We start from the raw sequence: 144,179 nt of genomic DNA, 5'->3' as shown, positions 1-144,179 counted from the left end.
AGACGATACTACTCTCCTTCTGGTATGCATGTCCAAAACAAAGAGTACTATCATATGTCTTATTTTTCTGTCTTAAGATTGATTAATGATGGGATATGAGTTTTATATATTTACCAGTAGAGACCATAGACCTCTCAACAGGTCATGGAATAATATCACAAATCGATCATTTATCAATCCAATCCATCATGGATCATTCATTAGAAACTCAATAATTACATTATCCATAAAATTAATAACAATTGTGTAATATAGTTGACAGTAACAAATAATATAATTTATTGATTAATGTTAATTCATAATAATAACAAAAAAGAAAATAATAATTTTATATAATAAAATTATATAAAAATACAACATTATGATAATCAAGAGAACAAAGACTAGAAAGTGAATTCTCTAATAACTTATAACAATGATAGGAGTTGACAAGTTTTGTTATCTCATATTCATTTTCAAGAAACAAACTCATCATACTCCTCATATCCAATGGATATGAAATTTTTGTCTCATTCTCAACCTAACGAGTAATGGGTATACTCCTCTACTTGTGTTTATATCCATACTTGTTTTATTACTGCTTTAATATTAATTATTTATTTTTTTATAAAATTATAATAAAATCTTACAAATGAAACATAATATTATCAAATATTTTAATATCAAATGAACGTATTATCGTTTCTCCAAATATCAAATACTTAGGAAAAAATTATAATTGTATACATTTTAAATTAGAGTACCAAATAAAATTTCATGAAAACCAAAACATTTATTAAACTTGTAAACATTAATAAAACAAAGTTGATAAAATTTAAAAATATTTTTAAGAGATTTCAAAAAGAAAACAGATATTCAAATTTAAAAATATTTTAAATGTCTCTTTACTCTCATTCTTTAAATTCTAATGAAATCTCTTTTTTTTATACATTAACAAAAAATATTACATTATTTGAATGAAATCACACAAAGAACAAAAATAAAATATATGGAGTGCAGGAAGCAATGACCTTAGACCTAAATATTATCAATCTCTTATACCTATCTAAAGATCGAGACTAGGGATGACAATACAGGCCTGCTCGGCCTGCACTTGGCCCACAAAATGTGGCTGAAAATTTTGGCCCATCCCGCATAAGTGTAGGCCCGTGGGCTAGCCTACCTTTTCTGAAGAAAAAAAATCTTATGATAAAGCTTTCAATGTTCAACAAATTGGGAAATTTTAACAAGTTCACAAAATTAAGCAAAGACTTTGAAAAGTTGATGATAAATTAATAATTCAACATTTTCATCATATTCATATTTATACTTTAACATATATGATGTATTATACATAATACTTGTCGTTTCCAATCATACAAGAATATGGAGCATTTATGCAGAAGTCCAGAAGAAAAGTAACTAATATACACAAATGCAGGTTTTTTTCTACGGGCTAGCGGGCTGCATGCCAACTCGCACAAACTGCAGGCTTCTACAGACTGAACTTCTGTGGAGCAGCAGGATCAATGTCCTGACCGCTCCACATTTTTTTGGCAAGTCAAGCTCATATTGCCACCCCTAATCAAAACCATTGTATCAAAACCAGAGCTTGCTTCTTGCGCCTCCATGTTTTTTTCCTGTACCTTCATAATCTTTAAAATTCCAGTTGTACCCTTATCAAAAGACGGGTGGTAGAATGACAACGTCGGGATGCCTGATGGTGGTAGGGACAACAAAGTGACCTGCGACGTAGATGAACTGGACAAAGGTGTGATGCATGCTTGGTTAAAGTAGGAGGACGCAGGTGACAGAGGAAATGTATGGGTTGAATGGAGGAAAGAGATGAGGTGAAAATGGAAGAAGTGGGGGTTTGAATGGAGGAAAAGCCCGAAATCCATTTATGCTACAAATTTTTACATTGTGAACTGAATTCAATACAAAAATATATTATAAATTGTATAATTCGTAATGTATTTTTTTAAAATATTTTTAAATTATATAATTTCAAAATATATGTTTTAGATTACACAAGTTAAAATATATTTAAAAATATATATATTTCAAATAGTATAATCTAAGTGTATTTTTAAATTCAAAAATATATTATAAATTGTATAATCTAAAATATACAAATATTTAAAATTTATTTGAAGTTAAATAATTGGAAATATAATTATGAATTCAAAAATATATTTTTGATTTTGAATCCGAAATATATTAGTTTTTTAATACATTAAAGATCGTGTAATCTGAAAAGGTTTTAGATTACATAATCCATAAATCATTTCAACTTAATTTTATTATTCAAATTGAGAAATAATTTAAGTTTTAAACTTTTCATTGAGAACAAAATGATCATTTTGCCACTTCTATGGCAGTGCAGAAAGAAAAACCACAGTAACATGGTCTATTAAACCATAGGAACATGTTCAAGTAAAAGGGCAGCTGAAGAAAATTTGAAAAACATTTCACCAATAATAACGATCATATGATCTATTAACTAATTGCATGTATTAAAACAAACCTTAGAATGGGTATAATTTATTTTTCTAAAAGAGAATTAAAACTTCAAATCGTTTTTTATATAAAACGGGGGCAAATGCATTCATAACTAGGTAAACAAGATAAACTAAAAATTAAAATTATTAATATATTATAATGATGGTTTATGTCATTATTACTAAATTTTATTTCCAAAATTTAAATAAGTTATAATAATATAAAAATTAATACAATTACCGTGTAGAATTTTACTATGTGCTAGTTATTCAGTAACAAGGTATAAACGCATTGTTATTATTATCATGACATCTTTTATCATTTATAGAAAATAATATTAAAAAATTGAAAAATGATAATTCAATTAAAACCTAAATTATAATGGCTTCATTACATGAAGTCAAATGAGGTTGGAATAAGAAGGAAAACAAAATAATGATAGATAAACTGATTATATAGTAAACTGATTAACTAACAAATTTTGAGATATATAAAAGGATAACAGACAAAAACTACTTTCAAACTAAGTACCGGTTTCCTTTCTGTTCTAGTTGGTGAGCGTGAAACGCTATTTGCTAATTTTGGGTTTCAACCAAAACAAATATTTACATCATGCTTCAGCAAATAACAAAATAAATTGAACTTAATATTGAAAATTTGAGGATATTTCATTGATTTTAAAATCCTACCCCTCTCTCTGGCGCTTGTTTTATCTTTTTCGAAACAAAACCTGAAGCACAAGAGGTTCAAAGAAATTTCAGATTTGCCATGAAATTTCAATTTTTCATCGTTCCATGCTACTTTTGTCTTCCTCTCTTCTCTTCCAACTGTACACTAACCAATATTATTCCCTAAAATAAAAAGGAAAACAGCTTCCTTTTTATGCTTCATCATAACTCATAAACCTCCTTTTCTCAACACTAATTACGTCATAATTAGGAATCAACCCTGCTAATCCCAATTCGCTTCACCGACACGTTCCTAAAACCGTCCACACCCTGAAAACACATCGCACTCTGCTGCTGCTGCTCCATGTAACTCCGAACCTCCTTCTTTATCATCTCGTGCATCACCGCCATAAACTCCGCACTCAAATTCAAAGCTCCCATTCCAACCTCCGCCGCCGGAGTCGCTACGGTGCTCACCGGTGCTATGGTGAAGGGATTAGCTTGCATCGCCGTCGCCCGATTCGAGGCTTCCGATGACTCCACGCCGGGGAGAGACAGTGACAGCGAAGTGGTAGGACCGTCGTCGCACGACGACGCCGTTTCGACCACGGGTCGAACCGGCACGGGCCGGAACACGTGCGATGGGGAGACTACGCCAGGGGCGCTGGTCTCGCTCACATCGGATCCAGATGGGCTTCCTGGGGGCAGCGCAGCGCCGGCGCTAACGGAGCGTTTGAGTGGCTGCGGGCTGAAACCGGCAGCGGCAGCGGCGGGATCTTCGGCCATCATGATGGATGAGCACTTGCGCTTTAGCGTTGAGTTCCAGTGGTTTTTGATGGCGTTATCGGTGCGGCCCGAGAGAAGGCGGGCTATGGTGGCCCACTTGTTACCGAAGCGGGCGTGAGCGCGGATAATCGTGTCGTCTTCCTCGGGTGTGAAAGCCCGGTGCTCGACCTGGGGTGACAGCTGGTTGCACCATCGGAGCCTGCACGATTTCCCAGAGCGGCCCGGGATTGAGCGGCTGATGAGCGACCAGTTTCTGGGCCCGTGCCTCTCCACCAGCTTCTGCAGGGCTTCGTCCTCTTCCGGGCTCCATGGACCCTTGATCCGGTCCATGTCCTTTCGGCTTACGGCCATCATGATATTACTATGCTGTTGCTTTGCTTGATGAAGGGAATGAGGAAGGGTTTCTCTGGTTGAGTTATTGTGGTGGAGCATTGGGTCGTTAGAGCATGCTTGCGTTTTCTTATATCTGTGAGAGATGGGGTGTGGGGCAACCGGTTTAGGGGGTTCCACTTTTACGGGTTTCAGCGTCGGTTGTATTGTTCGTGGTACCGGTTTTTCCTGGGAAGCGGTTGCCTCTGGAGTTGGGATACAGCTGTAATTGGACACGCGTCGTTTCTTAGATTGTTCCCTTTACACAAGTCATCTCTTCTTCCCCTACTCATTTATCCTTTCAAATTCCCCTTTTTATTTATTTAACTGAAAATATTATGTAAATACTATGGATCCTGCACATCTTCTCCAGCCGTAAAAATTAACAAAAATAATAATACATTCAAAATTGAAAATATTTTGTTTTTTGTTTTTAGTAATTTTTAACTACTCTCCTCCTCAGCATAAAGCCTCTTCATGCAGAACAGCGCGTCCACTGCACAGGCAACGCTCCACTCAATTATAGCCTCCAATTTTGAAACTCACTTTTGACTTCCTCTTTTTTTCCTGTACCAGTGTTATCTCATTAAAGAAGAATAGAACGAATTTTTAAATATCAGTGTTATTTTGACAGGTTTTTTGTTTATTAAATTAAACTGTGGTTTCAGTTAATGTGTTAATATTTAATGTAAAGTTTAAACTTAAATCATGAAAAGAAAGTACCAGAAAGACATTAAAAAATAGGAGAGGTGAGTTTAGGAAAAAAGAAACGTGTCTGAGGTGTTTGGGAGCTAGGCGGATGTGGACGTGAATAGAATAGAACAGTTGTGGAAGTTAATTAATGTGGACAAAGAAAACGCCGAGAACCAGAAATCTGAAAGTTAAAATAATAAGAAAATGGAAATATTTTTTATAAAAAGGAAAAGATAGAAGAAGAAACGGAAAAGAGGAAAAAAAGAGAGATAACGATGATAACGGTTGGGTGATGATGGCTGAGGTTCCTTGCTTGCTTGAGTTTGACTGAGGACTATTCCAGGCTGTAGAGCATTTCGTGTGGGATATTTTTTTTTTTCAAGTTTGGTCCTTTTCGTAGGAAAAAAAATAGGAGAAGGGCCCATAGCAGGGTGAGGTGGCAGAAAACGACAAGATCGATCGCCGAATCGGAACGCGAATCATTACTGCTTTCCTGTCAGTCCAGCCTGTATTCTTTACCTGCCTCTATCGTCTTCCTCCACATACACCTGTCGGTCACTTCCTCTCATCTTCCTCGTCAATAATAATCCGGAATTATTTACAGTTAATCCCTCATGTGTTTTGTCAGTTAGATAAAAAAATAAAATATTAAATATGTTAACAATGAATTAATAAGCAGAAAGTGGGGATTAGGGGATGTATAATTAAAGCAAGGTATAGGGAAAGGGCGAGAGAGAAAGTTGTCGGGTAGGATGGGGGTATGGTACTCACTATTCAAATGCCAAAGATATGATCCAACAGATCCGTATCCAACCCCTTTCTGTTACTTGTACCTCCTACCCACTGCCCCTGTCTCCATGCACTATAAATATTTATTATTTTCCACCTTCTTTATCTTTATCAAAATACCACATTTCTGTTCATTACACTATACCCTCCCTTTTTTTAATTCTCCTATACCATATTCTAATGTCCTTCTAAATCTGGATACCGTGTAGACATTCTGACATAATTCTTTAAACAAATGTCTTTAATAATACACGATTGTTTATAAGCCTGTTTAACAATATGTCTGTTGTTAGAGTTTGATCTCAAAACTCAGGATTAGTAGAATATGTGTTTGCTGTCTCTGAAATGTTTTTTAATAAATAGATATTTAGGTTATAGTGAGTAGTGGACAGCAAAATGAAAGTGATGTGAATAATTACTACAGTAAGCATAATTTTTGAAATGGTATTTGGCAGCTGTATGGAGTGAGTGAAGGGAAAGGGTGAGGAAAGTAATGGTTGATGAGAGGGCTTTCAAAAAGAAGTTTTTGGCTGGCGTAGCATTTCCCAAAACAAGAAAAATACGGAGAGTTGTACTTTTACACTATCCAAACCGTTGGGCCTAGACAGCTGTAATATAATTATTAAGAGCAAGGACAGTCTGATTCACCTTTTCAACCATATAAATTCTAAACACTCTTCTTATTAACTAACACCTGCTTATTAAGCTTCAAAGTACAGTTAAGCCCCTCATATTTTGTGTTCACAATTTGGAAAATTAGGAAACTAAAAATTAATTAAAGAATTCTGTTAGATCAGTTTATAAATGGTTAAATTTACTAACCACTAAATAAAATTATACTTAAATAATTAATTTAATTTTTTTCTTTGTCTAAATTAAAACATAAAAAATAAACAAAATAAACAAAATTAAATTAAATAACGTAAATAAAATAAATAAATAAATTCAAGTAGACTATTTATTATGAACTTTTTTTAATTTATTATTTTTACAATTTAATATAATAATAAAAATAACTATCTAGTATTGGTTATGATTTTTTCAATTATATTGTTCATAATTATCAATAATATATCCAATGATATTAAAATTTTATAATATTTTCTTAAATTACAACTTAACAAATACCTTTTAACGTAATTGGTTACATATAAATACAGATATTTTATACTAAAAATATAATGTGTAAATTTTTTTTATTTACATTTTTTTTCCTTAACAAGTTATTTCTATATTTATGTACTTCTTACATTTTCTCGCTTTTTCTCTTCTAGAAGAAAGGAGGGACTTTGACTAATAAATTTAATGTCTTTTACTTTGTACAATTTCAAATTATTCAATATAGTTTTATAAAATTCAATTAAATAACTATTAAAGTCATATTAATTTATTATTATAATTCAGAAAAAAATCTACTTCGATTTTTTTCACAGTTCTTAAAATACTGTATATTCAATATTTTTTATTCATTCCTTTTACATTATAAAATGGTGATATTTTTTAATGTAAAAACAAATAAATGGTGTTTTCTTTTAATTTTAAATTGTTAAAAAAATGTGGTCATTAACTAAAAAAATATCTGCAAAACATCACGTGAGGAAGTGGGTTGATCACGTGAGTAGACGTTGCGTGCAAAGTAGACACACGTGGCTTTTGCTCCCCTGGAAGAGGCAGAAAAACTGAAGGTTCAGTGGTAAATTACAAAGGTACCCCGGTGGCGGTCCATTTTAATAAAACGAGTGAAGTCTAAAACCGTTGAATCTGGCTATGTGCTGTCCATTCATGGGTGTCTTGGTTTTAGTGGAAAACAAAACGGTCTAATACCGGACGATGATGAGGTACGGAAGCTGAATAATTTCATTTCATCCCTTCTCTCTCGCATCACGTGATGCATCCTCAATGTTCCTCATTCATCTATTTCATACTTCCTTTTCTATACTTTTTTATTTATTTAAATGAAAAAATATATACTTTCTTTTTATCACAGAAATTAGAAGTATTATTCATTTTCTAACTATATAGACAACTTTGTTTTATAATTCTCTTGTTTAAATGCAAGTATAGGAACTAAATACAGAAGGGGAAAAAATGTTCTCCCAATGTCTATCATATCTACGTAAATACAAGAAGTTGGAAACAATATTATACTACTTTTATAGATAAGTAAATAAATCATTTTTTTAATGAAAATGTATTATAAATATTTTTTAATATTAAAAAATATATTTAGTGTATTTTAATTTTATATTAAATATTTATATTTTAATTAATTTATCAAAAGTTAATTTTAAGGCAAAGAGAATAAAAAGACATGCTTTCAGAAAAAACAAATGAAGAACTATTTGAAAAATCTTCTTAAGAACATGATAATAGGAAAAAAATATATCTATTTTATCTCATTCATATCTTTTTCTTGTAATATTTATTGAAAGTTTACTAAATGAATGTCTTATTAATTAAGTAATGATATATATGTTGCTTTCACTCTTAAAAAAATGTTAAATTATTTTTATTTTACCAGTTAGGTATCGGCTAAATTACTTCATAGGTCTTTCATCTAACTAATATTTAAGTTTTCTAAACTTTCTCTAATTAAATTCTTAAATTTGTATATTATTTTTAGTTGCATTAAATATATTTTTGCTCTTTTAACTTTCGGTACAAATTAGAAATAGTTCACTAATTTTAGTTTCCAAACTTTAGAAATATGTGTATTTAGTCCTTTTAACTACATTTTTTTAAAGTTTATTTGATATTTTAAACACGTTTCATGATAGTATTTGAGTTGTTTATATCGTTTAACTCATATTTGTTTCAATGTTAGCTAGAAACGCATCTAAAACGGCAAATAAATTTAGTAGAATTCAAAATTTTGTTAAAATAACTAAATTCACCTAGATTTTAAAGATGAAGAATAAATTAGTTCAAAATTTCGACGAGAGACTAATTCTAATTTTCACTAAAATTAAGGAATAAAAACATATTTAAACTTTTTTAGGTTGCTCATTTGATTTAATAATTAATATAGAAAATAAATTGTTGAGTCAATGTTGTGAATTTGCAGCAACGTAGGATGTAGTTAAAAGAAATTTGTGAAAGAATGCTTAAGTGGATCTACAAAAGTAAGAATCCAAATTAAAGAACTTGATTCAAAGTATTGGATTCAAAACTTGTATAGATAAAAATAGTAGTGTTCTAGGATATCTTCAATATAAACTTACAAAAGTGATATTAGATTCAAGGATTGTCTAGTCTGTATGGTTGGTTAATTTTTCGTAATAACAATTAACAGAAAACTATGTTTTAAAAATTGGATCTTCATAATACTAGTTAAGATATTGGTTCAGAATTTAATCATAGTTGAAATTAGAAATGAATCAATATTAATAAAATTAAAACTACTTTTTGTAAATTATTTCAAAGAGTTTATTAAAATAAAGGCTTAATCACACAAAAGGTACCTATTTTCGTTACAAAATCTTAATTGGGTCATCAAGTTCAAAGTTATCTCAATCGTGGTTTTTTTTTTTAATTCTTTTTTTGCAAAAACAGTTGACACATGTCAAATTAGGATTTTGCCACGTGTAAGCTTGTAAAATTTTTTTAGTTTTTAAATTAAAAAAAATGCCACGTGTCAAAATATGATTCGACCACGTGTCAATTATTTATGTGAAAAATCTCTATTTGATCCATGTATTTGTTATTTTGTCTCAATTTAGTCCTAATATCTTTTTAAATTGAAGTCATTGCACCCCTTCTAAATTGAGACCAAATTTAACTTTTATATCAATATTATAATGATATTTTTATTATAATAGATATTTTTTAAATTCAAATGTAAGTTGTTTAGAAATTATTAAAACAATTTTTTTAAATAAAGTTTAATGCAAAATTTAAATTTAAATAAAATTAATTTTGTTAAAAATATCTATTATAATAAAAATATCATTATAATATTGATATAAAAGTTAGATGTGGTCTCAATTTGGAAGAGATGAAATTACTTCAGTTTGAAAAGAGATCAAGACTAAATTGAGACAAAAAAAAAACAAATACAGAGACCAAATTAAAATTTTTCACATAAATAATTGACACGTGACAGAATCATATTTTGACACGTGGCATTTTTTTTTAATTTAAAAATAAAAAAAATCACAAGCTGACACGTGGCAGAATCCTAATTTAATACGTGTCAGCTGTTTTTCAAGAAAAAAAGTAAAAAAAGTTAAAATTTTAAAAATTTCAAAAAATTAAAAAAATTAAAAAAAATCAAAAAAGTCACGAGCTGACACATGACACACAGTTAACACCGTCAATGATATCCTAACGGAAAATACCAAATTGGAACAAATTTTCAAAAAAATTTAAAGTTGAGGACCAATTGAGATTTTGTAACGAAAATGGAGACCTTCCGTATGATTAAACCTTATATAAACTTAAAAATATAACAATATGTTTCACCAACTTCACACAAAAAGAACACTAGGACTTTCGTAAAATCAACACAAATCTTTTAATTTTTTGAAATATTTGAAATCACATGAAAATTGTGTAAAATCTCATAAAATATCAGTGTGATTCTTTCTTGTACAATTGCACAAATTATCTAAAAAATTTAAAGTGAATCTTTGTTTATAGATTTTTTAAACTTTATGATGCTTTTGATCGATTAAATCAAGTTCCTAATCGATTATTCTAACTATATTTTTAAAATATTTGCAACGTTTTATGATATAATCGATTGTTATTTATTTTGATAGATTAAATATGTTCCTCGTTGAATGTTTAAAATTGATTTAATTGATTATAAAAATATTTAATCAATTATTTTTATTCAAAGCTTAAAAATCACTTAATTTTTCTATATCTTATTATTTTACAATAAACATTCGCTTAAGTCTGTATTTTAATCTTGGGAGTTTGATCTGGATTTTATTAGGATGCAGACTTATAAAGTTTTATGAGTCATATTACAATATGAAATATTATGGGTCATATAATTATAATATCAAATATTATGAATGTGACAAATTTTTAAGGATTGTAAAAATATGAGAGATATGAGACATAAGAGTTATGTTACATGAGGAACTTTATTTTATTTTATTCATATGAGTGAATTCAAAGATTCTCTTTATTTATATCGGATCTGATCAGTTAAATAAAAGCTAAGGGTGTGTTCTTCACCCTTCGGCGTATCATCTTACACAACAATTATCAATCGACAATCTCATGTGAACGAATTTAAAATAGTTGTCAAATGACTTTACGTAATTTTTTTTTTTTTGAAAATAAAGTTACAAAATTATTTAACTCTTTTATACCTTTGTTATGCAAGTTTTCCATATATATATATATATATATATGTTATATTCTTCACTTTTATTCATATATACAAATTTTGTATAACATGTCTTTCTAAAATATTTTGCTGTATTATTATATAATTAAAATGTAAGAATGATTATGTTTAGAATTTTATATAGTTATTAACTGTGTTTGAATGACTCAAGGTTATGTTTGAAATTTTTTATGTTTTTTATGTTATATTTAGGCAATTTGGGATGAAACATTAATTTTTGTAAAAGTAAAATATTTTTTTATAAAATAATATGACATGTAGAATTTTATCTAAATAGCTAGTAACATTAAGTTTTTTGGTTGTAGTTAAATAAATATGTGTTATATGATAAAAATAAAAAAGATAAGTGTTATAGGCAAGAAGCACGAGACTCTAAATCAAAACATTCGTTTTTTTTTTCATCATCACCCTTATTCAAGGGATTGTTTTAATATGAATTTTTTAGATTCATTTTATTTATTAATAGAGAAATACTCCAATATTATTATAAAGAATTATTTAAATGTCTTAATGTTAATATCATAATTTGTTCATTAAATATACATTTCAGATGAATAAAATTTTGATCCGTGATAGAGTCGGACCTGAACTATAACACTAGAATAAGTATATTAAATAAAAATAAATAAATTTGTGTTTAAGAAACCCAGATATAACCAAAACAAAATTGAATATGATGAGTGTTTTAGTTAGATAAATGTTCTTATATCTTCGCTAGAACAATAATCCTTCTCAATCATTTATTCTGAAATTAAAAAATAAAAAATATTAAAAAAAGTAAAAATTTCATTTGAGAAGACTTAAAAGTTAACCTCAGATGATAAATATAAATAAGTTGCAGTTTTATAAGTAACAAAACGGTCTATTTTTTGTAATAGAAATGGAGTCTACACACAACAACATGGACATTAAGGAACATTTGATATCACTACAAAATAAACAGAAAAGGTTATCTAACAAAAGAAACAAACACGATATTGAGTTGATGATGTGGACCCGAGTGAATGGTATTATTGACATAATAACACAATCAAATTAGAGAAAGTTTAATTAATAGTTAAATCAGTGAGATTAGTGTATTTGGTTGAAATAGTAAAATATTGATTATAATGAATTTGTGGGTTGAGATTTAAATCCAACCTAACCTGATTAATTAGTACTGAACCTATTGAAATGCAGATGGGTTAGATTAATGAGGCATGCATGACCTACCTACATGCCTAAGACTCATTCATGGTCATAAATACATGACAGTAACATTGTATTTATCCAAGCCTGGGTCATGTAAACGGGTCTGTTAAGTCCGTATGGATAATGAATTCTTGTTTTTAAATTCTACATACAGATAACTAATTTTCAAGTTTGATTCGTTACTGCCGTTTGTAGATATAATATGTGGGGTCACGAATTAGCTTGCGGACGTGAAACTATAACTTAACCGCTACACAAGTACACCTATAAAAGTCAACTCGTTTAATTTGATAAATTTTATTTTTTAATTTCGTATATTTTTTATTAAACAGATTTTTATGTTAACAAATAAAATGAAACTTACAACTCATATAAGAGAATATATTACCTTTATCTTCAAATTTTAAGATAGTAAATTTTTGAATTTTTTTTCTTATGAGATATTCAACTTTTTTTTATGTTTATTTAATATAAAATTTAAACTCACATTTTAATTTTCAATAATATTTATGATTCTTATCTAATATAGCACTTAAAATTACTCTTTAAAATACACATATGTAAAAGATTACTGTATAAGTAATCACTTGCAAATTTACTAAAAGAAATTTAATGTTTTAAAATATTTAAAATACCTATATTTGAATTATCTCACATAAATTTTCTTTATTTTTAAATAACTTTTTTAACAAATGAATTCAAACTTTAAGAATTTAAATTCAAATTTTGGATAAAAGAAATTCAATTTCCACTTAAAATTTCACCTTTAAATATATATATATATATATATATATATATATATATATATATATATAATTTCGTAATTTCAACAATAAAATTTAATGAAAATATATATTATACAATTTTAAAATATTCTATAATATAAATTTTAATATAGAATCATAGATAATAATTTCAAAATAGACAGAAAAGGAGAGAAGGAAGAGAGTAAACAAAGAATAGATAAGTGTACTCATATGCCTCAATTCTGACCTATCCGATATATTTTTACTTGCTCATAAACCAATCATCAGTATTATGATTTAAATATCACCAAATAGATTTGGAATTTATACAAATATGATTTTTTTTATCACAATTAAATTTGAAGAAATACATAATCTAAAACAAATTATTGAATAAAGTAAATTCTAATACAAATTAATATGGTAAAATAAATATCAAATAAGAAAATAAATGACAATAGAATAGAAAATTAGGAATATAAACCTTAATCTTAATGTTCTGATTCCGACCCAAGTTCGTTCGGCAGCCATGGTTAGGAACAACCATCATGTTCCCGAAGTATTGTCCGCTTTTGAGCATTTTAGCTCCGTCACGATTTTGTCCTTAAAAAGCACTTCGAAAGGTGAAGGAAGATAGGAGTATTTAAACTTCGTTTGACCTCGATTCCTAAACAATGTAGGTGTACCAAAACACTTAACATAAGAATCATAAATCAAAAAGAATATTTGACTATAAATATAATTGGTACTATCAAGGAAAAAAAAACAATAGATCAAGTGCTCTAGTAAAGCAGATCATCAGTCTTATAACAACAAAAGAGGGAAAAAAGAAAAAGAAATTAGAAGAAACCCTTTTACCTAACTTTTCTTTAGACAATTGACACTATTTTTATTAGTGTCATAATGTTGTTCTTTCATAGCTCATGTCCTTATTAGAAACAGGACTAGCCATACTCTTCTTCTTGCATTCACTTTACTTCCGTATGAGGTTTAACTTATTCCTCTCCGAATCTTTTGTGCGTTATATTTTATATAATTTTATTATATAAAATTATTATTTTTTATGTTGTTATTATTATTATAGATTAACATTAATCAATAAATTAAATTATTTGTTAATGTTAATTATATTGCACATAATTAATTATTATATGGGTAATATATATAATTTTGAATTTTTGATGAACGATTTGTGATAAGTTGAATTATTTAGTAAACAGTATGTGATGAGTTTGAATAATCAAATACTTATTTGAGAGGTCTCTCATCTCTGTTGAGAGATTATAAAACTGATATTCATTAGTCAGTCTTCAGTAACAACGTAAAACACTCTTACGTTTTAGAATATCTATCAGAAAGAGAACAGTAGGAACTCATACTACGTAGGATCCTTTATTAATCCGAGTATATAATTTTTAACTCATATTTGAATGCTTCAAATATATTGTATTATTGTATCTTTTATATATATATATATATATATATATATATATATATATATATATATATATATATATATATATATATATGTATATTTTATGATAAACCAGATGTGTCGATCCAATTACGATGTTTGGTGTTCATAGTCATGCCTAATATGTCAAACCCTTAAATAAAAAGAGTACGAGAAACACAAGAGATGGAAAAGAAAGCCGACATAAGAAATTATCCCTAACAGAGAGAAAAAAAATATAATAATTTATTACAGCAATACTTTACTTACATAAGGAAACTAAAATAAAAATTTTCTTTTTGTTTAGCTGTAAATTAAATATATTAAGCTACGTTATTATTTTTATATGCTTCACAATATAATATTTTGGAGATACCAAGTATTGGTTAATAGGTGAATAAATAAGTATATTTATATTTTTTTTCCAGTTTGTGTAGTAATACATACAATTCTCACCTACCACAACCAAATTTTATTGCTCAAAGACTAATTAAAAATATTAAGATAAGAATATCAATACATAAGTTGGAATATATCTATCTCGTATAAATAAAATTGTAAAGTTTAAGCATATCAATTAGTGCTAATGTTATTTCTACAATTTAGTATATATAGTTTGGACTCTCTTAATTTTTTTTCTTTATATAGAAAAGAATGTGAATAAATATGTTAATAGACCAAGAGAAAAAAAAACCTATAAGTGTTTTGTGGAATCATAATCACAAGGATAAATTCCTAAAAAAAACTCATGAGTGTTCTATGAGATCCCGAGGGACTATTAAGTCCCCTACACTCATGAGTACTCTACAAGATCATTATCCCAGGGATTGAATAATCCCCCTACATACTGGAAGAAGGCTCATGAATGCTTTATGGGATCTTCATCTCAGGGGCTGAATATGTTTTGTCCATAAGCAGAAAAGACTCATGAATTTCTATGAGATCTTCATCCCCAAGACTCGGGAAAACTTAAGAAGGCTTCATTCTAGTTAACGAAAATTAATAATTTTTTCTATTAAATCATTTAATTGTTGTTGTTAGTTAATTTGGAAGTTGGAAATGATGTAAACATGACATTGGATGCATCAGAATGAATTTTGAAGATGGAAACATTGAATTTTCCCTTATTTAAAAAAATGGTGTGTATCATTGCACTTAGTATTTTTATTTCTTAAACAACGTGTGGATATTCATGGAATATGTTATATTATAATTTGAGTGAGAAAGAGACCACGATTTAATAAGTTTTTTAGTGTATAAGAGAGTTGAATAGTTGTGTGTCATCGAAATGTTTGTAGTTTTGTTCACAAAAAAATTGCACAAGAAGGATATGCAGTTTTGTTCAGAAAAAATGGTATAAAGGTTTGTAATTTTTGTTAGAAAGATTACATTTTAAGTAATAATATTTGTGTTGAGTATTCGTGGTGTAGGTCTTTAGGTGTTGAACCACATTAATTTTCTTGTATGTTTTTATTTAAATTTATGTTCTTATTTATGGATGTGCTTCTACATATAGAAATTATTTTCCTATTGCATGATTTCCAGCAGTGGTATCAGAGATGAAGTTCTAGTCCATGTAGGAACATGAATAGTTTGACATGATGGTCAAAATCAAAGTTGCATGTTGTGTCTTTAGAGAGAGGTTAGTCTTGATCATTCTTTTGTGCAATGATTTAGTTTATACATATGTGGTTGGGTCTGAGTTGGCCAAGGTCGTGTTGGTGATCGATTTCACCTTGGGTATTGGTGTGTTGTCAATGGCAATTATATAGAAGTTGCTAACAACGAGTCTGATGTACAAGATGGTGAGGGAAGATCACTAGTGATAAGGTTGTTCAAGTAGATATGTTGGTAGATGAAAGATATGTTTGTTTAGTTGGTATTCACGAAAGTCCCACATCGAGTAATATGAATAATAGAGCAACAGAGAAAATTACTATAAAAGTAAAGAGATGTTTTTGGATTTGCTACAACTCAATAAGTCTCTTGGGCTTGGGTGTACAGGGGGTTGGGTAATAATAAGTAAACATTTGTAGTTTTTTCCACAAAAAGTTTGCATAAGATGAATTTGCAGTTTCCTTCGCAAAAAAGTTGTATGAAAATTTGCAAATTTTACTAGCAAAACTGCATGTTGAGTAATAATATTTTTGTTAACTATTAGTGAATGTAGGTTTTGCGATAGTATAATCACTCAAGCATTAGTGATGAGGTGAGGGAAGATTTTGAAGCTTAGTAATCACTCAAGCATTAGTGATGAGGTGAGTGGACATTTTGAAGCTTATTGGCAATCTATCATATTGCATAAGCTATTTTAATAATTTAAAATAAAACAAATATGCATTGGAAAGAATACAAAGAATGAATACAAAACATATACATACATACATACCATTTTTTTTATTGAAAGAAGTTGAACTCACAACCTCTTCCACCCACCAAATCAACCTTATTTCTTCATATTGTTAGAAAGAAATCAAACCTATGACCTTTCCCTCACTTCTTTTTTAACTAACCACTAAGTCAATGTTCAAAAGATCTAAAAAAATAACAGATAACCAAGCAGAAGCAAAATCCAAATCAAATCTTCCCTAAATAAATAATATGCAAAATAACAAAATGCATAAAATAGAGAAGGGAGGAACCAACAAACACCAAAACTTTTAACGTGGGAGACCTCAATATGGAGGAAAAACCCACAAGACTTAATCCAGTAAAAACTTCCACTAATAATAATTAATGGATACAGCACAAGTTCTCTTGGAGATTTTAAGGATCAACAGAACAATATTCTCTTCACCAACCAGCCAACAAGGTGGATAACAAATGTCAATGGGTACTTTAAATAAACAACAAAGAGAATCCCAATATATGAGAAGAGGAATAAAACATTTTCTTCAAGGTAGCTTTTCTGCACAGACTTGCACAAGATAAACTGGTTGTTTTTTTTTCTTCTTCACTCCCTTTGATGGCTCCCTTTGTTTCTCACTCTATTCTTCCTCATAATAAACTTGATGCAAGGATTGTATATTTAAATTGCATAATAGACGGGGAGCACATAAAATATATCTCATTTTAATTTTCTTAATTAAATCAGTGTGAACCCAATAAATTGGTGACCCACTTGATGGTCACCTTATCACTCCTAATAGATAAATACATATTCATATCCTAGTACCTGTTGGACTAATAAAAATAATACGTCTTAAAAAATTTCACATTGCTTAAGATTAGCTAGAGAGTGCATGTTGGTGACTATATAATGGACTCTAAATTCATAGTGTTTCTTATCCCAAGTCAAAGACACTTTAAGCTAGTGTTTCATATTTTTTGATATCTTTGTAAATATAGTATCAAGGTGTAGTTAAAATTTTGTTCCAGAAAGTGTAGGTGTACCAGAGATGCAAAGGTTGAAAATGTTTTTTTATATCATAAAACATAATAATTATTGTCTTATTGTCTATACATGGTTTTTTCCAACATTACCAAATTTGATATTACCATACCTTAAAACACAGGAGAAAAATTATGTTAGAGTTAACATGCTCTGGCACGTAATTACTTACACCCGACATTGCTAACAATCAGAAATAAAGATATTAAGCGAGGAAAAGTTAAGAAACTAATAACAGTTAAGTTAATATTTATTTAGTGACGAAAAATAAAATTGTAAGGAAGGTATAAGGAAAGGTGAAAATGAATAAGATTGTAAGTATGTTGATTTAGTTTAACCTATAGTGAAGTGAGGAACAGGGGGAGTCTGACTTAGCAAGAAAGCAGATTGTTTTTATGTGCGGGGAAGAGAAGAAGAGGGTTTGGTTTTCCGTAGCGACAGAAAAAACTGTTGGTGTTTCCTTTGGAACCGTCAATGGTAAACTCGTAAAAGCGATAGCCAAGTCACATTCATGGGCCACACCTGCCAGCTATATCGCATTTTATTCACTCTTTATCTCTTATTTTACGTTTTGTGCTTCGGGATTCGCCAAAATACCTCATCATCACTCATTCATTCACTCATTCATTCATATCCCAATCCCATGATTCTCGCTGTTCTAAAGCCACCCTTGCGCACCGTTTCGTTTCAGGTCTTCTCCATTTGCTTTTCCGCTTTTCTTTCTCCTGCTTAAGGACTAAGACTATAAATAAGCCCTTTCCTTTTATTAATTAATTAATGGAATTTCTCAGGTGATTGGGAAATTGATTAGGCGTGAAGTTCTGTTGCTAAAAAGGGCTCGCACTAGATCGTGCTTTAGGGAGAACAACGACCTTTCTTTTCGTATGTGTGCACTTTCACAAAATGTGTACAAATATCTAACCCAACTTCAAATTTGTTGAGCGGAGAAAGAAAGAGAATACCCCACGAGGAGGGGATGTATATGTGCATATGATATTGGTTAAACTTTATAGCGTATATTGACTTTATTCCCTGTGATTAATTTAATAATTGATGTGTTTGATAAGTTAGGTGAGATGTGACAGTGGTTTAGTTTTTAACACCAATGGTGCCTATAATAATATACACAAAAGTAACGGAACAAACCGCACAGAGCTTCAACACTTTGAATTAGTTTATTAGGGTGGAAATTATTGAGAGCGTTTGAGGGAGCCGTGTTCTATTTTAAAACTGCAATCTCCCAACACAGTGTTAACAAAAATAAGGACATTGGAATCACTGGGATTAATACAAGACAAGAGGGATAGAGGAGTTTGATTTTGTCCACCCACCCAATCTCTCATCTTTCAATCCATCTCCATCTCCATCTCCATCACTTTTTTTTTTCTTTTTCTCTTTTCTTTTGTTTTTCATGTCCCTATCCATTTTTCTCCTCTCCCACTTTTTGTTTTTTTATTTCCCTGTACGAACTAATGCATGTCACATAATTCTTTTCCTTTTCCTCACTTTTACTACCTCTTTTCTTTTATTCAGAATCTCTTCAAAAACTAAACTAACTCTTTCACTCTTCCTTCTCCATCCATTACCACCATAACTTGTTATTTAAAAAGGAAAATTAATTGTTATAAGACTGTATGCATTTTAATGCACTTCTCAAAATATCGAAACATTTTTTTCATTATCATATTGTTTTGGGTATTCATAAATATCATTTCTTTGACTGATTCAGTTGCTTTCTTCTATGTGCCGATTTGAAAAGTATACATATCCATGAATATTATTTTTATTTTTTTTTAAGGAAAATGAGTTGTTTTTTCATGTATTAAAATAGGTGTCGCTGAAAGATCTAAGAGAGATGCAACATCATCAGCTACCCCTATCAACATTGTGTGATAAGGATGGGTGCACGTTTTTCTATGACGAGAATTGATTTATTTATATTTCGTCGTTAAAATTTAAAAAAATCTTAATTATCTGTCTATTTAAAAGTTGAGAAATATTTTAGTATTTTCAAAAAAATTTAGAAAAATAGTATTTAATAAATGCTATAATCATGCTTTTCTTAAAATTTGAAGAATAAAACACTCTCCAACATTTAGAAGATAAAATATGTGGTAATGGTTAATGATTGATATGTGAATAATAGGAGGTAGGTGGCATGTATGAGTTATGTGCGTATGGTAGCATTCCTATGTATTGTCATCTAATTATGCGGATGGTCGTATCCGGCACTGGACATGACATTGAGAAATATCGCTTTCTTAAAGTTAATATGATGTTTGTACAAAGCATCTTTTTAGCACAGTTTTTCCCCACGATTTTGTCATGTTGAGAGCAACTCAGATCAAACACAACCCCACACATCTTCGCAACTATGTATTTACCACCCATGTTAATCGCTGAGTTCAAATCACAAAATTATATTTTTATTATTGTGTAAATGTTATTTCAATTTCTATTTATTTTAAACTCTATTGTCATCAGATAATGTTTCTTTTTGTTTTTATTTGTGTTCATTACAAATTGCCAACCCTCTACGAAAATCAGTTCATTATTATTATTATTATTATATATATATATATATATATATATATATATATATATATATATATAAGAATGAATGGATATTTCTTAAGTGGAAGAAAGTGGGTGTCAAAATTATGTTCTTTGATTTATTTAAGTTATGTGGTTTGGTTAGCATGTATTTATTTTAGAAAAAATAAATAAAAAGAAATCTTTGATCGCTTACAATTTGAAAATTTGTTCATTTTTAGAATGTTGAAAAAAAAAATTCGGTAAATTTCAATTTGTGATTATATTTGTTGTGTTGTGTCCTAAAACAAATAATAAGACACATTTAGATATTTAGATATTGACAATTCAGATACAATCATTCTTATCTTCCCAACATATTTGTTTAGTCCAGATGTATTGCATTTATATTTTTCTTTTTCATCTTTAACATTATTTGTAAAATAAAAATCACACTTCCATTGTAGAAATCTTAGCTTTTCTACTCTCCTTTCAAACATTATTATCTTCATTGTTCATTGTTAATTGTAGTTGACTGACCGGGTTATTCATTACATACAAAATCATCATCAATGCATTTTAGATAATTTCAGACTTCAAACCACAAATCAATTTGAGAAGAAAATGCATTGAGTAGAATATACATAAGCTAATCACTAGGCTAGTATTCTTTCTTCATAGAATCAATCATGGTATCATAGGAACAAGTATGTTGATATGGGCGGGCATGCAGATCAGCCTGTATGTCTGTAAGAAAAAGTGTGGGATAGACCTAGCACTTTATCATGTTTAGGCTCACTTTACATAATCTGCAGTCTGCACAGGTCAATGATGGGTTGACTTACATTTTGTCCAGCCAACACACATTAACTTAAATTCCTAAAATTCAATAACTCTAGTACAATATGTCGTATGTATTTCATTTAAGTAACTTGTTCATTCGTTCTAGTTCATCCAAAAATAATTTTCTCATTTGAGTTTATTTCCATATTTCAATACAGTTCAAAATCATTTCTACTTTTAATAGGTATGTACTTAAAAATTATAAATTATAAAATTATGAATATTACGTATTTTAATAAATGGATTTATAGAAATTATTATTTCTACTAAATTAATTAAATACAAATAAAGTTATTAAAATTCTTATGCGAATCACAAACCTTATGTTATACGGGGTGGGTTAAAGGAAATTAACCCTAATTGTTATGCAGAATAAGCCGATCTGACCAAAACGGGATGGTTCGACCGACATTATCATTACTAAATTAAAATAGATTACTGAGTTATTATATCCCAACTCAGTTCAAACTTATTTAACTGATTAAGTGAATTGATTTTATATTGATCCACATTTAATAAATTTTAAATTCATTTACTTTATCTTTACTCAAACATAAGTGAAATTAACTTACAAATTTAAATTCCATATTGATTTTTTAAAGAGAAATGTGTGAAAACAAAAACCATTAGCATTAAATTCTATAGTATTTTGTAGTTACACATAAATTTTATATTAATTTAAACATATTTAATCATAACCTAACAAAAATAAAAGAAAAACTCGTTGATATCGAAAATTAAGTGTAGTGACAAGTTGTAACATCCTTTCTTAACATTTACATAAATTGTTAAACATCTCAATAACATTATATTTCTTTAAATATTTTTAAAATAAAGTTTTCCTTTATATTTTTATATCTATATATTATTGGTGGGAACAGATGAGGTTGCAGGTTTAGAGGTACCTCTGAAAAATGAGGAACAATCAATTAGGTTAGTGAAAGATTTATGAAACATGTAGTAAGTGGTTAAGTTAATGTGTGTATAGAACTTGGTTGGTTTTAGTTGGTTTGTATAAATGATATATTTTTATAGTCTATCTAAAATTATATTAATATATTTTACATAATAGATTATCTGTATTGAACACTATGATGAAACATTTTAATTTATTAATTTTAAACTGGTGAAATTGGGATCTTACAACTAATCTTATAGTTAAGCTAAATTTAAAATCAAAGTTAAATCTCTCGGATGATTGTGTTTTTATTTCCTCTAAAAGTATTGGATGATATAATATTTATTTCATGCTGTATGCTATAAAAGTTCAGATATTTGGGTTGATGAAGAAGGAAAAGGAAATTTTCTGGAAATAAATACTCCAAAAGGGAAAAACATGCATATAATATCATAAAAGAATATTTGTACTATTTTTCAATTAATGGATCACAACAATATTAATGTGAATAATAAAAGTTACATCAAAGTTCGACATATGCAAAATTCTTAAAGTTAGTAATTCAAAAGGACACAAACTACATGTAACATCATAAATTTGTTTTGTATTCTTTTTAATTAAAGCACCACATCAATAATGTGCACAATAAAAATTTACATTAAGTTCAACGTATGTTACCGAGTTAAATTTCCAATTTTGTTTGGAAAAAAATACACAAGTATTTTTTAGGTTTAAATATTGATTTGGTTCCAATATTTATTTAATTTTTTTAATTTGATCATTTTTCTAACATCATTAAAATAGTTAACAAATTATGAACAATAATTGTCACGTGTCATTTTAATTTTTTAATTTTTAAATTTTTTATTTAAAAAAAATGTCCACATGTCATTTTTTTTATTTTTAATTTGGTCCCAATTTGTTTTTTACATTGAGCAATTTTATTCTTTTACAAATTGAAATCAAATTTAATTTTTATATGTACGTTATATTAATATTTTTTTTAAATTCATATTTTTATTAAATATTTTTTGTTTAAGATTAGAGAATGTTTAAAATTATAACGAAAATCTTAAAAGTTATTAAAAATTACATAAAATATTAAAAAACACTTACATATTATACTAATCAATTATATTACTTTATATTATGTTTAGGGTACAAAAATTAAATTTGGTCTCAACTTAAAAAAGAATAAAATTGCTCAATTTAAAAAAAATTAAAACAAAATTGAACAAAAATAATGAATATCAGGATCAAATTAAACATAAAAAATTGACTTTGACACGTGACATGATATTAGCTTGACATGTAGACATTTTTCTTAAATAAAAAATTTTAAAAAATTTTAAAAAAAACCACGAAATGACACATGATTGTCATTCTTCATACTCCGTTAACTACTTTATCGATATTAGTAGAAAAGTTCAAATTAAACAAAAATTGACGAATATTCTAAACAAATCGAAAAAGAAAATATTAGAATCAAATTAATAAAATTGAAATTAGGACTAAATCAATATTTAAGTCTATTTCTTATGATGTATGTGAGTTGCCTATCATAAAATGTACTTTTTCGTAATCACCTCTTATTTGTTGTCCAACTTTAATAGAATTATATTTGGTTTTACTCTTTAAAAAAATCTAAAATAAATCATGTCAATTAATATCTAATAAGAACCTCTTTTATATATAAAAAATGTTGAATTCCTTTTTTTTTTATAATATCATTTGTCATATAATTAGTATTTTTTTTAAAAATCATTAATGAATAATTTAAGAAGGGTAAGAGATCAACTTTTAAGTATGACTAAATTTTAGGCCGAATATTTGTGTCATAATTCACCCAAAGATTTGAAATTTGTAAGAATACTTAAAGTCTCGTTACTGGGGCCAAAATATCTAATTTTGGTAATTTAAAAAGTGGGTTGTGTCTAGTTTTATATTTTTCCATTGTACTTTATTTATACTTTTTCACGTCAATTAACTCTATAGAATTGTTTATTGGGTTGAGTTACCTAATCATTCTATCTCTCACCCGATTCAACTCAATTATACCTTATGTTGTAGACAAGCTGTTCTCTCTCTTCTTTTTTTTTTTTCATGTCTTGAATTAGTTAGATTGAAACTTAAATTTTTTAACAAAAAAAAAATCAAAACTTTTATCCAATTTATCCAGTACAATCTAACTCGTTAAAGAGTGGATTGAATTTATTTGGATTTAAGATTAAAAAAATGCAAAAATTCAATATAATCTAACCGGATAACTCAACTCAATCCCTAAACACACTTAGTCACTTGTACTTTGAACTAAGGTAAAATTGTCAAACAATTAACTTAATTTTATATTTTTTTGTCACTTAAAATACTTTTATCATGTTTATTTCTTTCTTTTTCTCAAAAAAGTATTTTTTTTTCATTCACAACCTTTTCTATAATTAGTAAAACAATACATTCATATTTTACATATTAGTCACGAGATTATATTTAGACAATATATTATATAATGTAGTCAAAACTAGTATAATTTTTTTAAAAATGTAGCCATAACAATATATTATAGATGAGTTTAATTAAATATGAGAAGTAAATTTAATTACAAGTATAAGAAGAAGTAAAACAGATGCAATATAGAAGGGCATTGTTTAGAAACCCTATCTGAAAGGCATTTAGTTGATCCAATAATATGGAATTTATTTGGTTACAGTGGAGCCCAACCATCAGCATCTAAGGTGCTAGGGTTCAGTGGAGGGTCATTTTCCTTCGTTTTCTGCAGATTAGTTGGTCATTATATAAATATATGAAGCTGTTAACACAAACCACAAAACATTCATAAAAAGTAAGCCATGACTATTTAGATAAGACTGAAGTTAGAATAATATGATTACCATGCTTGCTCTTTTGGAAACAAATCCTATCCCAACTCATGTACCACTTCAATCACCACCTAGTTTCAACAATTTCACCTGTTGCCAAATTTTTTTATTTCAATTCGTTCATGGTAAAAGCTGCCCAATACGTTAATCAAGTTATACCGGATCTAATTCATTTATTTTTCCAAATTTAGAACAACAACATCTTCATTTCATAAATTTCACTTCATGAGATTAGTTTCAATGCTTCTTCATTTAATTTTATTGTTTTGGCCGTTGTAAATTGATTGGTACTGCTAAAGAATCAACATAAATCTTCCATCTTCAAAATCTTTCATCAACATGATCCACAAATTAAAAATGCTTTATTTTATAAATTTATGATATCCACGTCCAATATACATAATTATCTCAGCTATATAATAAATATATGATAAAATACTAATTGTTTAATAAATTTCTGAAAATAAGACACTGTGGATATTAATAATAATTAAAATTTACAAACTTAAAATACCGAAAAAACTTCCAACTATCTTTCTCATTCATCCCCCATCGTATATGTTCTTAAATGATGTTAGTTTTTTTTTTTTTTAATTTATTTCACTATATAAAAAGGTAATTCTTAAAATATATTCTATAAAGACTTCACAAAAAGCTATTTGTAGCACTATTTAATCTTCAAACCTAAATGTTCAAAGATCCGATTATCACTCCAAACTGAAAGGGGGTATACTTGCAAAAAACACTTTAAGGCTCAACATATGAGTGTTCGTCAATGAGCAATTAATGTTATAATAATGAATATAATTAATTTACTTCGTGAACAATGTTATTTATATATATATTTATGGACTCTTATCTTATTGGGTCTGATCCATACATGTACTAACCTTGATTAACTTGCTTAATATCTTGTTATATGTCTTAATTGTTAATCTTAATTAGTCACAATTCACCTTTACTTTCGCAATGTCTTGGCTGACATAATATAGTGTCGATCGAGGAGATCTTGATCGTCAGAGCATAATTTCGAGTTAGTTTCAAATAATAAGTTATATGAGTCAATATTGGAAATGTAAATTGAAATAATATCGCTATAGGTACCTAAGATGATCTCAGACATGTACAGTACAAAAAAAAAAAAATATATATATATATATATATATATATATATATATATATATATATATATAATTTCACCCAAATTCATTATTTTTAAACTTGTTTCATCATTCAATCACTCACTAAGTTAAATTCACTAAAATTAAAAGTATTTCAATTAAAATTTTAAAACTTCAAATATACTTATTTTATCACCCAAAATATTTCAATGAGACAAAACAAATAGTTTTTTCTTTTAAATAAGGACACACCCAACAAGCATTTTTATCACCCGCCAAAACATCTTTAAAAGTATACTCACTCAAATAAATCTCATTCATTTAGTAACCAATCCCCGTTGAACTTGTTGGATTTTAATCAAATGAATTTCGTTCAGCAAAAGGATTGGTTTATCGAACAAGTAAGTACTAAAAGTTACAATTAAATAAATTCGCCTAATCACTTATACCCTCTTCACTCTTGGGGTTTTAACAAATTGAGTTCCGCTCAGGAAATTATATGATAAAATATAGTAATAATTAATTTAAATTTAATGTGAAAATTAACTTTTTTAAAGGAATTAAACTGATAAATTAGCTAACAAAGGAAAATACATTTTTATAAAATTATTTCAAATATTAAATTTTAAAAATTACATATGTCACTTTACATTTACATTTTTAATATTTTGAAAAAATCATAAATTTGAAATAGATAACTTTAATTTAAATTAAATAATAAAATCAACTTCAATATTTAGGTGAAGTTATTTGATGTATAAATTCTAAAAAATATTTTGACATGCATGAATAAATTTTAGTTATGCTTAATTAGTAATTTGGTTCCATTTTAGAGATCGATAACATTGTTCCATTTAAAAAAGATAACATTATTCCATTTAAAAGAAAAAAATAGATTCAATTGAATAAAAAATACTAAAGTGCATACAAAACACTATCACTTCCACATGACATTGAAGCTAACACATGATATTAACACTAACATGTAATAATAATACTAATAATTGACACAATATAGACATGATACATGAAAAAAAAACTAAATTAAAAATTAAAAATAAATAAATAAAAATCCAAAAATACAACAAATTTGACATATGACATGTATGGGTGACAATGAGTTGGGTTGACGGGCCAACCCGTCAACCTACCAAAACGGAATGGGCTGGATTGGCACTTTCAACTCGCCAGCCTGTTTCGGCCCGACCTACCTAGCCTGCTAGCTCGTTTTTTATTTTATTTTTTAAATTAAAAATAATTAAAAAGAAAATTTTTTATATTATATTTTTGAAAAGATATAAATATGCAATAGTTTTATAATGTAAATCATTAATCCTTACAAATTAAGTTTCAATTATTAGTTATAATAGAGTAATTTAACATGTAAATGTAATAATTATTTTAATCTATCTAATTAAAATATTAATTGATCAATTAAAGCTTTAAAAAATATTTATATGATTAAATATGATTTAAATATTTATTTCTAAATATGTATAGAAACACATTTGATAAAAAAAAAATTAAAAGAATAGAAAAAAAACATTGGCGGATCAATTCGTCGATCCGCCCAACCCACGAACAAAAATTGGAACGAAAAAATGATTTTAGTCTTGCATTTAATTATAATTTTTTATATAATTATTATAACAAAAATAAACTAATATTTAATTACAATAATTGAATTATTTTTAAATTGTAAAAATTGATGTGTAAATTAAAAATATAAAAATTTATATTTTACTGCATCTCACCGTAGCAAAACTTGCAAAAAAAAAAAAATGTATATTTGACATGACATGATATGACAGTACTCGTTCAAAGTAAAATTAATATCCTTTCTATTGAGGATGCTTTCTTCTTAGTTTTCACTTTAAGTCATTTAATATTAGGATGACAATGCGGGTCGGCTTAACTCATTTAGGCTCGACCCACATAAGGTTCATATATCATGGACTGGTTCGTTTCACTTCACATAATTTATACAGGTTGTAATCACTGGTTCATCCCGCACATTATTTGGTCTGTAAATCCGCGGGCTAACTCGCTTATTTTTTTTTTTTTAATTCATATGATAAAACTTTCAATGTTTAAAAATTGAGAAACTTTAAGAAATTCACAAAATTAAGTAAAGACTTTGGGGAGTTTGATGATAAATTGATAATTCAACATTTTCATCATATTGATATTCATACTATGACATACACAATGTATTCTTTAAATTTTAGCACATTAAAAAATAAATAATACTTGTCTTGTCCAGTTATACAAGAATTTGGAATATTAATGAAGAGTTCATAAAAAAAGTAACTAATATACACAAGTGCAATTTCTTTTATGCAGATCGCGGGCTTATACGGCCAGACTGTGACGAACTTACAGATTCAATTTCTATGCCCGCTCCGCTTATTTTTTGTGCAGGCCTGTGGACCGATCCACCAAACGAGCCCTAATTGCCGCCCTAATTTAATATCCTTAACATTTTGTATTTGAGATCCTTGATATTTAATTTTTTTTATCAGCTATGTTGATATTTAATGATACGTCATGATTTTCTGATGAAAAGATTATTGAAAGAAAATGTTCGATTATAAATCATCCTTAAGTTTGATTCTAAGCGTAACCTTTTACATATCCAAATACAAATGAGCCTAAATAATAATAATAATAATAATAGGTTGAATTGTTTTTTTTTTTTTTTATAACTTTTATCTTATTTACAACGTTCAGTCAGTTATCTTTTAAAAAATATATTTTTCCCTTTATCTTTCAAATTCGGGTGAATATGGCTTTTTTAAATAGTTATTGTTTTAGATAGGATTTTGAACCGCTCTTTAAATATTTAATATATGAAATTTATTTAATTAAATTTAAGTTAAAATATTTTATTGGTCCTATTTATGTACCAAAATCTCAATGGTCCTCATATTTGTATCATCTCAATTAAGTCCACATTTTTGTAAATGAGTAACAATTAATTTTTTTCTGATATGAAACTAATACAGTAGAATAAGTGTCACGTGTCAACTTCTCATTTTTTTTATTTAAAATATATTTATGCCACATGTCAAGATAGTATTTTGACACATGTTAAGTTATTGTATAAATATCAATTTTGTCTCATATTTGTTGATTTAATTTGATTTCAGTCCCAATTTTTCTAAAAAAAATTAAATTTCATCGACTCAAAATTAGATCCAATTTAAATTTTATATATATTATGATGATATTTTTATTAAAAGTGATATTTCTATTATATATCAACAATTTCCTTACAATTATGGCTTAAAAATAACAATTTTATGAATTTTCAAATGTAAAATTTTAAAATAATTTTATAACAAATTAAAATAAATATATTTAAAATTGTAATATTAAATAAACTTAATATTATTAAAATATTAAATATAAATATAAATTTTAAATATTTATAGTTTTAGATAGGGTTTTGAACCACTCTTTAAATAATTTAATATATGAAATTTATTGATTAAATTTACCTATACCGCAAAAATTACGTTAAAATTGAGTTCCACGAACAAACAAAAATTTAAAAAATCCAATATTAGTTTTTCTTATCGCTCATTCAAATTAATTGTCACATGAATTAGTTCACGTTTATTTGCTTGCTTGAACATTATTTGGATTTTACAGTTTTGATATTATTATTATTATTATTAAATAGATATATAAGATGTGGTTTTGATTTTGCTTCCTCCACCCACCGATGCCTCCTATTTTTCAACGTTCACTTTTTGGACAGTTGTTTTTGTTGCGTGGGACGTGCAAAGTCTAGTGTGAATGCAAACATAAACTTTCGGCTCTTCCTAGTTTTCGTGTTTTCTTTTGTTTGGAATTTAGGGTAGGGTCTATTTCAAATGTCTCTTCTTTAGGTTGACTTTTTCTTGTTCCTTTCTACCTCCCTAACCTACCAATTACCATATAATTAATCATACCATTACACTTAATTACTTCCCTACTCTTCGTCATGTCCATTTTATCACCACACATTTTTTTTTAATTATTAAACTCGCCTCTTTCTCTTCTTCACTATTGCAAATCTAAACATCGTCAATTTTTAACTCATGAAATCAAATGAAGTGTGTGAAATATTTGTGCATGATATGTGTAATATTTAACAATTAAAAAGTGAATTAGTACAGCTAAAACATAGAGTTCTTTACCCATTCATAGAAAGGAAAAACAAACATTTTTCATCAATCAATTCTTCCATTATTTGTTTTTTTTTTAATTGAGATAGTTTGCTAACAAATAAAAATAAAACAACTATAAGTGATTAGAAAGTATTAAAATTTCAATAACGTATGACTTCCTTCGAATAAGTCCTAAGTTTTTCTTAATTTTTCATTTGAAACTATTTATTTCTACTTGCCATATCTTATTCATGTTTTATGTGTTGGCTAAAATATAACCATTCAACTAAAAAATTCAAGAAATGTTGGAGATTTCATATTAACTAGATGTAAAGTGATTTTTATAGTATATAAGTAAGTACAAACCTCATTTTAGAAACTAGTTTTATAAGATTGAGTTAGACTTAAAATTCATTGTTTAATATGACATAATAGTACTGGTTTAGAATTCATTCTAATGAGATTTATTGACTTAGAATTAAAATTTACTTCTTAATAAAAAAACCACATCTTCAAATAATTATCTCCATAAACTAAGAAATATAATTTAATGATAATAATTAAGATGTTAATACTATTTCAAGCAAATTATTTATCCTATGAGTTAGGTATAAATTTTCGTAATATTGTTTTCACAAAAAATATTTCAGCCCGCTTGATGTATGTTGTATAATTTTTATGTATAAAAGATAATAAAATATATTTAAGTAAAATAAAATCCTAAATATTGATTCTTTATGTTATTGTTCAAATTAAGGAGTTAGTGCGTATAACTGAAAATACATCTAAGAAGCATATGAATAATAACGTCTCTCATTTATTGGTGATGAAAATTTTCAATATTCAAACCAAGGAATATAGTGTGGTCTCATTTATGAAAGTAATATAATAAGTTTTATCTGCCAATTGGCTTAAGGTGAATATTAATGGTCGAGCTAGGGGTTTAACTTCATCTACTACTATCTTTAGAGGAAGTCAGGTAAATATGTTGGTAGTTTTTCAACTTTTCTAAGGGTAGAGACTTCTATTTATGCCAATATATGGGGTCATTCATGCATTGGAGCATGCTTGGAGGGAGGGTTATCAAAGGTTTTGGTTGGAGAGTGATTCTTCTTTAGTGCATCATGGTTTTTTGGATCAACTAGTGGTTCCTTGGAGTTTTAGAGGGAGATGGAGTCCATGCTTGCATTTTTGTAAGCATATGCAGTTCAAAGTTTCTCATGTTTTTCATGAAGAAAATCATTGTATTGATAAGTTAGTTAATTTAGTTTTGATTTATAGAAAACAATATTAATGGTTTAATGTATTACCTCTATGTATTTGTTTATATTTTTTTTTTTCATAATATGTATAGTTTGCCTACGTCTTGTGAAGTGTAATTTTTATCATGTATCATGAGTTTACTTAGTCTCTCCCACGCCAGATCTTCAACCAAAATATCTTCAACCAATATTTTGGAGGTGCCAAAATTTTAGTTGAATTACTCTTTTAACCATTTTTTTTTCGTTCAAAAATATTAAAGTTGGTCTTCTAGTTTTTTTTTAGTTTCAATTTAGTCACGATTCTTTAAAAATTGATGCAATTTAATTTTTTCCGTTAAACTTCTTGAAATGAAGCTCAGATTTTTGATTAAAATTGACACTAGGATTATGTTCATTACACCAATAAAACAAATCATCCTTACTCATTACTTAAAATTTGATGAAAAATTATTGGTCCAATACAAGAGATTTAACAAGAAAGGACCAAATTACATCATTTTTTCAAAAATTAATATTTAAAAGAACTTGAAAAAAATAGGACCAATAGAATAATCCCAAAACTTTTATATAAACTAGTAAAAATAATGTATTTACTTTTTTTATGACAATAAAAATTAATAAAATTATTATTATTATAATTATAAAATTAAATATAATCATTTTTATAATTTTATTATAAGTAATTTTCATTTATAATATTAATTTTTTAAAAATAGCAAAATAAAAAAGTGTTAAATTAAAAAAATAATCACATAATATTAATAAAATAATTATTTTAATTTAAAAAATATTTAAAAGATAAAATTAAAAAATAAATATGGACAATAAAAGAAGACTTATCTTTTAAATATATATATAAATGTATATTTTTTTTTAGAATATAAAATATATTAAAAATATTAAATTTTTAAAAAATATATTAAAAATATATATACTAATTATAAAAATTTTAAAAATTTTGGGGGGCGATGGCCCCCTTAGTCATAGTGATGGTCCATTGTTGGTTTTTCTCATGTATTTTTTTATTTGATTTTTTAAAATAAATTCTTATATGATAACAAATGATTGATGAACTTTGAGATGTCAGCATAGCTAAGATATCAAAGTTCACAATGATGTCTAAAATCACCTTATTTGAAAATTTATAGTTTAAATTAATGTCTAACCTTAAGGTTATGAGAAAAAAAAAATATTTTATTCAAGTTATAATGTAATAAATAAGAATCGAAGAGTGATTTATTTTGGTTTGTAAAACAATAAACGATTAAAGACATAATTAAAAGAAGTTGAATTGGTTAAAAGTATTCTTTTGAAAACTTCAAGAAAAACTTTCGTTTAAAATTGTTCATGATTGGAAAAATTAAGTGTAGCGATCAATGAACACTAAGAATAGCATAATTTAAAGGTAATCAATAAAAGATAAACTCATACTATAAAGAAAATCAAATAATAAAAATGTTTGTTAGTTATAACTTGAAAAAATAACTAATAACACAAAGTCATCACATGTGACATATGTTGTTTGAAAAGCATTTTTTTGTAGTTATGAGAAGAAACAGACATATCTTTGACGATTATGATTGGTGGTGCATAAGTTACTAAATTCTTTTTCAATCTTTTAATCACCAAATAAATTCAAAATGTCGTTTTTTAGGTATAGAATTAAAGTACGAGTAATTAATAAAACAAATTCATATATTTATTATTTTATTTTTTTATAGAAAAGTCACCTCATTGTTGAAAAAATCTTGCCAACAGTTTCTTTTGGGTCAAATTATAAATATTCAGGATTGTTACATTATTTATTATTTTATATATTTATTATTATACTTAAGTTTAAAGTTGCATATCATTATATTTTGTAATGTTACAAAACTCTCTTAGTGACTCGTTTGTTATTAGAGAAATTATAAAGTTCATTAGCAAGATTTTTCTTTGCAAAGTTCAACCGAAGTTTCATATTTAAATCATTCTTTAGAGTGAACAAGAGAAATCGCAAAACTCACTGGTAAGAATTTTCTTTTAAATTAAAAAAGTTTATGAAGATTTATAATGCTATAAGTAAAATCTCAAAACATATTATAATTGGTGAATATATTTGTACTTATGATTCTTATTTCAGAATTTAGAATTATAGTGACTATTTCTCTACAAAAGAAAAATAATTCAGAATATATAATTTAGAATTTAAAATTTAAAATTTAAAATTGTAAAAAAGAAAAATAGGAGAACAAAATGACAAATCAAAATCAAGATTGTAATTTAGCCTACAAAAATTAAGCACCAATAAATCAAATACCCTAAACTTGACTTCTTCCATCATAAATAGCAGCCTAAACTTTATTTATTTTTCAATGATTTTTCAATAAACACCGAGTTAAATCTTATTACGATTAAACTTGTAACGTTTCGTAAACACACGCTTTAAACTTTAAATTGCAATCTAATTGATTCTTATGTTTTATGTGTCAAGATAGAGTTAAAATGCTAAATTAAAAGAAGTGTTATTGATTTAATTATCTTCATTTTTAATTATTTATTATTTTTTTCCTACAACTCGTTTTAATAAACTGTAAGATTAAATTTGTGGTTAAATTTTTATGAAGGCTTTAAATTGTGTATTTATAGAACTGTAAAGAAAAAAAATAAATTTAATATTTCACCCATTTGTTATATTTTTACGTCTTTAGTAAGTGTATAAGAATTGTTATCAGTTTCTGTCATAAATTATTTATGTCGTCTTCACATTATTATTCATGACAACGACAGCTAACGGTTGAGTTTCTTCTTCTTTCTTTTTTTCCTTGTTTGTTTTTATTTTATTATTTCTGGCTTTACTCAACGGATTACTATTGGTCGAAATTTGAAGATAAGATCGTTGGTTTTATTCATTTTTTTGAGATTAAGTCTAAACATAAGTTGAAATCTGCCCAACTAATTAACATCATTTCACTTTAAATAATGACATAACATGTGTCTCTGTCATTGCTCCTAATCGAGTAAAATACTCAAAAATATTAACAACGGCTATGTGCCTGCCCACCAAAATAAGCATAATTAGGAGTTATTCTTTAGCCCAATAAATAGTACACGGATTCAATTCATGTTCTGGACTTTGATATTCATGTATAAGGAATATTATAAAAATAGTTGATTATTCAAGCACAATCAACAAAATTATCACACTAAATATATTAATGATAGAAAAAATAATTAAAACGAATAGTACTTCTTATAACTGAATAAAAATACTTAAAAATTAAATATATTTTATTCATATGAAGAATAATTTTGAAAATACATAGCAATTTTTCTTATCATTATAGATTAATTATTTCATTCTCTTGAAGTATGTAGTACGGTATATGTTGGCCAAATTTATCACGACAACGTTATAAACGGGGATTATTTGTGACATGTACGTGGAAACAAACTTATTTGTCTTTTATTTCTGATGGAGAGAAGGAAGCAAACAAAATTGCTCCATAGATGCATATAACATGTGTCTTGGTTTGAGGGATATATCGGCACCGATAAATATTAATAAAAAAATAATGTTTATTTGATTCTAAAATAATTTTTAAATAGTTATTGTTTTCTTTTTTGTTTCAATTAAGTTTTTGGAAATTTGATTTAATTAAGTTTTATTTTGGTAGTATTGTACCAACGATTGATAAATTATTATTATGTGTCAATTCGTAATTTTTTATTTTCTTATTTTTTGACTTAAGAATGTATAAAGTCTATTTGAAAATTTTTCAACCGGGTAAGATAAATTTTTGTGATTTATTTAATACATGATAATTTTTTGTTTTTTAAATTGAGTATCACTTAACTTTTTTTGTTAAGTGAGTATTATGACCATTGACGGACTGACATGATTATTATCTTGTTATATCACATAATTATCGTCACATATAATTTTATTATTTTATAATTTATAATTTTATAATTTTATAATCGTAAAATTATATATTTTTATAATTTTAATATTTTAATTTAAAATTGTATAGTTATAAAATTATGATTTTACGAAATACAAAATTATGATATATTTTCAATTTTTATTTGAATAAAATCATAATTTTATAATTATACAATTTTGAATTAAAATTATAAATATAAAAATTATAAATTTATACGATTACAAATTTATAAAATTATAAAATTTAAAATTATAAAATCACAAATTATAAATTATAAATTATAAATTATAAAATATTAAAATACTAAAATAATAAAATGATATATGGTATAGCTTAACAATGTTACATGTCAAAATAATAATCATGTCAACCACTTAATAGACACATCACACGATTAACAAAAAAAGTTAATAGAGGACACTCAATTAAAAAAATTAAATTTTTTGAGTACTCAATAGATCAAAAAAATTTATAAAGGATTTAATTGAAAGTTCTACATGTTAGTACGAGTGAGTGTCATTGTTTTGTATTCAATTCATTTTCTATATATGTATTAATTGAATATAAAAAAATATGACCCTCACAAATTGAATACAAGATAACGACATGTGACACTCATACTGACACATGGTACTACCTGCCATGTGTCATGTCATAAACCTAACACGTGAGCAACAAAAATTATGCAAAAAAATAAAATAAAGAATAAAAGAAACCAAAAAAATAACAAATTGACATGTGGCATGTGGCATTGATTTAAACGTTGTTTGTACATTATTAACGAAAATTACCTAATTGAATCAATTTAAAAAAATTAGACTTAATTGAAACAAAAACGAAAATGGGAACCACTAGAAAATTTTCAACCAAAATTTGACCAAATGACTAGTTAAGCCAAAATACGAATATGATTATTTATATGATGCTTTAGTTGTGTTTATCATTAGCTTAACAATTATAGGGATGGTAATTCGAGACGACCTGTTTTGTTTTGTCCAATTTGTATTTGATTTGCGAAAAAATGGTCAAAATTCTACCTGTCCTAAACAAAAAAAATGTAAAATAACTTCTTTGGTATGTCCTATATAACATTCATACCGTAAACGTACAAGCAATCTACATAAAGAATTATTTATTTTCTAATTTTCAATCTCAATTATAACATGTAAAATATCAAGGTGCGAGGTTTTAATAAGCTTATTTTTATTTAATTAAATTAGTAGAAATAATAAGTTTTGTAAACCTATTTCTTAAAACAAGTAATATTTCAAAATTTTATATATTCTAATTTTGAAGTACAGACATGTTAGAAATTTAACAACAGATGTATATAACTAAAAAAAAAAACTAAATTCCAAGTAACTAAAATTATCATGAAAGGCCTCCACAAATTAGAGCTTTCATTTGAATCCCTAAGCCATGGACTAACCCTAACCTAATCTAAAACTAAGTCATATTTTTTTTTTGGCCCAATTAACAGGGAGCTCTTCTAAAGCCCCAACTCTCAAAGTCATATTTGAAGTGGGTTGGAACGGAATTAAGATGAGACTGACCCCCTAAAACTAATTAGTGTAAATTATTTGTTCCTTGTGTTTACTTAAGGAGAATGCTAACTAGTGGGCACTGGTTAAGGAATAACTAATGTTCTTTGGTACCATTATTTTTATATCGAAAGCTAAAATAATTAAGTACAGTAGTTAAAATAATATAAATGCACATAACAAATTTTATAAAGATAAAACTATCCTTTTAAACTTCTAGACAATAACTTTTTAATACAAAACAAAGATTTTGAAATTTTTAAGGTCTAAAGCAAAAAAAATCAATGAAGTCTCAGATAGACACTTTAACTTTTTTTTTAAAAATTTGTAGATGTTTAATACCAATTTTTTTTGTTGGTTTTTTCTGTAAACTTCAACTTTCTTATGCTTTTCTTTTGTAAAATTTTTAGATGTTTAACACTATTTTTTTTGTTAATTTTTTTATTAATTTAAAATTTCTTATGTTTAATTATATTTAATTTTTAACAACATTAAAATATAATTATTTTATTATTTAATTGATTTTTTACTTGTATTTGTGAACATTAAATAAAATATAAAACACATGTACAATATTTAAGAGTATTTTTACCCTTTAAATAAAATAAAGTTACATTACAATTATTAGATTAAATTTTATTTAACATTATTCTTATCTATATACTTTTATAGAATTTAATATATATTAATTATTCTCGATCATATACTCTTAGGACACCGGTTAATAAAATTCTTTACTAAACTCCAATATAAATTATCTCTTTGTTTTCATTTGCCGCTCAAATGTTTAGGTGTTGTGTCACTTCCAAAAATGACAAAATCACAGTACTGTATTATATTAATGTTCATATGTATACGTGGGTGTGTTTTAATTGTTTTAGGTAGTGTGCGATTTGTACGAATGGTGCAAATAGAAAATAAAATAACATTTGTTTTAATTTAGAATGGAAAATATATAGAGCGAAGGGAGTGAAGTTATTAAACATTAGGGTTACAAATAGGAATTAAGAATTTTCTTTGTTTTACCAAAACCTCATGAGACTCTTTCTTCATTTTTTTTTCTTCTTTTGAAACTCTCCTTTCTTATACCCTTCTAAAACCAAAAGTCACACCCTCTCCTTTGCATTTAGTTTGTATTCTAGTGACGAAAACGTATGGAACATATTTTTGTGATGATGATTTTGAGTAATTTCTTCTTCTCCTCTTTTTTTTTTTTTCATCTTTTGAATTGAGTAAAATAATGTTATCTTAGGTTAAAATTTCGTTAGTCAGATATGAATTATTATTATAACCTTTAAAAGAATTTAAATGTGCGAATATAACTCTGAAATTATTTTTCAAAATGTTTATATTCTGAAATCTTATACCAGTTTTAAGTTGAAGAAATTTGGTCGAAGAGTAATTATTCAATTTTTGTTTAAATTACTAGATTTTGAGTAAAATATAGCGTATAAAATAAAATGGTGTTGAAAAATATTTAAATTTGTTAATTGTGAGTTTTATGGAGTTGTTGGTTTTTTATAAATTATTCAAACAAAACTACTTACACTTAAGTGATATACAAACCCTAACAATGTTTTTGCTCTGGAGTTCTTCTTACAACTAAGGAGTATATATCTTTCTCAAGAAAAAAAAAATGTTTAAGTAACTCCTTGACAAGCAAAAAGCATTGATTTTTAATCATACAATATTAGTCAAGCAAGGTGTCTTCCCTCCTCAAGCTACATACTTGTTTTATATAACAAGTTATACATGTCTAATTTAATTTTAAAGATTTTCAATGTTCTATAATCATAATGAATGTTATACTGTATGTGTTTCCTTGCTTTATTTGACTTAAATTAGTTATGTTTTATATTATCATGTGTTTAAGAATAAAATGTTAACATATAATAAAAATTTATTGAGTATTATAACACTTAAAAATACTACATTTATTATTATTATTATTATTATTATATGTAAAAAAGTATAACTTATTCATTTTAACGGTACGTCTTATAACCAATTATAATATCCAGATTTGTTACTGAATGCATAATTAAATCAGTTTATATATATATATATATATATATATATATATATATATATATATATATATATATATATATATATATATATATATATATTTATTTTAAGGACAAGTGATGAAGTTTTAAAATATGATATTTTTTTAACACACTTAAAGTGAAAAACACTGACATTATACAATCCATTATTACATTATTATATTATACAATTTATAATATATTTTTAAATTGTAAAATGTGAAATATACTTCTAACTTATATATCTTAAAATATTTTTTATTCATGAAAGTTTCCACCTTTATTTAGAACTTATGAAAGAGTAATGAAAGAACAGGCCCGTTACTATTAGTTTTTAGAACTAAAAGTCTGAACTTCTGATTGAGACAACTTCTTCTTATACCTCCATAATTTTCTTTCTGTATTTTCATAATATCTTGCCATTTTACTCTTTCTGGATTTTCAAAAAATAATTTTTAATTTTTGAATTATACAATTTAAAAGTGAAAATAATTTATAATTTTCTTTAAAAAAGATTAGATTGAGTAATCTAAAATCTAAAATCCAAAAACTAATTTTTTAGAAAAAAAGAAACGGCTTCCAACTTATACTATCCAAAGAAAGACAAAATGGAAAAAGAAAATGTATGAAAGTGCATAAAAAAATTATGGAGGTGCAGATGGAAAAACTGACTTGATAGGACACGTAAGGGACGGACACGTGTTTAATTGAAAGAAAAAAAGAAAAAGAAATCTGATAAGTATGAATGTACTGGTAAGGTTTCCGCTGCCACCGGTGATTATAAATCGGCGAAACAGAATTCCAGTCTCCAGAGCTAAGCGGATCGAATCATCGTCGCTCATGGATCAGCCGAAGAAGGTCATTGTCTGCGGCGGGGGAGTGATAGGTGTATGCACTGCTTACTTTCTGGCCGAGAAGGGAGCCGCCGTCACGCTCATCGAGATGTCCGACGTGGCATGCGCCGCTTCTGGAAAAGCCGGCGGATTCCTCGCCTACGACTGGTGCGACGGAGGACCGTTGGAGGAGCTAGCTCGCGTGAGCTTCAATCTCCACCGTTCACTCTCGGAAGAACTAGACGGTCCTCGATCGTACGGTTACAGAGCCCTCACCACTCTGAGTCTCACCGTAAGGGAATCCGAGCGCTCTTCTGCTTCAAGGTCCCTGCCTTCTTGGATCGACGGGCCAGCTCGTAGTCCTAAAACGATTGGAACCCCCGAAACGACGGCGCAGGTGCACCCGCAGCTTTTCACTCGCACGCTCATTGATAGAGCCGTGGAGAAGTATGGTGTGAAGGTGGAGATTGCGAAATTGGAACGGGTGGAGGTGGAAGAAGGACGTGTTGGATCAGTGGTACTGGAAGGAGGGCGAGCGTTGGAAGCGGACGCCGTAGTGTTGGCAGTGGGCCCTTGGTCCAGTAAGTTAGGTTTGCTATCATCGCTGTTTAGAGTTTATGGGCTTAAGGCCCATAGTATTGTTTTGGAGCCCAGAGACGGCAGTTCCATAACCCCGCATGCTCTCTTTCTGAGTTATTATTCCTCCGGAGGAAGAGGAGGAGCTCTTGACCCTGAAGTGTACCCTCGGCCCACAGGTAAATGCGAAATACTGTTTTGATTTGATAATAGATGTAGTAGTAGATGTGGGATTTGGAGGTTAGAGTTGATGTGTTTTGTTTTCAGGGGAGGTGTATGTGTGTGGGATGTCGAAGGAGGAAGAGGTGCCGGATGATCCTGCGGAGATAAGGGGAAACCCTGAATCGATTGCGATGCTTAAGAGAGTGGCTAAGACTGTGTCGAGCCATCTTGGGGAAGGAGAGGGTGGTGTGAAGGCAGAGCAAGCATGCTTCTTGCCCTGCACTGATGATGGGATACCCGTAATAGGAGAGGTTCCAGGGGTGAAGGGCTGTTACGTTGCCACAGGGCACAATTGTTGGGGTATTCTCAATGGTCCTGCCACTGGAGCTGCACTTGCTCAGCTTCTTCTTCATGGACACTCCACCATTGTTGATCTTAAGCGCTTTAGTCCCTCCAGATTCCTTCTGCCCACAAATCCTTAGATGCTATTACAGGATCACTGTTTTCAACTCATCTAAATTTTATCATCAAATATGTACATGTAACTCCATGTAAAACAATGAAAACATTTCTCAAGTATCACTCCTCCTATACATTTTTTTTTTCTTTTCATTTATTTTGTTTAATATAAGTTTTTTACTTGCATAAACTCTTGTTGAGTAACGTGTCAAATGCTAATAAAGAAATCTTATACTATAAATATATTCTAATTAACTTTGTTTTAAATCTCACAATCCAAATTTGGTCAAACTTAACTATTGTTATTGTACTCTCGTGAGTTAACTCTTGTATATAAGGATCGTGAATTGGAGCGAGCTAGCCCACGTAGCCATAAAAAATGCGGATGTATCGGGACGTTGAATTTGCTGACCCGCATAAGTTTGTAGCATGCACGGGTTAAGTTCGTAGCATGCATCCGCTTAAAAATTTAAATATTTCTATTTTTAAGTTCTTAGATAATTTATTACGTTATTTCTATATATTTATTTTATTTTATTTTTATTTTTTTATTATTATGATTATGATTACGTATAATCATTAAATATTTTCATTTTTAAATTCTCACATAATTTATTACGTTATTTCTATAAATTTATTTTATTTTATTTTTATTTTATTATTATTATTATGATTATGATTACGTATAATTATTATATATAAGATAATGATTTTAATTTTTGAATATAAAATATATTTTTATGCATTTTTAAGTAGGTGTCTTGTAAGGTGACATTTGTTATTGTACTTAGCTATAATTTTCATTACTATTGTTTATTGTCTTTGATAAGGTAAACTAATTGGATAATTTCGATAGAAAATAAATATTAATTATTATAAAAAAATAAAAAAAAATTATTTTGTTCATCACAAATGCGATGGACGGGCGAGAAAAATAAATTTGATATTAAACTACAGGACGGGCCACCTTAACTCACACTTTGCGAACCAAAATGCGGAGCGGACCAAAACAGACCGGGATGACCAGCTTTGTCATCCCTACTTGTATCTAAAAGGTGGAGAGACTTTAAATTATAACATTCTAGGTATTTGTGTATTTTATATCACAACTCCTCGAAACCGAACATTCTTCAATACCTTGAGTAGTTGCATATTCCATATAACGTATTGACGAGAACAAGGGATCATGACTCACAAACTAGCAAATACCCTAATTAGATTATTTATCTCAATTAACTTACATAATGATGATTATTTGATGAATAAGCATTGATCATACTAGAGCTGTCAAAACGGGTAACCCGGTCCGACCCAACTCGACCCACCATGGGTTGATGATTTACTGAGCCAACCCAACCCGACTCACATTTTAGCGAGCCAAAAAAATTCGAACCCGGCTCGGCCCACCACGGGTTGGCGGGTTAAACAGGTTGGCTCACGAGTTCACTTAATTAAAAAAAAATATTATTTTTTATTTTTTTCAGTCAAAACTAAATTGTAATTCTAATTAAAATCTAAATAAACTTTAATACAATCCAAATACAAACAAAAATAAAAAAAAATACAAATTATTTATGTGTTGGATAAAAAAACAACCTAAATGACCCAAATGTAAAGCCCAACTTAATAAAAATAAAATAAAAAATACTTGTGTGACCCTTTTATCTACGGGTTGGTGAGGCAATTCGGCTCACCACGGATTCAACCCGGATGAGCCGAGTTCTAAATGAATCAAGTCAAAAATCAACCCATATTAAAATTTCTACAAATATTTCAACTCAACCCGACCCGAATCTGTGGTGAGCCGGATTGACTTGCGGGTTCCAACCCATTTTTATAGCTCTAGATCAGACTTGCAAAAAAATAAATAACATTAACTAAAACCGAAATTGACTTAATAGTGTTTTGTATAAGTATACTTTCAGAAGACTAAGAATTACAACAACACTGAAAAGAATCAAGAAGACAAAAAAACAAACGAGTATAAAAAAATACTCGACTATGCAGAACAACTTCAATTATAAGTATAATCTATTTACTCAAAAAAAAGAATTTTAACTTACAATTAAATACCTATTATATAAATGAAATATACCGATATCCTTCAAAATTACCTCTTGAACAAACTCACTGATATTTTTGAGAAGGACATTCCATATTGACCAAAAAGTTGTAGTCAGCAAGGGTAGGGAGATTCTTGAAACCATATCCTTTCGTTTGAAAAATCTCTTTTTAAGTAATTGAAATATCTTTAAAAGAATTTAACGAAAATTTAAGTATATGTGATTTAAGAGGAAAGGAAAATCTTTCTTGCTTGAAATTGATAAATTTTGAATCATAAAAGTTCCAAAACATTTTTATTCGAGTTTTACACAGTAAACAAGAATGTTTTTCTTTAAACATTTAACTGAGTTGCAGGTCTTGGACTAAATCTTGATATCACTAATTAACTATATAATCTAAAGTAGCGTTGACATCGTTGATTTGCATTTATTTTTATCAGAGTCCAACTAAATGAAATAAAGAAAGTTGATTTTAATTTACAAAGAATTTAATAGATATGTGAAATTTGCTTGTTTAATAAAAGTTGGTCCAACATTCTAGAACTTGCATTTATGTCAGAAAAGTTAGGTTCCAAAAAAACATGGTATTTATTCCGAAGAAAATATATAATTGTTTTAACTTAAATTCTATTACAGAAACAAGGAAAACTGTATTGAAATAGATGATTCAGAGAGTTTACAAAAACAAAGATATAAAGACTACGGAGAATAAACTAAACCTAACTTAACATAAAGTAACTAGACCTAACTAAACTTAACATAAAGTAACCAGGGTTAAACTAATAGGCCCCCCTCAAGATGGGAGGAAAATGTTTTCTATGCCCATCTTGGAGAGAATGCTGAGAAAACTGGTTCTGGGTAGAGATTTGATGAAACAATCAACAAGTTGGTGATGTTTTCGTATATGGTTAAGCTTGATAATTCCTTTCTCCACATGTTCACGAACAAAGTGTAGGTCAATATCCAGATGCTTGGTGCGCTCATGGTGAGAAGGATTAGAGGCAATTTGAATGGTGGTTTGATTGTCACAATAGGTCACTGCATGAGGAGTGGAAATATGAAAGTCAGTCAAAAGGTTCTTTAACCAAACAATTTCAATAGATACAGAAGCTAATGCACGGTACTCAGCTTCTGCAGAAGATTTACTGACAGTCTTTTGTCTCTTGGCTTTCCATGAGACTAAAGAATTGCCTAAGAAAATGCAGAATCCAGTGGTGGAGCGACGGGTGTCCATACAAGACCCCCAATCAACATCAACATAAGCATTTACATTACAATCAGAAGCAGATTTAAAGAGAATACCCTGCCCAGGTGTATGCTTAAGATATCTTAATAAAATATTAGCAGCTGCCATATGTTCAATACAGGGTTTAGAAACAAACTGGCTTAATTTATGGACAGTATAACAAATATCTGGACGAGAAATAGTCAGATATAACAGCCTGCCAATAAGACGTCTATAAATAGCAGGATCAACAATAGGAGTGCCAGAATTATTATGTAAATGTAAGTTAGGAAGCATAGGAATAGTAGAAGGTTTACAAGCAAGCATTCCACAATCTTCAAGCAGAGATAGAACATAATGGCGTTGGCACATAAATATACCAGTTTTTGATTTGGAAAGTTCAATGCCGAGAAAAAACTTTAAATCACCAAGATCTTTTAATTTGAATTTGTTTTTCAGTTGAATATTAACAGCATCAATACAATCCATGTTAGGGACAGCAAGAATAATATCATCTACATAAACAAGGAGAGCAACAAAAGTATTATCATGTCCTTTCGTAAAAAGAGAATAGTCATGTTTAGATTGACAAAAGCCAAAAGAAAGAATAGTATCACGAAATGTATGAAACCAGCTGCGTGAAGCTTGTTTTAAACCGTAGATGGATTTATGAAGATGACAAACCAAAGAAGCATTAGATGTGGGTGTAAAATTATGAGTATAACCGGGAGGAATATGCATGAAAATATCTTCATTAAGATTACCATTTAGAAAAGCATTATTAATATCAAGTTGAGTTAAATGCCAATTATGAGAAGCAGCAAGGGATAAAATAATGTGTAGAGTAGTAATTTTTGCAACAGGGGAAAAAGTTTCATAAAAATCAGTACCATACTGCTGTGTAAACCCACGAGCAACCAACCTAGCCTTGTGTTTAGCTACAGTGCCATCAGAGTTAAGCTTGAGTTTAAACAACCATTTGCAACTTATAGATTTCTTACCAGGAGGAAGGTGTGTGATTGACCAAGTGTTATTCACATCCATAGCAGCAAGTTCATCGTCAATGGCTTTTTGCCAATGTGGAAAACGAATGGCTTGCTTATAAGTTTGAGGCTCATAATTTTCAAAGATTTGACAAAGGTAGTGTGTGTAGGGAGTGGACAACTTGGAATAGTTAACAAAATTCTGAATAGGATAGGGGATTTTTGAATTATGAGTCACATTGTAACGATGATAGTTTGAAAGGTAGGTAGGAGGATTAGAAGACCTAACTGACCTGCGAATAGGAACAACAAAATCTAAAGAAGAGGCTAGAGTGGGAGAAGGAGGGTTATTATCACTAGGAGAGGCAGAGGTGGGTGAAGGCAGGTTGTGATCCAGAGAATAGGTGTCATCATCAAGATTAGGTGGATGAAAAACAGGAGTAACAGGATGAAAAATGTCAGGAGCAGTAGAAATAGTATTTTCTTGAAAAGGGAAAATATGCTCATGAAATTTAACATCTCTAGAGATAAAAGTTTTCCTAGTTTTGATATCCAACAGTTTGTAACCCTTGTAACCTATGGGATACCCTATAAAGACAGCAGCGGTGGCTCTAGGACTGAACTTATGTCTAGAGGACAAAAGGGTAGAAGCATAACAGAGGGAACCAAAAACTTTAAAATCAGAATATAGAGGGATTTTATCAAAAAGAATTTCATATGGGGACTTATTTCCTAAAACAGGGCTAGGGGTTCTATTCATGAGAAACACAGTTGTACGAATGCAATCACCCCAAACATTTATAGGAACATTAGACTGAAAAAGTAAAGATCGAGCAATGTTAAGAATATGCAAATGCTTGCGTTCAACCACACTATTTTGCTCAGGTCTTTCAACATAAGAGAATTGATTAAGAACACCTTTATTAGTAAAAAAATCATGAAGAGACAACTCTTTTGCATTATCAAAATGAAAAATTTTGATGTTAACATGAAAATGATTTTCAATATATTAAAAAAATTTTGGAATAAGCACAATGCAATCAGATTTGTTTTTAAGTAGATACACCCATGTAAAACGACTTTTATCATCAACCAGAGTTAAGAAATAACGAAAACCATCACAAGTAGGAAAATGAAAAGGACCCCAAACATCCGCATGAATAATATCAAAGCAATGTGGACTAAAAGAATTTTTAGAAATGAAAGGTAAACGTTGTTGTTTAGACAGAGGACATATGCTACAATGGTGGTTTTTATCAACAACAGTTAAGGAAGTCTTGGCAGTAAGTAAGTTGTAAACAGGAACAGACAAATGGCCTAAGCGCCTATGCCAAACGTCATATGTCACAGAATTGCAAGAATTAAAATTGACAGAAGGTAAAGAATGTTTATAGAAATCAAAAACCAGAAGGCCGTGACGCGACTTAGCAGTGCCAATCGTCTTCTGCGATTTGAGATCCTGCAAAATGAAAAAATTAGGCTGCATAATAAAGCGGAATTGATTCTGCTGAATTAAAGTAAAGAGAGATAATAAATTGAATCTAAATGAAGGAATGTAAAGGACATTATGAAGAAATATGTCCTGAGTAAGTTTAATACTGCCAATGCCTTCGACTTTAACTTTGAAGGAATTAGGAAGTAAAACATGTGAATTATTCATAGGCACATAAGAATCATACAAAGATTTGTAACAACAAATATGAGATGTGGCACCATAATCGATAATCCATTGATATGAATTAATAGGTAAAATAGAGTTTAGGATATTACCGATAACGTTGGTAGCAATGTCATCAGTGGAAGGAATGGAAGGAGTAGTAGTTAATTGCGTGGTGAGGTATTGAATTAATTGTTGACATTGAGCAATGGTCAATGTAGAATTATGTGTGGGGTTTTGTTCAGAAGAACCATCAACATTATTAACAGATGAATTTGATCGATTCTTGAAATAATTGGGAGGGTACCCAACGATTTTATAACAAGTTTCTTTAGTATGACCCAAGATATCACAATGTGTGCACTTAGGACGAGGTTTCTTGGTAAATTTTTGTTTATCAATTGGGGGTTTTTTAGAAGAATTAACAGAGAAAGCTAAACTTTCAGAATTATTCGATGATTAAGTATCAATAATTTCTCGTTGAGATTCTTCTTGCAAAATTAAGGAGAAAACGTTACCGATGGAGAGGATCAGAGAGCAGGATTTGACCACGAATTTGGGAGAAGGAATCATGCAAACCCATCAAGAAAGTCATGACATATTCTAAGGCGGCGTGTTGGTGAAGTTGATGCATCCCACCGCAAGAACAGTTGAAGGTGGGTTTGTATCCAGAAAGCTCTTCCCAAATTGATTTTAGCTTTGTATAATAGGTACTCACACTATCAGAACCTTGTTGTAGAGATAGAAGTTGGCGCCGGAGTTGATAGATGCGCGAACCATTTTTGCGGGAGAACCTAGTTCGAAGATCCTCCCAGATCTCATGAGCAGTGGAGGCGAAGAGGATGCTTGTCACAATCTCTTTTGAAACTGAGTTGTATAACCAGGAGATAACAACGTTGTTCGCCCTTGACCAAGCAGCGGAAGAAGGATCGTCGTCTGAAGGTGCGGCTAGGGTTCCGTCGATGAGCGACAATTTATTTTTGACAGATAAGGCGACCCGTATCGCACGGCTTCACGTTACGTGGTGTGGTCTAAAGGTTGGGAAGTGAGAAGAAGGTCGGGGCCATCAGAATGATGTAAGAAAAGAGGATGGGTGAGATCTTGATGGGGTTTTTTGATGGGGACGGTGGAAGAGGGGTTAGATGCGGTAGAGGAAGCCATGAAAACTGGCAAGAAAAAGAAAGGAAGATAACGAACGGAAAGAGGGAACCCTAAGGGAAAAAAAAAGAGTTAATTCTCTTCTGATACCATATTACAGAAACAAGGAAAACTGTATTGAGATAGATGATTCAGAGAGTTTACAAAAACAGAGATATAAAGACTATGGAGAACAAACTAAACCTAACTTAACATAAAGTAACCAGACCTAACTAAACTTAACATAAAGTAACCAGGGTTAAACTAATAAATTCTTTTGACGCTAATATTTGAATTATTTATTATATTTAACACATTTGCATTTCATGTTTGAAAATACGTTTTAAACGTAAAATAAATAAAAATTAACGTAATTGTGTTAAAAAAATTATATTAATTTATTTTTAAATTTTAGAAACTAAAATATATTAAAATTTTAATTTTAATTTTAAGTTGAAATTAATAAATTTAAAACATACTCAACCCAAAGATAATGAAAGAAATTGATGGATCCATGAACTTATTTGAGTTGGATTAGGAAAAGAAATCCAGATAGAATCTATTTCTTGAAAATTAGCAATGAATTAACACTACAGAGAGCACCATTACAACACACGACATTGAATCAAATACCAAAACCTATTAGTCAATGATAAATACATTATTTTGTTCTTCTTTCTACAAAAAACCCTGTGACAAATCATGATTTAGACGCTATAGTAATATGAGGAAGAAGAAGAGGAGGATGAGATCTTTTCAAGAACTTGTAGCACCTCTTTCATAGAAGGCCTTTTCAGTGGAACGCTAGACACACAACTATACCCTAGCTTGAAGTAGGCCAACAGGGCCTCCTCTCTACCCTCCATGTCGGCCCTGATAGCCATGTCAACCATACGCAAGGCCCGGTTCTTATCCTCCGTCAAAACCCCAGGCCCTTGGCCCATATCATCCAAGACCACAATCTTCCCCGTTAGAAGCTCAAGAAACATTACCCCAAAAGAGTACACGTCCCACTTGGGGTGAGGCTTCAGGTTCCTCAGCGACTCAGGAGCATGGTAAGGAGATAAGCCCATCATGGAGCTAGGGCTCGGGCTCGGGCTCGGGCTTGGCCCATAGGTAATGTCCTGAAAACTGTCCCGCGAGGCCGTGGATCTCTTGCTCCCAAAAATACGCGCCGATCCGCCAGCCTTATAACTGGTGTCACCGGTGACTATTCTCTCAAGCCCAAAGTCTCCAATCTTGGGCTCCATGTCATTGCCCAGCAGAATATTGCTAGGCTTCAAGTTTCCATGCACGTGTTTCTTCTCGTGGAGATAAGTGAGCCCACGTGCCACCCCTTTCGCTATCTTCAACCTGATTTCCCACGGTAAATGAGTCGGCGAGGTGCCCACCTTCCCTGATTATACATTCCAAGCACACAATTTTTTACTTCATCATCAATACCATAACATTGACCAAAGTTGGTGCACCAAATGCATTGAAAAAAACATAGAAACCCAGAAAGATAAATTATTGACTTACTGTAACGAACATTGGCAAGACAACCGTTTGGAACGAAATCATAGATGATGAGCTTCTCATCGTGTCCCCAGTAGAAGCCTCGAATGCGAACCAGATTAGGGTGCACCAGTTTAGCAATAAGTCGAACCTGGTTCTGGAAGTCCTTGAACCGCTCCACACCGCTCTCCCCGATTCTCCGAACCGCCAAGGACATACCATCTTCCAAGACAGCCTTGTACATTATGCTGGACCCTGTCGCACCCAATATGTACACAGAAGCCTTCAGCAGCGTTTCCAGTTCAAGCTGTCGTTCACCGTCCACGATCACAAGAGTCCCCGTTTTCTCCTCCTGTTGAGGACCCTTCTGCTTCTGCCCCTCCACCTCGCTATCACAACTGCTTCTTGTCTCCGAACACTCTTCCTCTTCCGCTCTCTTACTCAAACACGACCACCTCATAAACCTTCTAGACTCCCACGAACTCTCACTCTCACTGCCACTCCCACTCCTCACAACCGCCTCCTTCTTCACCACCTCCTTCTTTTTCTTCAACCGATACACCTGCGCGAATATCATGCCCAGAATCGCTATCCCAATTACGTCTCCCACAACGATTCCTATAATCGTTCCTCGTTTCAGACCACTCCCTTTTTTCCCCTTCGGCGCTGCCGAAGAATCAAAGGTCCGCGGGATTGCCGCGATTGCTGGAGGAGATATAGGAGCAGAAACTTTCGGGTTGGAGGACGACGAAGAAGGAACAGGGCACACATTCTTCGTCTGTTCTCCACACAGGTTGACGTTACCGGAGAACGATTTCCAGTTCTGATTCAAAAACACGGCGGATTCGGGAACTTGGCCTGTGAGGTTGTTGAACGAGAGGTCGACGGTGGCGTTCCCCGGAATGTTTGCTGCGAACTCCTTCGGGATTTCACCGAAAAATCTGTTGTAGGAGATGTTTAGGTAACGCATGGCGTCTCCGCCGAAATCCGCGGGAAGAGTCCCGTTGAAAAGGTTTGAAGACAGATCCAAAACCTGCAACGTTCTCAAGCCGCTGGGAAGAAAACCAACCAAGTAGTTGTTCTTGAAGGAAGCGAGAGTTAGGTTGTGCATGTTGGACAAATCGTGAGGCAGTTTTCCCGCCAAAGCATTGTCGGAGAGGTTTAGGCATTGGAGATTCTGAAGCTGGGTGATGGACTCCGGAACCTCCCCAGATATTAAATTGTTAGAGAGATTGAGGAACCTAAGCTGGGAGGATTGGGACAGCGAAGAGGGAAGAGAGCCGTTGAGGGAGTTGTTGGAAAGGTCCAGAACTTGAAGATGTTCAATGGAACCCAGATCGGAGGGAATCGAACCGAAAAGCTGAGAATTGGGAAGCGACAAGGATGTGACGCGGTACTCGGTACCGTTGGTGGCTGGTACGGTGGAACAAGAAACGCCGTTCCACGAACACGGTGTCTGGTCAGTGTAGTTCCAGTTTGCGAGGACGTAAAGAGGGTCGTTGAGCACAGCGTACTTGAAAGAAAGCAAGAGAACGCCGTCTCTAGTGAGTCCAGAACAGTGGTTAACAGCGAGGAGAAGAAGCAGTGAGATTATGAGAGGTTGACAGAAGAGAGTCATGATTTTACAGAGTAATCCCACATTGCTGACGGAGGGAGAAAGAGGAGGGAAAGGTGTAACGGGGATTTATTGCGATGGGACAGAAGGCCATGTGGATGGATGGAATATAAAAAAAGAAATATGGTTGAAGGACATACACAGCTCACCAAAGACGGAACCTCTTACAAATATGCTCCTACGCTGCTACGATACGATTTATTGTTGAACTCCAAATACTTAATTAATTGCTTAATCACTTTTCTTCTCTCTCTCTTCCTACTACTCTACATGTAAAGCGATGATGCTGTGTATAGCATCTTTTTCTACTACTACTAGACATGCAGGTGAAGTTGGAAATTTAGTTATTGCAAACACTTTGTGCCTCATTGACTTCACAAGCACCCCCAATGATCCAATTCCTGTGTCAATATAATTACGTCTTCTTCGTCTGTTCACTGTATTAAATATTAGTCTTAATTAAAGCTTTACCAATTAAAAAAACTGGCTACTTTATTCTACCTAAACGGACAAGCTGTCATTTGTTTTTTCTTCTTTATTGCTGTTTTAGTTAAGGAAAGGGAGAAATCAAAACAATTCAATTCTGCGGCAAACCAAGTCTATCTTTTCTTTTCCCACTGGACACCATCATTTTCACCTTCGCCAAAAAAAGACTGGGAACCAATGGAAAATGTTTTTAAAAAGAGAAACAGAAATAACAACAGTATCTTTCTTCAACGTAATAATTTATGTATCCGAAAAACATATATATAGCTATGTTTCATGCCATTATTGAAGGTCCCAGAACATAATCCTACCATCCGTCGCAACGTCGTCGTCGTTACTACATTAATTAATTCAAGTGAAAAAAATGGGAAAATTTTGATCTTTGATCTCAATTCAATGTCCCCAGTTTTAAATTTGACTGGCGAATAATATAGGTGTGGGTGAAGGAACATATACGAAGGACCATTCTGCATTGAATTTCATTAGCGCGAGAACGAGAGGATATGGTCCCATTAATTAGCTAGGGACAGTAAATACATGGTACCACATCAAATGACCGTGGGAACAGTCTTGTTTTTTTCTCATAGTTGTCCATGAACCATAATAATCCATGACCTTGATGAAGATTGCTAGCAGATAATTCTCCACTGTCACTTAATCAAAATAAAAATAATATTCTGCTTCATAGTACAAAGAAGTCTAAGAAAGAGGCATGCTTATTTTGACGGTGGACAAAAAATGAAACGGACCCTCATTTCTGTCTGTATATATCTTTTGTGAAACAATGGCAGATACTGTAGATTCGCGATTAGATTATTTGCAAATGAAAGGTAGCACCAAGCTGAATTTTAGGTGACAATTTTGTGTGTGTTTGCATCGCAGCGTAGTACAGAACAGCTTATTCGTTTCAGACATAATAAGGAACCAAACATTGATGATCGATCGGGTTCAGATCACACATGGGAAAGCATTATCACCTAAACTGTAACCTTGTTCTTTATTAGCTTGGCTCCTGCATTTTTAACATTTGTTGTCAGCTTTACTGGCCTCTAATTTAAAAATCCAAAAAGGTACCAAGGTAGACATTTATCTGCCCTTTTAAAAATTAATCAAACACGAGATTCAAAAGGTCTTGTACCTGCTTTAAATGGTGGAAATTTCACAAACATGATGTAGACTAAAGTTTGTGTGACTTTTACTTTCTGGGCCTATTAATAGTAAACGCTCCTTTAATTATTTTGTATTAAGATCCACCCTTTTATTCTTTGCTATATGGATAAAAGGTTAAAAGGGCACTTAAAGCATATACGTTTTACTTTTCATTAACACTTGTTGAAAAAAAAAAAATGCAAGAAAGGAGAAGGTTGGGGTTATGGCAGATCACCAAGAAAAAAATTGCTTGAAGCAAGATCAGAATGGACGCTGGATAAGATGCACCAAACCAACGCTCATTCATGTTAGCTAAAACAAGCACCCATTATACTCCACTAAACTATGAAAGTAATGTGTGCATATATGTTTATGCTCAACCAACCCCATCCAAGATTCAAGCAAAGATTAGTGAACAATTGTAGTAATCTACCAACTCCATGGTAACAGAAAAAAAAAAAACTTAAAAAGAGAATGAAAAAAAAAAAGGCTTGCAAATGCATAATTTTCATTGGAGACATTTGTAGGTGATATCAAACTTTGTGAAAAGATTGTACCTCCTATGCCTTTAAGTTGGTGTTAAATGATTAAGGGCCAAAAGGAAATTTGACTATTCCTTGATGAATATAACACTTTACTGATTAGTGGCGCCTAGCAACATAATGTTTGTTTTTACCTTTTCTTCTTCATCAACATGGAGCAAAAAAATGTGTTGAACTCACAAGTGTTTTATTTACATCTTCGCTTCACCCCAATGAACGGATCGTGTTTCTTCCTTCTCAAACAAGTTAGCTTGTTGAATCTTGACATTTTGTTCAGTTGATCAGCAACCGTGTATTTTAACAGACAATGTATGAAGGGAGAGAATGAAAATAATGAATAGTTGAAACGAAAATCAATGAAGAAAATAAAGTTAAAAACACGTGAAAGGAAAAAAGGCATGGCATGACCTAGTCCAAAGTCTAAGAAATATTAAACAAAATGTGACATTGGACACCTGGATTCAAGTCCTTAGTGGCTGATTCTCAACACCAGGCTGACCAAGACTTGTTATTCACTGGCAATTTGTCTTGATGCTTTATTTAACATTAATTCAGATTTTTATGACTTCACTCACACATGCATGCATAATCTAAGTTGGGAACATATGCATTTCTTTACTTCACCCAAGTTAAATAGAGGATATAGGATTCAGATGCTGGGATAGAAAAATTGAGTCCAAATTTTTAAGATCTTGTAATGGGATTTTGAGTAAAATTATGGTTCGCCAGTGCTAACTTTCGACTAATTATATAATAATAGTTAATTGTAACTCCCAGAATTCCGACACAGATGCTTGCAGAGGAAGCTTGCACATGGTCGACATAGTCACCTTATTGATCACCACGTGGCACCATGCAGTTGGTGCATTATAAATTTGGGGATTATTCATTTAATTACATGAACAATTATTATAATTAAATGTAATCAAGAGTCGAGAATAATATAGTTGTCCTTAAATTTTACAAGGTATATTCTCCTGCTTTTATACATTTTGTCCAGAACTAACTCAAGTATATTTTGATTGATCCTTCACTAGCATTTAATGATGAATTACACATCTCTTAGATTCTAACAAATAATAATAATGATAATAAAATAAAATAATAATTTGGAAGGTTTAGAAATAGTTAGTCTAGTATTACATCAGGATTAGGGTTACATGGGAGTTGGTAAATAATTTAATTAATAGTATAAAATCCTCTTGTCTCAGAACAAAAACAAAAAGGCTATTGGTAAATGATTTACGAGTACACAACTCTACAGCCTCGAAGATAAACAAATAAATTATCATAGGTCGGCAAATAATCCATTAGTACAAAATTGAATTTTAAATCTCTTAATTTATAAAGTTTGGGAGTTGATCGAGACAATGCACCCTTTAGACTTACGTAGATTTTACTTTTAATATAAAATCAGGCTTCAAATTTCGTTGCTTCTTAGATTCTGAGATTGAAGGTTAGAGATCGCAACAACCAGAGGGGAATATTTATTTTATTATACTCATACTTATCCTTGAAATAAATGTATATCTATCTTTATATTTGTATGGATATATATGTATTCATATTTTCTTAAATATTAATTAAATATTTTTTTATAAAAATTTTATAATAGTGAAAACATGATATTGCTAAGGGTTTAATATCGAAACAAATTATTTTTTTTTCAATGTTAAACTTGAAAGAAAAAAATTCATGATGGTATAAATATTAAAATAAAATAAAATAAAAATTACATAAGTTAGACAATTATAAAAAAGAGTAAACAATTATACATTATTTAAATTTCATCACAAACATATATTGTTTTTTGAGATGTAAAGTATTTTGAAAATATGAAAAAATTTGGTGATATTGAAAAAGTTGAATATTTGAAAGAAAAAGTAATAAATTTTGCAGTGAAAGATGAATTAATGAAATAAAATGAAATTAAGAAACTAAATAAAAGATATAATTTTTTTGTTAACTAATATACTAAATATGAAGATTGAACATTCAAGATCAATAATCAAATATATTCTCAAGTGATAAAAATAAATAAAAATATTAAAAAATAGTTGATCAATGTGTTTCATAAAGCATTTAATTTGATATAAATAAGGTTTATGTTTCCTAGAATACAATTTAGTTTGAATATATATATATATATATATATATATATATATATAATTAAGATCGTAGTAATAAGATATATTGAGAATATAAGAGAACTTGGTAAGTATGAATGGGTTGAAGAATTTAGAAAAAAAAAAATTGTGTAGAAAAAACATGTTGATTAGAGAAAACAAAACAAATGATCAAAGAGAGTATTGAAAATAAGATTTTTTAGGTTGTTTGATAAATTAAGATGTTTTAGTAATTTAAAACGGGAATATATATGTACATTTTAATAATTGAGATCCCATATCGACTAGATACTATATCAAATAATAATAAATAAGTAGAAGCAAATCTCATCTTATTAAATTTGTGGTGTTGAAATAAACTTAAATTTTACTACTTTGATATGGTATCAAATATATTAAGATCTCATCCCACATTATATTTGGGTTGGTCCATCCTAGTTGATATTTGGGTTTATTGTACCATATATTGTTGGTGTCTCTCTTTATCTCTACTTATGATGGTTTTAGTATGAGAAATATGTTAGGTCTCAGCTGAAAACGGGATCCTTACGTGGCCATCCGATAGACACGTGTCAATTAAAATTAACGGAGTTTAAAATTGAGGACCAATTCCATTAGATTTCAAACGTGGAGGACTGAATATGAGCAAACGTTACGTGGGGGACTAAAACCAAAAATTACCCATACTTAAGGGACGAAAAACATAATTAACCCTTTATAAAATATGAGATGAATGAATTTGCATGAGTGATGTGATTCATGGATTGTGAATGATGAACTTGGATAAATCTTGGCATGCAATTTCAATGAAATGGTTGGTATCAAAATGGCATGGTATTGGTATGAGGTGAAATTCTATATTCATGGATTGGGAAGGATGAGTTGGAATGGATTCAACATGGAATATGAATGTGGATTTGGTTATAAAGGTTGGCATGAGTTATGTGCATGATAAATAATACTTGATTGATTGAGTATGATTGGTCGGTGTCAGTGCGTAATTCCATGAGCCTCTAGGTGAGACCTCATGGTGATGCTTCAGTAGTCGGGACGTAATTCCATGACCCCTGTTAGTGGGAGTTCATGGTGGTGCCCCATCTATATAATTTGGTAAGGATTCAAGGTAAGGTTGCATCCTGACACTTTAAGGAGTCAGTTAGTCTCACTTAGAGCGGACTGACTCTTGCAGTGAAAGTAGCAGGAGGCCTGAAACTCATTAAGGGCTAACCTTGTGTGTGGGGGATTGCGACATTGTACCACTTGTATGAGTGATGCGATTCATGGATTGTGAATGATGAACTTGGATAAATCTTGGCATGCAATTTCAATGAAATGGTTGGTATCAAAATGGCATGGTATTGGTATGAGGTGAAATTCTATATTCATGGATTGGGAAGGATGAGTTGGAATGGATTCAACATGGAATATGAATGTGGATTTGGTTATAAAGGTTGGCATGAGTTATGTGCATGATAAATAATACTTGATTGATTGAGTATGATTGGTCGGTGTCAGTGCGTAATTCCATGAGCCTCTAGGTGAGACCTCATGGTGATGCTTCAGTAGTCGGGACGTAATTCCATGACCCCTGTTAGTGGGAGTTCATGGTGGTGTCCCATCTATATAATTTGGTAAGGATTCAAGGTAATGTTGCATCCTGACACTTTAAGGAGTCAGTTAGTCTCACTTAGAGCGGACTGACTCTTGCAGTGAAAGTAGCAAGAGGCCTGAAACTCATTAAGGGCTAACCTTGTGTGTGGGGGATTGAGACATTGTACCACTTGTAACACTTAGCTCGGGGGTGAGCAGAGATATCCACACAAGTGCAAGCATCCGCTGAATCCGACTAGATTATAGGTATCCGGATGAGTCGAGTCGAGTCTTACTGTATTGATTTGGAAGGTCATAACATGCTTGGATGATGGGTGTATATTGGACTGTAGAAGTATATCTGATTGCATGATGAAATCTTTTTGGCTCTAGCTTACCCTTTGCTTGTTTGATTGTTTGTATGTTGTTCTTCTACCTTTGCGATGATCATCAATTTATTGATGGGAGCAGATGTGAGAGGTATTCGTGTCAACAAGGAGAGATGATTTCGCTGCATAGTCTACTTGGGCTGGACTTCATGTTCTTATTGGGCTTTTTTTTAGGGCTATGGCCCATGTACTTGTCCGTCTTTTAGATTTCTATATGATTCCATTAAACTGTATAACCTGTTTCTTTTTTTGCATCGTGGTGTGCCTGGGGTTGTAAGGAGTTAAGTTTAAAACTCCAGGATTGCGCTGTTGTATTATCTTGTGTGACGCTTCTTTTAATTATGTTATTAATTAGATGGGAAGATACATAAACTTTGTATAAAAAAAAATATACTCCAAAACTTAACTGCCAAATCTCTTAAAAGAAGATAAGTTACTTACTATATCGAACATAAAGTAACTAATAAAAAAGTATGTTATTGACAGAACTATTATCATCACGCATTTTCTTTTACTGACTAATAAAGAACGTATGGCGCAACTTAGTTATTTTGGATTAGTGTTCAAAAATTTGGCAAACTTAATATTATTAACTAAGAAGCTGAAGTGTAATTTTCCTCAAATATTAAATAAGAAGTATTTAATGAAAAATAACCCGGAGGATAATGAAGGAATTAAGATAATTTTTTGGGTAGCCGCTAAATGTAGTGAAATAAATGGGTACATGATACATCCCGAACATAAAAAGATAAGGATAAGAAAAACAAAAAAGAGATATCATAAAATAATTTTAACTCATGCTTTATTGAGATGACAACTTAAGAAATTTTTACTTTTTTTTTTTTTGTAAACAATAATTATTCGTTATCTTCTACAAATGTAATTTTGTGTAGACTTAAATGAAATATTTAGAAAGATAAGAAGTGAATTTTTCTAAAGCTTTTTCTTCTAAGCTTTCAATAGAGGTTAAAAAAATTAAAAAGTAGAAGTTATTCAACTACTCCTGCTTTTGCATTCTCTTATTATTATATTTAAACACATACTGTACACCAAAAAAATGAAAACGAATAAAAGTAATGTACTGCAGTCGATTATGACCAGATAAGTAAATTATTATCAAAATTCTAATGCATGCTATTGGAGTTTTAAATCAACCCAGTCATCAAATTGTAATTACTCCAAGATATCTAGCATATGATTTGTATGATTTAATAAAGCATTATAATAGAATTAATTAGGTGTAAATCATCATATTCTTGGAACATGAGAGCTATGTTTGAAAGTTGGATTAGACCTGTTGCTCAATAAGAAAATTGGTAAATCTTGTCCATTTAAAGACTTCTTTGTGAATTAGTGAGCCACGATAAAATCGCGATCATAACTAATTCAAAACGGTCAACAAATTTGATTAATTATTTTTTCGTTTGTTTTAGATGTCAATTTATTACTGTTATAAGAGAATATGGTCTACCATCATGCATTAAATGTTAAAACCTAGTATTATATTATAGTCTTTTACCTTTAACTTTTATTAGTAGTGTAAAGTTTTATAATGCATTGCAGTACAGTTAAATTAAGATATTTCGTGTTTTTAATATTAATTGCATGTATTATATATTTTTTATTTGTGTTGTTCAACCACAGTTAAACAACGTCAAAATATTAAATTGATAGTTTGATCGTGTTAGTTTGATTTTTTTTTAAAGGAACAAGTGTTAATAGTAATTTTTAATAAATATAACTTCATAATTATTTATAAATAGACATTTTAATAAGAATATTCTTCTTCGTATAAAAAATGGGTCTCAAGTTATTTTTTTTATAAAGTTAACGCTTATAAATATTGTTAAAGATTAGAAATATCAAAAAAAAATTCCTCATATTGTTACTTTCATATATATATATATATATATATATATATATATATATATATATATATATATATATATATATATATATATATATATATAAGATATTTAATTGTCTATCTTGCTGGATGAGAATGTTGAGTGCTGGACGAAAAATGTGTTTTGTTGGACGAATAGTTTATTTCTGTTTTTAAATTTTCAAATTATTTTTAGGTTTGGTGTCTTTGAATTTTTTTTAGGGTTTATTAAGTGGCTTAAATATTTGTGTCTATAAAGGCGCATCAAATATATTTGTTGATACATTGGATGACCATTATATGAAATTTGATTGGTTATTTATGAGAAAATGATTTTCATGGTTCTTGAATTAAAACTGTAATTCTTATTACATATTGAATTTTTTGTTGTTAATTTTTTTTAACTTGTCAACATGTTAAAATGTGTGTCTCCAACTCTACCTCTTATTAAATATAACAATTTATTTGACGAAACTTCGTTGACTTAACAATCCTTTAGTTGTATAATCTTGTTTTATGTCCTATTTTGCATTGTTTTCTGGTTTGTTTTTATTTTTTTTTTCTTTTGAAAATTCAAATTCAGAAACAATAGTACATTCTCTTAAATAATCTTAAATAATCTTATTAAGAAAGATTTAAATTTCTTATTTTTTCAAATTCAATGAGTTTTCTTTATATTTTTTAATTTTAAATATTATAATTGTTTAACTAAACTACAAAGTTAGTATCGTTGAAATTATAAAGTGATATTAATTTCCTTTTAACTTATAAAATTGTATGGATATTTTAAACTGTTTATGTTTTAGTAGTTTTTTCACTTTATATTTTATCATTTCAACCACGTTTACAAAAACATTTAATTATATTAATTGCAACAAGTATAACAATTTTAATAGGATTTTCCTTTATTTTTTCACACACAGGTCAAATTGTATATCGTTATTTCATGAATTACATCGTATAATAATAAGATTTTTTTTTAATTTAAAATAGTCACGTTATGTTAATTTATTATATTTTTAGCTTAATATTATCTCTTATATAGTATTTAAAAGTTTTTAATTGTGTTTTAATTTAACATTTTTTTACTTTAATGTTGTCATAAATTTTTACTCGTAAATATTATTAAAATTATAATAATTACGATTTTATAATTTAAATCTCAATTACATGACACAACAGGTGACACGTAAAAAAAAGTTAAAAAAAATATTATGAATCGAAATATAAATGATCTAATCGAATTCATTTAAGAAAATTAAGATTTAATAAATAAAAAATAATAAAAGGACTCAATTAAATAATTTCAAACAAAAATTGAAACTAGAAAAAGTATTTGAGCCTATATATCTGTGGAGAAGTGATATCGGCTTTCGAGTCTAGCACTAAAAAAAATCAATGTAACAACAATACAAAACAGTAAAGAAAACTCAGTTCAAGCTTCGATTTCCCACTCTAATGTGCAAATGAACTCTGATTTGAGAGAGAGCGTGACATAAACGTGAGTGATCGAGCGAGATAATCATGAAGACTTGAGTAACGAAGATGACCATGAAGATGACTCCAAAATTGACCAAGTAAGACAAGTTTTTCCATAAATTTAATGGAGGATATAGCAAATAATATAAGACATCGAGAAAGAGATGCCATGAAGAATGAGAAGGCTTTTCAAAATTATATTTTTTAATAATATTTTATTTATTCGTATATAAATTCTGTATAAAAGGTATGTTTTCGTTTACATACAAATTTTACGTACAAAAAATAAAAAACTAGTTTGTTGTTATGTATAAAAAAAATGTTATATGATGAATTTTCACACTGCCGATTTTAATTCATATTTGTAGATAATTTTAATTTTTTCTAGTGGGGTGAGACTACAAATAATGTGGGCCTGGGCCTATGCTAATTGATAGGTTCATGTGTGAAGATGCTCTTCCACATAAATCCTAAGATCACGAATCACAAGCCATCAAACATAATCGGATGTTTTATGATTTTGATTCAAGTGCTGACTCAGTCTTTTGACTTTGGGAGTTCTGAAAGGTTCAATTCTCTTCCTCTTGCAACCAGTAAGATGATACTTCTACAATATACAATATTTTTTCTTACTTTATTAAATTCAATTCCTTCATTGGCAGTGTTTTACAAACTAATATTCAACTCTAAACTTTTTCTCTTAAATTTTCTCCTCTTTAATCTCTCATAATTCATAATTTGCAGTGATTGTTCATACATGTGCGCCTACACCATACAAATTTATTTTTCAATAATTTACTATGCTGGTGAAATTTTCAAATTTTTTTCATTAGAATATCACAGTCTTAAGTAGGTAGCATAATACAAAAGGAGGGAACAATAATTTATGGCTTTCATAATAAGCAACAACAAAAAAGTGATCCAAACATGTTTCTAAGATAAATTTTTAAGACTACAACTAACTTAACCTAAGATTGCCTTAATCTTATGTTCTTCTAAGGTGTCTCTCTTATTTGATATATAATATTACTCAATAAGATTATTAACATTTAAAATTAAGTTTAAATTTTTGGTTGATCTTTGTTTTTATTCAAAAATTTTAATTTAATCTTTAAATTTTGATTTATCTTAATTAGATCTCTATTTTTGAAAATATATAACAATTATGTCATTTTCATTAGTATTGTGTTAACATCATTAAATAAATATCACATTTTTTATCGTGATTTTTTTTATTCTTTTATTTTTTATTTTTAAATTGCAACATGTCAAATTAACATTGTATGACGTATTGTATAATTGTGACATGACGATTTCAGGATCATGTCACTCACTTAATCTCAATTTAATTTCTATATTTTTATTTATAAAAAAACTAGTGTTTGTTTGTTTTATGTAATTGTTTGTTGTGCTTGTCCTTTTGTGAGTGTCTTCTATCTATATTTCATACTCATGTTAGTCTCTTACCCCACTCTTATATATTGTAACTATTTATTTATTATGTATCATCAATTCCCTTAAGTTATTTTTTTATATTAAATAATAACTATATTATTTTGAAAAAAAAATGTGATTATTTTAAAATAGAATTTAAAATATTTTATAACAAAATATGTTATTTTGATAAATAATTAAAAAAACGAGTTTCACAATTTTATAAGAATGATTTGATTAATCAAAAGCAAAACAAAACATAAAATAAATTCAAATTATTAAATACTAATTCGAGTAAAGGACATTGGTAGTGTCTTAAAAGTTATAAATGGCAGTTGATTGGTTTTATATTTGGTCTTAAAAAGATTTTATTTAGCAAGTTATTAGTAGAATTGTTAATAAAAGTGAAGGTGATGAAGGCAGTAGATAGCTGTAACTTTCCCAACTGAACATTTCACCATAGTAATTATGATTTTCCAGAGTTTGCAGGTATTCATATATAGCAGTAGTAATGAAGTTCACCAAAATGTGGTGCCTTGTTCAGTTCTATTAATGACAGACTTCAACCAATAAAGTCATCCTCATACTTCATCACCTTCAAAGGCTACTTCGTTCTTTGTAATATATTTATTTTTGCCTGGACGAAGTGAGTACTTTTCTTTTATTGTAGATTATAACAATAAATTATTTAGTTTACTCATCATAAAACGTTAGTACTGTATCAACAAACTCATTTCAATTTTTTTAATGACTTTAAAAAATATTCTTTTGAGTTATGATTATTTTTTTATTCTCAAATAGTAATATTAGAAGGTTTCGGTATGTTATTGAGATTTTATTTTCTCTACCATTATTTAGCTTTTCTTAAGAGATTAGAGATCATTAAATTTTATAAAAATTTACGATCAATTCATTCGATTTTTTCGTTTTCGAATATCAACTCATATATTTAAATCATAAGATATACAAATACCCAGTCTTATCCATCTAAAAGACTTATAAGTTTACATAAAATTATTCAGACACAATTATAACAATTATAATTCTTAGTGAAAGAAAAATTTATTGCTTATAATTTTTAGGGACCGTTAAATACTTTATTTATGTCAATTTCTTTAAAATTGTTAAATTTTCTTCCCAATTATATTATCAAATTTGTTTAATTTATGTTTATGTTTGGATTAAATATTGACAAAAAAATTACTTGTTCCATACTTTGTTTTACATACTATTTAAATTTGATGGGATTGTTTTTGTCGGTCAGAATTCGTGGACAATTCGGTTCATTAGGGTTCGAAAAGAATTGTGTTTAAATATTTTTATAAATTTTGATATGGGTTAATGTTTGATTTGGTTTATCAAAAATTTGGTTTACAGATTGAATTTATAATGAGATGGATTGGTTCACTAACCTATTTACAGATAAAGAATCACACATTTTGTTATATTTGGGTTGAGTTTAGCTGTTTTTTTAGTCAACATATTTTGGATTAATAAATGCAAATTAATATTTTTTTAATTTTTGCTAATGATTAGAATTGGATATTATTTTGGATTGTATTGAAATTTATTTAGATTTTAATCATAATTATAATTTAGTTTTTTTGAAAATGAAAAAAAAAATTATATTTTTTTAATTAAATGAATCAATTCATTTAATCCACTAATTAATGGTGGGCTGGACTAGGTTCCAAAGTTTTTAGGTTCTTTAATAAATAAGTTAGATAAAATTGATTTACTAAATAATCAGAAGATCGGATGACTATTTTAACAATTCTAATTTATTCATTAAATATTTCTTGAGATTTCAGTTATGAATATATATATTAAAATCATTCTTTACAATTTTTAAAAAATCACAAAACCAGATCACAAGATATACACAAATTCTGCACAAAAGTAGAGATCAGTAGAATTGTCACGTTCAACCATCTTACGGAAGCAAATCCCAAAAGTATGGTACAATAACTCAAAAGATAATAAGTATATTTATCCACAATATTGTTTTCGTATTACTTCAATCAAAGTCTTATAAAATCTCGATAGGATAGATTTATAATATATAAATATATCTACAAATTTTATTTTATAATTTAAGGTAAACTTAAAAAATTTCAGCTATTATAATTATTTTTATTATTTATCGAGTATATCATATCATCGATTATTGAACTATTATCAAATTATTATAAAAATCTATTCACACGTTTAATATATATAGTTAAACTTATAATTTATAATTTAATATAAAATAAAATTAAAGGTACGAATAATCGATAGAAAGAAGAAAAAGTATTATCAAAGAGTTTCTAACCATTATTTTTGTTATTCAAATTTGCTGGGACTATGATAAACCTACACTATGTAATAATCTATTGAAGATAGGGTTCATATTACCAAAATCGAGGGACATTGGGATGCTCTACCAAACTCCACAGATTGAACATCCAGAATTCCGTGATGCATTTTTTTCTGTTTGACTAATGAAAAAGTAATCTCATAATAGCTAGATTATATTAGCAATGATAACACTAACTACTGATGGTGATTATGCTTAAAATAATCCACAAACGATATTTTATGCTACGATGTGAAAGAAAATGGCGTAGGTGAAGCTTAGACTATGATTTATTTAGGAAGAAAGCAATTATGAAATTCTAAAAGAGAGTTCTCTGCGAATATGGACTTTGATTCTGCTCGCAAAGTTTTTCCTATCAATTGTCTCTTTAATTCTCAACTTGTTATTATTAAAAACAAATCAACATTCGAATTCTTATTTATTTAATGTGAGTGAACATGCACACCTTCTAATTTTTTTAAGTTGTTCCATCTATACTAAATAGGTTTTATAAAAATTGTCTCCGCTTATAAAAGAAAGATGTAAAAAGTCTGGTCTCGGAGAGAATAAGATTAGGTATAAGAAATCTAGATTCAGTTTAATTAGTGGACAACTAAAAATATTTTTAACGGAAGTTGTTTATGAGAGTTATTTAAAAATGGTTTTGAACACAAGAATTGTTCATATAAATATTTTTTCATTAAAAATTGTTTCTAATTTAAAAAATATGTATATATGTAAAAGACCTATACTAAAATGATATTTTATTTATAATACAGAGTATTTTACATTGAGAAAAAAAAGTTTATAAAATAGCATTTAACTCTAAACCTTAAACACACTTTTCACGATTAAGGTGAAAACTATTTAAGGTGAAGCAGCCAAAGTGTCTATCCAGTACCAAGGGAATCATGAAAGTCAAAGAAAGTTAAAACAAAGGGAAGAAGATGTGACATATATTTATAGAGAGACACGAGCTAAAGAACTTGGTTCTATTCTGAAATTCTTCTTTGTTTAAGCACTATAATAATAATTTGCAACTGTTACGTTGAAAACTACTAAACAATTGGAACCATAAGTTTTACATAAGATTTTAGAGCAACGAAAAAATCTTTTCTTGTCATTCTGTCTCCCAGTGTTCAGTGTAAGTGGTCATAATTCTGCAAACCAAACTTTTGCAACCATAATTGCCTAAATGTGTGGTTGATCATTTTTTGTGGTTTTCGGATGAGTTAGGAATCCAAAGAAGACACAGAAATTTGAAGTATAATGCACTAGCTGATGGCAATTCACATGTGTTCCAGTCACTGCTGAAACAAACAAACAAACAAACAAAAAATTGTTAAAACTTGTTTAGTTATACATTTAACAGCAAGGGTAATTGATGGAATGGACCAACAAATGTAATAAAAAAAGTACCTTTCATAAGATGGAATGAAATCTTCCACGTGCTCCCTTTGTAAATTATGGTGAGAGGGAATTTCAAACGAGAAATGAGTCTGAAGCAGGCTTTAATGTGAAGTGTGTTAAGTGCTACAATGTCAGCTTCATGGTGTGGTCAAGTGGGGAGAATACGACAGCTACAACTCCTGATTTATGGAGTTGTTGTGTATTTTTGAGTATTTGAGTTCAGGCACTAGTGCGGTATTTGCTGGTTTATGCCAAAGTAATCATCATATAGGTTGGTGAGAAAAAATGATGGTCGCATATTTTGCAATAGTTACAAGTAGACTACACTGGTGATCTGTTTTCTTGGCAATGTTTATGAAGATTTGACCAATGTGGAGGCATTATTTTCATAATACAAAACGTCTTATCTTTGAGTTAGTAATGATAGAGATGAAAGAACTCTTGAAGCCAGAGATGGGCTCCATAGGTTGCTGATGAAGTCAGTTTGCTAACTTCATCATTTATCTGCAATCTGATATTTTCCCATGTGGATGCATGCAATTGCAATATCATCCTTCTTCTCAGTGGTCCAGTTTTCAAACTTGCATTATTATCTTTTCGACTTAAACCCAAATAATGCCGTTGCAATCATCTTGATATGCATATTCATCGTAGCATTGAACTTAGTGATGTTACATTACTGTTAAACAACACATAGAATTTGTTTACAATCATTCTGGCAGGCCCAGTGCTAACAGTAAAAATGGTTAATCCCAATACATTATTCATTTAAGCAATGGGCCAAAACCCACCAAAAGCATGTGAAAGTTATGTTAATCCAAAATTGAGCTCAATAGAGGTCCAAAAGAGAGCTTTTGCCCCATTTGGTCAATGGTTGGGTTAGGTTCTTTCTAATGCTCCAAGGCCCATATTCTAATGGATTATCTCTAAACATTGTTATGTTTTCTACATATAGCTTTAACTAAAGTTAAACTCATTAACTAAATTTGGATGATAATGCAAAATTGTTTTATACGGAGTTCTGTCTACATTCAAATACTTCTTACCCAATACATCTTGAAAAATCTCACCATGCAACTTGTTCCTTAAGCCTGTGACTGTTAATGTCGTACAAAACAAGGTACAAGCTAAGCAGTTACCAGAGAATAATGTTGAGTAAACCTCTATGTTAGTTCATGATATCATAAGTAGGAGTCATTTTAATGATTTTGTAAAATTCTTATTAATCCTTTGTAAAGTTAGGAAATAAAGTTGTTAGTTGGGGACCAAAATGATTGATGGTAACAGCTTAATGACTAATGCAGAAGTTTGGTTGACTAATGTTACTCTAACAATAAAAGTAACTTGGACATGTTGACAGAAAATGTAGGACATGGTTCTTACCAATAACCTGTGTTGTTGTGACAAATAGTGATAGAATTATAATGGTGTTTAAATAGGATTTTGACTACTCAAGAAGAGGATAGAGCAGAAAGGAAATGATAGGTGGAGAGGGAGGACCCACTCTGCTGAATTACGAGCTACATGACTCTTGGGTGGAAACTTCGCCATGTTAGGATCTGTTCTTTCAAAGGAGTTGTTGGGTGTCTTAAACAGAACCATTTTTTATTATGTATTTAGCCTGCAGCAGTACATTAGGATGACCAAGACAAGTTTTCGCGACATCTCCCGCTGTTCCTACTTTCTGAACTTCACTGTTTCTGTTCACACCAATGCAGAAACACAAGTACTGCTCTAGTTGACATTTTGTCCCTTAATGCATACAAAACAAACTTCTATAGTTCTTACTCAACCACTACTCACTTTTCACCTCTGTTATATCACATGTCAACTATTCTGCCGCTTCTTAAATAATCTCGATCTTTAACTTCTGCATTATGTTTCAGTCTTATGTTTAACCATTCTTCTATCTAATTATATAATATTATCAACAAGACTTTGTTTTCGGATTTTCGTTTTGTAGCTTCTGCATTAGGTTGACGTGATACCCTCTTAGGCTCTAACCACGTAGGTTTTGATAAGTTACTGCGTGACCGGACAACACAACAGTGTTCGGTGTACATGTCCTTGCCCTATTGGTGCCTTGGTCGATTTGGGCCTACAATAAAAAATGAATTTGGCATTTGACACCCTAATTATTAAGCCAGTCTAATGCATCAATGCTCAAACATAATTGGTTGCTACAATTTGGCTTTTTTCACGAAAATAACAAGGCAAATAATAACCACGTGCATGGGGAGCATGCTGGGCTTGTCTGTAGCATTGATGCTTCGTAGCTACTTCAGATATCATCGTGCACGTTACCTGTCTCTTTTGTGTACCTACGACTATTGTTTCACTGAGTATAGTCGTATATTTATTGATTCATACTTTGATTTCACACACACAAAGGTGCAAACAAGTTATTGACTATGAAGTTATGCTCTCTCAATCTCTGCTGTCCCTTATGAGAGTAAAACTGTGAATTACAGTATTGTTGTTGTATTTAGTAGACTTTTGGAAAAGAGTTATTTTGTCAAAACCAGGAAAAAATGTTGGGTAAACAAAACAAGCATAGAAGCAACTAATGAAGACAATGTAACTTTAGCTAGTAGCTCTTATAAAGAATTGAAAAAGCGCCCTAAAGTAACAACCAAATTTGACTCTGGAGCGGACTCATCATATCACCCAGAATTACTGTTTGGAAGGAATATAGCTGTCACTTTGAAAACCCCTCATGCTGTGGACTATTGCAAAGCATCATAACAAGGACATGATGCATCTGCAACATATAGCGAACCATAACCAACTCATGGTGACAAAAGCAAAGAAACAGGACCACAGTAGAAACAAAGTAACCTCCCCAAATCAGAGGTTGATCAATTTATGGGCAGTCATTTTCAGAAAATGCGTCCACTGGTGACCGGTCTTTGCACTTTTTCCCTTTGATCTTTTTTGGGTATTTGGTGGTCTTCAGTGAGTGCAGAAACCCCATTTTCTCTTGTTCCCAATGGCAACCTACGTTGTCAACATTGCTCAATTATTCACTTTCCAAACACAATGTTCAGACAAGAATCCTAAAGGTTCAAATTTCAGAGAGAAATCATCCTTTCAGAAAAGAAGAGTTCCCTCCATCATTTTAATTTTGTTGTGGTCAAGTCAAGTACAGCAGCATCTGCTTGAAAACTCATTTTTAAACCTTTATTTCCATGTACATCCTATTATAATGCGGTCTGTTTTGACCATTACACTTGATAATGACAACGAATACGGAAAGGTGTAATCAAAGCCCATCTCTAGAGACAGATTAACAGAAAGAGGATATTCATCGTGGTTTTCTTTTCCTAAGAATAGCAGATTGGTTTTATCTTACGGACGTGCATATTCTACCATTATTACTGCAAATATTGCAATAAATTATTTGTACCTAGACACCGAAAGTGACTATTGGGGTCAAAGTATCGGAAAACAGATTCTGGTACACCGTGATTGTTCCAGTGTTACTTTGTTTTAGAGGATTTTGATGTCCCTTTTTACTTAATCAATGTACTTTGTTAAGTGGTCCTATATTTTTTTAACTTTTTTTATTTCAGTCCTGCTGTATTACGAGCTTAACTAAGGGACACCGCTTGCTAGAAAGTCAAACATTCAAATTTATTGTCAATCCGGTAATATTTGAGATATGACTATAATAGGACTGTTCAACATCCATACACTTAACCTATAATCTGTTTCTCCGCACCTATAATCTGTTTCTCCGCGAGTATTATCAAATGCAGAGTTTATCAACGCAAAACTGAGATAACTAAACTGTTAGAAACAGGATTTAGAATTAATGTTGACACCAAAATGGTAAGGAATTAGAGTTGCTCAACAAAGCCAATTATAACTCTACCGCTTTACGACTCAATGTTAGGAAATTAAGCAATACACCAGATCTTGAGACTAAAATTACTGTTGAGTTCTTCAATTCACCCGTAGAACAGAAAAAGATGCCAATATCTGAGGACAAAATATTTTGCCAGACTTGCATTAGATACAAAACAGATTCGGATGGCCAGAGAAGTAAATACCTACGTTTTCGGAAAGATGGGGTTCCATATCCGTGTGAGAGTACCTTGTCCCCCCTCTGGGAGAGTAACAGAAAGATATGCATTGGCAAAAGAATCCACGAGCATCTCCTAGACCTAGTGGGGCAACATATTTCTTAATGGGTTGGTTCGATCATGTATGTACAAGAAATTCATTGATAAATCTAATCTATCACTGAAGACATTTCACACATCTTTGATTAACAGTTAGAAATCTCGATATGCAGTTCTTAATCTGCAGAAACAGAGGATAGATCGCCCGACCGGCAGATAATAAGCAAAGGAAATCTCTTGAATGTGTTTGGGACAAATATCATGAGTAGGATGATTAAAAACTGCAATGAAAATAGAACTCACAGGTAGAACTACAAGTTTGTAACTTGTATTTCTACTCAGTATCAGATATCTTATCCACCTCAAACAATAAAGTGGAGGAAATCTCAGTCCCTGCCTCATTAATTTTTCAAATTTTGGCTAGAAATGTCTATAACTAAGAACATAATTTAGTTGCATTTGGACAACATGACTGCCAGATTTATGTCAAAGAAAGCTACCACATTGGAAGTAAATACTGAGATCATTAACGAGGGCTATTAAGAACATCAATTGACACGCGACTAACAGAAGGGAGTCGCATTTGCTGGTCCTGAGGTCTTCTCCTCTTAAACAGCGGCTCCAGTGAAAGTGAGACTGATGATGACAATGCCCACGAATCATTTGAGCTATCACAGCTGAAAGTTGAATCAAGGATACCACCTGGGCTACTTGGTTCAGTTAGACGCTTGCGTTTCTGGTGAAGGCTGTAAATGCCTTCATAGCGACCTAATATTTTCTGCATGAGCTTGTAGCACTGGTTCACTTGTTCCTGTAAGATAGCCACCAACATTTTCCAATTACTCACCAGATCAATGACAAATTCACATATTCAATAAACAAGAACACGAGAGATAGAGAATCAATTAAGTTAAAGAGACAGACCTCGCTAATCTTTAGTAAACCAAGAAGCTGATCAATGTACTTTGTAGCGTTAAATGATTCAATCTCTTTAATAACATGGATCATGGTAGCAGCAGCCAATGTAGAAGGAAGATAACTCATAGCCCTTGAATCTGACAACAATCATTGAATTCCATATACAGATGTCAGCGATCATAATGGCACGACTCCAATTGGCTTAACATGAATATCTAGTGTTTCATTAATTAACATTTAAATCCATACTAGAAATTTTTGCTACATACCCGCAGTGACATTGAGAAGAACCCGCTCACAACGCCATAGAAACTCCCAATGCAAGCGACTCTTCAAACCAAGCCTTCTGACAATGTGTTCAAAGAAAGAAATTGGAGTCACAGGATGCATCCTCCATTTAAGAGTTGACAGCACCAGCAGCTCCATTCTCTGAATAGTCTTCGCCTCAAACACAAACCTCGATTCCTCCACCTAAAACACCCACCAATCAAAGAAAGGCAAGTGCATGAGAAACAAAACAATAAGTCATATCAACAAACACCTAGGGTTCATCTTAGATCAAAAAACATACTTGAAGGTCCAAAAGGAGCGGCACATGGGTCTCTTCCGTTTTTGCAGCAAGGGACAAACAAGCAACAGCAGTGAGCTGTGTCATCCACGGCTTGTCCCTGTGAAACCTCAGGCATGGGATGAAGCGATCAAAGTAGTTGACGGCAAGAACAGTGGTCAAAGCAGAAAACCCATAATGTCCGCAGACTTTTGAAATCCAGTTCACAGCCTCCACACGAGACCCTTCTAAGGGCCCATCAGCAATGGCACTAAGAGAACACGAATGGGTCTCTCCCTCTTTCGAGATTAAAGACACAAGCTCTTCATCTTCCCAGAACAGATCATTCTGAAGTAAAGCCAAAGGCAAAGATTGCAACTTTCTCCCAGATGGGTCATCGTCGTTGATCTCACACTCAGCGCCGTTCGCATCCAAATCTTCCTCAAAGGTTTCACGCTCTTCGCAGAGAAGGGCATCGAGGATCGAGGGAGAGTGGTGCTGTGCATCGTCTCCGAGAGCCATTCTGTTCAAAGAAACAAGTTCTTCATTGTTGGTAAGAGAAGATGCGCAGAGGCATTTTGAAGTGTGGCTATGTTTGTTTCTTTGTTTCTCTCACTGTGGTGAGTTCAATGAGATAATGAGAGAAAGAGAGAGAGAGACGAATGCAGTAATCAAACAAAGGGTTTTATCTGAGAAGCACTTCACGCTTGTCCTTTTCTTTCCCTTTCTTTTCTTCTTTTATTCTTCATATTTTCTTCCACATATGTTGTTATTTTAATATTTGTATTGAAGGACGAGCAAGACAGCCTGTTGTTTCGCGCGCAGAAAAACAGCGCGTAACGGCAACACATATATCACGTCGTATTTTGAATTTGAATTATGGGATATAACAACATTCTGTGTTTTCTTCTCAGGATCTCATCCCTTCTTTTTTTCTTCACATCTATTATTGCTTATCAATAAATACGCTTTATTACTAAACATTAACTTACAATGTGAATAAGTTGAAAAAAAGTGTTACGAAAATTCAGCTTCATTATTGATTGAGTGGAAATTCTGGCTTAATGAATTAATAGCAAAGTTTATTGATCTAATTTACGTTTAAAAATTAAAAATATATATTATGCATGCTTAATATATATACTTTGAGAAACTTAATATGATTTTATTATTTTTATTATGATAAATTTTTAATATATAAAAAAATTAAAATATTATAATTTCATATTCAAATCTTAAAGACATCATCCATAAATTTTTCTTTTTGGTGTAAGTATTTTGTTTCTAAATTTATTATTTAAATAACCACTTTTATTAAATAAAATAATTATTTTACTAATTTTACTTTTTAAGTGGGCTTTTTTTTAATTTAGTCGTTTTTCATATTTTTTTAATTTTTAAAAATTTAATTATCCTTTTAAACTAAAATAATTTTTATAATAAATGATTTATTTACAAAAATAAATAAAAACTATCTATAATGAAATTATAAAAATTATTTATATTTATTTTCATAACTATAATAATAATAATAATTTTATTGGTTTTTATAATTAGAAAACAACCAAACAATTGTATGTTACAAATTATAATAAAGTAACCAATATTTAAAGGTTAAAATACCCTTTTAGTTCCAATTTTTGTCAAGTCAGTCAAATAAGTTCTCATCTTTGTTTTGTGTTCAAGTAGGTCTCAATTTTCGTCAATTTTGTTCAATTTGGTCATTTTTTGCTAACATCATTTAAATCATTAAAGGCCATGAACAATGATTGTCACGTGTCACTTTGTGGTTTTTTTATTTATTTTTTTTTAAAATGTCCACGTGTCAACCCAATAGTGTGTCACGTGTCAAAATCAATGTTATATATTCAATTTGGTCCCTATATTTGTTATTTTTGTTCAATTTAGTCTCAATTTTGTTTAAAATTGACCAATTTTGTCCTATGACCAAATTTAATTTTTATATCAAAGTTATAATGATGTGAATTTTAATATATTATATAAAAATATTTAATAAAAAATGTGAATTTTAATATAAAAATTAAATTTGGTTTCAAATTGGTTCATCTTAACAAAAATTTGGACTAAATTGAACAAAAATAAGAAATATAAGGACCAAATTGAATATAGAAGATTGACTTTGACAAGTGACTGATGGGTTGACACGTGGACATCTAAAAAAATTAAATTAAAAAAATAATAAAAAATTTAAAAAACCACGAAGTGAAGTGACAGTCATTATTCATGGCTGTTAATTTAAATGGTGTTAGCAAAAAATGATCCAATTAAATAAAATTGATGAAAATTAGGACTTATTTGAATACAAAACCAAAATTATGACTTATTTGACAAAACTTGACGAAAATTAAGAAAAAAAATATTTTAACCATATTTAAATAAAATTGTTAGTGATATTGCACATACATAAATAAATGAAAGAATAAAAGGTGAATAACACAATTTTATTATACTTTATGTGCCTTTGCATGTTCGTCTGGACGCATAAAAAGAATAAATTAATTAACTTTTTTAATAATAGAACATTATCAAGTTAGATCTAATAATCATATCATTCAATTTTTTATTGACTCGTTGAAATCAAACTAAATTGAAATAAAATATATTTCATATATACTTGCTAATCTAGTAATTAGAATTTGGCTTAATCAACCATGGTGATTTAGATCTCACAGTTACGGTTGAAATAACTTGCGAGAAATAAGTAAAAAGAATAAATTAATAATTAATATTTTTAAAATTTTTAAAATTTTACACTTTATATGTTGCTTTACTCAGTTTTGATCAACTAAAATCAAGCAAATGCAAGTTAATAAAAAAATAAAGTAGCATTATTTTCTTAGTTTATTATGGTTGACTTGAGTTGATGGAGTAGCGGACACACCTTAAAAAAATATCGTTAAAATGTATTAGTATAAGAGAGATTAAGATTATGCATCAAAAACACAAATACTTAAAACAATTCACTTACAATAATTAATTAAGTTTTTGGTTCAATCAATAAATGGATAAATGATAAGATCTTCACCTCATTCCATAATCTAATAACCAATTGATAGATCAGTTCGCATCCCTAAATATCTTAATATTTAGAGATAAAAATATGTTATCCCTATTATTTGTAATAAAATTTAAATATGATATTTATTTTATTAATTTATCATTTAAATTAATTTATATTAAAACATAAATTTAATTCAATTTCATGAAGTTTAAGATATCTTCGTGATATCAACTCATTCTAATTTTAAAAAATAATTATTTCTCTAATGTTTAAAAAATATTAGTAAAAAATTTGGAATCTAGTCTATCTTACTAGGCATGTTACATAGTATTATATCTAGAAGAAAAGAGGTGAAAGTTTGATCATTTAAGTAAGAAAAAAATATGAGAAATAAAAAGATTAGAGATGAAAACTTATAGAATTTAGTGATAATTAATTTAATAGAGTAAAACAATATTTTATTTGACAAAGTTAGATGATTAAAATAAAATATAATTAGTGTACACTATGTTAAAATATATGTGAGTTGTTATTATTATTTTATTATTTATATTACTATAATTATTAATTTCTTTCTATTGTTATTATTATCATTATTTATTATTAATATTATTATTTTTATAATAATTTATATTTTATTATATTATTATAAAAATAATATATATGTCACTGTTTATTTGTAAATCTACATCAATGCAAAAAAGTTTTCAAAACCAATTTGCATTGTTTTTTGTGTAATTTTGTATTGATTGTTGAGCTTTCAACGCAAATTAAGACTTGTTGAGTTTCCAAAAACAATCAAAAACAAAATATTAGGGTGTGTTCACTTGTGAATATTGATTTGGAGGGAGGAAAATAATGGATCTGAGTAGATTAGAATGTGAAGTTTATATTGTTCTTTTAAAGGATGTACAAGTGAAAGTGATTTGATTGATATGATAAATTAAAAGTTAAATTTATACTTAATTATGTTTTGAATCCTTTATAACTTTAGAAACTTTCAAATGAGTCCTAATAAATTTTTATGATCTATATAGTCCTTAAAATCTGAAAACTATTCAATTGAGTTTCTATAATTAATTATGGTTGTTAGCTTTGTAATGTGAGTCATCTTTAACGGTCATTTCTCATAAATGTCGCCATATAATATTATACTGCAATAGGATCCAAGATCTTTCCAAACATTGATGTTATTTAACAACAAATATTTTTAAATTTAATTAAAATTAAAAACTAAAAAAATACAAATTTCCTTAAATTATTAAATTATAAAACTATAAAATAAAAAATAAAAAACTGTCAAATATAAAATTATAAAATTTAAATTTAAAATTTAAAAATTTACAATTGAATAATTTTATAATTTCATAATTTTGTATTTTCATAATCTCACAATTTCATAACTTCTTAATTTTATAATTTGTTAACTAGTTATATAATAATATAATTTTACATTTGTATAATTTATAATTTCGCTATTATGAAATTATATATTTTTATAATTTTATAATTTTGTGATTTGGCCATTTTTGTAATTTATGTTCTTTAATTTTTTAATTTTTAATTTTATAATTTTGTTTTCATAATTTTAGAGTTATATGTTTTACATTTTTGTATTTTTTTAATTTTATAATTTTAATTAAATTTAAAAACAATTTTTGATAATTACGGTGCATATTTGAAAAATATATTGTCATCAGAATCTCTTGTAACAAGATGTTATGTGACGACATTTATGAATACTATCCGTGTAACATAATTCTCACTTCATAAAATTAACAACACACCAACACACGTAAGAACTCAATTATAAAGTTTTCAAATTGTAAGAACTTATTGGACCACAAAAGTTAATTAGGCACTCAATTGAAAGTTTTCAAATAATTTATGAGGGATTCAAAACATAATTAAGGCTTAAGTTTAATTTAAAAAAATATCAAATTATCTTTGATCTTGAAAGTAATATAAAATTATATTTAGATGAGTTAGATTTAGTTTATAAAAAATATTTACATCAATAAATAAAAAATAATAATAATTTAATTAAAATACAATATATTTACTTATTCAATTTTTCTTTTTATAAACAATTTACAAATTTGGATATTAATTATTGTTATAAACGTAGTTATTAACATGAATTAAGAAAATGGGAAATGATTTGATAAAATAATGGTAATCTTCCTTAAATCACTCTTAAATCATCTTACATGAGTATTATAAAAATATTACTAAAGGATTTATAATCTAGTCTATCTTACTAGGCTTGCTACATAAGTTATAAGTATTATACCGGTAATTAGTGGTGTATCTTCAAAATATATTATGGGTATTTATTTTTTAGTATGGATATGGAAAAATGAATGGGAGTAGATTTGAAGAAAATGGTGAAAGTTTTGTCGTTTGGATTAAAAAAAATGATAATAAATAAAGAGATTTAAGATAAAAATTTATGAAATTTAGTGACAGTGAGTTTGATAGAGTAAACCAATGTTTTAGTTGAGAAAAATAGATGATTAAAATAAAATATAATTAATGTAAATTATGTTAAAATGATATGTGAATTATTATTATTTTATTATTTATATTATTGTAATTGTAAATTTATTTTTATTATTATTATTTAATATTGTTATTATTATTTTTATCATCAATATTAATATTTTTATAATAATTTAAATTTTATTATAGAATTTTGTTAATCAGTGTTGCACCTGTTAAGAATAACAAATAGGTATTGAAATGTACAAAAATTCATAATTAATTGTGATAATACATGAAATCTGACCTAATCACAATTAATATAGTTTTATTTTATTTAAAGACAAGAACACCCATAAGTATCGTAGAGTTGTTATAATATTTTATTTAATGTTTATCGATAAAATTTAAAAAATAGTTAAATAATAAAATAACTATATTTTAATGTTATTAAAAATTAAAATATAATTAAACATAAAAAAAATTAACAAAAAAAACCAACAAAAATAATATCAAACATCTAAAAATTAAAGAATAAAAAATAAAGTATGAATTTGAGATCTAATTGAGTTTCCCGAATGCTTATTTTTATTGTTTACATATTTTAAGGATATTTTTGTCTTTATGAAATAAGTTATATGCATTTATATTATTTTAATTAGTAAAATTAATTTTTCCATCTTTTAATGTAAAAATGATAAATCTAATGTGTATTAATTATTCCTTAACTAGTGTCTTAAGGACACTGATTAGCATTCTCCTTTATTATATTATTATAAAAAAAATAATATATATATATATATATATATATATATATATATATATACATATATATATGTATGTAGTCGTTTCTTTGCAAATCTTCACATCAATGTGAATAAAGTTTTCAAAACCAATTTGCATTGCTTTTTGTGTAAGTCTATATTGATTGTTGAGCTTTCAACGTAAATTCAGGCTTGTTGAGCTCCTGAAAACAAACAAAACACTAAGGTGTGTTTATTTGTGAAGATTGATTTAAGGATACAAAGATGATGGATCTAAATGGATTAGAGTGTGAAGATTGTATTGTTTTTTTAAGGGAGTTGTACGTGAAAGTGTTTGAAATTAAATGTAAAATTTTGAAAAGATTGTGAGTCACTTAATTGATATAATAAATTAAAAATTAATTTTAATTCAAAAAAAAAGATTATCAAATTGTCCTTGATGTGGAAATAAATCTAAAATTTTATTTAGATAAGTTAGATTTATTTTATAAAAAATATTTAAATGAATAAATGAAAAAATATTTGAATGAAATAATAATAAAAATACAATATATTTACTCCTTTAACTTTTTTATAAACAATTTACAAATTTGGTGTATTAATTATTGTTGTAAATGTAATTATTAACGTGAATCAAAAAAAGAAGAAATGAGTCGAAAACATAATGATAATCTTCTTTAAATCATTTCACATGAGGAGAAATGCAAAAATAAGAGAATCCTCATGTTCTTTCCTTGTTCTCTCTTTCAAATTTCTATAAGTGAACACCTAATTCACCCTCAAATCATGTCTCTCTATTCTCTCTCAAGAGTAAATCCTTTTAAGTGAGCATAACATTAGAGACGTCAAAAATTTATTTATAATATGTCTAAAAATTTGCAAGGGCAAAGACCCTTGAAGCTTTGCCATTATGTGAAAGGGACATTAACATTGTCTTCACTCGTATAGGTTATGAATATAAAATCTAAAAAGAATGTAGGGTTTTCACCTCATTTCATAATTTTAATAATAAATTGACATATTAGTTTGCTTAGATTCCGTTCTTTTATGTGGATTCACTATTCAAGAGAAATGAGTATTAGAGGGTGGTTACCTTGTTCTTTTTGGGGTGATGGAAAGGGATGAAGATGGAGGATTAATAGGATTCGTAGTAAATGTCATCTCTTTAGTCTTGGTGAGATTGGAGGACGACGAATGCTAAATGACTAGTTTATCCTCTTCGTATTTATTTTTTCCCACGTTACCCTCGTAATATTTACTTATTTTCCACCTTACATATTAAATTTACTTATACAAAATATATTTATTAATTTTTTTAAATATATTTTTAAAATTTCAATCATTGAATAAAATTTATAAAAATAATTATAAATCATTTATATATAATTTTATATAACCTATAATAATAGGGATATTTTGGTAATCTAACTTTTTTATCTATTAAAAGTTTTTTTTAAATATGTCACATTAGTCAATCTAGTCACAAATTTTACTCCATAATTGACTCTAAAATTATCTCTAAATCTTTTACAAAAAAACAACATTAACTTCATCTTCTACTCCTTCCGACCTCTTTCTCTCATTTTTCCTCTCTTTCATATCATTCCTTCTAGAAAAACAAAGTCTATATCATAGATATTCATAACAAGTATTTAATATAATATTTCTTTTATTAATTTATCATTTAAATTAATTTATTTTAAAACATAGATTTAATTCAATTTAGTTAAGTATAAAATATCTTCACGATATAAACTCATTTTAGATTTAAAGTATAATAATTTCTCTTACGTTTACAAAAAATATCAATAAAAATATTATTAAAGGATTCAGAATATGGTCTATCTTACTAGGTTTATAACGTTTGTTTTCAAGGATAAATTTTGGTAAAGTGAGTTTGTGTAGATTTGAAGAAAAAAAAAACTAAAAGTGTAATTGTTTGGATTATAAAAAAGATTGTGAAAGAACAAAGAAATTTTGGATAAATACTTATAAAAGTTATCGAGAGATGTGATAAGTTTAATAGATTAAAAAATATTTAGTTAACAAAATTGAAAAATTAAAATGAAATATAGTTAGTGCAAATTATGTTAAAATAAGATGTGAATTATTGTTATTATTATTTTTATTTATATTATTATTATTATCTATTATTAATACCATTATTTTAATAATAATATATATTTTGTTATTTTTACTACATTATTATAAAAATAATATATATGTCATTATATCCTAAGAGTACTAATTAAAGATAATTTATACGCATTATTTTTTAAAAATTCATAATTAATTGTGATATTAAATGAAATATGATCTAATAATCATTAATACAATTTGATTTTATTTAAAGAACAAAAATATTCATAAGTGATATACAATTAGATTTAATATTTTATTTAATGTTCATGAATCAAAATTAAAAAATAATTGAATAATTAAATAACTATATTGTAATATTGCTAAAAATTAAAATATAATTAAACATACAAAAATTTAAATTAACATAAAAATCAACAAAAGATAGTATTAAATATCTAAAAATTTTACAAAAATAAAATAAAATAAAAATATTAATTTGAGATTTCATTGAGTTTTCTTTCTCTGACTTTTCTATAACCTTTTGCAACATTTCTCTTAGTTTAACAAAATTTTTTGTATTAAAAGAAACAAACAATATTTTAATATATGAAATCAATAATTATAAATACATAAAACTAAAAATATCTCAAAAAGATATTTTTTTCTTGTTTTCTAATAAAGACCTTAAAAATTCTAAAATATTTATTTTGTATCATAGAGTTATTGCTTAAAATTTTCAAAATGTATTTTTGTCTTTATATAATCTGTTACATGTATTTCTATTATTTTAATAAATAAAATTAATTATTTCAATATTTAATGTAAAAATAATGTAACCAATGCGCATTAAATATTTTTTAACTGTGTCTTTAAACACAAGTTAACATTTTTCAAGTTATAATAACCTATATTAACTCGTGTACAGATAAGTATGACTATCATATTAAAAAAAACAATAAGTTAAGATCTTCACATCATTTATCATTTAAATTAATTTAGTTTAAAACATAAATTTAATTCAATTAAATTAAGTCTAAAATATCTTCACGAGATAAACTCATTATAGATTAAAAAAAATATTTCTCTTATAAAAAAGTATTTATAAAATGTTATTAAAAGATTTAGATTCCCATTTATCTTAGTAGACTTACATAACATACCTTAAGATCAGTAGCGTATTTTAAAAAGATATTTGGAGATATCTATTTTTTTTTTGTAAATTTATAAAAATTAGGAAGAGCAGAGGCCTCCAATGCAATGACCCTATCTAAAAACATAGATTATGAGTACAAATCTAAAAGATAAAATCTTCACCTCATTTCATAAATATTTTAATATTTAGGGATAGAATTATATTGTCCCTACTATTTATAATATATTTATAATATAATATTTATTTTATTAATTAATCATTTCAATTAGTTTATTTTGAAACATAAATTTAATTGTTGAAATATCTTCGAGAGATGAACTCATTCTAAATTATAAATAAATAAATAAGAGTGAAATTTTTCTTAATTTGTTTTATAATTAGAGATAACTCTTTAAACATACAATATAAAAATATTCTACATATTTATATCAGTACTCAAATATCTGTTAAAACATATTTAATTAAATATAAAAATAAATATAAGTTATTTGATTGTTTTATAAATAGATATATTTATATTATATATATATATATATATATATATATATATATATATATATATATATATATATATATATATATATATATATATAACATAATATGATCAATATTAATATATTCACGGTGACAAGACAAAATGGTGTCGTGTTGCCTCATGTATTTGAATTTTCTTAACATTTCTAAAAAGATGAATGAATTATCATTAAATATTATTACAAGTTATAATATGTTTTTTAAAGTGTGATTGCAAGAAATTAAAATTTTTAAATAATAACTAATTTTAATGGAAAACTTTGTTATAATTATTATAATGATAAATTTAGATACCAATTTACAAAATAAAAAATTATTAGTTACTAAAATGGTCACTATTATAAATAAAAAATTATAAGTGATTGTTAATTTGATTACTAAATTAATTAAAGACTATTTTAAAGATTAATTCCTTTGGTAGTCAAAACCTTGACAACTAATGTTTAGTGACCAATTTATAAACTAATTATTTGATTAAATTACTCATTTGATTCTTCTATTTGTCAAGTAATGTTAATTTGGTCCTCGTGTTTTTTTCTGTCTCAATTTGCTCATCATTTCGTTAAAAATGATTCAATTTGGTCTTTACCATTAGGTTGACCAGACAATGTTAAAGTAAATGTCTCATGTCAATTTCTGTTTTTTTTAATAAGTTTTTATAATTTTTTAATTTTTTACACGTGACACTTCACGGTTGTGCCACGTGTTAAAATGATTCAATTTGGTCCCTATATTTGTTTTTAGTTTCAATTTGGTTCCAATTTTTATAAAAAATTAAACAATATTGTCTCTCCTTAAATTGACACTCAATTTAACCTAATTATTTTTATACTCAGAATCTTGGTAACTAAATTCTAGAGACTAATATAGAAATCAATTATAATTTTGTATCTATAATAATGACTATTTTAGTAATCAATAAATTTTATTTTATAAATTTGTATTTAGATTGGTTATTACAATGACTAACAATTTGTTGTCCCTTAAATTGGTTGTTGATTGAAGATTTTCTTGTAGTATGTCTTTTTTATTTCTTTGATATATAACACATTGAAAAAAATAAATAAGTACAATGAAAAAAGGGTTATGAAATATGATGTATAAAATATTGAAAATAAAAGATAAATGAAATGGTTGCTCAAAAGTTAAAGGTTGTACATCCTAGAGTATCTGTATTTATGACTTTTTAAGAATTTCTTTGTTTTAAAAAAATCGGGATCTTAGAAAATAAATTTGTTCACAGAGATAATATGTCATACACTCGATCTCTTTAACTTAATTTATTTTTTTCCTAAAAGCATGAATTTTCAAGGAAAGTTAAACCAATTTCTGAGAAAAATTATGTCGAACATGTGAAAGTATAAATTTTTAATATTTCTTGAAATTATTTAGCGGTAAAGCTAACGGAGAAGGAGAAGAAGGTTAATGATCAAATGGAAGAAAGCATTAAGGACCTTCTCCATGACATATTGGTGCCACAACTCATAAAGAAATATTTAATTTTGCATAAATATTTTAAAATTATACTTATATATTATTATTTATTTATATTAACTTTTTAATTTTTCTAAAACTTTTATGCATAATTTCTCTTATTTTCTTCTTTCTTTCCCTTCTCTTTTTCATACCTCCATTTCTTTCTCATCTTAATTTTTATCCTCAATCTCTCATTTTTTTCAAAATAATTATGTACCACAGTGAAATGGAAGAGTCAAAGAACATTTTAGACCGGACAATTTGTTCTTTTGAATAAGTTCAATTTTATTTTTTTTAACAATCTGATAGAGCGTAAAATAATTATGATAGAGAGTAAAATAATATTTTTTTTCGAAAGAAAGACCTGTGACGGAGATGAAAAAAATGCATATATGTCAATTAAATTTAAAATTTTTTATGAAAATTCAATTAAAGACAATAAAAAAACAACTCTCTAAGCTTTCATTTGGATCTAGTCATGACACTGATAACGTTTGGGTGAGAGGACAAATTTGTGAGTGAGTATGTTTCTATGCATATGCAAAGTTTTGAGAGTGAAGTGTTCATATAGGCTGAATTCCAAAATAATCCTTCAGAATTAGGTGTGGGTGTGGCGATGGTTTTGTTAGTTTGTGGTTGGTGGTCGTCCTCAAGAGAAAGTGGTGGTCTTCTTTGAGGTAGTGGGTATTAATGTTAATGAATCCTATACTAACAAAAAAATAATAACTATAACCATAACATTGATAATATAAATAATAATAATAATATTATTATCATTTCAAAATAACCCCAATAATACAACTTAATTATTGTTATAATTATAATGTTAAAAATACTACTATTAATAATATACACATTATTATTTAAAAAAATATAATTAAAACTTATTCCTACCATTCTCTTTTAATTTTAATTTAATCATTCCTTCCAATTTTAACTTTTTTTTAATTATAATGAACAATTTTAAATATTTTAATATCATTTCCACTATTTACATTTAAATTTATATCATATTTATCCTCAAGGATAAAATTGTAATATTTAATTTTATCCATTAAAAGATTTTTTTAACCTATTGTACCAATCACATCATGCACAAATTTTCACAACTTTCATCTCAAGTTTACTCAAATCACATCATTTATCTCTTAACAACAACACAATCCATTTGAGATGAAGAATTATACTGAGGTAATTATGAGAGCGATGAAACAATTTTTTGAACAAAGTAGAACCATAATTAGTACTTGGGAGATGATCATAAGGTTTCTCGTCCATGAGGTGTGATTGTAAGTGGTCATGAAACATAATCAACTTGGCAACCCAAACATTAAATACAAGTCGTTATCAATCAGTGAATATTCGCCTTAGTACCAAAGATATTTAATAATCTATCAACTTAAATTTAGGAGTTTTAATGGTAATGGACCAATATATGATAAATTAAGAATGTGAACGAGCTCACAAATAGTTTTGACAAGAGAAAATGGGAGATTGTGATTAAATCCTTAAGAAATGAATTATATGACTTGTATGCATATAACTATATTTTATTTGACTTAAAAAATATTGAAAAGTCCACTTCGTACATGACATTCTTCAAAGTTAAATGATGGATCTCCAACTCCACATCATTTAATAATTCTTCTTAACGTTGGTGTTTTGGTGAGCGACCACTAACAACAACAACACTTAGAGTGGTGATGACCAACGACGGTGCCTCCAAATGGGTCAATGACTACGAGCTTCAACAATAATGGCAAAAGGACTGATGGGAGAGGAAACACCTCATGCAAATGTAGAGTGATTCCACACAAAAAAGCAACAACCTTGTTGGCAAGATGATCAAAGAACTTTGATGGTATGACGACCAACAAGCTTGGAGGTGTGAAGAGAAAATGGAAAAGAGAAAGAGGAAGAAGTTATGCGGAAAAAAAGAAAAAAAGTGAAAAAAAAGTAAATATTTTTAGAAAACAAAACTTTTAACAATGAACCTTTATACAACCATCAATATATGTCTAGTTAGTATTTTTAACAATTGTTGATCACAAATCTATCATTGTATATAAGACTTTTAATGATGGTTCTCAATAAAATTATCGTCATATGTATTGATAAAACTTTTCACAGCAATTTTCTAATCAATTATCATTAAAAACTTTATAATAATTACATTATTACCATAACTTCTTTTGTAACGGTTCAATTAAGTGTTGTTAATTAACATCGTGGATAAAACAATAATAATATATTTTTCATAAGTTAAATAAATATTTTGATACAAATATCACAAAGAAGTAACAATTTTAAGGGATTATATATTTATTGACTTAATATATTAAAAGAATAACTATTGAACTATCTTCAATGGAATTTACTATTCCCATCCATCATTATCCATCATTATGTTATCAACAATTATATGTTAACAAAAAAGAAATTATGAATAATTAATTATATGCCATTCAAAACTTAAACAACACACATTTAAATTTTTACTTATACAATATGTTAAACATAAAATAGAGTTTGTAAAATGTAAAATATATTTTATTTCGTACTATATATACTTTAAATGGTTTTAGCTTTTTATTTATTTATCTACTTTTGTTATTTATAGTTTTATATTTTAAATGTTTTTAAGATATCTTTGACTTCAAGACGTGGCGTTAAATCCAATCAAGTTAATAATTTTTAATATGATTATTTAAGTATCACCTTATCTTTAAATAATGATTTTTAGTAATTTAAAAGTTCATAAAATCATAGATATATATTTTTTTATAAAACTAATAGAACACAAAAATATATTTAATAGTAATTTAAATTATATTTAAACAATTTAATATTAATCCCGGGAAATTTTAATTGATTTCCCTTTTTTTATAAAAATTCATTTCCATAGATTGACTGCTATACATTGTTCTTGACAGAATTTGCAGTTTCACAGTTATTATTTTTTATCTTATAAATAAATATATAAAATTACCAAACAAAACAAAACAAAATAATATAATAAATTATTTTATTTGTTACCAATCTAATAACCTGTTCCAACATTTTGTACATAAAATTAAAAAATATTAAATGAAATGATTATATCTTATTTTATTTAATTTTGTTTTCACCCTAAAAACATCTCCTAACATAGTTGAAATACTTTTCTTTTGAAATCCACGAAATAAATCGTGTTCCTTCCTCAAAATATTCTCCATAAACACATGTATCATCACTTTTCTTGACACCAATAAAACGTGGACCAGTAAAAGTTAGTCTCTAGTCAAACAGATCCTTTCTTGCCACGTTATTTTACGAATTACTACTATTTTTTATTTTCAATTAAAACAAAATACTGTGAACCACAATCAGATTACGTCAGTTCCCGCCCCCCCTACATTTCTAACTTTCTCTATTTTTTCATCGTGAAAAAAAAAATAAAAATCTGTAATGATATTATTTAATCCAGAATATCTTGCTTTTTTATCGTGAAAAAGATTGGTGTACATAGAATGATATTATGAGTATCTAGGTTTATAATAAAATGAAAAGAAAAAAAGTGATTTCGTAGCGTTTATCTGTGATCGTAATTCGTAAATCGTAAATGGAAGGGGTAGGAGTATCGGAAACGACAGAAAGAGTATCTATGCATATGATAAAAGAAAAAAAGAAGACAGAAGAGAAAGGGAAAGGGCATGCATCGAAACCACAACAGCCTTAAACTCCTCCATTCTCTTTTTTTACCTCTCTCCGTTACTTTTTCATAATTGTTGCCGTCTTGTCTGCGAAGAACATACGTTGTACGTCTTCTTTTATGTCTCCCATTCCCATTCCTGTCTTTGGTTTTCTCGTTAACCCAACAACAATTGTATTCTAGTAACATCCATTAAATACGCACCCTGCAACACGATACTCTGCATTACTAATGCCACCAACTACGTACGTGTCTTTGCAACCCTATTCAATTTTAATCCTCTCTTCCATTAAGGCCATACCTGCCCTTCGCTACATGCAACTTAATCATCTCTCACCAAAATTTTACAACAACAATTTTTCACAAAATCATTCCTAGTTCTTGGTTCTTAGCCACAATTAATTAATAATTAATCAGTGGTTGGTTAGGCAAGTGAAAACACACGCAGATTAAACCAGCTACAAATCAAAGAGTCCTTTGGGGGGTATGTTGCATAACTTAACTCAATTAGTTCAATCATTTATCTCTAGCGGCCACACAACCATAATGACACATCATTGTACTTTTGGTTTTACATGAATCAAGGGTGTCCTCTGTCATATGAGCAATTAATTATGTCCATTGTTAGCATCACACTATATATTAGTCCACGTGCCTACCATCAAATTTCATCTATGTATAACTCTATCAGAGAGCCCCACTGCTTTCGTAACTTTCTTCTCCTTTCCCACCGTTTCGTTTTCAAAATTTTCCTTTTTACCTATCAGAATATCGTTAAGAAGTAAAATTTAAATTTAACTCAATCCCAAAAAATCGATCCTTATAATAGGTTTTAGCTCATGATTCGTAGACTTTAATCTAACTCAACTCATTTCAGTCATTTATATCATGAATTGATCTTATTTTTAATCGATTTTTTAGATGTTGTGAAGAAACCTATGGGATTCATTTTCCTTCTGTTTATATAAAAGTTCATTTGCTTCAGAGTGACTAAACAACTTTTACTACGCAAGCTGATTACCCAACAAAAAGTAGCCACAAGGGTTTATCAATATAAGCTATTAATGAGGACGCTATCTGTTCTTATCTCTGCCATACCAGCACCATAACATCGAAGCCTCACAGTTAGTACATACACAGAATTCTTTCCTGCATTTATAAACAGTGTTTATGACCACGAGTTCTTGTTGTGTGATACATCAGAGCTATGTATCTACTGTGCATTCAGACTTCGGAGACCGAGTATTCGTACACACATAAATAACCAATGCCTATAACTTATGTTTAATTAAGATATCACCATAACAATTTTCTTTTTTAGTTAACGAAAGTAGTGGAATAGAAAAATATCTCCAACACTACTACTATGGAGTGGGATGTGAATGGCATTGTCACACTAACAAAATTCATGCTACAAATCTTTTTTTTTTTGTTGACATGATTTGAAAAAATATCTACAAAAGACAAATGAGAGCAATTGTTGTTACTGTTGTGTGACAAATGATACAACAAATCTAAAACTACACATCTCCTTGTTATTTTATAACTTTGCTTCTTTTTGTATTAACAAGTTCTCTTAATTTTTAATAAAAAGCGACAAAAGCAGTTGTTTTTTTTGGTAAGCACAACGAATCAACGATCCTTGTTTGAATAATCATGCAGTGCTTCTTTTTAACTATTTGATAGTGTTGCACGATAAAGGGTCTGAATTGCCAGCAAAGAAAGAGATAAAAAAAACTTGCATTTCTTCTACCACCTGCTTTCTCTTCCTTTCTTTCTGCACTTTCACGGCTCAAGCTGCGAGGCACACACACAGACACAGTGAGAAAGCACTAAGCAGTGTAATCCAGCAGAACCGAACTTTGAAATAAAGATGAGAATATAGTTCCATCTGGTGTGCTTTTCATTGGTAAGTTTCACATTTTCTTTTTAAAAACTTGGCTAAAAAACTGTGTCACTTTAATAAATCAATGTTAAAAGTGATGGCCCAACTTGCTAAAAAAATCACTGCAAAACAAAAATACAGGTTGTGTCTGCATTAACCTTGTTAGAAGTCAACTAATTTGTATTTAAGAGATCATGAATTGGTGTGCCAGAGTATTATTTTAGTGTTAATCAACCTCGCTAAGATAGTAAGATCTAGTAGCCTGTGCACTTGTATTCCATTTATAGCCTTCAGACATTAACCTCAATGCTAATTCTTCCACAGCAATTTGCATATAAAATTGACCCTGAGAAGTTGTTGTCATGTCCTCCTTCTTCTTCTCCCTGATTATAGCATACAACTTTTTTGGACCATAACCCGTGACTCATTCTAAAGAAGAAGAAGGCAAAAGGAAAAAGGTTAATTTGAGATTATGGACCATTTATATTTCCCTACAAAGAGAGAAAGGCTAATAGGGTCAAGGCCAATTAATTTTCGGCAAATGGCAATTTCAACAGTAGAAATAATCAATGTCAGTATGGGAAAATTCCCCTTTTCAAGACAATCCTTTTAAGCCAGGTTTGGCACCAAAGTCTCACAAATTTCAAATTTTATATTCATGAAAGTTTCGAACTCAGTTAAAGTTAAGAACAGAAAATCAGATATCGAGATGAATCATATACATATAGTCTATAGAGAACTAGGAAGGTGTAATAAACTAACTCTCAGTACTTCTTGCTCCCCCAGGAAGTGGAAATCACAAAGTTGAACCTAAGAGCAATTCAATTACTGGTTCAACACCAAAAAAAATTAATGCGATTTATGTTTTTGAAATTTTCATCTGATTAACAAACTAATGATAAAATTTGTTTGAAGTTTTCAACTGATGCAGAACATTTTCTTCTATAAGAGTATCTAAATTATAAGAAATTCATATCAAATAGAAAAGCACAAGTACATAAACTTTACAGAAAAAGATACTCTTGCTTGGATGTTTTGCACTTCTTATTCTTCCTTTAGGCCAACTCAAGTCGCAAACCTTAAATATTCAGTAGATAAATCTGTAATGTTATTTTCACTGTCCTTTTCAGTTTTTCATCTGTATTTTTCTTGAAAGAAAGCATTATAGCAAGACACTATTGTTTTGATATATTTTTATTATGGTTAAATATGTTTTTGGTCCATCAAGTTTCGGGGTGAATTTTAGAATTTTTCCTCTTCGAAATCTTATACCAATTTAGTTATTCATCTCTAGAAATGAGTCTATTTAGTTCATCTTACCAATTTTTGTTAAATTTATTTAATATTTTAAACGCATTTTATGATAATATTTGAATTAATATTGAAGCAAAAATGGGTCAAATAGTATAAACAATTCAAATACTATCATGAAATGTGTTTGAAAGGTCATATAAACTTACAAGATTTGGTTAAAAAGATTAAATTCACACATTTTTAAAGATGAAGGACTAAATTATTATAAGGTTAAGAATGACTAATTCCAAATTTCATTGAAAGTAAAAACATATTTAACTCTTTTTATTAAAATGCTCTAAGGTAGTTTTCCTAAACAATCTCTCTTTTATTGATTGAACTTTTGTCGAAATTACAACAGAAAAAACGCAAGTCTCGTATCTTCTTTGCGATTCTCTGTTGCGGTTTTTTAGTTTTTGGTCTATTTCAGCAAAATTAAATGTTTAGAGTGTTGTTAGCACTTCTCATACTTTTAATTTTAGATTATTTTTTTTTTTGCTGATATCCATTAAATATCAAGAAATTATAAGATTTAATTAGCAAACAATTTTAGTTCAAAAAGATTATGTCAATATGTCGTGTAAAATCAACGGGGTGAATTTCACTAGCCCAAGTGGATCAAATAGGCAAGTCATAGATACCAACTTTTCCAAAAAGAAAAAAAGGAGTTCACAACACTATATATACTTCATCTCCTTCCTTTCCTTTTTTATCTAGTCTTTTAATTTTTACTCACTCATTGAATTAGGTGTTGGATCAAACTCACATATCACTCCTTAGTCTCCTTTTCTTTTCTAACTTTTTAGTTTCTTTAATTTTTATGGTACCATCTCTTTGTGTCTACCATTTTGCCTTATATTTATTTATTATAATTCTTTTTTTTTTTGGAAGTTTCTTGTTGCAATTGCACCTCATATACTAGAGTTGCATTATGTAACAACATTTAATTTTCATATTTGCTACCTTCTGAAATTCTAAACATAACATTGTTTTATATAGATTTCTTATGACGTGTTATCATATTCTTCCATTGTCATGGTAGTTGTGGTTACGTATATATTATTGTCATATAGTTTATAACATAAATAGAAATAGTATTTGATCATACTTTTTATTATCATTTTAACATTTTCAGCCTCATTATTATCATTGTCAATATTGTTCTCATAGCAATTTATCATTGTTATTCATGAATATTATTTTTAGCAGTAATGAATTTTATAATTAATTAAGGTTTAGACGTAACTCATAATACCAATAAAATTATAAAAAAATATGAAAGTATTTGAGATTTAAAAAATGATATTATGAATGATTGACCATAACATTTAAAGAATTGAGAAATACAAATTATGACATGTATTTAGAAAATGAGTTTAATAATTGAGTTTTTGTTTTCATTCAAAGCAAATCATACATATGAGTAACACCCCACAAATTGGACCTCGTCATGTAACTGCACCACCATTAGATTAATCACCATCTTTTGCAGAGTTTCCTAGATAATTTAGCTCTTGCTCTTGTCTTGGACCCTCCTAAGCCTTGTATTGGGTCTTGAGCTTCCCTTTGATCTAGAGTATGAACTTCATGATTGTTAAGAGTTTTAGCATGATCAATGATATCCACGTCACTCCCCTTTCCAAAAGGCTTTGTTCTCAAATCCGATAAATCATCACCTACTATCATAAGAAGATAGATAAACCACATTAAAAATATTACTTATACCATACTTACCTCGCAAATCTAGTTTGTAGGCATTATCATTTATCTTGGCCAATACTTGAAAAGAATCATCTCCTCTTGGCATAATCTTAGAATTCCTTCATGATGGAGAGCATTCTTTTCTGAAATGCACACATACCTAGTCACTTGGTTGTTCAAATGTTGCCTTTTTTTCTTCCTTTGTTGGCATTAATTGCACACCCTTCCATTTTCTTCTCTATTTAAGCCTAGACTTTCTCATGTAACTTCTTAATATATTCTACTTTAACTTGTTGAGACTAATCCTTGTATTGAGAAATGTTAGGTAATGGTATCAAATCCAAAGGAGTTAAAAACCATAAATAATTTCAAATGGTGACAATTGAGTAATACTATGTGTAACCCATATGTAAGCAAATTCAACATGTGGTAAACACTCTATCCTAAGTTCTAAGATTTTTCTTAATTGTATCTCTAAAGAGTGTAGAAATCATTAGCTCTTGATCTTGTCATGGGTCGTCCTAAGCATTGTATTGGATCTTGGACTTCCTTTAGATCTTGAGAATGGACTTCATGATTATTAAGAGTTTCAACATGATTAATTATGTGCAGTTCAATTATCATTATTAGCATCATGTTATTACTTTTGTCGTCAACATCTTTATCTCATTAGCTATCATCAAGGTAGTTAAAATCGAGATTATGAGTAGGATCGTAAGGGTTCATATAATCGTAAATCGTGAAATCGTAACATGAATTGTATATTTCACATTTTATAATATATATATATATATATATATAATTATTCAATTTTATAAGGAATACAAATTAATCCAATTTTTAAATTTTAAGTAACATGTATAAAAATAATTAATGTAATAAAATATGAAAATATGAAAAAGAATTAAAATAAAATAACAAAGGAGAAACAAATCAAAAGAAGCCATGTATTATCCATCTTCATAAATAAAATTAATATAAATTTCTTAATACAGGAAAGGATAAATAATAATGTTATAATTAATAAATACAATAAGCAATAAATACTAATGTTATAATTAATAAATACTTGACGTTATTATGCTCTGGGACTATACCAAATTGTGGCTGCAAAATTAGGAAATTATGATTGTATTAAATTTTAATTGAAAAGTGTTATGGTGTGTTGCAGTTGGATTTTTTTGTATTAATTTTTGATTGAGAAATGAATTTTAATTGTATTAATATTTAATTTAATTAGGTGAAAGGTGATTGTGTGACTGACAACGCATATAACAATGTAAATTTTTTATTATTCATAAAAGAATATGAAAAGGTAGTGCAATAGACAATTCAAATAAAAAAAACGAGGATGTATAAGATTTTACAATCTTGTTCCACAATCTTACTGTATTATGATTAAGTGTGGGATTTGACTCGTGAATACTATATAAATCATAAGATCTTACGATTTTATGATTTAAATCTCGATTTTAACTACTTTAACTATAATTATCATTGTTATCATTGTCATTATTGATCTAGATGTTAACATTATGGTCATTAACATGTTACTTAGATTTTAGCATGTAGCATGGCGTGTACTAAATGTCAATAAGATTTATGTGTATCTTATTTTTATCTAAGTGTATTCTTATTTTCTTACCTATTATATTTAGATCATAAAACAAATCCTAAGATATTAACACCAACTAGTTTTGAAGGCTCACACAATCCTTCTCTAATGAGGTTTGCAATGACAAAACAATGTTATTTGTAAAACTAATATATCCAACTGGCACCAATGTAACTTAGAAAATACAAAATTTATTTTATTGATTTGTCATTTCTTTTTTAATTGTGATTCATTATGATCATGAGATGGGCCAAGTCTCATTAAAAGTTTTGATTTAATTAACAAATCTAATAATCAAGAAAATATTATAGTAAAATACAAGTGAATTATATTTTATAGTTATTATATTTTTGGCTTAAAGATATATGATGTAAAAAAATCTTGGAAACTATAAATAAGAAAGTAGCTCCAAGACTTTCAAACTTAAAGTATTGTTAACTTTGAGTTAGATAATTCAATCTCTATATTTATTTTTCGGGTTAGAACACTATATTTATCATAACATAATTCAACGAGTAAGTATTAAATTTGAGAGTATATATGATAAAAGTCAAGGAAATAAACTACATGTCCAAATTAATAATATCTAATCGAAAAATATATAGCTTAAACACACTTGAAGATATAGAGAATTAGAAATTATCACAGTGTCATTCAATCACAAATTATTATCTAATGTAAGTTAAATGAATTTTACAATTATTTTCAGCCTAATGATCTTAGAGTTTTTGTTTTCTTTATCCGCAAAATGTATTTTGTTCTCGTAGAAAATACACTCATAGGCCCCCAAACTCTTTAACTTGGTTGATGATCGGCCAAGCGAATAAAAGAACCATTGTCCACAATACATAAAATCTGAACGTGGAACCCTCTTATTCTCACAAAATCACCACTTTCAAAAGATTGAATAGGACATATCTTTTTTCCTATGATCCCTACCAATGTCCAACCCCAAGCCAAAAACTACACCTATGTGAACTTCAAAAGAACATTTGAACCATGATCATGGACTCTATTTTAAATAAATTTTTGGTAATTTGGCCCATTTCATTCATAAAATATTCTCATATTTTTTATAACTTTCTTGTATTACGTTTTAAATAATTAATATCACTCATTCAAAACGTCTTTTAAAGATAAAATTATAATAGAATTTTAGATTCCTAAACAAATAATACTTTCGAATGAATGTGGTAATTGACAAAAAAAAAAACAAGTAGATTGTGTTAGAAAGTAAAAAGGTAAATCAAAGGTATTGCAATGGAAATAATGGTCGACCGGTGAAGATCTGTGAACCAAGTTTTGATTTGTGCATAGTGGCGTGACTAATGAGGCAATTGGAAATGATAATGTGAAATGGATGATTAGGCATGTCGAAAGCAAAAGTCAGACGTAGGAGTTCTCTTGCAGTAGGATGCAAATGAAAGAGCAATAAGTGGGCATTATTTTGTTCCCACTGGCAACGTGTTGTCGCAATAGCTGCTTGTAGATATTGCACTAACAACAACTCAACAACATAACCACCGCTAAGGATGCATCCTTTTTCCTTCCACCTAAGCTACATTATCTTCATTTTTAACCCATTAAAAGTGCTCTCAATCATAGCTTTGACTTAAGGGAAAGGCCAAAAAGCAAACAACAACACATGCCCAAATTCACTACCCCAACCCATGCACGTTTCACATATCATTGCCTTCCCTTGCAAGTGGGACCCTTACACATGCATCTCCAGTCACTTCCTCAAATCAACAAAACAACACTGCTTTGAGGTATCAACTAATCACAACCCATAACATGTTCCAAATATGAGACAAATAACACTTGTAATAACGTTGATTAAATCAACCACACGAATATATATATATATATATATATATATATATATATATATATATATATATATATGTATATATATTTAGATTTCCTTGCAAATCACAGTGGCTTAGGAATTCAAAAGCGTGTAAGGTTCCTTGCAACTCTTACTCTGAAGGATTCTGATTTCAACAGAGGCCTAGAAACAGAACGAAGCTAAACAATGCCAAGCCCAACTTTGGCCCGTCAATTATCAAGCCCACTCTTGTTGGCTGCTAGAAAAATATCTATAAATAGGGGAGTGAAAGAAAGGTTAGGGATCGAAGGTGAATACTTTCATTTCATAAATTAACTAAACAAATAGTTTAAACATTAAGGACTCAACAAAACAATGCACATCAAAATCAAATGTATATATTATTATTTTTAGGTAAATTGCATATTTTATTGATGAATTTTGGTATTATATTTTATCATTATTTTAACTTTGGTGTCTTTTTTGTCATTGATGATATAAAGTTCAGCCTATTTTCATACATATCTATTAATTATTTAATGTATTAATTAAGGATGACAATTTGGTGCGGGTTTGACCATGTCCATTTCATCTTGAAGTAAAAAGTTTTAATATTTATTTTCAAAATAAAAAGTTAGGATTTATAGTTTTCTTAAGGATTAATTTAATTTAATCCTCAATTTTTTTTTAATTTTCAATTTAGTCTTTATTTTATTTAAATTGAGTAAAAGTAACCCTTATACTAAATTAATATTGACACCTTTTATATGTGATCACGTGTTAATAATATTAATTTATAAATTAAAAATTGTTGATTACTAAAATAATTTAAAAAATTATAATTGGTAAATAAAATAATTTTTATTACAAATTGATTATTAATATTAATTAAAAAAATGGCATTTAAATCGTCTCTAAATATATTTTTATCACTTATCACTAAAATTAATTATTATTTGAAAATTTTCTTATAATATTTATTCTCATATCTATCTAAATGTATATAAAATTTCGATTACATTCAGATATTTATCAATTGGACCTAAACTCTAGACTCATATATTTCCACTTACATTTTTTATACAAATAAAATTTGGAACACACCATATAAAGGAAATTATAAAAAATGGAAACAATTAAAGTTAATAATAGTTAGAATTTAGATTTGTATCTTCTTGTCTTTGAAACTTAAAATATATGTTGAAGGATGAAAAACAAATAATATATATAAAAAGTATATAAATTATGTGAATAAAATAAATAATAAATAAAATATATAAAGAAGTATGAATAATGAAATTAGGAATGGTAATGCAGACAGGTTCGCACTTAGCTTGCCCCGCATGTTCAACATAGACTGAAAATTTTGGCTCACCTCACATAAGTGTGGGCTCGTGGGCCAGTCCACCTATTTTTAAAATTTTATGATAAAATTTTCAATGTTCAAAAATTGAAAAAATTTTAACAAGTTTACAAAATTAAGCAAAGACTGTGGGAAGTTGTATGATAAATTGATAATTCAACATTTTCATCATATTCATATTTATACTTTGACATATACGATGTATTATTAAAATTTGAGTACATTAAAAAGTACATAATACTTTTCGTTTCTGGTCATATAAGAATTTTGAATGCAGAAGTAGACATGTCAAAGTGAGCCAACCCGGCTCACACGGGTTGGCTCACCACAAGCCAGGTTGAAAATGAGTGAACCCAACCCGGCTCACTTTCTGGTGAGCCAGAAATTTTGTAACCCGGCTCAACCCACCACGGGTTGGTAGGTTAAGTGGGTTGGCTCACCAATCCACCTAAAAAAATTATTATTTTTTTTTTTAGTATTCAAATATTTAAATAAATTTTTAAGTAACCCCTGAGATAACAATCATAGTAAAATAAAAAATCAATGTTTTGATCATGCTCACCACCAATATATGAAGAATTATTTCCAAGAAAGTATCCATTAGTCTAAGAAAGCATGACTAATATTACAAATTTTCTGTCATGCTATTCAACAAAATATAAATAAAAAACTATACATTTTTTTCATGCTAATTTAGAAAAAAATTGTTTATAAGACGGTTACTAGAGTAATTTACTATAAAGATTATAGTTAAAGATTAAAGTATCAACATATATATAACTTTGACAATCAAATTAATTAAACATTCAAACTATTCAAATATAATTAAGCAACATTCTAGCATTTAAAAATATTAAATTGTGAACAAATATAATAGAAGTAGTAAATAAATATTAAAAAAATTAAAAAAAAAATTAAAAAAAATTGTAAAAAAATGTTGGTGGGTTAAGTGGGTCAACCCACCTTCAACCCGGCTCGAATTCGTGGGTTAAGTGAGCCGGGTTGAGTTCAACCCACTTTTAAAAAAATTAAATTTTTCTCAACCCAACCCGGCTCGAACCCGTGGTAAGTCGAATTGGCTCACGGGTTAAAACTCATTTTGACATCTCTATGCAGAAGTTTACAAGGGAAGAAACTGATACACACAGGTGCAAGTTTTTTTTTTTATGCAGACCAACAAACTCAATGTCCTAGTTCGCCCCGTGTTTTTTTGACAAACATGTGAACCAATCCGCCCGATGACCAAACCCATTTGTCACTCCTAAATTAAATATTTAAAAGTTGAGAAAGAATAAAATATTCCATGATTAAAAAGAAAATTCTTATGAGATCTCTACCACAACAATTTTCTAAAATGAAATAAAGATCATTTATAAATTATACACAAAGAAATAACACAAAAAATAATTTTTGCAAAAATAAAAATAAAAATAAATCAAAGCAAAAGAAAATATTTTAGCTGAGAGAGGAAAATATCGAGATAACTTAACAAAACTTTTTACTAAACTTTTAGCGTGTGGCTCAATGTAATGCTGAAATGAGTCCCCAGGAGTTCAAAACTTTTTGAATTCGAAATTTCAACATTAGACTTCTTTTGGCACCTCCTTATGTTTAAAAACATTTTCAAAGAAAACCCGGTCATGCGGTTTTTTTTTTTTCACAAAACCTAAGTTTTTTTTCTCTTTTCCTCTTGCTTATATATATATATATATATATATATATATATATATATATATATATATATATATATATATATATATATATATATATATATATATATATATATATATATATATATATATATATATATATATATATATATATATATATATATATATATATCACCATTCTATACCCCGTTGAGTTTTCCATACCTTTATATTTATTATACCAATTTTATTAGTTTTTAACTACTAATTTATTACAAATATTAACAGGTTATGAAATTATTGTTTCCATTAATAATAAATTCTAATTTTGAGTTTTATTAGAAATCGAAAACTTGAATGAAATTTATTATTTTTATTGATTAAATACAATTTTTTTAATATGAATTGACCAAACCATACGTTTCTAATTTTTTCTTATATTTTGGCCTTTAATTTTATTGAAAATTCAAACTTTTATTGGAGTTTGAGACTTGGTGTTATTTAACCATTTTTCATTTGTAATCACATATTTTTTATTATTTCTATTTTGAATATATTGTGTGTTTATGATTAATTAGTTAATTAATATTATTATTTTTAGTGGTAAGTTTAGTATTTAATTTAATTATAAAATCAAAGATTTCTTCAATTTATTATTTTCATTTCGAGGTTTGTTGGAATATTAATATTAGTATTAAATCAACTAATTTTATAAATTTTGTTTCATAATTTATTGCACCAATTTTATTGGTTTTTAATTACTAATTAATTACAAATATTATCATCTTATGAGATCATAGTTTTCATTGGTAATAAATTCTAACTGTTGATTTTAGTTTCAAGTTTTACTGTAAATGAAAATTTGAATCCAATTTATTAATTTTATTTTAATAAAATTAACCAATTCTGTTTTAATAATATGCATTCTAATTTCTGGACATATATTTTGGTGTTTACTTTTATTGAAAATTCAAAACTTTCTTTGATTTTAAAAGTCAAAATAAAAGTGTACAAAAATAGAATCGAGTTTAATTTAACATATCTTTAACTTTCCATAGTTAATACAGGAATAAAATTTAGAATTGGGCGAGTTTAACATATTTGATAGTCGTTTATAATATAATTATATATAATAATATTTAATAATATTTAATAATAATATGGTAATATAATAACTTAATATTACTAATATACTGATAATATAAATTAAAATATTATATAATATGATTTTTTTTATGTTAAAACATTTTTTAAAAACAATTAAGTCTTAATTATAATTAAACCAAATATTTTTTATAAGTGTTACAATTGAAATATACTCAGTTTATTATTTAGAAATAAATTAAACTCTCAAGTTTTAATTATTATTTTTAAATTTTATAATAAGGTCATTTGACATATTAAAAAGAAAATTACTCACTATGTCAATTTTTTTTTATACGAAGTCAATGTTATTTTTACTAAAAGTTTTGAAAGAAAAATAAAAAATTGATTAGAAAAATAATATAACACTTTATATCATTTGAACTAGAGCGGTCAAAATGTTTGGAATCCGTGAGCCAACCCAGTTCATCACGGATTCAGACTGGTTGGGTTGAGATTTTTTTACAAATTTCAATACAGGTTGATTTTTGACTCGGCTTACCTAGAACCCGTGGTGAGCTGGGTTAACTCACCAACCCACAAATAAAGGGTCACACAAGTGTTTTTTATTAAGTTGGACTTTGCATTTGGGCCAACACATAGATAATTTGTATTTTTGTGATTTTGTTTTGTATTTGAATTGTATTAAAGTTTATTTAGATTTTAATTAGAATTATAATTTAGTTTTGTCTCAAAAAAATTGTATTTTTTAATTAAATAAACTCGTGAACCAACCCGTTTAACTTACCAACTCATGGTGTATTCGGCCGGATTCAAATTTTTTTGGCTCACTAATAAGTGAGTCGAGTTGGGTTGACTCACTATACAATCAACCCGTGGTGAGTCGAATCGGGTTACCGTTTTAACAACACTAATTTGAATATAAGTTGACTAAATAAATGACATAACACTTTTTCTTCCATAAAATAATAACAATAAATTTATAAAAGTATTCAAACAATATTTTATAATTTTTTAAATAAAAAATATTTAATATATTTTAAATATTATTACTAAATTATTTTCTTTACCATGACTAAATATTTATAATATTAAAATAAAGTATGCATATCTATTGTTAAAAAATCATATGAACGTAACATTATTTATTATGTTTTCGGAACTCACAAATACATCTATGTAGAGCTGTCAAAATGAGTTAGAACCCGAGAGCCAATCCGGCTCATCACAGGTTCAAATCGAGTTGGGTTGAAATATTTTTACAAATTTCAATACGGATTGATTTTTGACCCGACTCACCTAGAACTCGGCTCACCCGGGTTGAATCCATAGTGAGTCGGGTTAGCTCACTGACCCGCAAATAAATGATGTTTTTTGTTAAGTTGGGCTTTGCATTTGGATCATGTTAGGTTATTTTTTTTAGTCAACACATAGATAATTAGTATTTTTTTATTATTTTGGTTTGTATTTGGATTGTATTAAAGTTTATTTAGATTTTATTTAGAATTATAATTTAGTTTTGACTGATAAAAGAATAAAAAGATTTAATTTGTTTAATTAAGTAAACCCGTGAGCCAACCCGTTTAATCCATTAATCCGTGATAGATTAGATTGGATTCGAATTTTGTTGGCTCACTAATAAATGAGCCAAATTAGGTTAAATCACAAAATAATCAATTCATAATGGATCTAACCAATTCGAACCAGAATATTCATTTCACAGCTCTAATAATGAATCAGTTAAAATATCCAAGTAGGAGATCATGTACTTTTTGTTTCAATTCAACTGAATATGCAAGTAACAAATATTAGAAAAAAAATATCATATGCTTAAATAATTTTTTATTTAAATATCTAATTCAAAAGAATATTATATATTAATTTACCAAAATCAATATTTTAATTAAATTCATTAAATTACTTCAATATTTTCTCAAACTTTGTGAATTATATGTAAAAGTGGACATATTTTTAAAGATAAGATCTCTTAGAACACGCTTTTATATACACGAGTAATACAATATAAATATGAAAAATGCGGACTATAAATTATATAATTAAAAAGTTAGAACTCAGAGAACCTTGTAATTCTAATCTACTTATAGGATAATAGTATAATGTAGATATAGATTAGTATGAAATAGACAATTATATTGATAGTTTTTTATGGATAATAGCTTAGATATAGATAATATAAAACATTTAAATAGTACAAAACTAAAATATTAAAATAAAAAGATTAACCGAATAAGCATATAATGGTGATTTTTACTGTTTAAATACTACTGTAACAAAAAATGTTCCGTATTATGTGAAGATTTATCTATTTATCTATATTACTAATTACTAATACATGTTCATGATGATTAGATTAAGAAAATAGGGAAAATAAAAGTATAAACCCTTAGCCTCCATAAACCTTTCCTGAAAACCTAGACGTGCGCTATATTTTTGGACGCTGTTCTGCAAAGAGTTAGACACGGCTTCGCAGCAACTCAATATGGAAGAGAAAATAGACACTGCAGACAAGAAGGTGAGTTTCCTTAGTCAACGCTTTCAGTATGTGTGTTTGTTTGTTTGTTCTCTGTTGTCTCCAACGCCTTCGAAAGAACAGTTCAAATTGTGCGTTTTTTGCTTTTAGTTTCCTTAGATGTTTAGTATCTTGAATGTACTGCTGGGGAATCAATTGAATGTTTTTGGCGGCGAATTTTTATGGGAAATTAGGCTGAATGTTTTGGCATGAATTAGTTGAAGCTCAAAGTGACTTCCAATTTCTAGGTTTTCAACTGAATATGTTAAATGATGGTGGGGATTTAAGAGTCGTGGTGTACACTATTAGTTTTTGCTAAAATGCAGCTTGGAAAGATTTGCCTTGTATATACTCTTGGTTTTAGTTGTGTGTTTCCTGTCACATGAAATCATTGGACTAAATGCGTATGCTTTTTTAATTATTTAAAAAATGAAAGACTGCATTTGCTGTAAACCTAGCGAATCACTTCATATAGAATTAGGGATTAGTTATGTTTGCCAAAGTGATTTGCAACTTCTTTGGTTATTGGTGATAGTGATGTCATCAGTAGTCATATAGATAAATAGATAAATTGTAATACATTGTGAGACTTTTAGATGTATATGCTAGTTTAAATGGATGATGAAATGTCGCGAGTGTTTTGTAGTCTTTTTTGTTTTCCCTTTCCTTCTTTCTCCTCTGTCCCAGCAATATAACCAGTGCTTCCATATGGGTAGGTGCTGGCCGATATTGTAAAATTGGCACAAAAGAAAGGCCTCAGGGGTAAGCTAGGAGATTGGAAAGAATTCTTGGACAGTCATGATAAAAAGTTTGGGGCCAATTTGAGTGATCCATCAAAGCGACCCCATGAGTTATTGGCTACATTTCTAAAGTCTTTTTCGGAGGAGGAAGATTTGAAGGTAAATAACTTTTCGGTACCAAATATGTACACATACACTCAAAAGATGCGATTTTTATTCATTTCTCCTGTGTTTAGTTTTTTGATAACATCATGCGACATCATGAAAATCAATACATGTTGGAGCGGCTGAAAGATAAATCCCATGAGTCCCCGGAGCAGGTACATTTGTGATTGCCCTGCTAAAATCTTGTTTTAGATTTGTAGTTAACTTTCTTTCCTGGATTATAGTAGTAAGTAATAATGTTATTTTACCTGAATTATAAACAATCTTGTTTTCATTTGTTAGTTAATTTTCTATTAAAACTAAGTTTCCTTCCCATAAAGGTCACACTCCCGCATGTGTTTTGAGCTTTCTACCAATCATTTGCTGTTATTTCTTTAAGCGATTCAACATTATTATTCAATTTTATTGAGAATGTTCCAATCAATGTTATCAAAACTTGACTGGGCGGTTTAACCAGTTGAATCAGGAGTCGGACTAGTGTTGGGTCCAAGTCTTCCTAAAAGGCAGATTTAAATTTGAACTGGGATAAAACTGTTCAAACTGGGCATGAACTGGAAAACCGGGAGAACTAGTGGGTTGGGAGGTTTGACTGGTTGTTTCTGAAAACTTGTTTTATTTTTTTATGTTGTAGTTGGTTTTTCAAGAGAGTTGTAGTTAGTTTTTCAAGAGAGTTGTGGTTACTATAATGAATTTAAATTTGAACCGCGATATAGCTGGTCAAACTGGGAAAACTGGTGGGTTGAGAGGTTCAACTTGTTGGTTCTAAGGACATGTGTTTTTTTGTTGTTGAGAGTTGTATTTACTAATGGATTTTATTTGTTATTGTTGAACTTATATGTGATGTATTATACTTGTTTGCTTTCATATATAACTTACTTTTGTTGTATGCTATGACTTATGACGCATTTAAGTGAAGTGTTTAAATTTTAATTTTGTAAAATATATATATATATATATATATGTATATATATATATATATAATCTGTTTTTTCATTAATACTACTTTGTATATTGTATTAGCATATAAATACTTTTATGAATTATTGTTTTCCTCTTTTATATTTAAACCATCATGCCAATTTGAAGTTGGCTCCTAAGTTGAATATTTCTTGTTGCTGCAACCAAATCTGAATGTAAAACTAAAGTCTAAAAGTGAAAAGAATGTAATTGATAGTGGCATGAATCTCTATGATTCAGCAAAATCAAATATTCTGATATTACTTTATGGTGATAATTATCCTTTTTCTCCTTACTGGGTTGTGTAATTGATAATGGTTATTCACATTCTTTTTCTTAATTAATGTTGTTGATTTCATTGCCATGTGTACTTATAAAAATAAATTACTATAGTTTTCTAACAGTCTGATGTATGCTGCACAGAGGCTAGTTCAAATAACTCTGCAGCATCCGTTATATCCATTGGACTATTCATCTCCATCAATTGATGAGGTTTGTTGACATCACCTGTACCTGAATTTGAAGGGGTCAATAGTGATTCTGATATGTCGTATATTATGCTTTTGATAGGGGTGGATAGTTATAAATGTTAAAAACAAGCCCAAGGTGATGAAGTCTACTACAATGCTTGCTGTCGATTGTGAAATGGTTCTTTGTGAAGATGGGACAGATGCGGTAGTTAAAGTCTGTGTGGTAGACCATAATTTAGAGGTAATTTATGCACACTCCTCCTTTTGCATATCCTCCCAAAAAAAGGGTTCACATAATTGTTTTTAAAATCGTTCTCCTTTTCGGGGTTATAGATAGATAATTTTCAGAACTTTTCAGGTCAAGCTGAATGAATTCGTAAAACCCAACAAAAAAATTGTGGACTACAGAACAGAGATCACTGGTATCTCTTCTCAAGATCTAGAGGCAGTGACTTGCTCCTTGGCTGATATACAGGTATTTTGGGGAATTTTTTTTTTTTTTTGTATAGTCCTTTCATGTGCATAATGAAGATATGTCTTGTGCTTCCATAGAAATCCATGAAGAAGTTGTTATCAAAAGGAACCATATTAGTGGGACACAGTTTGCATAATGATCTACGTGGTAAGTTTGATAAACGTTTTAGTTTACTTTGGTTTGTTTTTAAACCTACTGCTAGATTTTGAGTATATTAAGGGGCTAGCTCCGTTGAATTAATTTTTGCACTTCTAATTTATATACTAATGCAAGTTGTCTGCAGTGCTGAAGCTTGATCATGTCAGAGTGATTGACACTTCCTATATCTTCCAATCCGTGGATGGGTCTACGCACAGAAGACCTTCTTTGAATGGTTTATGTCAGGTACTAAAGTGGCAAATATTTTATATGCAAAAAATTAAGGTTCTCCATTATGAGAAAGGGTCACATAGCCACTCTTTTGGAGGAATCATGTTGTTTTGGATGCAAAGTCTCTTGTGCACTTCTGCTAGTTTATGTCTTGAAATTTAAGATCTTTCATCATCCAGGCTTGCCCAAGAAAATTATAGCAACATGGAAGAATAAACACAGAAATGGCAAATATTAATTTTTGATTTATAGTTTATCATCAATTGTTTTGACAGGCTGTTTTGGGTTGTCCTGTACGGGAAAAAGGTGCTCCACATAATTGTCTAGATGATGCACGTGCAGCTATGAACCTCGTTCTTGCAAAGATCAAACATGGTGTTGATAGGGAATTTCCAATTTCACTTGCTCAAGAGCGTGTAAGCTGACATATACATCTCCAGCATTACGTTGTAGTTGTAATCTTGTTGATTGGAGACTAAAGGTGAATACTATCACTGTTATATTGTTTTAGGTTCCAGAAAATGAGACAGCAAAGCTTTTTCTTCACAAGATACCAAATGCTGTAAACACCGAAGCACTGCATACCATTGTTCCTGGAGAATTCAGAACAGAACTGCAGGTAGTGTGTCCTATGGCTATCTCAATGTTCTAGTAAAGAGGTTCATCTGTAATTATTTAAATAGTGTGAATATCTTCAATTTGAAAACATTTAGTTTTGTTTTGTCTCACGGTAATCTTGTTGGCAGTCTTTTACTGGGTTACATTTTGTGTTTGAGATCTGATGTATCTGCTGCAGCCTACCAGGAAAGTTCAAGGAAGACATTATTCTGCCTTAGCTGTTTTTAAAAATACACAAGAGGCTGAGGATGCCTATGAAAAAGTCGAAGGAATCCAACTAAAGGTACATATATGATATATAACGGTCTGCAATCTGCTACTTGATATCAGTAAATTGTTTGTTGTTTAGCTGAGCCAATGAAATGCATAAATGTGAATTTCACTCTCCACTATAATACCTGAATCCATTTGTTCTAATGGACATATGTTTGACTCTTCTTCCAAAATTGGATGAACTTGAGAACTTTCACTGTAGTCGTATATAACTGAAGGACATTTTTTTACTCTGGGATTGCTGATCTATCTCATACTATGTATATTACTTTATCCTAGGATAATCAAGGGCGTCCACAGAAACTTGTAACATTTCTGCCAAGTAAAGGCATGCCTGTCACTCTATATGTTCGGAAAATGGTAAGTGACGAACCACCCAATGACCAGAATGGATCTAATAAGAGGGCTTTACAAACGGATGAGGCAGTTGATGTTTCCAAGAAAGCAAAAATAGATAAAAACACTGAAGAAAATGCCCCAAGCTGTGATGTCCATTTAAACGAGATTGAAGCACTGAATCAACGATTAAAGCAAAGTGAATTGGAGATCGAATCATTGAAGAAAGAGCTGACACAGAAAGATTTTGAAATAACCACTCTGCATAAAATGGTGGCCTCTTTAAATAAGAGAAGAAAATAAAAAGTGCAGCCAGGGGATGGAATGTTGGATTGTTTGGTGAAATGAAATTGAAGGGATGCTCCTTAGCCAGGACCTCGTACATTTATGGTAATTTTCTTAAAAATCGGTTCTGGGAACCGTGCAGTTTTGAGACATTCATATTTAGTTGTCATGTTAATTACTGAGGTTCCAGAAATTGTGGCCTCCCAGTCCAAATTTGGATTTAAATATTTCCCTCCAAGGATGAACAAGTGTACCGATGAATGTTATTGTCCACAACTAACGTTTTACTGCAATTATATATGTTTTATTGACATTCTTTCAGATGAAGACAACTCATCTAATATTGTTTTTTTTTTTTTTGTATTGGGGCCACTTTTAGCTATATAAGTTATATATTGTTAGCGTTATTTTAAATATCTGGAGAAATCTATTTCACTGTTCTCTCTTTCGCTTTCTTTTTCTACTGTAGCAACAATCCTTTAATGCAAGTACCAATGACTTATTACAGTAGTAGTACCAATGACTTGTTATATAAGTGAGTACAAAACAAAACATGTATATTGAAGAGGAAGGCTATTGTTATTCTTAGAACATGTGACTATGGGGTTGAAGAGGATGTCATCAGGGTTAAAAATAGTAAACATAAAACAGCACAACCTTCGCCAAACTCCATTTCAATTTAATATTTATTTGTGCTTTTAGTCTAGGATAATTATTACTTAAATCTTATAAAAATGAAGAAATATAACTAGATAAGCTTATAATGAAAATTATAAAACAATTTATCAAAAGCATCAAGGCTTCTAATGCTATAAGAAGTTTAAATAAAAATATTTTAGTTGGTTAATTTGAATGAAATCGTTGAAAATTTGGAGTAACAAACCAAAAAAAAAAAGATTTGATGTTGAATTTAATATATATATATATATATATATATATATATATATATATATATATATATATATATATATATATATATATATAACTAATGTAACATATCAATTTTAGCAGTTTAATAAAAATTAATAAAATAGATTCAGTGTATAAAGTATATTAGTACAGTCTTAGAATAGATCGGACTATAAAAGTATAACGTTTATACTAACCAACTAAAAAAGACCAATTCTAATTCTAAGCATAGACTATCCACTCACAACAACTCCCACTGAAACCTTCTATCAACTTAAAAGATGGTTCCTCATCCTCCAGAGGTACCCAACAACTACAACCACATCTGCTTCCACCGAATAGGTGATCATCGCAAAAGAAAGATAAACAACACAAGATAAAAATACAGAAGAAGGGCAAGCTAATGTAAACAAGGAATATTCATATGAAAACTTAACTCAAATTATTAAAATAATACACACATAGGAATACATATAAAAAGAGATACAATTGACACTATATTCAATTATTCAGATACATGCAATGACACCGGATCTCTTGGTGGCTTGCACCGACACCGGATCTCTTGGTGGCTTGCACCTCTGTGTGGTTCCCAAACTCTGCAAAGTTTGGCATCAAGGGGTTATCACCCAACCACTCATAAGGTAAATCCCATTCGCATATAGGACTTGATCAAGTCCAGTGACTAGCATCTCCTGCTACTCCTCACAACATAACTCACTCTACTCTATTTGAGCATTAATGATTATTAGAGCGTCAGGATACCAACCAATACTAAGTCCTCATGTCATTGCACACACTAAAATACCACAATATAGAACTTCTCATTGAAATTCCTTAAACATCATAACTTCGCATGCTCACACAATATTTCATACCAATTATCATCTTATATACCCACAATAACATTTTTATCTCAATTAATAACATTAAGGACTATAGAATCCAATTCAAGTATACACAAAAGTAACTAAAACAGTAAAAACAAGAAAACAAAATAATTGTCGCTAGACATGAAATACATCCAAATGGTGAAAACCATTTCTCTAACCATAGACATCAAAACAAAGATCCCATAAGTCAAAATAAAGATTTACGTGTCTAGGATCAACTGTCAAAATTTCAGCTTAATTCGACGGTTAACAGAGCTGGAATCTTCATTTTACCAATAAGACGCAGTGTTAAAAATTGAGTAGCGCTCAATGCTAGAAAGTGGCGCCCAACACTTATTGGCTTGTAAAGGTCAGCGCAGCGCTGCCATGTTGAAGCTCACTACTGTATCAAATATGAACAATCTCAATTTAAGGTTTTTGAGCAATCTAGACCTGTTTTATTACTCCAATTGGTACTACTACTATAGGCAGTGATCAAAAAGAGTTTTAAATTATAGTAGGTAGCAACAATTAGATCCATGATCCAACAACTCTATCTTTCTATAATACCCCCAATTCAAACAATACAATCAATTTCAATTCAATCATTTAAAATATCAACATACCACAATCACAAGCATCAATAATTCATCATAGCATATAAGATATTTCACAATCATACAAGATATGACTCACTTACTCTAAAAGTTATTAGCTTCCCTTATCTGACAAAGAGACTCTGCAGATCCAAATCGTTCAAAAAACACCAAAACACATCTAACTCCACATGATGTTCTATCTACACATAGAAACATCAGAAGAACGATCATAACCTACCATTATGATCACTGATCAATAGACTCATACTGATGATTAAAACCACACATGTAAGCGGAAGAAAACTCACATGTGACGAAAAACATAATTAAACCAAAATGAGGGCGAAAAAATCAACTTACACAAACGGAAAGACTGATTGGTCCAACTTGAAAAACTCGCTGAGAGAGGATAAATCTTATGCTCTCAATTCTTCAATCAAATGATCAGAGAGTAAGATATCCTATAGAGAAGTTAGAGAACTCTAAAAAAGTGATTTGTAGATGGTGGATGTGTTTTAAAATAATAAAACTCTTTTATAACAAATCTATTTATACTAAAACATTTTAATATTAAAATAATCGAATCTCACTATTTTTAAATTAATGTCGCTTCTAAAATATTATTTTATAAGATTTCACAACTAAAGTTTCATACATAAATTTATGAAAATTTAAAATTAAGATAAAATTTGGATTAAAAGAACATGGACCTTATCGCATGGATATGTCAATATGACATTTAATCAACTCGGAAACCATTTAAATAACCAGAAGGAATAATGAGATGGGTGTGTTGTAACATTAGGGACTATTCATATGTTTTAATAAAACAATTAAATATATTATCTTTTTAAAGACTAAATTAATAGGATACTGTTTTTATTTATATCATCAATCTCTACTCGTTTATTTATACCTTGTAAAGTCATTGTAAAATTTTATGTTGTATGAAAGTTGGTCCAGAATATAATTCTCTTAAAATTATTATAGGTTTAATAATTGTTTTAGTCCATCTTATCTTATCTTTTAATTTTAATTTCAATTTTTGCAATTTTTTTATAATTTTTTATTCTTAAAACTAAACCTAATTTTCATTAAATATTTTTTATTAAAGATCACTATAAAACGTAGAGAATACTAAAAGAAATATTTTTTCCACAACATAATGAAAAGCTGAATCTTTTTTAAGTATATTTAAAGAATTTAGTTATCTATTTCTAATTATCCTAGTCTTTCTAGTAAATTTTGTCTAATAATGAATGTAAGTGTAATAAAGCTATGACGTGACATAAATTTGTAAATAAATAATAACAAAGATAAAACATTAAAATAAAAATATAACTATATTTAATACGTTATATTTCTTAATTTTATTTTAAATAGTTTGTACACGGACTAAAACTATAATAGAACAGCATCAAATATGTGAATAAACTTAAATGGTTTTGTAGAAATGCTAATCAATAATTTTGAATTCGAGTTTTAAATACACCATATTATACTATTGAAAAGGGAAATTTTGCGACCTATTAATAGGCGAGCTGAATCCCTGAAAACAAAGCTTCTTTTTTTTTGGTCTATAAGATGATTTTAAATTGAAAAAGAAAAAAATCGTGGATCGAAGATTAGGACTGAAGAGGACCAAGAGAAGAGGGTTTGTTTAAGCGACAAATCGTTGAATTGAACCTCGATTCCGCCCTCAAGCCGAAAGCGGAGCGGGTTCATCAACGATGGACGAGGTCGGAGCATCAATTAGAGCCGCCATATCGCGGTGGGAGCTGGCGGTTTGGCGGCAGTACCAGCACGTGCTAGACAAGTGGACGCCACACGTGGGGCGACGGTGGGTTGGGTTGGTGGTGGTGGCGCTGATATACGCGCTGCGCGTTTACTTTGTGGAAGGGTTCTACTTAGTGTCGTACGGTTTGGGAATATACATCCTCAACCTTCTGATCGGGTTCCTCTCCCCTCAGGTGGACCCCGAGATTCTTGATGCCGAGGGCCCCACCCTCCCCTCCTCCGCTAACGACGAGTTTCGTCCCTTCGTTCGCCGCCTCCCGGAGTTCAAGTTCTGGTACGCTATATGCTTCCCAATTACTATTAATTCAATTCACGATCATCATTAATCAACTAATTTCACTTCATCTTGTTCTGATCGATCATAGTAACCACAGAACACAAATTTCACGGCACAACAAAGCGTGTATTGTGTTCTGTTCAGGTTCTATTTGCGAGGTTACTGTTCTTGTGTTATTTATAGGGTTGTGTGTGCTGCGTGTTTCTTTTTTTTTTAGAGAAAACAACAGTTGGCAACCGCAGTAATAACTGAAATGTCACAATTTGGGGGTTCTTTGCACTTAGCAGCGTTATTGTACTTGTTCTGTAGAATTGAGGATTGTGATGAAATGGCAACTCTTGTTACAATCGCAATTTACAATCTCGGCTGCATTTCTTTTATGTAATTTTAGTAATATCTGGAATTACATTCTCAAGAATGTTAAACCTAAAAAATACAAAATGTTATTGATAAAGAATTAAAAATCAGAAGAGAAAAAAGAAAATGCAAGAATAAAGCTGTATGGAAATCTTAGTTATTGTGAAAAATGAAGTTCTGTTCGGATATAAGACACTCTTTTATTATACAATTTTTTTTTTCGCCTTCATATCTCTGGGAATGACCTTCCTATTTTCCGAAAATGAAAAAAAGTGAAACAAAATGTTATAATTTGTTTAACAGTTGTTGGTGTGTTCTACTCTAGTTTCCATGTGTCACTGACTGTGTGGCTTGGGGATGACACTGGTGCTGCTGCTTTGCCGAGGTTGGGTGAAGGAGTGGTGAGTGGTGACCACATGTAAAAATTTTGACACTCGAAGTTGATGAATTAATAGAATAATGACTAATTAAGGGAAACATAAAGAACAGACATATGAAACGAGCAAATGGATTGACCGGCCAGTTCTGATAAAAATGTGGATGTTCATGTTCATTCCCACAAATAATGAATTGTTAGGAAACGCAGACATCATGAATCAGCATTGCATTTTATGTGTTGTTGTGCTAAGTTACAGAAGTTCTTGGATATGCGGTCTGTATCTTCATGCTTTTACCTTCAGTATTTTGACATTAAGATGTTGTTTCTGCTGAATGTAAACAGGTACTCAATCACAAAGGCGTTTTGTGTTGCGTTTGTGATGACTTTCTTTAGTGCGTTTGATGTTCCTGTGTTCTGGCCAATACTCCTCTTCTACTGGGTGGTCCTATTCACGCTTACAATGAGGAGACAGATATCTCACATGATTAAGTACAAATATCTACCCTTCTCATCTGGAAAACAGGTAAATTAACATTTTCATTCGGCAAAATATCGTCATAACCGTTTTATGGCTTTGTCCATTATTGTGTTTTACATGAATCCAGTTTCGGTTCTAATGGTAAAGGCTTTTTTCTTTTTTTTCTTAAACTTGTAGCGTTATGATGGAAAGAGAGCATCACCTGAAAGCCCAAGCGTTTCAGAGGGCTGAACTTTTCAGGTTAATTGAACTATATTTGCTTAAATTAGGTAACAGATCAACGTGTTCTTGATATTATTGCTGTATATATTTTGGACAGCTAGATCAATCTGGGGATGTGATGGGAAGTTGAAGAAAGTTGCTCTAAGAGTCTTGTGTGGACCAGGGGATGTCCGATTCCCATTTGAGCAAATTGTTTGGACTTTAGGCGTATTGGATACTTTTACACCCTAGTAAAAGATCCAATTTAGGAAAATATAATTGGAGTTTCGGATGACTCTTTCTTTACTCAATTCCCTTTTCTTTGTTTTGTATCTCTATATAGGTGGGCAAATGCCTCTGGTTCCTGAATTAATCGTCAAATAACTGGTTTTGTTTTGTATTTCTTCCAATGCCATTATACCGAGTTATCTTTTTATACCTGCGTATATATGTTTGCATTTTTAATCAAGGTAATTTTTATTAACTCTAATTTTTGGAAATAAGCTCATCAATAGGAAAATTAAATAAAATAGGACTATTAGGCCAATTAGTCTTGGGTCCCTATAACCCAATTAAAATGAATGATTTGCATGTGCGTGTCTCCATGAGAGATTCCTCTAGCTACGCCTTTACATAGTTCACCATCTTTACAAGTGAGACAAATGAAAGTTAGAGCAGAGAGAAATCTTTCATGCATTATTTCTCCTTAGTGTGCCTAAAAGGACAAACTAACATAAAGTAGTGTTATGGGGGCTATGCATTATATCCTATTTCTTATCCACATGAGTAATATAATCCCACCATATAAAACTTTTAGCAAATAAGGTGTTTGAGTAACGGTGATTAAGAAAACTTCTCACAGTTAGCGGCCTTGGCTAATGGGGGCCATTGAAGATGTACCAAGGATGTTGACTGATGCCAAATTTGTAATGCCAATCTTTAACCCACCTAAGCTTTTCTCAATTATTGTTAGGACTCGAGATTGATGACTGTGTTTTCCTTTTGCTTCTCATGTTATGAACCTGTGAACATTGTAGATATTTTGATTTATGGATTACTTTATTAGTTTCATTTCGTGTTATTTTGCATTACTACTCACGGCGACATTCGCATAACTATAATTTTTGGAAAGAATTTGTATTGTCTTTTCTTATTATATTTTTACTTGTTCTCATTTCATTTCAAATAAAGCAGAAGAGTGACAACAAATGAGTAAGGCAAAACCTGGCATCCAACACCATGTACACCCATCTTCCTATCCCCGTTTTATTTTGGATGGACATTTCAATGGATTTTGTGCTTGGACTAGACCAGTCAAAAATAGGTCACCTACTTCGGTCCATTACAGGTTTGCTACTTAGTGAGTCAATCCAATCTGACTTACGAACTCAAAAAATTTGAATCCAGTCCAATCCACCATAGATTAGTGGGTTAAATGGGTTGACACAATTACAAAAAAAAAAGTACAATTGTTTTCTTTCTATCTTTACAATATTAATTGGTAAAACATTTTGATAAAGCTACAAGAAGACTATTAAACTTTCTTCTACATTAATTTTGAAAAGGCACGAAGTACATTGCGTACCAAAATTACTTGATTTTTATGTAGCATGTTAATACAAAAAGTTAGGTTTCCTGTACTTTCAAATAATAGAGAGGATTGCACACGAAATTATATTCGAAAAGAAATAATGAGACGCAGGAAGTAAAGAAGTAGGTGTAGGAAAAAGGATCCAATTAGTGAGATGTTTCTTTTTTCTCTTTTATCTGGGTTGGTGTATCAATTTTGCTCATTATAAGTTCAACATGGATGAGTCGGGTTCATAGTGAGTCACATTGATGTTTTATTCGTGGTAAGACGGGTTGACTCACGAATTTTAACCCATTTTGGTAGTTCTAGCTTGGATCCCCAAAGGACAATCAGAGGAAAGACCTTTGTGGTAGTGTATCAATTTTCAAAGATGACTCATTTAATGCCATAAAGTGTACAAAGTGAATGATGCATGCTGAAATTTTAAATATCCTCTTTAGGGAAGTAATGATATTGCATGGCATCCTAAAATCATTGGGGATATTTTTGATTTCTTTTTGTATCTCCAAAATTTCTTCTGTACCCTCAAAAAAATTTTAAATTTCAAAAATACCTTCTAACCATTTTTGGATGTCGACTTTTGGTAAAGATACTTTTGAACAACACATCTGGTGAAGAGTTTGGACTTCTAGATATCAACAAAATATATACCAGAAGTTGACTTTTGAATATATATATATATATATATATATATATATATATATATATATATATATATTATTTTTACTCTTTAAATTTTAAGTTTAGTTTATTTTTAATTTAATTTTTTCTAATTTTATTTATTTTTTAACATATTATATTAAAAAAATTTAAATAAACAAAATAAATATAGGAAAAGAAAAAAACAAAAAGAAATAATTAAAATTAGAAAATTAAACTTTAATAAAAAAATAAAAAAGTTAATATATATATATATAAATTATATATATATACATACATATATATATATATATACATACATATATATATATATATATAAATTATATAAATATATTAATTACATAATTACTTAAAAACAAATAAAATTACAAAACAATTTAAATTAAAACATAATTAAATTTTAAATAAAAAGATAAGAAAAATACAATATGCATATATTCGGAAGTCTTTATATATTTTGGAATTTGAAATTTTTTCGAGGTGCGGCAAAAATGTTGTAGGTGCAGGAAGAAATCTCTCTATTGCTTCCACAAAAACTCAAAGTTCTTTGACCACTTTTAAAAGATTGTGTGGGGAAGGTTGCCGCACAAATTGTTTCGGGCTTTCTTTCTGCAGCTCCAACATTTTTTTTCACCTCTATGTTTTTTTTAAATTTCAAAAATATCTTTAACCATTTGAACAAAGTTACGTAAATCACATTTTTAAAATTATTTCTTGATATCGACATTCTGGATATCGATTTCCGAAGAAGAATACGATTTTAATATTTGTTGAATTATGTTTAATTCTATAAAAGTTTATTTTCAATAATTATTGTTGTTTTGTATTTTAATAAATATTTGATTATGTTTAATTCTTATATCTGTTTTATATTTTAATATTTTAATATATTTTAATTTTTTTAATCTTATTTTAATAAATAATATATTTTTAATATTAAAAACAGAATTAATTACTATAATACTTTAATATTTATTAAATTATGTTTAATTCTATAAAAGGTTAATATAACTTTTATTATAGCTTTATATTTTAATATATTTTTTATTATTTGTAATTTTGATTTAATAAGTAATGTGTTTTTAAGATATTATTTATTTTAATATTAAAAACAAAATTAACTATTATAATACTTTTAATACTTGTTGGATTATGTTTAATCATATAAAAGTTTAACTTCAACAACTATTATATTAATACACATTAGTTGAGTCCAATAATATATATTAGACGAATCTAGTAATATATTTTAGACGAGTTTGTCGACACACAAATTAGACGACTCTACTAAAATAGATTAGACAAGTTTCTTCATTTAGTGATGAGACGAGTCTGACAATACTTATTAGACGACCCCGTACATACACAGATTAGTTGAGTCTATTAGTACACATTAGATGATTGTGACCATTCACTGATTGCACGAGTCTTGTAATGTACATTAGACAACTATATTCATACATTGATTAGTGGAGTATAGCAAGAAAAACAAATTACATGAATCATTTCATACATTAATTAGAAGAGTTTAGGAATGGACATTACACAACTTTGTTCATACACTAATTAGATAAGTTTAGCAACACACATTGATGTACATACACTAATTAGACGACTTTTATAATATATATTAAACAAGTTTGTTCATACACTAATTAATCAAGTATAACAAAAAACACTAAACAAATGGAAATGCGGGTTGGATTAGCCTCATTAGGCTTGCCTCGCGAAAATGTGGGTCGACTAGCCTACAATGCTTTGAAAATGTAGGTTTAATAGTCTAGGACACTTCACATAAGTCCTAGTCCCCAGGCTAACTCTTTCTTTTTCAATTTCTTGGATAAATCTTTAAATGTCCTATGAATTGAAAAACTTCAACACAATCATAAAATTAAACAAAAACTTTAGAGAACAAAATTATAAATTAATAATTACAATATTCGTAATTTGACATGCATGATGAATTCTTGAGATTTTAGCATCATAAATACATGACATTGGTGTTTTATACTCATATAAGAATTTTAGAAAGTTTAGAAGGAAAGTAATCAACATACACAAGAGCAAGTATTTTTTTTTTTTATCTGATAGACCTTAATTCTTAGCCATCTGACGTTTTTTGTGAGTGGGTTTGTGCTGCTTGTCCTAAGTCTAAGCATGATTGATAGTATCTCTATATTATCTAAGTTGTTTATATGTATTATATTTGTTGATGTTCTAAAATATGGTTATATGTTTTATATACACTTCATTAATTGTCAAAGATAGTGTATCTAGTTCAGTGGTGTTGTGGAAGATAAATTGTTCATATATATGACTAGAGAGTCTTACATTAAACGTTAGACGAGTCAGTTCACATACCGATTAAATGAATATAGTAAAAAATATTAGATGAGTATAGAAAAATACATTAGAGGAGTCTTCCATACACTGAGTAGACAAGTCTCCATATACTAATTAAATGAGTATGTCATTATGCAATCCAACCTTTTTTACTTTTAGAAAATTTACATTTACATTTCTTTGCATAGAATAATATTTCTATTTTTAAATCTTCTCTAATCTTTATATTTTTTTATCATCTAACTTTTTGTATTTTTAGATTATTTACTTTTTACATTTATCTGAATTGTTTAATATTATATTTATTTATCATTTTTTCCTGTCTCTCAATCTCTTATTGCACAATGATAAGTAATTAGGGGTTGCGCCGCGATATTTTCCCTCTTAGTAGCATCAAGCATGAGCCATGAAGTGCTAGATTTAGAGAATTTCTAAGATTGGACTGGGTCGTTAATATTGAAGAACAAATGTATAAGGTTCATGGCAAACAGTGAATATCCATATAAAAAATATAACTAGAACATTAATATCATTAAGGATTTCAGATTAAACATTCAAATGGAATAACAAGTGAAAACCAGTACAAATTGATAATCAGGTTGAGTTTTAACCTGAAGAAATCTATGTACAAGAATAGCCCCAACAGGCATTTCCAATAGCAGCATATAAAGATAACAGAAACATCACTTTTGTTGCAACTTTAGAACTTGTTCCTCTTCAAAGGATCCAATTCCACAATAATGATGAGTTAGTTCAAGCACTGCTGATAGAGACCTCATTGCTTTCATAACCTGAACTAGGAACTGCAGAGTTTAGACCATACTTAACAGGGTACGAAGCTTCCATTGCAATTCCACACTTCCCTGTGGAGCTCCTTCTCACGTTGCGCTCCATCTTGAAATACCCATCTTCACCCCACCCAGTGCCCCATGAATTCCTCACCAGCCAGTAATCAACACCGTTTTCAGTCCCATATCCAACAACCACCACACCATGATCTAAATTTGTTCCACATTTACCAGTAAACACACCCTGCAAAAAAAAATAAAAAATCACAAAATTTTAACCTTGTACATTTGACAACCATACATTGTTGCATGTTGTGAAATAGTTCCCTGTCTCAAGCTTATACCAATTTAAGAACATAGTCTCAAAGGCAAATCAATGCAGTGATCACAGTGTAACATTTTATAGAGTATACTTACAGACTGATAAAGTTGCAAAGCCCTGCCAGAGGCTTCAATTGCAACGCTTATGGGTTGATGAGAAACAGCTTTCTTTAAGGCATTCTCGTCATATGCTGGAACATCCTCGTAATCATCGATTTGCACTACCTTGGCCTTTTTCTGTAGCAGTATAAATGAATCAAAATCATTAGAAAAATCAATTATTTGAGTTGAATATATGATGCAGGGGTTTAGAAAGAATGGTATAGTGACCTTAGTTGGATCACAAGTTCCATCATGGCCCTTGTATGGATAATCTTCTTCTGTGTCTATGCCACCATTTTTAATGATGAATTGGAATGCGTAGTCCATGAGGCCACCATTGCATCCTTCGTTATACTCTCTGTCACAGTCCACAAGCTCTTGTTCTGACAGTGACACAAACTTCCCTGTCACTATGTTATTTATAGCTTCCACAGAAGCCACTGTTGAGAACGCCCAACAACTTCCTGCGTCATTCATGTACACACCACAAAATATATTAATAAACCCAATTTTAATAGGACATACTCTCTGTAATTACTATTAAAGATAAGTTTAGTATTTAGCTTATAGAATAAGTAAAGAAATAACAAATATAAAATTATTCATGAATAAATAAATAAACAGAATCCAACAGCCCTGTACCCACGCAACGTCCAGAAACTTGCATTTCGTAACATAACATTATTCTGAAGGAAATAGCTTTAAACGTCAGAATTCAATAAGTACGACCACTAACACATTATTATTTTTTTCATAAGAAAATATCAAACCGTGGCAAAACCGTTAACGAAAATAGAAACACATAAAATTCTATTCACAGATTAAATTAAAATATTTTAATTTAACGTTGGTTTAACTTTATTATCTTTAAAAAAAAATACCCCACTTGTATTTTCTTTTATTTTTCAGTTTAGATTTTAAAATTTAATAATACGCCTCCTTTTCAGTTTAGATTCTTCACAATCTAGCCAAATTTCAAAAACAAATCCACAGTCAAGTTCGTTATTAATAATGAGAAAAATATAAAAAACTCAAGTATATTATTATTATTATTCCCAAAACATATTATAAACGAATACTTAATTGTTACGTAACCATAGCCAGATAAAAAAAAAACAAAGCTGTTACAGTTAACTCAGAACAGTTCTTAACAAACGTTATCTTTACCAAATGAAAAGGCGAAAAGATTAAAAAAAAAAAAAAAAAACTTACCACAACTTCCCTGATCTTTGATCGGAGCAACTGCACCTTTCAACCTCCAATCGACGAACACCGGCAACTTGTCACCGGAGTTGTAAGCATACCGGTGACCGGTCCTCTGGGTTTTCATGACCCTGCGTTTGGCATCAGTTCTGGTGCCCAAATACATGGCACGGTATTCCTCGTTGGTGATATCAGCAAACTTGTTCAACCCAAGAGTGTATGTGTTGTTCTGAGCGTTGTGCTCTTGTATGAATCCCAAGTTCTCCTTGAACACTTCAAACCTCTTATCCTTCTCTCCCAACCCATTGTACACCTTTCGGTGCTTCACCAACCACTTCTCGTACATGTCCATCACCTCGTTTTCGGAGTAATTGACGACGGACATGGCCGTAACATGTGAGAAAGTGAAGAAAAGGAAGAGCAAGGTGGGTACTATGGCCATTGAAGACATGGTTGGTGTGAGGAAGAGGAGAAAAGAAGGTTGAATGGTTGTTGATGAAGAAGAGGGAGTGGTGAGTTTATATAGAAGGAGAAAAATTGTTTAATATTTGAAGAGGATTGAAGAATAGTACTATAAGCAATCGAGTTAGGGAACTGCCAAATCACGTGGCCTCTCAGAATGAATAATTGAAATCTAAGATTATAGAATTGAATCTCTTCTATTCCCTTCATTATTGGCGTCTTACTAAATTCGTTAATAATAGATAGATAGATAATTGTTTTTTTTAATTTTAGAGTAAATTAAACTTTAATTTTCAAAATATTTACTTCAGAAACGTGATAAACTGTTATTTTTATCTCTTAATATTTCTATAAAGTAAAATAAGAAAATATTACTGAAATGATTGTGTATTTCTATAAGGGATAATTAGTACAAAAAATTAGAATTCTTCTTGAAATAGTACATAAAATACTTAAGTTATTGATTAAAGGAAATATATATAACTTGGACTAAATTAACTTTTTACTAAAGTAAAAATTGACTGCTTTTACGTTCATAAAATAATGTATATATTTTTTAATTTAATTAAATATCTATTAATAAGCATTTGAAAGTATTACTAAAATATTATTTGATTTGATCAATCCTTTTATATGAATGAAGTAGTTTTCAACAAACGTGAAATATGGAAACTCAGTTATGTTAGAGTATGTTTTTAGTATGAAAAAAAAAATGTTTTCTTTAATGAAACATGTAACATCTTGAATAAAAGTTGTTTATAAAAAAAAATATCTGTAAATGGAAAGAAAATTGCTTATGTAAGTAATTTTTTTAAATGAACAACTTTCTTTAATTTTAATTTATATATATATATATATATATATATATATATATATATGTGTGTGTGTGTGTGTGTGTGTTTGTGTGTGTGTAGGTGTGATTTATATTAAAATAGCATTTTTATTTTCAGAAACTCCATTAAAAGGCCTAAGGGAAAATGTTACTTTAATTCTTTAAATTAACACTGTGTGTTAATATATAATGATATTTTGAATGAAGAAAAATTGTTTCTTCTTATGTGAGTAAAGAATTTAAATTTTTGCATTGTTTAGAGTGAGGAAGATGGTGGCAATGGCTATGTTTTTGCGTTGTTGAAAACAGACATTGCCATGCATACAGGGGCTTCCAGTTTTCTTCCAAAAGAAGGATTCCGTTTACTTTCGAGTTAATCTACCTCAAACCTTTCTTAGCCTTTCAGTGCCTGTTTCAGCTTTACTACTTTTACTTTACCAAATCAATATAAATAATAACTATTCAATCAAATAATAAATATTACACCTTAAAAGGACATCCAAGGAACAATTTTAAATTCTCCCATGCTTATTAATTTGAAAAACAAATGTATTTTATACCTTCAAAATTATTTAACATTTACTTTATATAGAGTAATATGACAATTTGTTAGTGAATGCAATTAATTTTAAGAAGACACAATATTGCTCATAATGATATGTGTGATAAAATATGTAGCCTTAGCAACGAAGGGAATCAATTCCTATAGGCCGGGTTGGTTGGGACATTAAAGATCTTAAATTGATAGAAGATCAAATTATAATATGTGATGAGATAAAAAAATTATTTTATAAATTGATTTTATAAAATTAAATTAAATTTAAAGTTTAATTTTAATATAGTATTAAACATGTTATAATATATTATACAAAACTTGTTTGTTGATGTGAGTATTCACCAAAATCACACATATAAAGTAATATAAAAAGGAGACCAGTAAAAAAATATTATAAAAATAAATAGTTGTTTTTGGAATTGTTTTCACAACTCAATAAATTTATTGGGTGTATAAGGAGTTCGGGTGAAAAATATACAATTTTACTTTATCACTATTTATTAAGTATTTTTGGATATAGATTTTGAAGTGTCAAATCATGTTAAGTTTTTTGTGTTTTTTGTGTTTTTTGTGTGTTTTTGTTTATATTTTTCAGTTTTTATTTGTAGGTGTTCTTCCGCTCGAAGATAATACTTTCTTAGTGCGTGTTTTGCAATAGTTGAATCTATTGTTCACGTATTTATCGAATGACTAGTGACTCATACAATATTACATAAGTTCAAAATGTATATATCTTGAGTAAATAACACGGAAAGAATAAGAGATGTTTTGTTTATTATAGATAGAGTGGGGAATAGGAAGATGAAAATTGTTGGTTTGAATTGTGATATGCAGATAAGTAGTGAGAAAAAGTGGTGATTGGTGCGTGATGGGCAGGATTGACATGATGTGGTATCCACAAGTTGCAAAGGGATGATGAGTGTTGGAGTGTGATTGCATTTGCATGTGACAGTGGGAACTGAGAGGGTTGTAAGGTATGGGTGAGTATCAGAAGAATCAGAGATATGCCCAACTTGAAACAACTTGGGAACTCATTCAATGGCATGGCTCCCCCGACTTTGGAAATTATAATATCCCTTATCTTCATAACATACCAATAATATTTTATTAATATGTGGTTATTAGAGATTGGTCCATGTACCTCTTCACCTGCATCCCATTCATTCAATTATCCATAACTAACTTCTCAATCCAGTGGAAATCCTCTCCAGTTAATCAACTATAGCATTTTTTATCATTTTCTTTAATATTGAAGTAAACTTTTTAGAAATTACTCTCTTAATGCACCCTTTTTTAGAAATTATTAATTTCCCTCATTGAGAAGTTAGAACATAATTGTGAATGAGGATCAATTATGAGTTTTCTTAAATAATAAATATTTTAAGAGAAACTAAAGTATCTCATATAATATGAAGAATAAGGAATCGTTGATGGTATCCATGAAAATGCAAAATTGTGGCCAGGGCATCCATGGAGTGTGCCGCCAACAAACAAGTCCCGAGGAAGATAGATTCTAGATTCGTTTGAATCTTCATGTCATGTGCTATGGAGCTAAAATATATTGGCTATGTTAAAATATGCACAGCTAAAATGAAATATAACTACCATTTCTAAATCACACTCTAGTAGATGTTTGATTTAAAATTAGAAAGAAAATTTTAAGATGAAAATTAATATTATTGATCTAAAGTTTTAAACTAATTATAATCTTAAACTAAAAATATTTAATAGAAAATTCAATTTCAATAAAAATATCATTATAACATTTATATAAAAATTAAATTTGATCTTAATTTGGAGAGTGACAAAATTGTAATTACATTTTAAAAGATGGGACGAAATTAAACAAAAATATCAAATATAATAAATAAATTGGATATAAAACATTGATTCTGACACGTGACGCAGTTGGGTTGACACGTAAACATCTTTTCAAACATTAAAAAAAATTAAAAATTAAAATTTTTAAAAAAAATCAAAAAAATATCAAAGTGCTAAGTAACCGTCACAGTTTATTACCATTTATCATTTAAACTGAGTTAGAAAAAAGGACTTGTTCACGCAGAGGAGAATCTAAGGTGCACAACAGTCACAGTTCGTCCTCTCCGCCAGATGTTTTTACTAAAGAATGCTTTTTCCTCACTAGACTTGTCTTTTCTGTGCTCTTCCTCTTGGAGGAGAGGAGTTGTTTAGCTTTATAGAGAGGTCTCCAACTCATCCTTACTTCAGTCCTCCTAGAATCGCGGGAGGTAGTTGACGTGTGCGGGGGTTACCCCAACCTTTGTGTGGATGTGGTTATGTGACTCTTTTGTTGTTATCCTGAGGAGAAAGGGGCTACGGTTTAAGTGAATTGGGCCTTTCGGATAGGTCGGGTCCAGGTCGGACCTAGTGCATCGGAGTACGTAGGTCGGCTCCAAGCTGGGCATAACACGACCTTCCAATGAGGTCGGCTCCAATATAAACCCAATACGTCCACGTACCTTGGTCTGCTCTGAGTCTGGCCCAATACGTCCATACACATAGGTCATTTTGAGGTCGGCCCACTGCGTGCATACACATAGGTCGGCTTGAGGTCGGTCCACTGCGTGCATACACATAGGTTAGCTTGAGGTCGGTCCACTGCATGCATACGCATAGGTCAGCTAGAGTTTGGTCGTCAGGGTGTATAAAGATGAATAAGTTATCAAAAGGACCCGATTAACATCTCAACCTAGAACATGATGTTTGGTAAGAATTTTATAAGACTTGTAAATGCCAATAAATATATGAAATATGATATTTTGACAATTTTTTTTTTTTATAAAAATTTCTTTTCAAGCTATACCAAATCTTTCTTTTTCATTTTCAAGCCACTCCAAACCTTTCTTTTATCGAATGAAGTGTTGTCACGTCAATATTGTCAAAAATGGTTATGTAGTTACTTAATTTTTTTTACCATAAGTCTTTTTGTACATATTATTTCTTTTCTAATTTCAGTTGCATTAAAATGGTCATGTAGTTCGTTGAATTTGGGGTCTAAAGTCATTTTCTACAATATTCTGAAGTTCTGGCATATGATTAAAACACATGTTTATAGTATATTAGGGGAGGTTGCACTAGTTTTTTCGGAAAAAAAATGATATGTGCGGTTGGTCATGACCTTGTTTATGAAAGCTTACTCCAACTATAATGATCTTGGATGATAACTTGGTAGGGGTGGTACTTCATGAAGTTCTGTCGACAAGGAAAGTTTTGTTAATTCTATGTTTTGGGACACTTGGAGTTATAAGATTGGTCTTGTAAAAATTAAAAAAGAGTGTATGAAGAGCGGAGACATGAACATGTTGGCAAAGTAAATGAAGTTGACAAGGGAAGTAGAAGAGCATTAAGATAGGAATCAACGAATATATTTATTTGAAGCAAATATTTTTTTATCTCCTAAAAGAAAATTGGGATGTGTTTCCGGGAGAACTTTTGACGTGCTTGGAATAAACTTAAGTTCATAATCATATATCATACGTTAATAGTGGATCCCCGTACAAAACTAGTGATGCAAAATAGAAGAAAATAAGAGAAAGAAAGATAAAAAAAAAATCAATTAGAGAGACCAAAAAATTAATAAACACGAAACATGTATGAAAAATATCGTATCAAGAATGTTTCGCCAATGTACGAATGATTAAACAGTTTATCAAGAAACGGGAGACGTGTGTGGACTTCGCTCATTTCAATAACTTGTGTCCAGAGACATTCACAGGTCAAACTTATAATTATGACCAATGTTTGAAGTGCTTAATCACTTCCCATATCGTAAGGTCAAGGTTATAATCACGGCGGAATTTAGACAAAAATTTACAGTCTCAAATAGGATTTTTTACATTTTTAATAAATTTTTTTATTTAAAATAATCACACATTATAATAGAATAAAAAAATATAACTATTATAAAATAATCATAAAATAAACACAAAAATTCCTAAATTTTAAAATTTAGGATTATACTAATATGGAGAAAATTAGAGTTTATATCAATTTCATACAAAAAATTTAAAATCGTGATCGAGATTCATACTAATTTATGAACAACTTAATTTGAGAGAGATCATGTGAGAATGTGTTATCCAATCTCTCTCAAATGTTGTGTTTAGATTAGGGTGTGAATTTGAAAGAATGAATTTGTGTTTATTTGAGTTGATTTGTATGTAAATATGTGGTTGTTTAGATTTTGGATTAAAGGAGAGATGATATGATTTGAGTGGATATGAGTGGAAAATTTATGAAAGTTTGTGTAGGATGTGATTGATAAAATTTAATAAATTATAATTTTTAATAAAATAAATTGTATGATTACCATTTTACCCTTCAATGTAAATAGAAAAAATGATATTCAAATAAAATTAAAAATGTTATTTAAAATTACAAAAATATAATTTATTCATATTATAGTTAATAACTTAAAATTATTATTATTATTATCAATTATATTGAAATAATTTATAATATAGACTGTTTAATTTTAACTCCACATTTATTTGAATATATTTTATTTTATAGAATTAATTTATTTACAAAAGATATTCATTTGAATAATAATAATATTATTATTTTTATTATTATCATATAATACTAATTATTATAATAATTAAAATTGAAATTATATATATATATATATATAAAGAGGGAGGGACAATAAAATAATTTTAGTACGATGCCTTTCTATGCACTTCTCTTCATTTTAGAGAGTGTCAAAATTTGCAATTCACCTACAAATCTACACTCTCAAGACAACGCAAACAAACAGATCCAAACACGTTTTCAAGTCACTTTCCATCTGCATGAACAATACTCATGCGGATCCAAACACAGCATAAGAGACAATGTGAGAATGTATTTTTTAATGTCTTTGTTTTTTAATATCCGTCTTTCAATTTATCTCTTTATCCTTTTTGTTTCTCTTACACTTTCTTGATGATTTACCTTATAGTCAGAAACAAAATCCTAATTTCTTTCATTACAAAAATCTTTATTAAGTTAATTTTTATTTTATTTTTTTATTATAATTTTTCATAACATACTTAATTTAAATAATATAATAATACATAAATATAATTTAAAAAATATAAATATATATATATATATAACATTTAAAATAAATAAAAAATTGGGGAGTCGTGTCATCACTAAGTTCCGTCTGTGCTTGTAATCATAGTAATTTTTTTAAGGTTAAATATGTTTTTGGCATTTCAATTTTTAGTAAAAATTGGAATTAATTCCTTTTAGAAACCTTGAACCACTGTAGCCTCTTATCTTTAGAAATGAGTGGATTTAGTCTTTTAAACTAAATTTTGTTAACTTTATTTTACGTTTCAAACGTGTTTCTCAGCTAATATTGAAGCGAACATGTATTAAACAATATAAACAAACAAAAATACTATAATGAAATGTGTTTAAAACGTCAAATAAGCTTAAAAAAATTGGTTAAAAGTACTAAATTCATGCATTTATAGAGTTGAGAGAGTAGATTGGATCGAGGTTTTTAAAAAGAACTAATCCTAATTTTCACTAAAAGTTGAAGAACCAAAAGCATATTTAACTTTTTTTTAATAAAAAATATTCAAATACTCAATTACTTTTCATGTGACTTTTGCTCTTTGGAAATATCACCGTAAGTGGAATATGGATAAATAGATTTGATAAAGTGAATATTAAATTTTATAATTTTGGACCATATGATCTACTTTTTGTTATTGTATGTCACATTTATTAAAACTGATATTTGACGCTTACAAAAATTCTTTTATTTTCATACTTTTTATTTTATATGTGTTTATGATACAAATACAAGATGACTAATTTAGTCAAAGTTGTTCGAAAAAGTTGTAAAAAATCTTCTTTTAAAACGTTTGACTCTAGAAAATACTTAGATTTATTATGAAGTAGAGCTTTTATTATTAGGTACATTTAGATAATTTAGATAACATATATCTATATATGTTTTATGTTGTTTATATATGTACTTATGTATATTAAATTATATTATAGTTATCGCTACAAAAATCTTCCCGCACAAATATACAAATATCTCTATATAATGATTGAAGCGTTACAATAAGCGTCAAATTGCATCTAATGTCTCGAGCCTTCCTAAGAACAAGACCAATCAATTGGATTTCGAACGTTGAAGATCTGTCATAAGGAGATAAGTTCTTTGAAACAAATTCTTGATGAAACAAAATCGCTTCCTAATTAAGTAGGTCACCTAAACCATCACTCTGAAATAACTTGGATAGCAAGTGAAATCCTTTAAAAATTAAGCATATTAATCATGTTAATATTACTGAACATGAAAAGACAATAAAAAGTTTGCCACATATTATTTATGAATAGAAAGTTATTAAGACAAAAAAGGACACTTTAAATATGTGATCATGATTTTCTAAAAACCTTGACTAAAAAAAGACGTATTTTTCTTTAAATATTTATTTGAATATCAACTTGTCATTAAAGATGGTAAATAAATTTGTCTTCATGAATATTATCCAAATTTATTCTTATTTAGACAGAAAATTTTTGTATTGATTGGGTATAGATACAAATATGGATAATTCTCGACTTTTTAAATAAGGTATGGGGATTGATATGAAAAAGTACATATGTGTCCCGTCTGCATGTCCCCATACACGCCATAGTATTTGTCCCCGCCATATTCCCGTCCTCACTTAAATTATTAAACTTTCATAGTCAATTTAGTAACTTTATATATATATATATATATATATATATATATATATATATATATATATATATATATTACTACACACTTTTTATTTTTTAATTCTTCTAATTGTTTGTCTTTTATGAAATTCATTTGTATCTCCAATATATTTTTCATCACATCATAACCTTTATTCAATTATGTTCAATTAATGTATGTTAATTAAATATTTTTTATGTCTCACATCTGAATATTTCTATTTTTTTAATATTTTTATTTTTCTTTCACATAAAAAACGTTTAACACTCTCAATTCAAGTGTTCGATAGCATAAATCTTTTCATTTTACTAAGTAATATAAAAAAGATTATTTTTTTGTCTACTATTATTAATTTTTGTTTCATTTGAAAAACTCTATTGTTTTGCTAAAAGAATTTTCATTATTACTAAACCATTGATATTTAAAAAGTTTTTTTTAGATCTCTAATGTATTTTTCATCTTATCACACCCTTAATTATATATTTATTTTCCTTTGTAATATTTCATTCAATCATATCTCAAATTGTTTCTAAGATACATATTTGATAATTTTTTAATATTTTTATTTGTTATTTATTTTTATTGTGTAAATACTATTTTGTTATATTTTATATAAGTTTTTTTTCTAACTCAATATCAAATTGTAATTTCGTCACTATAATTGTATAAATATATTTTATTTACTATAATATAAAACATTATATAATTGCTATGAATTTTTTTTATCACCATCCAACATATATTGAAGTTCAAAATATACAAGATCTAATTTAAAAAATTTTTATTATTGGTTTAATTTTTATTCCATGCATGATTTTGATCAAGTCATGTATTATAATTTTTATTAGTGTAAAGAAAGAGAATAATTAGAATTTAAAAAATTGAAATAAACCAACATTTAAAATATATTCTAATTTGAATATTTGCTTTTTTTTAATATTTTTTTAAAAAATATTTTTAAATTTTAACAACTAGGTTTCATTAATGTTTGCAAATTTAATAAATATTTTGGTTCTCATGAAATTTTATTTGGTATTCTAATTTAAAATGTATACAATTATAATTTCTTTCTAAATATTTGATATCGAAGAAACAACCCTTCACTTAATAATATTTTATAATATTATATTTCTTTTACCGTAATTTTATATTATTTTATAAAAATTAATTAATATTGAAAGAGTAAGAGATTGACTATAGGTATGGATATAAGTATATACCCGTTATCCAGTAGAAATAGAGATGAAACAAAAAATTGATACCCATTTGGATGTAAATATTAAAATGGGAATGAATTTTTTTTATAGAAATATATATATTTGATTGCAAAGCCCGTCCCCATCTCACCTTGTTGCCATCCCTATTTGACATGGCATAAAATACTTGCTTCGCCACTGATAAATGAAATTAAAACAGTATAAATTTCACTATGACGTTTAAATAATAATTAAGTTAATAATATTTTTTATAATTTTTCACGTATTTACATATTTTTATTGTATAGTTTAGCGTAGGTATTTAAATTTAATTTTTAGAAAATGGTAAGTTAACAATACATTGGAATTCAATGAAGATACGATTGTTAATATATTTCAAATAAATTAAATGTCATGAATGAGTGACATTCATGGGACAATGATTTTCGATTTTATGAGATGATAGATGCATTACTTGACAATCTACTTTTAGAAATATTTTGATTATTAAAATAATTAATTTTTATATTTTAAAGAAAAAAGAGACTAAAAAGTAAAATATTGAACATAAAAATATCTGTAAAAATTTATTAGATGTCAAAATAATAGTATAAAAATCAAAAAATTGAAAAGATGAGTTTACACTTTTACTATAAGAAGTAAGGTGTCTCACAAGTGCTAAAATCATTAATTGACATGTACAAGCTTTGTTGCTCTGTTATGCCGAGAAGTAATGAAAAGAAAGAAAAGACGAGCGTATGGATATATTCCTATGAAGATTTTCTATTGCATTGAAAAGATCGAAGAAAAATTACCAAATTCCTGAGATGAAGCAGATGCTCCAGAACAAAGTTGACACTGTCTTTCAATAAGTAACCACAATATATGTATCCTATCCTGTACGAACATGAGCTTCTTCGCTTGTTCAATCCACGTTCTTGTCAACAGTTTCGTATTCACAGGGCAGAAAATTTCTAAAATGTATTTATTAACATCTCAGTTTTGTTTAGAATGTGTAGAGACTTTCACACCTATCACTTTGGCGCCATGTCTTCTCTTATTTCGACTGCGCCTGGATCTAGATGTTCTGCTCTTTGTAGAATGCTTAGTCGTATGTTCATTGATTGGGAGTTGACGAGGATCATCTGGCCATGGAGTACGTTTTGATGGGACTGTGATGTCCAGAGGAGGCTCAATTTTCCATCTGCATCAAATTGCATCGAATGCTCAAGATATGTTCATATGTACAGAAAACACGGCAATTTTAACTCCCCAAATTCCAGAAGATATCAACGGATACATATTACCACTCCTCAGGAAATAAAAACTAAAATTAATACTGAACTTTATTACTTCATTTTTTTAAAGAAAAATACACTTATATAGTTTTTAGAAAATCAATGTATTCATTTATGTCCCAACATCATATTATATAAAGACATAATATAAAAATTAATTCATAATATGCATTAATAATTCCACCAAATATGATCTTTATAACACTTAATTTTCCTTCTTTTGACCTCCTTATCCATGCTATCATTAGCCTCCAGTTCACTGGACCTTGTCCTTACATGGCCGGAGAGAAAGTTAAGTACTATTTGGTTGTACTAATGAAGTAAGTTGCTTGAATCTAGGTAATGAAGAGAAGAGGACTCACCGAGCAGGGAATTTGCTGTCTGTGCGAGCTTCAACCCGCAGCCACCAGAGCAAAACATGGCGTCCACAACTGCCAAGTGGTTCAACCACGGAGGTGTCTCTGAGCAGAGACAGGGGACTTTCTATATCCTCATCAATCTCATCCAACACTTGAAGATCCTTAATCCATTCTGGCCTATCATCAAGATCCCTCCAAAGCAACCTAGAATTCAACACAAACCCAGCCCACTCAATCTTTCTGGGAAGCACAGGTGCCAGATCATCTATGTAAACTGCACTTTTTCCAACATAGCGCAATGGTTTGAAGGTATGCCACCCAACAAGATTATTGGTCGCATTACAAGCAGGACCTTGCACCGGTATTGCTGAGGCCTCCTCCGCACCACCTGAATGAACAAGAATTCCAATCGAAAACGCACCAACCCACTTCACATTTTGAATCTCATCAAACAACTCCATGCTATGCATATTGCTATCATCTACAAACATCACAATCCCATCCAGCCTCTCGTTGCTCACAATCCTATTCCACCACACAAAAAATCAATCATACGTTTTACTTAACAACAAACTAAATCTTTAAACCTCCAGTACAATTGTTTCTAACTTCTTTTGGTTTGAAGTCATTAGTATTCTGCACACTACACAATTCACGATTTTCCTTGAGCTAGAACTATTATGGACAAATTTCTCTTACAATTTGCTAGTAATTGAGCGATTATTTCTTATGCGCCAATTAGCGGGAAAACAGTACCAGACGAATTGAAAATTTACGCATTAGAATTTTCAATAAAGGGAAAGCTGAAATGTTGACCTCAAAGCATGAAGGCGCATTCGAGCCTCCAATTTGTGTCTTTCATCCCAAGAAATCGGCATTCGGTGATTGAAGCCGACGTGGATGGTTCTGAGTCCTGACTTGGCGATGATGGAAGCAGTCTCATTGGTGACTCGTCCAGCCTCCACCACGATCCAAATGACATCGTACGGCACGAGCATTAGCGAGTGCATCACGCAGCTTAAGTGAAGCTTCTGGAAGGTGCGCACGTGGGTCGGCGTGACTGCAATAACCGTTTTCGCTTTCTTCACTCCGAACAGTGCCCTCTGCTCCCTTTGAACTCTCTCGATTATGCGGTACGCCTTCATCACCTCCTCGGGATTTGGATGCGGCCATGGCCGTACTTGGATCCCGTGCCGCCCAACCAGCACGCGGCTGCCGGCGGTCTGGTTCGCCTGATTCGCCATCGGTTTCGTGGCAAGGGAGGAACGCACGACGAGCGGAGCGGGGATTTCGCCGCCACGGAACGCAGAGAAGTTTGTTGAGGTAACTGAGAAGAAGAACAGGTAGACGAGGCGGGAGAAGCGGAAACCGAGGACGACGCTGATGAGGCAGCAGGCGGCGTGGAGGAGGAACGAAAAGGTGGTCACCGGAGACTTACCGGAGGCTTCGCCGGAAGATTCCAACGGCAAAGGTGCTCTGAAGCTGTTGCTCCGGCGGTTGATGTAGCTCTGCTGCCACGCCGAGAACTTCATTTTGCCTCTCTAGTTCAAAGAGAGAGCAAAGAAGGTAGAAGATTGCGCCGTGATGGAACTTAGTATTCAAAATGATGAGTTGCTTTGGAGTTAGAATCATAAAGAAAGAAAGAAAGAATGCTAACATGAAAACAGTAGTGAAAGAATGCTTAACGTTCGATTGAATTGAATCGATTCATCTTTTCTTTATTTTATTTTGTTATTACTTGATATATTATTTAGTTTATGGACAATTATTATTTTGCTCCATCATCCTACTTAGTTGTTGTTGGGATTAAGGTGATATTTGGGACTTTAGTGATAATACAGGGGTACAGGGATACTACCAAGTGTTGCCAATTTCTATTTAATGTTTTTATGATAAACGGTGCTGGTAAATTCAAACTTTATTTAATGTTTGATAATAATGGTGTGCGTAAATTCGTTTCTTTCTCATTGGTTTGATCTTTTTAAAAAATTAAAAAGAAACACTTACAATCATACATTTTAATTTCATAATAACTAAGTAGTATTTTATTTCTTAATTATATAATTAATGCTACTTAAATGTCTCGAATAAAATAGAATAATGTTAACAAAGTGTTTTTTTTTACCAAGGGTGTATTTGACTCATTATTTCAATTAATTAATATTTTATTTAAACAAAGTTATTTTATTTGAAAAAAAAAAGTGGATCTTCGGAACTATTTGCAATGATTGATTATGATAAAGTTTGTAGGGGTAAAAAAAGTGCTTTTAAAAAGATTAACTTCACTTGAATAAACAAATCAAATTATATATAGTAAATTCCTTAGTTATTTTATTTATCATTTACACTCAATTGCATACTAATAATAGTTTGTAAAAATGATTGCAGTTCGTTTTTTTTTTAATAATTAAACTGGTGTTAAAATCTTATGCTATTATCTATAACAATAACAAAGAGGATTCCCTCTTTTGTGTCCACATTTCATAATACCAATTCTATCCTTTATAATATGATTATTTATTATTTTTTAAAATTAATGGTTCTTTTTACCTATTTTCTATAAAATTGTTTATCTTATTTTTTTTATTCATCAACAATTAACTTTTCTATTCATTTCACTTTATTTTTAACATTTCACTTCATTTTTAACATTACATTATTATCATCTACTAAGATACTATTATTCATAATTTAAAAAATGCGTATACACAGGCGCGATAGCGCCTGTGTGTACGCACAATAATAGGATTCTCTCTTTTGTGTCCACATTTCATAATACCAATTCTACCCTTTATAATATAATTATTTACTATTTTTTAAAATTAATGGTTATTTTTACCTATTTTCTATAAAATTGTTTATCTTATTTTTTTTATTCATCAACAATTAACTTTTCTATTCATTTCACTTTATTTTTAACATTTCACTTCATTTTTAACATTACATTATTATCATCTACTAAAATACTATTATTCATAATTTAAAAAATGCGTATACACAAGCGCGATAGCGCCTGTGTGTACGCTAGTATATGTGAAATGAATAATTTTGAAATATGAGAACTAACATTCTATATTCTTAATTTGTGAAATGTGAGAACTTAGAAATAAATTCTTTTATAGTAGAAAGGAAATTTTTTTATTAAAAATAGAATTCATTTTTTTCATAACAGAATAAATTTTTGGATCTTTAAAAAGGTTTTTTTTTTTAATTTGACTTTATTCCTTGTCTTTTTCAATATCTAAGGTCATAAAATCAATCTTTGTGAAGATTTCTATGGGATATCTTAATCAATTTCATCTTTAGCTAGATCGAAAGTGATGGAGCCATGTAGGGAAAAACAATAGTAGGCATATTCTTTAAGGTAAGAAAAAATAATCTCTTTAAAAATTTTAATGTTTTATGGTTGAATTCAAAATTTGTGGTACAAATAATGTGTTTGTTTGTTTGTGTAAGATCGAGAATATTTGTAAGAAGAATGAGTTTAATGAATACTATTAATAGTGATAGTATTTTATAAATAGAAAATGTTAAGAGAAATTGAATAAATGTGTTTGATTTGAACTGTAAATATATAAATACTAGCATTTTAGACTATGTAAAGCACATGTTTTTTGAAATAAAAATTTATTAAATATTTATAAGAATGTATTTTATTATATGTAAAAATAATAAATTTTATGAGATATTTATTTAAAATAATAATTAATTAAAATAGTGAATAATAAAAAATATTATGATAAATTTGTTTATAATAATATACATTGTTTTTTAAATATTGGGATTTAATTTAGAATATATGTTAAGTTTATGCATGTGTCAGAAAAGTATTTGGATAAATAAATAATTGTTATAATTGCAAGACTTTAATTATTATTATTTTTTTCAATAGAAAAGGAAACAAATAAATTTTTCCAGTACCGTAGAAACATTTATAGATAGGTGACCCGCATGTGCCAAGACTATAGACTATGAATATAATTTAAACCTAAGAAATTGATTTATTTTAATTTACTTTTATTTATTGTCTTTAAAAAAATGTAATAATATATAAGTTCAACCTAGTATTTTGACTCCTGCAACGCACATTATTTTTAAGGTAAATGATTTTTTCTTTATAGTAATTGGTAAAAGAAAGTTAAAAATAGATATTAATTTTTAAACAATGATGATAAATATGATTTAAAATAAAAGACATCAATTTGACCATATTACCATATTTGTAAGTGAATGTAATAATCTTGAATACTAACTGTAATAATCATTGTTTTGTCATATTTGTAAGTGAATGTAATAATCTTGAATACTAACTGTAATAATCATTGTTTTTTCATAAAATTTCAACTTTGTTAACATTTATGTATGTAGCTTTTATAAACATCCATACACAATTTAATTGTTCAGAAAGTCACTATAATCTTGTCATATAGAACTTATACAATTTTATTAAATGTAAAATTGGATTCAAAAACAAAAAACAAAAGAATATAATACAATAATTAACAAATAATCATAATGGTATAAGATTAATTTGTATATCTCTTATTAAATATTTTTAAATAGGAATGCAACATTTATTTTATTTATTTGTAATTAGAAACTAAAATAAATATAAGATTAATGTGTTGTCATGACAAAGCACAAACATATAGGAATGTCTCCTTTGAAACATGAAAGACATGCTAGAATAAGAAGTCAAGTTCGTTATTGGTATGAATATTTTATCACCAACATTTTTGCGTGTTATTACTGTGGTAAAGATAACATTTTTTTCCAAATCATTGACTTACAATCTTGTAATATTACAAAAATCATTTGATTGATTAATATTTTTTAAAATCATGATAAGTATACCAACTTTCGATTTAATATGATGATTGAGAATCCTGAGTATTTAATATCATTGAAAAATTCTAGAATATACCACTTATCTTGAATTTCTTAATCTTGGTCAGATCGATAATTTTAAAACTGGTACAAAAACAATTTAAAACTAAAATTTTCATAGTTTAAATAAAAATTATGAAAAGTACAATTAAATTTAATAATAAAAACACAAAGATGTAAAACAATAAGTAGCATTAACGTGATGTTGCTATAAAAGTGTGGGGGATGTGATGTAATATTGTTAGTCAGCAGTAAATTTATATTTAAGTGACATTACATACCGGGATATCAAATAACTTTATAACTTTATACTTTTTAATTACGGTAATAATGTCTGATTGTAACAAACAATAGTAATATTAGAGATAGTAACGAGGTGGGAATGAGTTTGATTATCTTATATTTATTTTTATCGAAAAAATTTATCTTCATTTTCATTTTCAAATCTAACTAGTATAAAATTTTTGTCTTATCCTCATCTTCACCGGATAAGGAGTATATTCTCGTACCCATACTTATACCCATTTTTCTTTATTTCAATATTAGTTAATCAATTTTTATATAATAATAAAAAATTACGGTAAACGAAACGTAACATTATTAAATCTTATTTATTAAGAGAATAATTGTTTCTACGATATCAAATTTATAACAATATATAAATATATACTCTCTTTTGTGTCCACATTTCATTATTTCAGTTTGATCCTTAATAATTATTTTAAAAATTAAATTTTATAAATAGTTTAGCTTTAACCCTTATTCTAAAAACCTCTTTTGTCTTTAATAGTTATTTTAAAAACTTCTTTTGTATAAATATTTTATTTTTCGAATTTTATATTTAACAACTATTTTAAAAATTAATTATATATTTCTTATTGATCGTAACTAAAATTTCAATGCAAATTAAAAAATACAAACACACAGACATGATAACGCCTGTGATCTCGTAAAGAAATTATAATTTACTAGCGTAAACACAGGCGTTATCGCGTCTGTGTGTACGCATTTTTTGAATTATAATAATAATTGATGATATTGTAATGTTATTAAGTTAATAAACAAAATAAAAATAAAGTAAAATGTATGGAGAAAATATGAGAAAAATAATTGTTGATAATTAGTAGGTGAAAAAATAAAAAGGAGATAAGTAAATAGTTTTATAAAAACTTGTAAAAGTAACCGTTAATTTTTTAAAATTTAATAAATAATTAAATTGTAAAGGGTAAAGTTAGAATTATGAAATGTGGACACAAGAGGAAATCCCCTTTGTATATAGTTATAGATGCATTTCAAATTAGAATACCAAATAAAATTTTATGAAAACCAAAACATTTATTAAATTTGCAAAAATAATGGAACCTAGTTATAAAATTTTAAAATATTTTAAAAAAGATATAAAAGAAAAACAAATATTCAAATTAAAATATATTTTAATTTTTTAAATTCTAATGAATCTCTTATTTGTACACCAATAAAAATTATAATACATCACTTGATCAAAATTATGAAAAAAAAATATTAAACTAATAATAATAAAATTGTAACATAGATATGATATCTTTTGAACTTCAATATATTTTGGATGATGAAAAAAAATTGACAATTATATTAAATTTTTATATTATAGTAAATAAAATTTATTTATACAATTATACTGACAAAATTATAATATGATTGATAATGAGTTAGAAATTAAAAAATAATAATATAAATTATATCAAAATAGTATTCTACATGATAAAAATAAACAACAAATAAAAATATTTAAAAGCTATCAAATGTGTGTCTTACAAATAATTTGAAAGACTATTAAATGAAATTAAAAGAAAACAAATGTATAATTAAGCGTATGATAAGATAAAAAATACCTCAGAGATGTAATAAAACTTTTAAAATATCAACATAATGAATGGTTGAGAACTAACCAAATTGTTTTAGTAGAACAAAAGAGTTCTTCAAACAAAACAACAATTAATAATAATAAAGTAAATAAGATACATTTTTTTTATATTATCAGTAAATGAAATGTTATGCTATTAAACACTTAAATTGAGAGGGTTAAACATTCTTATGTGAAAGAAGGAAAATATACAATAAATAAAAATATTAAAAAAAATAAAGATATTAAAATGTGAGACATAAAAAATATTTAATTGACATACGTCATTTGAACATAATTACATAAAGGTTATAATAAGATGAAAAATATATTAGAGATTTGATTGAATTTTTTGATAAACCAAACAATTGAAAGAAAAACTATGTAGCAATATATATATAAACCTAAGGTTACTTAATTAATTGTGAATATTTTAATGATTTAAATCAGAGCGAAGTATGATGAGAATGAGTATTATGACGGGTATGGAGATGAGAACAAACAAATATGTACATTTTCATATTTATTCTCACATTCAATTGAACAAGTCGGAGATTTTTCATATTCATATTCATACTTCGTCAATGTGGAGATTTTCGTCAAAACGAAAATAAGTTTGGACAATACTTATATAAACGGATTTATTTCTGATCCCTTAATAACATGCGTTTTAGCATATATTTTTTGTTATTACATATATTTTATATAATTTTGAGAAAAAGAAATTGAACTTCGTTGAGATTTACTTAAATTTTATTCAAATAAGACTATAAAATAATATTATAAATGTTGTTAGTTTTTTAAAGATATAAAGCATAGTCTGACGCATATCACAGCCTATCAGCTTCGTAATTTCTTTCATTTCCCCTCATCATACCATTTTGTCTTTATATAAATAAAATAATTGAGTTTTCTCACTAATTGATTAACACAACAAATTATTCAAGAAATTTCTTTATCTCGTTAAAATTATAGTAACAGTATACGTATATAAAGGAACAAAGAGTAAGTTAAAACAAAAGCCATGTGGGTGCATAACTCATTACACTGAATTTACTGGTTTGGTGGAGGGATAAAAAAAACAATAAAAAAATGAGTGAAAAAAATGTTTTATTCAAATAAAAAAAATTCTTATAAAAAAAATTCTTTATTATTTTTCAATTGATTATTTTTTATTATTATAATAAAAGTACATTTCTAATCAGTTATGTGAGTAAAAAACATTTGATATTTGAATAACATAATGTGTGGTATATCTCCATTTTTGTTTATTTTTTCGGTAATTCCGTCATGAACTTTCTGTTATGGGACCCAAGGTAAGAGAAGTGAAATCATCACAAAGGCCTTTACATATTGTTTGTTTTAAGTGTAAAAAGTGAGAGAGTAAAGAAAAACAACAAAAATAAAAAAAAAGTGAAAACTATAAATAACGACATGAGAAGGACACATTGACTTTTGTAGAAAAATAAAGAAGTAATATGCAAAACAATACACAATCAAATATGATTAATTTTCATAAATAATTCATAAATATTTATATAAATCTAAACTATATATTAATATTTTATTAATATTTCCATTTTATAATAATAATATAAAATTATTAAATATCAATACATGTATTTCATTTTTCCTTTTCTTTTATTTAATCTAAAAGAAACTTTGTTTTTTACTTTGTTTTTTCTTTTAACTCTTCCTCAATTTTTATCACCCCATTTAAATCAAATATTAATCTAACTACCATCTCGTCTTCAACTATTTGACATAAACTCTTTTATACAAATTAATGGAAGCAAATATAAGAAAAAGTTCTATTAATATATCCATACCCAACGACTTTTATATGGCAAACCTTGGTTAATAAAATCTTAAAAAAACGATTTTGAATAACACACGCTAGAAAGCATTACTACTGAAAACTATTTCCCCTGTACACATATATAATATCAGTATCAGAAAATAGATAAAAGGAAATTGTAGTATGAAAGCAAAGAGAAACGAAGGAAAGTGACAATTACTATGGGTGTGGTGTGGCGTCAATCAAAGTCAACAATACCAAATGTAATGCAAATGCAAGTGTAATACAAATGCAAATGCAGTCAAAACCCACCCCCATCAACCGCTTCCATTCCCATTCCCACACATTGCCATTCACCACACGCCTGCTCCTCCAATACAACAATCCTCGCTTCAATAATAACCCCGTGGCCCCCACTCGCCAACAAAAGGTCAACGTCCTCCACTAACTTCACAAAATTTTCAAAATTAAGGCTAAATCAGGTTTCTTATTTAAATGAGTCAGGCCTGGAGGAACTAAAACATTTTTATATTTCTCTTATTCACAAAATGATGTTCAAAGTTTCTAAGATGCGACTCAAAGCTTATTTAAGAGCGCAAGACCTCTTACCTAAGCTTTGGAAAGCTATATCGACAAAAAAAAAGAGAGTATTAAAACTGATTTAGAAAATTAAGTTATTATAAATTATTATATATGATGGTAATTGAATTTGAACAGTTATTTATTTTTAATTTTAAAAATAGAATATTAATAATAATTTAGTAATTAAAATGAGAAGAAGGCGTTTTGTTTTGTCCGTTTGATTGTTATTGGTTATTGGCATGGGATGGCACTAAAATTTGACGGAAACAGGGTAACGTGACAGTCCAGTCACCTAGTGGACCAAAGCAGCCGAATCTATAGCACCCATTTTGACCATAACCATAAGCTTAACCATTCCCCACCCTCCTCCTCCTCCTATTATTTTCTTTCACTTTGTCAACCACCACCTTCTCTCTTAATCCCTCTTCTCCCATGGTGTAGTGGCCACAACTATGGCCGTGGAGCTCATGACAGGCTACAGAACCACCACTTTCACCACCAAAGCAGAGGAAAATGCCGTCCAGGAAGCCGCCTCCGGTTTGGAGAGCGTCGAGAAGCTCATCAGACTCCTCTCTCAGACTCCCCAACAATACAACTCCTCCAATCAAATAGCAATCGACTGCAAGGCCGTCGCTGACCTAGCAGTTTCCAAGTTCAAAAATGTCATTTCGCTACTTGGCCCAGACCCAAGCCCAGGCCCATCCCCAACCCCAACCCCAACTCCAACCGGCCACGCCCGCTTCCGAAGAGCTCCTCTTCCTCCTCCTCCTCCTCCGCCGCCTTCCTCACAACCCTCCCAGCCTCCCGTCTTCCACGCCACCCCTCTGCACCAAATCCCCAAAACAGACACCACCCTCAACGACTCCTCTTCCAAAACCATTTATTTCTCCTACCCCTCCCCTGCAACTTCCTTCATCTCCTCCCTCACTGCCGACGTCCACACCAAACAACCCTCTTCCTCCTCGCCGCCTCCGCCGCCGCCGGGCTCTTTCCACATAACCACTCTCTCCCACGTCTCATCCGCCGGGAAGCCTCCCCTCTCCTCCTCCTCCTCTTTCAAGAGGAAGTGCAGCTCTGAGAACTTGCCTTCTGGAAAGTGCGGTAGCTCCTCTAGCCGCTGTCATTGCTCCAAAAAGAGGTATCTCAACGACTATACCTCTTTCTTCCGAATTACTTTTTTTTTTCGTGACTCAATTTGAACTCGCTCCATTTTTTTTTAGTTGTCTATTTTGGTTTTAGAAATAGATGCAATTTAGTTTAGATGGTTTGTTCTGAAGATTAAGGTTTTGTGTGGCGCAGTAGGAAAATGAGGTTGAGGAAGGTGGTGAGGGTACCGGCTATAAGCTTGAAGATGGCTGATATTCCACCGGATGATTATTCTTGGAGAAAGTATGGACAGAAACCAATCAAAGGATCCCCTCATCCAAGGTACTACGTGTATTATTATGGTTTTGGTAATTTGGTAATTTGCAGACATGAAAGTTGACTCTTGAATTTCAAAACTTAAAAGTAGACCCAATTTATTATTGGTTTGCTTTTATGGTGGTTGTGAGGACCTAGTTTGAATGTTTGAGGAGTGAGGGGTGCTGATAATTTTTAATTACAGGGGTTACTACAAGTGCAGTAGCGTGAGAGGGTGTCCAGCGCGAAAGCATGTGGAGCGAGCTTTGGATGACCCAGCTATGCTGGTGGTAACCTACGAGGGGGAGCACAATCACACTCTCTCTGCGGCTGATGCTACTAACCTTATTCTTGAATCATCTTGAAGGTGTATCGGAAACGTAACCATTAATCAGGTTTACAAGATTTCAACGGGGTAATTATGGGACTGTTCAATACCAACTTTACTCTAGTCAGGGCATTAATCTCGAAACAAATTAGTGGGGTGTTCCTTTTCCCTGTACAATATTATTGGATTCTTCTTACTTTATTTTTATTTTTTTCTCATTCTCTTTAAGGCTGAATCATTGTGAATCCGTTGCTTCATTAAAAAAGAAATTGTAAGGTGGTGGTGGATTTGAATCTGAAAATTAGGAAAGCAAGTGGGTTTTGGTTTTATTCCTTTTAAGCTTTGCTTTTTGGTGAATGTGGTTTACTTTATCTTTGGTGCTTATCTTGGATACTCATCATTTCTGAACTTTTTGTGGGATGGATGGATTTCCATACTCAACGGGTTTTCCTTTGAATTTGTTTGATAAGAGTAAAGTGAAGAAAAAAGCAATGAAAGGGACCTAGTCAAAGAATTGGACAGAAGAGGACGGACATGTCGTGTATGAGACGGTTGACTAAGTAAGAGAGAGAGAATGGAAGAATGAGTGAAGGTGGGTGATGCGTTAGAAAGAGGAAAGTGTTAAGAGAGTTTTTAATGCATAAATGGTTGGAGGGTTTGGGTTGTGGAAAAAAGGGTAGGGTTGCATTGAAGAGAGAGGTTGTGTGTTGTGGGAAAACCGAAGGGAAAGTCAAAATGGGTGGGTGTGGAATTGATAAGTTATAGCAGCGAGAAGGGTCCTACCTTGTTACCAATTTTGTTGTTTTGCTAGCTTTGCCTTTGCCTTAACGTCAACTTTGTTGCGCTCATAGGGTCCCCCTTCGCTCATTCATCATTATCGATTTCATCATTCACTCACACATGTGCCTCCCTCAATCGATCACCATTCATTTTCACATCTTCTTTTTCTTCCCGTTGCTTCTCTCAACTCATTTCCTCACTATCTTCTCCATCTAAATCTCACTCTTCATTCTAATATTAACCTATGCACCTATTTTATTAACCATTTTTTATTTTTTTCCCGAATAAATTCGACGTTACTGGTACCTGTTAGCTACATACATAACACGTTACTTCTACGAAAAGAGAAGCCGTATGTGTTAAGCTCAAAGTCGTATAAAACCTGTCAATACTATAAATCGATAATGGAAATTTCAAGGTCTTTTCACATGTACCTCAAAATCAATACATAAATCCACCACTCATTATTTTATAAAGATCAATATTAGAGTTGGTTTTATAATTATAAGAATGCAAATTCCAGGTTTCCTTTTTAAACTAATAATAGTTCTTTATAATTATTGTAAAATATGCGTAAAATAACGCAATAATTTTAGATTGCGTCTTTATCTCTCTTCAAACTTTTATTCCTTGAGTTAGAATTCCCGAGAAGACAATTTTTCTTCCCAGATTATTATTACATATTGACTCGCCTAATAAGACAACTCTGTGTGTACATCAGAGCCACAAAAAATCGTTCACACGTTTACACGATGAACAGATTTTAAAGATGACAGATAATAATAAAACTTCTACAAGAACTTGTTCAGATCGGATAAAAAAGAAAGAAAAATATTACAGCAACTTAACCTGGGGTAAGCCAAATTGTAGGTTCTGCAGATGACAATTATTACCTTGTGGTTGATGAAGCGCTACAAAAATACAAACCAAAATTTATATATATATATATATATATATATATATATATATATATATATATATATATATATATATATATATATATATATATATATATATATATATATATATGAATTAACCGACCAAAGAAAAAGTTAGGACAAAAACAAGATAAAGCCATAAAAAGTGAATTGTGAAACATGTTACTCATTTTTTTTAAGTCATGTGGTTGATCTAGGAGAAATAATGTAATATACAAGGAAATTTAAAAGTATGCAATGATTATCAAATTTTCCAAAATGGTGCCAAACTTCCTGCTAGATTATTTTTTTTCACTTGGATTGAGTTGAAAATAAATTTTCATAAATAGTTCTTTGTTAGAAAAATTCAAGTTGGTCTTATATATTTTTGTCCTAAATTATACTATCTTTTTTAGTTTTATGTTTTGTGATGTTAAGACTAAGATAGTTGGCTGGTGTTAAACTCAATACCAGTTGGATTAATAAACCTAATGTCAAATAATATGATAAGTATATAAGATGCCGACTTGATCGATAATTATTAGGGTAATTATACATAAAAAATAATAGGTCAAATAACAAAAAGAAGAGGTTAAAGACATAATATTGGAGTAAAGAAGTAAATAGAAGGTTGAGTAATCTAGACAGTTGAAGAAGGATGAGCATAAAGGGACTCGG

The 144,179-nt window shown here is 29.1% G+C and overlaps 8 protein-coding genes and 1 pseudogene across 13 annotated transcripts; 4 read left to right on the top strand and 5 right to left on the bottom strand.

Annotated features, from left to right (window-relative positions):
* Positions 1-2,904: 2,904 nt before the first annotated feature.
* Positions 2,905-4,393, bottom strand: LOC114178729 (transcription factor MYB44 pseudogene; annotated as a pseudogene). The gene has a single exon (XR_014993861.1). The product of XR_014993861.1 is annotated as a transcription factor MYB44 pseudogene (transcript).
* A 35,432-nt stretch (positions 4,394-39,825) lies between these two features.
* Positions 39,826-41,313, top strand: LOC114175488 (FAD-dependent oxidoreductase family protein). Its single transcript, XM_028060244.2, has 2 exons — positions 39,826-40,718; positions 40,807-41,313. The coding sequence occupies exons 1-2, from the start codon at positions 39,872-39,874 to the stop codon at positions 41,181-41,183; spliced, it is 1,224 nt and encodes a 407-aa protein (XP_027916045.1). The 5' UTR covers positions 39,826-39,871; the 3' UTR covers positions 41,184-41,313.
* Positions 41,314-48,759: 7,446 nt separating this feature from the next.
* Positions 48,760-51,672, bottom strand: LOC114178062 (putative LRR receptor-like serine/threonine-protein kinase At4g37250). The gene is made up of 2 exons (XM_028063751.2): positions 49,747-51,672; positions 48,760-49,621 (listed from the first exon to the last, which is right to left on the bottom strand). The coding sequence occupies exons 1-2, from the start codon at positions 51,338-51,340 to the stop codon at positions 48,933-48,935; spliced, it is 2,283 nt and encodes a 760-aa protein (XP_027919552.1). The 5' UTR covers positions 51,341-51,672; the 3' UTR covers positions 48,760-48,932.
* An 18,863-nt stretch (positions 51,673-70,535) lies between these two features.
* Positions 70,536-72,430, bottom strand: LOC114175927 (cyclin-D3-2-like). The gene is made up of 4 exons (XM_028060779.2): positions 71,779-72,430; positions 71,477-71,678; positions 71,214-71,344; positions 70,536-71,100 (listed from the first exon to the last, which is right to left on the bottom strand). Exons 1-4 carry the CDS (start codon positions 72,274-72,276, stop codon positions 70,816-70,818), a joined length of 1,116 nt encoding a protein of 371 aa, XP_027916580.1. The 5' UTR covers positions 72,277-72,430; the 3' UTR covers positions 70,536-70,815.
* Positions 72,431-101,761: 29,331 nt separating this feature from the next.
* SDN3 (small RNA degrading nuclease 3) lies at positions 101,762-106,934 on the top strand. Its single transcript, XM_028063532.2, has 12 exons — positions 101,762-101,928; positions 102,642-102,824; positions 102,902-102,985; positions 104,211-104,279; positions 104,358-104,498; positions 104,616-104,732; positions 104,810-104,879; positions 105,016-105,116; positions 105,377-105,517; positions 105,613-105,720; positions 105,898-106,002; positions 106,272-106,934. Exons 1-12 carry the CDS (start codon positions 101,896-101,898, stop codon positions 106,629-106,631), a joined length of 1,512 nt encoding a protein of 503 aa, XP_027919333.1. The 5' UTR covers positions 101,762-101,895; the 3' UTR covers positions 106,632-106,934.
* Positions 106,935-110,526: 3,592 nt separating this feature from the next.
* LOC114177928 (protein RER1A-like) lies at positions 110,527-112,928 on the top strand. Of its 3 annotated transcripts, none has more exons than XM_028063534.2 (4): positions 110,527-111,064; positions 112,146-112,326; positions 112,459-112,521; positions 112,605-112,928. In XM_028063534.2, exons 1-3 carry the CDS (start codon positions 110,724-110,726, stop codon positions 112,510-112,512), a joined length of 576 nt encoding a protein of 191 aa, XP_027919335.1. In that variant the 5' UTR covers positions 110,527-110,723; the 3' UTR covers positions 112,513-112,521; positions 112,605-112,928. The 3 variants fall into 3 exon arrangements, with proteins under 3 accessions (XP_027919335.1, XP_085527327.1, XP_027919334.1); XM_028063533.2 differs by having other exon boundaries at positions 110,530-111,064; positions 112,601-112,928; XM_085671201.1 differs by having other exon boundaries at positions 110,528-111,064; positions 112,459-112,928.
* A 4,651-nt stretch (positions 112,929-117,579) lies between these two features.
* LOC114179029 (cysteine proteinase mucunain-like) lies at positions 117,580-120,006 on the bottom strand. Of its 2 annotated transcripts, XM_028065218.2 has the most exons (4): positions 119,500-120,002; positions 118,516-118,751; positions 118,282-118,422; positions 117,580-118,108 (listed from the first exon to the last, which is right to left on the bottom strand). In XM_028065218.2, the coding sequence occupies exons 1-4, from the start codon at positions 119,939-119,941 to the stop codon at positions 117,830-117,832; spliced, it is 1,098 nt and encodes a 365-aa protein (XP_027921019.1). In that variant the 5' UTR covers positions 119,942-120,002; the 3' UTR covers positions 117,580-117,829. The 2 variants fall into 2 exon arrangements, with proteins under 2 accessions (XP_027921019.1, XP_085527533.1); XM_085671407.1 differs by having other exon boundaries at positions 118,282-118,751; positions 119,500-120,006.
* A 10,022-nt stretch (positions 120,007-130,028) lies between these two features.
* Positions 130,029-132,634, bottom strand: LOC114176382 (beta-1,4-xylosyltransferase IRX14-like). The gene is made up of 3 exons (XM_028061422.2): positions 131,743-132,634; positions 130,930-131,451; positions 130,029-130,473 (listed from the first exon to the last, which is right to left on the bottom strand). Exons 1-3 carry the CDS (start codon positions 132,456-132,458, stop codon positions 130,266-130,268), a joined length of 1,446 nt encoding a protein of 481 aa, XP_027917223.1. The 5' UTR covers positions 132,459-132,634; the 3' UTR covers positions 130,029-130,265.
* A 7,732-nt stretch (positions 132,635-140,366) lies between these two features.
* LOC114179303 (putative WRKY transcription factor 15) lies at positions 140,367-142,133 on the top strand. Of its 2 annotated transcripts, none has more exons than XM_085671522.1 (3): positions 140,367-141,213; positions 141,378-141,503; positions 141,682-142,133. In XM_085671522.1, exons 1-3 carry the CDS (start codon positions 140,528-140,530, stop codon positions 141,839-141,841), a joined length of 972 nt encoding a protein of 323 aa, XP_085527648.1. In that variant the 5' UTR covers positions 140,367-140,527; the 3' UTR covers positions 141,842-142,133. The 2 variants fall into 2 exon arrangements, with proteins under 2 accessions (XP_085527648.1, XP_027921394.1); XM_028065593.2 differs by having other exon boundaries at positions 140,375-141,213; positions 141,375-141,503.
* Positions 142,134-144,179: the final 2,046 nt, after the last annotated feature.

This window comes from Vigna unguiculata, chromosome 3, assembly GCF_037176805.1.
Source record: "Vigna unguiculata cultivar grain cowpea cultivar isolate G323 ecotype 2 chromosome 3, ASM3717680v1, whole genome shotgun sequence".
In the NCBI taxonomy this organism is placed as follows: Eukaryota; Viridiplantae; Streptophyta; class Magnoliopsida; order Fabales; family Fabaceae; genus Vigna; species Vigna unguiculata.
The sequence above is the reverse complement of the archived record's forward strand: the minus strand, read 5'-3'. Positions and strand labels throughout refer to the sequence as shown.

Excerpts from the sequence above, each read along its gene's own strand:
- LOC114177928 (XM_028063534.2), top strand. The coding sequence starts at position 110,724 with ATGGACGAGGTCGGAGCATCAATTAGAGCCGCCATATCGCGGTGGGAG. Across the intron at positions 111,065-112,145 it reads CTCCCGGAGTTCAAGTTCTG|GTACTCAATCACAAAGGCGT; the intron begins GTACGCTATATG and ends GAATGTAAACAG. Across the intron at positions 112,327-112,458 it reads CCTTCTCATCTGGAAAACAG|CGTTATGATGGAAAGAGAGC; the intron begins GTAAATTAACAT and ends TTAAACTTGTAG.
- LOC114179303 (XM_028065593.2), top strand. The coding sequence starts at position 140,528 with ATGGCCGTGGAGCTCATGACAGGCTACAGAACCACCACTTTCACCACC. Across the intron at positions 141,214-141,374 it reads TGTCATTGCTCCAAAAAGAG|TAGGAAAATGAGGTTGAGGA; the intron begins GTATCTCAACGA and ends TGTGTGGCGCAG. Across the intron at positions 141,504-141,681 it reads AAAGGATCCCCTCATCCAAG|GGGTTACTACAAGTGCAGTA; the intron begins GTACTACGTGTA and ends TTTTAATTACAG.
- LOC114178062 (XM_028063751.2), bottom strand. The coding sequence starts at position 51,340 with ATGACTCTCTTCTGTCAACCTCTCATAATCTCACTGCTTCTTCTCCTC. Across the intron at positions 49,622-49,746 it reads TCTTGCCAATGTTCGTTACA|GGAAGGTGGGCACCTCGCCG; the intron begins GTAAGTCAATAA and ends ATGTATAATCAG.
- LOC114176382 (XM_028061422.2), bottom strand. The coding sequence starts at position 132,458 with ATGAAGTTCTCGGCGTGGCAGCAGAGCTACATCAACCGCCGGAGCAAC. Across the intron at positions 131,452-131,742 it reads ATGCGCCTTCATGCTTTGAG|GATTGTGAGCAACGAGAGGC; the intron begins GTCAACATTTCA and ends GTGGTGGAATAG. Across the intron at positions 130,474-130,929 it reads GACAGCAAATTCCCTGCTCG|ATGGAAAATTGAGCCTCCTC; the intron begins GTGAGTCCTCTT and ends AATTTGATGCAG.
- SDN3 (XM_028063532.2), top strand. The coding sequence starts at position 101,896 with ATGGAAGAGAAAATAGACACTGCAGACAAGAAG. Across the intron at positions 104,280-104,357 it reads CATCTCCATCAATTGATGAG|GGGTGGATAGTTATAAATGT; the intron begins GTTTGTTGACAT and ends TGCTTTTGATAG. Across the intron at positions 105,518-105,612 it reads TTTCACTTGCTCAAGAGCGT|GTTCCAGAAAATGAGACAGC; the intron begins GTAAGCTGACAT and ends ATATTGTTTTAG.
- LOC114175488 (XM_028060244.2), top strand. The coding sequence starts at position 39,872 with ATGAATGTACTGGTAAGGTTTCCGCTGCCACCGGTGATTATAAATCGG. Across the intron at positions 40,719-40,806 it reads AGTGTACCCTCGGCCCACAG|GGGAGGTGTATGTGTGTGGG; the intron begins GTAAATGCGAAA and ends TTTTGTTTTCAG.
- LOC114175927 (XM_028060779.2), bottom strand. The coding sequence starts at position 72,276 with ATGGCTCTCGGAGACGATGCACAGCACCACTCTCCCTCGATCCTCGAT. Across the intron at positions 71,679-71,778 it reads CGCTCCTTTTGGACCTTCAA|GTGGAGGAATCGAGGTTTGT; the intron begins GTATGTTTTTTG and ends TGGGTGTTTTAG. Across the intron at positions 71,345-71,476 it reads TCTTCTCAATGTCACTGCGG|ATTCAAGGGCTATGAGTTAT; the intron begins GTATGTAGCAAA and ends GATTGTTGTCAG.
- LOC114179029 (XM_085671407.1), bottom strand. The coding sequence starts at position 119,941 with ATGTCTTCAATGGCCATAGTACCCACCTTGCTCTTCCTTTTCTTCACT. Across the intron at positions 118,752-119,499 it reads CAAAGATCAGGGAAGTTGTG|GAAGTTGTTGGGCGTTCTCA; the intron begins GTAAGTTTTTTT and ends TGAATGACGCAG. Across the intron at positions 118,109-118,281 it reads CTTTGCAACTTTATCAGTCT|GGTGTGTTTACTGGTAAATG; the intron begins GTAAGTATACTC and ends TTTTTTTTGCAG.